The sequence below is a fragment of the Ranitomeya variabilis genome, chromosome 4 (genome assembly GCF_051348905.1).
Source record: "Ranitomeya variabilis isolate aRanVar5 chromosome 4, aRanVar5.hap1, whole genome shotgun sequence".
NCBI classification, from domain to species: Eukaryota; Metazoa; Chordata; class Amphibia; order Anura; family Dendrobatidae; genus Ranitomeya; species Ranitomeya variabilis.
In genome coordinates this window covers 462,325,257-462,469,435 of record NC_135235.1, presented here as the reverse complement: position 1 = coordinate 462,469,435, position 144,179 = coordinate 462,325,257, and the positions used below count along the sequence as shown (strand labels likewise).

At 45.8% G+C, this 144,179-nt stretch overlaps 3 protein-coding genes across 5 annotated transcripts; 1 reads left to right on the top strand and 2 right to left on the bottom strand.

The window, feature by feature from the left end:
* Positions 1-24,162: 24,162 nt before the first annotated feature.
* Positions 24,163-31,668, bottom strand: ZSWIM3 (zinc finger SWIM-type containing 3). Its single transcript, XM_077251676.1, has 2 exons — positions 31,224-31,668; positions 24,163-26,260 (listed from the first exon to the last, which is right to left on the bottom strand). Exons 1-2 carry the CDS (start codon positions 31,412-31,414, stop codon positions 24,226-24,228), a joined length of 2,226 nt encoding a protein of 741 aa, XP_077107791.1. The 5' UTR covers positions 31,415-31,668; the 3' UTR covers positions 24,163-24,225.
* Positions 31,669-31,965: 297 nt separating this feature from the next.
* Positions 31,966-52,776, top strand: ACOT8 (acyl-CoA thioesterase 8). Its single transcript, XM_077251680.1, has 6 exons — positions 31,966-32,171; positions 33,155-33,291; positions 37,306-37,531; positions 39,514-39,671; positions 50,170-50,361; positions 52,491-52,776. Exons 1-6 carry the CDS (start codon positions 32,050-32,052, stop codon positions 52,607-52,609), a joined length of 954 nt encoding a protein of 317 aa, XP_077107795.1. The 5' UTR covers positions 31,966-32,049; the 3' UTR covers positions 52,610-52,776.
* SNX21 (sorting nexin family member 21) lies at positions 52,757-97,699 on the bottom strand. 3 transcript variants are annotated; one of them, XM_077251677.1, is made up of 4 exons: positions 97,452-97,699; positions 80,770-80,956; positions 80,486-80,640; positions 52,757-53,927 (listed from the first exon to the last, which is right to left on the bottom strand). In XM_077251677.1, the coding sequence occupies exons 2-4, from the start codon at positions 80,954-80,956 to the stop codon at positions 53,238-53,240; spliced, it is 1,032 nt and encodes a 343-aa protein (XP_077107792.1). In that variant the 5' UTR covers positions 97,452-97,699; the 3' UTR covers positions 52,757-53,237. The 3 variants fall into 3 exon arrangements, with proteins under 3 accessions (XP_077107792.1, XP_077107793.1, XP_077107794.1); XM_077251678.1 differs by having other exon boundaries at positions 97,365-97,462; XM_077251679.1 differs by lacking the exon at positions 97,452-97,699 and adding an exon at positions 97,225-97,369.
* Between the last annotated feature and the right edge of the window lie 46,480 nt (positions 97,700-144,179).

The following is a 144,179-nucleotide window of genomic DNA, read 5'->3' as shown; positions in this document are numbered from 1 at the left end:
TCTGTGCGTTTTTTTCCGCAGCATGGGCACAGCGTTTTTTGTTTCCCATAGGTTTACATTGTAATGTAAACTCATGGGGAAATGCTGCAGATCTGCAGCGTTTTCCGCATCGTGTGCACATACCCGTAGCATTTAGTGAACCTAGTAAAAAAAATCCAACCAAAAAACAAGTTTGGGACTGCACTTTGTTTGCAATTTCACCGCACTTGGAATTTTTTTTTCCTGTTTTTTTTAGTACACAACCTGGTAAAACCAATGGTGTCATTCAAAAGTACAACTTGTCCCACAAAAACAAGCCCTCACATGGCCAGATTGACAGAAAAATAAAAAAAGTTATGGCTCTGGGAACAAGGGGAGTGAAAAATGCAGCCAATGAAAACCCAAAAGTCATCTCAGTAAAGTATAATAATTTATAACACCAGCTTGAAAAATGAATTTAAAATCTGATATGTTGGCCTACTGAAATGTATGTTCAGTAAATGCACTCAATATTTGGTCTTGGCTCCTTTTGCATCAATTACTGCATCAATGCGGTGTGGCATGGAGGTGATCAGCCTGTGGCACTGCTGAGGTGTTATGGAAGCCCAGGTTGCTTTGATATCAGCCTTTCTGCATTGTTGGGTCTGGTGTCTCTCATCTTCCTCTTGACAATACCCCATAGATTAAGGTCAGGCGAGTTTGCTGGCCCTTCAAGCACAGTGATACTGTTGTTTTTAAACCATGTATGGGTACTTTTGGTAGTGTGGACAGGTGCCAAGTCCTGCTGGAGAAATAAATTTCCATCTCCAAAAAGCTTGTCGGCAGAGGGAAGCATGAAGTGCTCTAAAATTTCCTGGTAGACGGCTGCGCTGACTTTGGTCTTCAAAAAACACAGTGGACCTACACCAGCAGATTACATGGCTCCCCAAACCATCACTGATTGTGGAAACTTCACACTGGACCTCAAGCAGCTTGGATTGTGGCCTCTCCACTCTTCCTCCAGACTCTGGGACATTTATTTCCAAACGAAATGCAAAATTTACTTTAATCTGAGAAACAACACCTTGGACCACTGAGCAACAGTCCAGTTCTTTTTCTCCTTGGTCGTGGTAAGACGCGTTGAAAAACTGCATCCGCTGCCCACGTTGTGCTACATCAACACACTGTCCATCGGGCTGACGGTTTGCGACAGCCCGTACCGACGGACTACACAATGTTCCAAATTATTATGCAAATGACATTTTTCTCGGATTTTCCTAAATGGTCGGTGCAAATGACAGTCAGTCTAATAAAAGTCATCACCCATTAGAGTATACATCGAATTTTATAGAAGAAACCTCCCAATGATAACAGTATAATCTCCAAAATGAATAAAAACTCAAAATGCACTGTTCCAAATTATTAGGCACAGTAGTATTTCTAAACATTTGATATGTTTTAAAGAACTGAAAATGCTCATTTGTGGAATTTGCAGCATTAGGAGGTCACATTCACTGAACAAAAAAGCTATTTAACTCCAAAACATCCTAACGGACCAAGTTACATGTTAACATAGGAGCCCTTCCTTGATATCACCTTCACAATTCTTGCATCCATTTAACTTGTGAGCTTTTAGAGAGTTTCTGCTTGTATTTCTTTGCATGAAGTCAGAATAGCCTCCCAGAGCTGCTGTTTTGATGTGAACTGCCTCCCACCCTCATAGATCTTTAGCTTGATGATACTCCAAAGGTTCTCTATAGGGTTGAGGTCAGGGGAAGATGGTGGCCACACCATGCAGCGTCGGACTGGAGCACCTTGGGCCCACCAGAGAAAATCATTCTTGGGGCCCACTATGCAGCTACCTAGAAATACAAGACCACCAATTGTGTGGTAAAACACGCTAATATCGGTATAATATAAGGTAGTACACATCTTAATTATGTAGCAGGTGATGGGGTAGAATCATAGAGCGGTAGCCCCCTCATAGAATATAATGTCACCCCCTGAGAGAATAATTCAGCCCCCCATAGTGTACACTGTAGACCCCTCATATTGTAATATGGAGCCCCCCAGAATATAATGTAGTCCCCTGAGAGAATAATGCAGCCCCACCACAGAATATAATGCAGCCCCCATAAAGTATACTGTAGCCCCCTCATATAGTATGATGTAGGCCCTCAAAATATAATGTAGTCCCCTAAGAATAATGCAGTCCCCCCCACAGAATATAATGTAGCCCCCCTCACAAAGTATAATTCAGCCCCTCTCTACCCCCATCATTGTCCTCATCACCACCTCCATCATTGCCTTCTTCTCCCCCACCACCCCATCACTGCCCATTCCACCATCTCCATCATTGCCTCCTCCCCCACCATCATTGCCCATTTCATCACCTCCATCATTGCCTCCCCCCACCGCCATCATTGCCCATCACCTCCATCATTGCCTCCCCATCATCGTTGCTTATCGCCACCATCATTGCCTCCCCCACCACCATCATTGCCCATCACCTCCATCATTGCCCATCACCTCCATCATTGCCTAATCACCTCCATCATTGCCCATCACCTCCATCATTGTCTCCCCCACCATCATTGCCCAATCGCCTCCATCATTGCCTCCTCTCACCTTCATTGCCCATCACCTCCAACATTGCCCATCACTTCCATCGTTGCCTCCCCTCACCATCATTGCCCCCCCACCATCATTGCCCATCACCTCCATCATTGTCTCCCCCCACCACCATCATTGCCCATCACCTCCATCACTGTTCCCCCCCACCGCCATCATTGCCCATCGCCTGCACTATTGCATCCCCCACCAATATCATTGTGCTTCCCCACCAACACACAGACACAGGCACACTCACGTATGCACACACACGCAGGCACACACACACAGGCACACTCACACACAGGCACACTCGCACACAGACACGCAGGCACACACAGACACAGGCACACTCACACAGACACGCAGGCACACTCACAGACACACACACAGGCACACATACACAGGCACACTCACGCAGGCACACACACACAGACACTCACACACAGACACGCATGCACACGCACACACAGGCACACTGACACGCAGGCACACACACACAGACACACTCACACAGGCACACACACAGACACACACACAGGCACACTCACACACAGACACACACAGGCACACTCACACAGGCACACACACAGGCACACTCACACACAGGCACACACACACAGGCACACACACACACACAGGCACACTCACACACAGACACGCAGGCACACTCACACAGCACAGCTCACCTCCCTGCAGCCTCTTCTTTGCCGGCAGCGTGCTGGATGATGACGACGTCATCCAGCTGGGCTGTCTCAGACAGGAAGCAGGACGCCGGGATGTGCTGCTGCTGCCAGGAGATGAACTGCGCTGTGTCTGTGTCTTACTCTGTGTGCCTGTGTGTATGTGGTGTCACTGCCGACGGTGCGTGTGTGTGGTGCGATGGTGGAACTTTTCATGCGGGCAGCGTTAGCCTCACCCTGCGGCTAACGCTGCCCGCTATTAAGGAGAAATAATATTCACGCCTCTCCACGCCCATAGGGGCGTGGAGAAGCGTGAATATTCATTTTGCTTTAGCAGCGGGGACAGGATCCTGTCTCCAGCTGCTGCTAGGCTGGCACAGGGCGGGCCCCCTTGACTCAGGGGCTCCATAGCCACTGGCTTGGGGCTCCTGGAGCAGTGGGGGCCCTTGAAGCAGTGGGGGGCCTAGGCAGCTGCTGGCAAGTATGCCAGCAGGTGTCAGTGCCTGGGCCCACCGGAGAATCCTCCGGTTCTCCGGTGGGCCAGTCCGAGCCTCACACCATGAGTTTATCTCCTTTTATGCCCATAGCAGCCAATGACTCAGATGTATTCTTTGCAGCATGACAGCATGAGATAGTGCATTGTCATGCATGAAGATGCTTCTGCTCCTGAAGGCACGTTTCTGCTTTTTATACCATGGAAGAAAGTTGTCAGTCAGAAACTCTATACACTTTGCAGAGGTCATCTTCACACCTTCAGGAACCTTAAAGGGCCCTACCAGCTGTTCTGGACCAAAACATGACTCCTCAACCTCCTTGCTGACGTCGCAGCCTTGTTGGGACATGGTGGCCATCCACCAACTATCCACTACTCCATCCATCTGGACCATCCAGGGTTGCACGACACTCATCAGTAAACAAGACTGCTTGAAAAATAGTCTTCATGTATTTCTGGGCCCACTGCAACCATTTCTGCTTGTGATTACTGTTTAGGGGTGGCCGAATGGTAGGTTTATGCACCAAAGCAAGCCTTTGAAGGATCCTACACCTTGAGGTTTGAGGGACTCCAGAGGCACCAGCAACTTCAAATAACTTTTTGCTGCTTTGTAATGGTATTTTGGCAGCTGCTCTCTTAATTCAATGAATTTGTCTGGCAGAAACCTTCCTCAATATGCCTTTATCTGCATGAACTCTGTTGCAGTCATAAATCTCTTCATAGTATGATGATCACTCCTAAGTTTTCGTGAAATATCTAATGTTTTCAAACCTTGTCCAAGGCATTGCACTATTTAACACTTTTCAGCAGCAGAGAGATCCTTTTATTTCCCATATTGCTTGAAACCTGTGGCCTGCTTAATAATGTGGAACATCATTTTGAAGTAGTTTTCCTTTAATTAGAATCACCTGGAAAAAGAATTATCACATGTATTTAAGATTGATTTCAGTGATCCATTGAGCCCTGAGACACAATACCATCCATGAGTTTATTTGAAAAACAAAACCATTAAATCTTTATGACACTTAAATCCAATTTGCATAATAATTTGGAACACAGTGTACACTGGGTACTGCGCCTTCTGCCGTGTATGCGGGGCTCTGCTCCTTCTGCCGTGTATGCGGGGCTCTGCTCCTTCTGCCGTGTATGCGGGGCTCTGCTCCTTCTGCCGTGTATGCGGGGCTCTGCGCCGTCTGCCGTATACACGGTGCTCTGCACCATCTGCCGTATACGCGGGGCTCTGCGCCTTCTGCTATATACACTGGGCACTGTGCCTTCTGCCGTATACGTGGGGCTCTGCACCGTCTGCCGTATATGCGGGGCTCTGCGCCTTCTGCTGTATACACTGGGCACCGCCTTCTGCTGTATACGCGGGGCTGTGCGCCGTCAGCCATATACGCGGGGCTGTGCGCCGTCAGCCATATACGCGGGGCTGTGCGCCGTCTGCCATATACGCGCGTCTCTGCGCCATCTGCCGTATACGCGGGGCTCTGCGCCTTCTGCTGTATACGCGGGGCTCTGCGCCTTCTGCTTTATACACTGGGCACTGCGCCTTCTGCTGTATACGCGGGGCTCTGCTCCTTCTGCCGTGTATGCGGGGCTCTGCGCCGTCTGCTGTGTACGCGGGGCTCTGTGCCTTCTGCCATATACGCGAGGCTCTGCACCTTCTGCCGTATACATGGGGCTCTGCGCCTTCTGCTGTATACGTGGGGCTCTGTGCCTTCTGCCATTTGTGCGGGGCTCTGCGCCTTCTGCCGTATACGTGGGGCTCTGCGCCATCTGCCGTATACGTGGGGCTCTGCGCCGTCTGCCATATACGCGGGGCTCTGCGCCGTCTGCCGTGTACGCGGGGCTCTGCTCCTTCTGCCGTGTATGCGGGGCTCTGCGCCGTCTGCCGTATATGCGGGGCTCTGCACTGTCTGCCGTGTACGCGGGGCTCTGTGCCGTCTGCCATATACGCGGGGCTCTGCTCCTTCTGCCGTGTATGCGGGGCTTTGCGCCGTCTGCCGTGTACGCGGGGCTCTGCGCCTTCTGCCGTATACACGGGGCTTTGCGCCTTCTGCCGTGTATGCGGGGCTCTGCGCCGTCTGCCATATACGCGGGGCTCTGCGCCGTCTGCCGTATACGCGGGGCTCTGCGCCTTCTGCCGTATACGTGGGGCTCTGCGCCGTCTGCCGTGTACGCGGGGCTCTGTGCCTTCTGCCATTTATGCGGGGCTCTGCACCTTCTGCCGTATATACGGGGCTCTGCGCCTTCTGCCGTATACGTGGGGCTCTGCGGCGTCTGCCATATACGCGGGGCTCTGCTCCTTCTGCCGTATACGCGGGGCTCTGCTCCTTCTGCCGTGTATGCGGGGCTCTGCGCCGTCTGCCGTATACGCGGGGCTCTGCGCCGTCAGCCGTGTACGCGGGGCTCTGCTCCTTCTGCCGTGTATGCGGGGCTCTGTGCCGTCTGCCATATACGCGGGGCTCTGCTCCTTCTGCCGTGTATGCGGGGCTCTGCGCCGTCTGCCGTGTACGTGGGGCTCTGTGCCGTCTGCCATATACGCGGGGCTCTGCTCCTTCTGCCGTGTATGCGGGGCTCTGCGCCGTCTGCCGTATACACGGAGCTCTGCATCTTCTGCCGGGTATGCAGGGCTCTGCGCCTTCTGCCGTATATGTGGGGCTCTGCGCCGTCTGCCGTGTACACGGGGCTCTGTGCCTTCTGCCATTTATGCGGGGCTCTGCACCTTCTGCCGTATATACGGGGCTCTGCGCCGTCTGCCGTATACGTGGGGCTCTGCGCCGACTGCCGTATACGCGGGGCTTTGCGCCGTCTGCCATATAAGCTCGGCTCTGCGCCGTCTGCCGTGTATGCGGGGCTCTGTGCCGTCTACCGTGTACGCGGGGCTCTGCGCCGTCTGCCGTATACGCGGGGTCTGCCGTGTACGTGGGGCTCTGCGCCGTCTGCCGTATACGTGGGGCTCTGTGCCGTCTGCCATATACTCGGGGCTCTGCTCCTTCTGCCGTGTACGCGGGGCTCTGCGCCTTCTGCCGTATACACGGGGCTCTGCTCCTTCTGCCGTATACGCGGGGCTCTGCGCTATCTGCCGTGTACGCGGGGCTCTGCTCCTTCTGCCGTGTATGCGGGGCTCTGCGCCGTCTGCCGTATACGCGGGGCTCTGCGCCGTCTGCCGTGTACGCGGGGCTCTGCTCCTTCTGCCGTGTATGCGGGGCTCTGTGCCGTCTGCCATATACGCGGGGCTCTGCTCCTTCTGCCGTGTATGCGGGGCTCTGCTCCTTCTGCCGTGTATGCGGGGCTCTGCGCCGTCTGCCGTGTACGCGGGGCTCTGCGCCTTCTGCCGTATACACGGGGCTCTGCGTCTTCTGCCGGGTATGCAGGGCTCTGCGCCGTCTGCCGTATACGCGGGGCTCTGCGCCGTCTGCCGTATATGCGGGGCACTGCGCCTTCTGCTGTATACGCGGGGCTCTGCGCCGTCAGCCATATACGCGGGGCTCTGCTCCTTCTGCCGTGTACGCGGGGCTCTGCTCCTTCTGTCATATACGCGGGGCTCTGCACCTTCTGCCGTATACATGGGGCTCTGCGCTTTCTGCCGTGTATGCGGGGCTCTGCGCCGTCTGCCGTATACATGGGGCTCTGCGCCATCTGCCGTATACGCGGGGCTCTGCGCCTTCTTCCATATACGCGGGGCTCTGCGCCTTCTGCTGTATACACTGGGCACTGCGCCTTCTGCTGTATACGCGGGGCTCTGCTCCTTCTGCCGTGTACGCGGGGCTCTGCTCCTTCTGTCATATACGCGGGGCTCTGCACCTTCTGCCGTATACATGGGGCTCTGCGCTTTCTGCCGTGTATGCGGGGCTCTGCGCCGTCTGCCGTATACATGGGGCTCTGCGCCTTCTGCCATATACGCGGGGCTCTGCGCCATCTGCCGTATACGCGGGGCTCTGCGCCTTCTTCCATATACGCGGGGCTCTGCGCCTTCTGCTGTATACACTGGGCACTGCGCCTTCTGCCGTATACGCGGGGCTCTGCTCCTTCTGCCGTGTATGCGTGGCTCTGCTCCTTCTGCCGTGTATGCGGGGCTCTGCACCATCTGCCATATACGCGGGGCTCTGCGCCTTCTGCTGTATACACTGGGCACTGTGCCTTCTGCCGTATACGTCGGGCTCTGCGCCGTCTGCCGTATACGCGGGGCTCTGCGCCGTCTGCCGTGTACGCGGGGCTCTGCGCTGTCTGCCATGTACGCGGGGCTCTGCGCCGTCTGCCGTGTACGCTACATGAACAGCTCCTGGAAAGTGGATTGGTTGTCATGGGCCAGTTGAATGGCCACCAAGGTCTTCCGATCTGACCCCCTTAGACTTTTATCTTTGGGGTCATCTGAAGGCAATTGTCTATGCCGTGAAGATACGAGATGTGCAGCATCTGAAACAACAGATACTGGAAGCCTGTGCTAGCATTTCTTCTGTGCTGCTATCAGTGTGTCAAGAGTGGGAGAAGAGGGTTGCATTGACAATCCAACACAATGGGCAGCACTTTGAACACATTTTATAAGTGGCCATAAACTTGTAAATAACTAATGAAAGAATAAAGTTACGGTACGTTAAAACCAAGCACACCATTGTTTTTCTTGTGAAATTCTCAATAAGTTTGATGTGTCACATGGCCCTCTTCCCATTGGAAAAAATAAAGTTGGATCCAAAATGGCCAACTTCAAAATGGCCGCCATGGTCACCACCCATCTCGAAAAGTTTTCCCCCTCCCATGTACTAATGTGTCACAAACAGGAAGTTGATATCACCAACCATTCCTATTTTATTTAGGTGTATCCATATAAATGGCTGACCCTGTAGAGTCATTACAGAGTGATCTATTTCAAGTGTTTATTTCTGTTAACCCCTTACCGACATCGGGCGTAATAGTACGCCGATGAGGGCTCCCCCAGTAAGCCCATATCTTTCCGGGGACAGATCTATCAAAAAAAAAAAAGATTAACCTGATCGCTAAACGGCGTAGCCAGAAAAAAAGTCAAACTCCAAAATTACGATTTTTTGATCGCAGCAACATTGCATTAAAATGCAATAACTGGTGATCAAAAGATCATATCTGCACCAAAATGGTATAATTGAAAACGTCAGCTCGGCACGCAAAAAATAAGCCCACACCCAACCCAGATCATGAAAACTGGAGACGCTACGGGTATCGGAAAATGGCGCCATTTTTTTAAACAAAGTTTGGAATTTTTTTCACCACTTAGGTAAAAAAAATAACCTAGATATGTTTGGTGTCTATGAACTCATAATGACCTGGAGAATCATAATGGCAGGTCAGTTTTAGGCTATGTGCACACGTATAATGGTCCACTGCGGGTTTGATAAATCTGCAGGGCAAAAACGCTGCGTTTTTGCTGCAGATTTACCACGGTTTTTCTGTGGATTTCACTGCGGTTTTACAACTGCGGTTTTCTATAGGAGCAGCTGTAAAACCGCTGCGGAATCCGCAGAAAGAAGTGACATGCTGCGGAATGTAAACCGCTGTGTTTCCGCGCGTTTTTTTCCGCAGCATGGGCACAGCGTTTTTTGTTTCCCATAGGTTTACATTGTAATGTAAACTCATGGGGAAATGCTGCAGATCTGCAGCGTTTTCCGCATCGTGTGCACATACCCGTAGCATTTAGTGAACCTAGTAAAAAAATCCAACCAAAAAACAAGTTTGGGACTGCACTTTGTTTGCAATTTCACCGCACTTGGAATTTTTTTTTCCTGTTTTTTTTAGTACACGACCTGGTAAAACCAATGGTGTCATTCAAAAGTACAACTTGTCCCACAAAAACAAGCCCTCACATGGCCAGATTGACAGAAAAATAAAAAAAGTTATGGCTCTGGGAACAAGGGGAGTGAAAAATGCAGCCAATGAAAACCCAAAAGTCATCTCAGTAAAGTATAATAATTTATAACACCAGCTTGAAAAATGAATTTAAAATCTGATATGTTGGCCTACTGAAATGCATGTTCAGTAAATGCACTCAATATTTGGTCTTGGCTCCTTTTGCATCAATTACTGCATCAATGCGCTGTGGCATGGAGGTGATCAGCCTGTGGCACTGCTGAGGTGTTATGGAAGCCCAGGTTGCTTTGATATCAGCCTTTCTGCATTGTTGGGTCTGGTGTCTCTCATCTTCCTCTTGACAATACCCCATAGATTAAGGTCAGGCGAGTTTGCTGGCCCTTCAAGCACAGTGATACTGTTGTTTTTAAACCATGTATGGGTACTTTTGGTAGTGTGGACAGGTGCCAAGTCCTGCTGGAGAAATAAATTTCCATCTCCAAAAAGCTTGTCGGCAGAGGGAAGCATGAAGTGCTCTAAAATTTCCTGGTAGACGGCTGCGCTGACTTTGGTCTTCAAAAAACACAGTGGACCTACACCAGCAGATTACATGGCTCCCCAAACCATCACTGATTGTGGAAACTTCACACTGGACCTCAAGCAGCTTGGATTGTGGCCTCTCCACTCTTCCTCCAGACTCTGGGACATTTATTTCCAAACGAAATGCAAAATTTACTTTAATCTGAGAAACAACACCTTGGACCACTGAGCAACAGTCCAGTTCTTTTTCTCCTTGGTCGTGGTAAGACGCGTTGAAAAACTGCATCCGCTGCCCACGTTGTGCTACATCAACACACTGTCCATCGGGCTGACGGTTTGCGACAGCCCGTACCGACGGACTACACAATGTTCCAAATTATTATGCAAATTACATTTTTCTCGGATTTTCCTAAATGGTCGGTGCAAATGACAGTCAGTCTAATAAAAGTCATCACCCATTAGAGTATACATCGAGTTTTATTGAAGAAACCTCCCAATGATAACAGTATAATCTCCAAAATGAATAAAAACTCAGAATGCACTGTTCCAAATTATTATGCACAGTAGAGTTTCTAAACATTTGATATGTTTTAAAGAACTGAAAATGCTCATTTGTTGAATTTGCAGCATTAGGTGGTCACATTCACTGAACAAAAAAGCTATTTAACTCCAAAACATCCTAACAGGCCAAGATACATGTTAACATAGGAACCCTTCTTTGATATCACCTTCACAATTCTTGCATCCATTGAACTTGTGAGTTTTTGGAGAGTTTCTGCTTGTATTTCTTTGCATGAAGTCAGAATAGCCTCCCAGTGCTGTTGTTTTGATGTGAACTGCTTCCCACCCTCACAGATCTTTTGCTTGATGATACTCCAAAGGTTCTCTATAGGGTTGAGGTCAGGGGAAGATGGTGGCCACACCATGAGTTTATCTCCTTTTATGCCTATAGCAGCCAATGACTCAGAGGTATTATTTGCAGCATGAGATGGTGCATTGTCATGCATGAAGATTATTTTGCTCCTGAAGGCATGTTTCTGCTTTTTATACCATGGAAGTTGTCAGTCAGAAACTCTATATACTTTGCAGAGGTCATTTTCACACCTTCAGGAACCTTAAAGGGCCCTACCAGCTGTTTCCCCATGGTTCCGGCCCAAAACATGTCTCATCCACCTCCTTGCTGACGTTGGAGCCTTGTTGGGACATGGTGGCCATCCACCAACCATCCACTACTCCATCCATCTGGACCATCCAGGGTTGCTCGACACTCATCAGTAAACAAGACTGTTTGTAAATTAGTCTTCATGTATGTCTGGGCCCACTGCAACCGTTTCTGCTTGTGAACACTGTTTAGGGGTGGCCGAATAGTAGGTTTATGAACCAAAGCAAGCCTTTGAAGGATCCTACACCTTGAGGTTCGAGGGACTCCAGAGGCACCAGCAGCTTCAAATAACTGTTTGCTGGTTTGTTATGGCTTTTTAGCAGCTGCTCTCTGAATCCGATGAACTTGCCTGGCAGAAACCTTCCTCATTATGCCTTTTTTCAGCACGAACACGTCTGTGCTCAGATTCAGCCACAAATCTCTTAACAGTACTATGATCACGCTTACGTTTTCGGGAAATATCTAACGTTTTCGTCCCTTGACCAATGCATTGCACTGTTTGATGCTTTTCGGCAGCAGAGAGATCCTTTTTCTTTCCCATGTTACATGAAAACTGTGGCCTGCTTAATAATGTGGAACATCATTTTTAAGTAGTTTTTCTTTAATTAGGATCACCTAGAAAACTAATTATCACATGTGTTTAAGATTGATTTCAGTGATCCATTGAGCCCTGAGACACAATACATCCATAAGTTTATTTGAAAAACAAAACAATTACCGTATTTTTCGGACTATAAGACGCACCGTACCATAAGACGCACCCCAAATTTGGGGTGAAAATTGCAGAAAAAAATATTTTTTTATAAGATGGGGTCCGTCTTATTGTCCGAATTTAAGATCTCTTACCTGAGGGCAGGCAGTGGCAGAGCAGGGTCACAGGAGGCATGGTGGTGGCAGAGGTGAGGTGATGCTGAGGTGCGGTGGGCGACGCCATGGCCTGGTGTCCATGGGAAGGTTGCGGCAGTGCTGTGGTGGCGGCAGATGTGCGGTCACTTCCTCAGGTGGCGGCGGCCAGGGTCCCTTCCACATTTGAGGTGACGCCACAGCAGTATTGAAGGAGAGCAGCAAAGCTGGGTGAGTCACGGTTTTCCCGGTGGCGGCGGGCTTACCGGCATTGTGGCGGCGACAGAGGTGCGGGGATGATGTGGCGCGGTGAGCGGTATGGCGTGAGCAGGGTCCTGTCCATATTTGAGGTGAATCCGCGGCCCGGTATTGAAGGAGAGCAGCAGAGCTGGGTGAGTTACGGTTTTCCCGGTGGCGGCGTCCATCTTTCTGAGGCCGCGCGTGCTGTCTCACAGCCGCAACACATGCAGCTGCGGTGCAGAACAGCTGATTATCGGGAGCGCTCCAGGTATCCAGGATACCGATGCAGCTATTCGGTAAGCGCTATAGCTAGTTGGATAAGCACTTATCTGAATCTATTCGATCAACCCTACTACTGTGTGGCCTATCATAAAAAAAACAAAAAACCATTATCAGGTTCCTCGTATCATGTTCTCATACACTTCCTGCAGTTAATAGCCTCTGTGTCTGTACTGCTACATACTTAGGCAGTTAACTGGTTCATGCAGCTTTACATGAACACCCGAGCCTTACACTATGGCTGGTCCAAATAACTAATGCAATTGTTACCATCCACCTCTCGTGTCTCCCCTTTTCCTCATAGTTTGTAAGCTTGCGAGCAGGGCCCTCATTCCTCCTGGTATCTGTTTTGAACTGTGATTTCTGTTATGCTGTAATGTCTATTGTCTGTACAAATCCCCTCTATAATTTGTAAAGCGCTGCGGAATATGTTGGTGCTATATAAATAAAATTATTATTATTTATTACTACTGATGCCATCATCAGCATTACTATCCCACTTCTGTGTCTGCATGAAAAAAACATCAAGTGATGATGGATGAGGTGGTGGACCAGGAGGAAGAGGAGCTGGAGGACCAGGCAGCTTTTAAACCTTTATCAGGCCTGTCAACCACACATGGCTCGGATGGTGGGTTCCTGTACCCACAGTTGCCGGGTATGCAAGGCACAGTTTTGGAGGAGGAGGATGTTGAGTAACTGTGTTTCCAGCAGGGTGGCACTCCAAGGTGATCACGGGCATCACTCAAGTGTGGCTGGGGGGATATAAAGGATCCAGACGATACACCTCCCACCAAGGACAGCTTGTCGTTGCCTCTGGGCAGACTGGCAAGCAAGTCAATAAATGCCGCAGTGCCTACGTAACGACTGCTCAGTTGCCCATATTACCAGTTCTTATTACCAGGCTGCCACCCTGCTGGATCCCCGCTACAAGGACAACATACGATTTTTACTGCAGTCCTTGGACAGGGATTGCAAAATGCGTGATTTCAAGTCTATGCTGTTAGATGCACTACTTACAGCATTCCCACATGACAGCGGGGGCTCGATCAAAGAACAACGGGGGTGGGGGGGGGGGGAGTCACCAACACAGATGGAGCACCGCCACCACCTCAGAAGGCAGGGTTAGCAAGGACGAAATGTGGAAACACTTCCTCTGCATGCCATCACATCTGGCACCACCATCTGAGATGGTCCATATCAGCAGGAAGAAGCGTTTCTCAAACATGGTGGAAGACTACCTGTCCGCATGTCTCCATTTAACTTTTGGGTCTCAAAATTGGACACATGGTCTTGGAGGTGCTAGCCTGAACTGCTGCAATTGCACTGTTGGAACATGTGTTTAGCACAGCAGGGGGTGTCATCACAGACAGGTGCATTCATCTGTCCGCAGCCATCGTGGGCAAGCTCACATTTATAAAAATGAATCAGGCATGGATGACAAAGGCCTTGTCTGTACCTTTGGCTGACTAGACAACAGAACAGAACTCCTTTAGGAAATTTCCCCATACACATTTCTCTGCAGAGCAATTGTCCTGCTCTTACCACCATTTGCTTCCTCTTGCAACACCCTACCTCTTAGGCTACGTTCACATTAGCGTTAAGCTAATGTGCGTCGGGTTTGCGTCGGCGACGCAGCGGCGACGCATGCGTCATGCGCCCCTATACTTAACATGGGGGACGCATGCGTTTTTTTTGTTGCGTTGTGCAACACATGCGTCTTTTTTGACGCAAGCGTCGGACCAAGAAAACGCAACAAGTTGCATTTTTCTTGCGTCCGATTTTCGGCAAAAACCGACGCATGCGTCGCAAAACGCAGCGTTTTTGCGTGCGTTTTGACGCGTTTTTGCGTGCGTTGTGCGTTGCGTCGCCGACGCAACGGCGCACAACGCTAGTGTGAACGTAGCCTTACTACCACCATTTTACAGCACAAAATTCCAGGCCCTCATTACCCGTAGGGGTGAAGTTTGAATCGGCTTCTGTGGAGGTATTGTTCCTCATGCGCTGTGGGTTAAATTTTAAGGGGCTGAACAAAATAGGTCCATAAGGGTCTAATGGAGACAGATGCTAATAAGCTCTACTTCAGGCTTGGTTGCCTGTTTTACAGTCATTTTTTTCAAGGTAAACGGTTTGTCACCTACTAGATTTTCCTCAGATGCTTTTGCTGGATATGCTGCTTGAGCATACATTTAACAACAGTGGATGTATCATGCCACATGCTCTGATGCGGCAATGTATTGCAATCTTCTGTGGGGGTGTTGTTCCCAACGTTCTGAGACTGAAATTTTTAATAAGATTCTTCGGAGAGAATTGTGCATCATGCTCCTTGAGTTACATTTTTATTATCAGCTTCTTGGGGATAAGTGTGGAAATGTGCTCTATGGCTGAAATTCGTTAAAAGGTCATGTGTGGGAAATGTAGAAACATGCTATGAGGCTGACATTTTTAATCCTCTGTGAGGATATTGTTCAACATACTTTGTGGGTGAAATGTTAACACTTATTCTGTGGAGGTACTGTACCGCATGTGTAGAAGGGAGGAGCGGGCTGCTGAAACGCCGGGTCCGGAACTGCTTGGGCCGCACCTCCTGTTGCCGGAGGGAATGCAATTGCAGCCGGAGCAAGCTGGTAACCTAGGTGAAGGGGGCGTGGCCAAGGACAGTAAGCAAAAAGGTGCTGCACAAGAACAGAGAGTGACTTCCCGCCAAGACAGGTGCAGACCACAGCCGCTGTGAGGGGAGCGACAGGCTGCGGCGCACCGACAGGGCGGCCGCGCAAGAGACTTGCCCATACCGGCGGGTGAGCAGGGGAATGTGTGCGAGACAGAGCATCGCAGTACAGACATCCCGGTGTCAGCTGACACCCAGAGAGGCGCACGCCGCACAGAGCATTGCAGCGCAGCCATTCAGGTGACGGCGGCTGCCCAGAAAGATACGCACCACGTGAGATCTTGCGGAGAGCTTTATCCTGTTGCTCCGCAACTATATGGACTAGGAGCTCAGCGGGAAAAACCGGAGACCACCCGCTGCCGCCAGAAGCAGGACCGTGGGCTGGGCGAGGACGCCAACAGACACCACACCGACCGACGGCAGCATCCTGCTACCCACGGAACCTTTAGCGATTGACAGGCTGCGGCGCCACGATAACTGAACTGTTAACCAAAGACTATATAGTTGAATAGCAGTTATACCATTTACCCTGCATCCCTTTTCCTTATCTCCCTGCCAGGAGTACATCCCTGTTGCACCATTAACCCCTTAATCCCATATGACGTACTATCCCGTCAAGGTGACCTGGGACTTAATTCCCAGTGACGGGATAGTACGTCATAGCCGATCGGCCGCCCTCACGGGGGGAGCGCGGCCGATCGATCGCGGCCGGGTGTCAGCTGACTATAGCAGCTGACATCCAGCACTATGTGCCAGGAGCGGTCACGGACCGCCCCCGGCACATTAACCCCCGGCACACTGCGATCAAACATGATCGCAGTGTTCCGGCGGTATAGGGAAGCATCGCGCAGGGAGGGGGCTCCCTGCGGGCTTCCCTGAGACCCCCGGAGCAACGCGATGTGATCGCATTGCTGCGAGGGTCTCTTACCTCCTATCCCTGCAGGCCTTGGATCCAAAATGGCCTCGGGGCTGCATGGCGCTGGTAAGCCTGCAGCAATAAAAGCAAGATCGCCGATCTGACAGAGTGCTGTGCAAACTGTCAGATCAGCGATCTGTGATGTCCTTCCCTGGGACAAAGTAAAAAAAAAAAAAAATTCCACGTGCAAAAAAAAAAAAAAAATTCCTAAATAAATAATAATAAAAAAATATTATTCCCATAAATACATTTCTTTATCTATATAATAATTAAAAAAACAATAAAAATACACATATTTAGTATCGCTGCGTCCGTAACGACCCAACCTATAAAACTGTCCCACAAGTTAACCCCTTCAGTGAACACCGTAAGAAAAAAAAAAAAACACGAGCCTAAAAACAACGCTTTATATATATCATACCGCTGAACAAAAAGTGGAATAACACGCGATCAAAAAGATGGATATAACTAACTGTGGTACCGCTGAAAACGTCATCTTGTCCCGCAAAAAACGAGCCGCCACACAGCATCATAAGCAAAAAAAAAAGTTATAGTCCTCAGAATAAAGCGATGCCAAAATAATTATTTTTTCTATAAAGTAGCTTTTATCATATAAAAGCGCCAAAACATAAAAAAATGATATAAATGAGATATCGCTGTAATCGTACTGACCCAACGAATAAAACTGCTTTATCAATTTTACCAAACGTGGAACGGTATAAACGCCTCCCCCAAAAGAAATTCATGAATAGCTGGTTTTTGGTCATTCTGCCTCACAAAAATCGGAATAAAAAGCGATCAAAAAATGTCATGTGCCCAAAAATGTTACCAATAAAAACGTCAACTCGTCCCGCAAAAAACAAGACCTCACGTGACTCAGTGGACCAAAATATGGAAAAATTTTAGGTCTCAAAATGTGGAGACGCAAAAACTTTTTTGCTATAAAAAGCGTCTTTTAGTGTGTAACAGCTGCCAATCATAAAAATCCGATATAAAAAAAAGCTATAACAGTAAATCAAACCCCCCTTCATCACCCCCTTAGTTGGGGAAAAATAATACAATTAAAAAAATGTATTTATTTCCATTTTCCCATTAGGATTAGGGCTAGGATTAGGGCTAGGGTTAGGGCTTGGGTTGGGGCTAGGGTTGGGGCTAGGGTTGGGGCTAAAGTTAGGGTTAGGGTTGGGGCTAAAGTTAGGGTTAGGATTACATTTACGGTGGGGATTAGGGTTGGGTGTGTCAGGGTTAGGGGTGTCAGGGTTAGGGGTGTGGTTAGGGTTACCGTTGGGATTAGTGTTAGGGGTGTGTTTGGATTAGGGTTTCAGGTAGAATTGGGGAGTTTCCACTGTATAGGCACATCAGGGGCTCTCCAAACGCGACATGGCGTCCGATCTCAATTACAGCCAATTCTGCGTTGAAAAAGTAAAACAGTGCTCCTTCCCTTCCGAGCTCTCCCGTGCGCCCAAACAGGTGTTTACCCCAACATATGGGGAATCAGCGTACTCAGGACAAATTGGACAAAAACTTTTGGGGTCCAAGTTCTCTTGTTATCTTTGGGAAAATAAAAATTTGAGGGGCTAAAAATCATTTTTGTGGGAAAAAGATTTTTTATTTTCATGCCTCTGCGTTGTAAACTATAGTGAAACACTTGGGGGTTCAAATTTCTCACAACATATCTAGATAAGTTCCTTGGGAGGTCTAGTTTCCAATATGGGGTCACTTGTGGGGGGTTTCTGTTTGGGTACATCAGGGGCTCTACAAATGCAACGTGACGCCTGCGGACCAATCCATCGAAGTCTGCATTCCAAATGGCAGTCCTTCCCTTCCGAGCTCTGCCATGCGCCCAAACAGTGGTTCCCCCCACATATGGGGTATCAGCGTACTCAGGACAAATTGGACAACAACTTTTGGGGTCCAATTTATTTAATGTTCCCCTTGTGAAAATACAAAACTGGGGGCTAATAAATCATTTTTGTGAAAAAAAAAGAATTTGTATTTTCACGGCTCTGCGTTATAAACTGTAGTGAAACACTTGGGGGTTCAAAGCTCTCAAAACACATCTAGATAAGTTCCTTAAGGGGTCTACTTTCCAAAATGGTGTCACTTGTAGGGGGTTTTAATGTTTAGGCACATCAGGGGCTCTCCAAACACAACATGGTGTCCCATCTCAATTCCAGTCAATTTTGCATTGAAAAGTCAAACGGCGCTCCTTCCCTTCCGAGCTCTGCCATGCGTCCAAACAGTCGTTTACCCCCACATATTGGGTATCGTCGTACTCAGGACAAATTGCACAACATCTTTTGGGGTCCAATTTCTTTTCTTACCCTTGGGAAAATAAAAAATTGGGGGCGAAATGATCATTTTTGTGAAAAAATGATTTTTTATTTTTACGGCTCTGCATTATAAACTTCTGTGAAGCACTTGTTGGGTCAAAGTGCTCACCACACATCTAGATAAGTTCCTTAAGGGGTCTACTTTCCAAAATGGTGTCACTTGTGGGGGGTTTCAATGTTTAGGCACATCAGGGGCTCTCCAAACACAACATGGCGTCCCATCTTAATTCCAGTCAATTTTGCATTGAAAAGTAAAATGGCGCTCCTTCCCTTCCGAGCTCTGCCATGCGCCCAAACAGTGGTTTACCCCTACATATGGGGTATCAGCGTACTCAGGACAAATTGTACAACAACTTTTGGGATGCATTTTCTCCTGTTACCCTTGTTAAAATAAAACAAATTGGAGCTGAAATAAATTTTGTGTGAAAAAAAAAGTTAAATGTTCATTTTTATTTAAACATTCCAAAAATTCCTGTGAAACACCTGAAGGGTTAATAAACTTCTTGAATGTGGTTTTGAGCACCTTGAGGGGTGCAGTTTTTAGAATGGTGTCACACTTGGGTATTTTCTATCATGTAGACCCCTCAAAATGACTTCAAATGAGATGTGGTCCCTAAAAAAAAAGGTGTAAAAATGAGAAATTGGTTCCAAAATTGTGCTGATGTAAAGTAGATATGTGGGAAATGTTACTTATTAAGTATTTTGCGTGACACATCTCTGTGATTTAAGGGCATAAAAATTCAAAGTTGGAAAATTGCGAAATTTTTCAAAATTTTCACCAAATTTCCATTTTTTTCACAAATAAACGCAAGTTATATCGAATAAATTTTACCACTATCATGAAGTACAATATGTCACGAGAAAACAATGTCAGAATCGCCAAGATCCGTTGAAGCGTTTTAGAGTTATAACCTCATAAAGAGACAGAGGTCAGAATTGTAAAAATTGGCCTGGTCATTAACGTGCAAACCACCCTCGGGGCTTAAGGGGTTAAACCATAGTTAACCCCTGCTCTGCGCGTCTGTGTCACTGCATCCAAGTACCTGTGTTACACGCTCTGTGGGTGAAATTTTTAACGGGACTGGCAATAGCAAACCTCAGTCTATGTGAGGACACTGCTAATATTTATATGTTATTCATTTACTTCCTATTTTACCATGATTGCCATGGTAAAATAACCCCTTTAAGTCATTTTCCTATCCACATTTGTCCTGCCCTTACCCCAATCTGGCTTCCTTTTGCAGCCCCCCTAGCCCTCACTATGACCGTTTTATTGCAATTTTACACTACAGAAGTTCGGATTCCCATTGACTTATATGGGGGGTTTGGCATCAAGTTCACGACCTGAACCAGACTTTAAAAAAAAAATTCTGACCGGATACGGATGTCCACGTGTTTGCTCCATGTCTAGCCCTGATACGTCACGTAGATGGAAATATATAAAACAAACTTCTCGCTATTGGAAGAACGGGAGGAAAAAACGAAAGTGCCAAAATGAAAAATTACCTGTTAGTTAACCCCTTACCAACATCGGGCGTCCATTTACGCAGATGTTGGTCTCCCTCCCTTTGATTTGGGCTCCGGCGATGAGCCCACATCTTTCCAGGGACATGTCCGCTTGTTTTGAACAGCTGACACGTGCCCGCAATAGCAACTGATAGAATTGTGATCCATCTGTGGCTATTAACCAGTTAAATGCCCGCTGTCAAACTGACAGCGGCTTTTAAATCGCCCTTCCAGCAATCGTGCTGGAAATACGCACACCGGTGACCCCCCTCACGTGATCGCGGGACACCGGTTTATTGGCTTGACAACCTGAGGTCACCAGGAGACCTCTATGGCTGTCAGTGCTGGCTTGCTGTAAGCGCCACCCAGTGGTCGGCGCTCATAGCAAGTGAGCAACTCTGCTATGTAGAGGCGATCTGATCATTGCCTCCATGTGCAGAGCCGATCGGGCTGTGGCAGCTTCTAGTCTCCTATGGAGACTATTGAAGCATGCCAAAAGAAAAAAAAATAAATAAATAAAAAATATATATATATATAACGGGCGATCAAAAAAAAATTGTATCTGCACCAAAATGGTGTCAATAATAATGTCAGCTCGGCACGTAAAAAATAGGCCTAAATCAGAAAAAATGGAGACGCTACGGGTATCGGAAAATGGCACAACTTTTTATTTTTTTTTAACAAAGTTTGGAATTTTCTTTTCACCACTTAGATAAAAAAGAGCCTAGACATGTTTGGTGTCTATGAGCTCGTAATGACCTGGAAAATCATAATGGCAGGTCAGTTTTAGCATTTAGTGAACTTGGCAAAAAAGCCAAACAAAAAGAAGTGTGGTTTTGCACTTTTTTTGCAAATTCACCGCACTTGGAATTTGTTTCCCGTTTTCTAGTACACGACATGGTAAAACCAATGGCGTCATTCAAAAGTATAACTCGTCTTGCAAAAAACAAGCCATATTGACGGAAAAATAAAACAGTTATGGCTCTGGGAAGAAGGGGAGCGAAAAATGAAATCGCAAAACTGAAAAAAGCTACGGGGGTCAAAGAATTAGAGATTCCATCTGTCCTATTACTTCTCGAGGGCAGAATTACCCCATTGTTGTGTTTTTTTCAATTAAAGAGGTTGTTGACAACCCCGTCTAAAACGAAATGTTCGGCCTCGATAAAATAATAAAAGCCTATACTCGCCTCCCGTGCCAGCGCCGTTCCCGCGGTGTCGGCACTCGCTCTCCCCGAGGCTGGCATGCGGTGTTGTGACACGTGATTTCTGGTGCCCAATCAGTGCTGGCATCACTGTCTGCGCCTTTGTACGAACTGAACATGAAGCTGCCGCTCAACCCAGACTTCCTCTCCACGTGCAGTTTGTCGGAGGGCAGATACAGTGACGCCAGTGATGATTGGGAACATTGCATCGTGCCATTCCACCGCATTTTTCCTTACTAAATTTGAGTGCTGCAGCTTATAAAAAAAGATAATTAAAACAGATCTAAAAAACAAATGTAAAGAGCAGCCCACGTCAAGGTAGGTGGATTGTTCCTTCCATTTGTTTTTAAGTATATTTTTAAATACTTTTGTGAGTATAATAAATAACTTTTTACCACTTATCTAGTCTAGTGGATCTACACTATATTCCAAGTTATCAGTTTAGGTACCTCGTCGCCTGATGGTTGGATCATTTCTGCAAGTGATACGATAGGACCGATGACCCATCCGATACTAATCCTCTTTGAATGGCCTTGGTCTGGCATCCACCTTTCCAACGATATATCGTTTCCGGTTTCCCATGAAGTATAATAATACACAAGACTAATAAATATATGAAATTTTAATGGCAAGGTCCATGTGTAAATATTATTGGAAATGCCCTTTTTTAGCAAATTCGATCGCATTGATGCCAACAAATGAACTGATAGCCTTTTAGGTACATAATAAAATAAAACAAAACTAAAGAACTGTATAAAGTCATGGTGTCATAACAAATGTTTCATATAAACTGTATACAACTTTATTTCAAGTATTTCACTACAATAGAAATTCATTTCACATTGAAAATTCAAACATTTTCATCTACATAAATAAGCGCATCCGTAACTTTAGTTGCGTCCAAAGACCTACAGTGAGACGTAGCCGCTGTCTACAGAAACCACACTCCACCTCTCATTTTTCGAAGAAATCTAGAAAATTATTCAAACATTGTATTTGGATTTATCACTAGGTCAAAAGTGGGCAGTCTTTGCTCATATTTTATTCCCACTACTCCAAAGGCTTTTTTTTTTTTTTTTTTTTAATTCCTCATCTGGTCCCAGAGATATGGGCTTTGTTATTTACTGTCAATTTTGTGGCTCATGGGATTCTCTGGGAGCATGTTTTTAGACGGTTCAGCATTATCATCATGTACGCACGGCTCCTTGGTGAAAACTAAAAATATTAGCACCAATTAAAAAGCCCTATATTCTGTGGAAAAGTATGGTGAGTTTTTTTTTTTTTTAAAAAAAGGAATATTCACAGTAGCACCAACCAAAAATAAAACTAGACTCTTTTGACCTGGTGACAGGTCTTCTCTAAAACAAAGAAATGTTGGAAAAGGAAGTTCAAGTCAAAGCTCCTCTGACGTTAAACTTGGTCATCTAATAGTTGTTAAAACACTGTACTACTCTCATAAACATAGTAGGGGGGCTGTAAACTGTCCCTGGTAGCCAGCTAGAAAGGACATTTGAGAGCAGCTATGTCATGAGAACGTTATCAATCACCTGTATTGAGAGTTCTTCTGGGACTTTAAGTCATCAGTAGCAGTCTTAGAACAGACCACCAATTTCAGAACAATGGAAATGAAGCAAATGTCAAACATTCCCACCGATTATGTCTCCTTTATTATTTACCAGGCACGGCACCGTAAACTGTATGGTGTTTAGCACTGAAGCTCAATGTCCTACAACCGAATGTCTGGTATTACATTGCAGTCCCAATCACTACAAAATGTACCGAGCTGTGCCTGCTAAACACTGAACAGTATGTGGTGCTAGCCAAAATGCCCCCATTCTTTGAAATCAGCTGAACAGGTGTGCCAGGAGTCATTCTCCCCCCACTGACATAACATCCCAAATCACAGAAAACTATTTTGAACATTTTATACAGGATTATAGAACTGGGTCTGCCTTTATTTCTTTGACAGTGCTCTAGTCTAACAGTAGTGTCTGGAATTGCATCCAGCTCCTCGAGCAAGACCCAGACAACCCCTTTAAAGAAGACCTTAGACCAGCGTGAGCATGTCACAGTGTCTAAATTATGGAATAGTGGCTGCAGTGCTAAGGAACACAGATTTTAATGTTTTACATTTCTCCCCTTCATTGTAGAGATATTTGCTTGGAAAGTTTTTTTTTTAATTTATGTAAAGTTCAATTAGGCTTTACAAGAGGTTTCAGGGGGAGTGTTCCTTTTTCCCTGCATCAGGGTGACCAATCACAAGCAGGCAATAACATGCAGAGGAGAAAACTCCCTCCTCTGTTCACAGATCTCTTTAGCTACTGAATAGAGATACAGCAGAGCTGAGCATCATTATAAACCCTTCCAAATCTCATCTCACGTTGCTTTCAACTCTCACCTTCCCCCACACTGACTGCCAGGAGATCTGGAACTATTTTTTAATGATAAAAAACTGAGCTCTGCTGTATCTCTACACAGTAGCTGCAGAGATCAGTGAGGAGAGGAAGGCATGTTTTTTTTTTTCCCCTGTGTGTTGCTGCCTTTTTATGATTGGTCAACCTCATGAAAGGGAAGTAGTACACGCACCCAGAGACAAATCTATGGTAACACCAAGCTGAATGTTTTCAGAAATTATAACTTAAGCTATTATTATCTCCACAACAGAGAGGGGAAATTACAAAATAAAAACTTACATTTTCTTGAGCTCTGCAGCCGCTAATTAATGATGTGGCTAGTATGAATAGATCCTCCTTAACCTATCAGGCTTGGTAAGAACTCTTCATCTAAGTGCCTATTATATAGGAAAATTAAAGATGCCATTTCCTAAAGTTTTTTTTGTATATTCCAGTGTTGCTGAAAGTCAACTTAAAACAGATGAATTGTCCAATCAAAAGCTTGAGCCTGACAAATCTCATTTAGATCAGGTTTATTTTTTTAACTCAAAGAGGATTTAATGATCCAGCCTACACAGCTCAGCCAGAACAGTTTTCCTCTTCTATCGGCTCTATCTTCACCCAGTGGTAAGGGAGCTCAGGCGCCTGTTCTTGTTTCGGAAATATTGACATGTCGTTTGAGTCATTGTGCCAAATATCAGACATCATCTGTAACGTAGAAATCCTGTCTTGCATTTCTTCTACATCACACTGCATGAGCAGATTATACAGTTCCTTAGTCAAACTCTTGATTATGCTGATCCTTGCCATGGTTTCTGCCTCGGTTTTAGTGTAGGGCAAGACCTTACCATACACACTAGAGTCCGAGATGGGTTGCAAATAGTTCTTACGCCACCTGAGACTCACCATGTTCTCTTCCACTGGCTTTTGGTATAAATAAAGCATGCTCAAAATATGACGACATGGCAATTTGTAGCCCTTGTTAAAATAGCACATACAAGAATGGTCACTTAAAGACACAATGTGGGTGTCTTCTAGGATCTGGACAGTAGTAAATCTAGTTCGCTTAGTGATTAGATGAGTAGATCTCTGAACTACTTCCCACTCTTTTGAACACAACTGAAAGGCAATATCAGTGCATAACTCTTTTAGGGACAGAAGCATTGAAGTTGATACTATAATTGGTCTCCAGACACCTGTCTCTGGGTTTACATTGAGCCCATTGTTCAGAAAGGTAAATGTGTTTACCTGCCGAGTGGCTTTCTTCTTCATGGGTTTAGAGGAGGTCTTTGAAGCACATGGGGGAGATGTCTGTGCAGGCAGGATGGGGAGTACTTTTTTTTTAGTAATTTTGGGTTGTGATTCAAACAGTTTGTTGGAAATGTCTGAAGAAACATAGCTCTTCCCTTCTTTGTTGAAACAGTCTGCAGACTTAAGAAACTTTTGGATAGCATTTTCCATTGAACTCTGATTCGTAAGGCATGTAGAGATAGTCATATCGATCATTCCTACGCTGTCCATGTAAGTCCTACAAGAAAGTTTGCCTTTCTTTACATGCATGTACCATAGAAGCTCATTTGAAAACCACTCTTTGCAGAGTTTAGCATAGAGGTCTTTATTTAATTTGTGCTCAAGTTTCTCGGCCAAGAAGCTTAACTTCCGAGGAGTAGTCTGATAGATTGCCTCTTCAATCATCTTACTGAAACAGTACATGAATTGAGAGGATCCTTTGGTCTTCTTTTCAATGAGACGTGCTGTGTGATAGACTGAAAGCAAGACCTGCCCAGATGGAAATGCTTCCTTTAGAACATCCACTTGCTTAAAAGCTATATCTGTATGGATAAATTTTACCTTTGTCCATTCAGAATTGAAAAGTTTAAACGTTTCCAGGACTTTGGAGATGTTTTTTGCATCTTCTTCTTTTACAAACGAAAAGTAAACTATTTTAGCCATGCGTTCTTTGGTTTCCACTAGAAATGCATACAGACTGTATCCAGTTTTGCTAGAAACCTTATGAAGCAAAATGCTCTCTGGAAACTTTAGGAACCAGTTACTCATAGTACTTGTTTGGAAACAAAGTTGCTCCACTTGGTTTTCAACTCCGACCGTGAGCAAGGATTTTGAGCCGGCATCCACTTTTTGGAAGTCTTTAACGAAACCATCAACACGTGAAAAAGCATCTATGGATAGTGCCTCAGGACTTGAGTCTTTGATGGTGGCAGATGTAAGTTTGCTATTGAACTCATCATCAATGTCTTTAATTTCTGAAGGCAAATTACTCTTCGGCTTGCACGAGGATTGGCTGTCTTGTAGAACTTCCTTCTGGTCATTTTCCTTCTTCGGAGACAGACATAGACTTTTGTTGCAAATCTTTTTAAGTGGGACCTCCGAGTTAGGTGACAGGTCTCCCATTTTAGGTGGATGAACAATAGATGCTTGAGGTGATGTTGTATTCTCGGAATGGTTGTGAGTTGAACATTCTTCTTTAACCACTAAACGATCTAGGTCCACATCGTAATGCAGAACAAAAAAGGCTGGACAGACAATATCATGGAGCTTTCTTTTACCATTGTGTCCCTGAAGTTTGGAGCAACAAAACGTCACCTCTGTGTATCTGAAAAGCAGAAATAAATGGACACGGTTAAATGACAAAGAAGGTAGTGTGATCGAGGGTTATCTGTTCCAACTTGGAAGGGGGGGGGGGGATTAAGTGTGTTGCTGTTTCCAGCTATGCAAGTACATACCAGGTTGTTTTGCGTGATAGAGTGCAGTTAAAACCCCATAAAGCTCCCTCATGTACAGCTAACATATAGAACACATGCCTTGTTTGTCAACCTCAAACGTGTAAGGGTATGTTTCCACGTTCAGGAAACGCTGCGTGTTTGACGCTGCGGAGAGCCGCAGCGTCAAACACTCAGCGTCCAGATGTTACAGCATAGTGAAGGGGATTTCATGAAATCCTGTCTCCACTATGCATTAAAAGACGCATGCGGCAGACCAGCGGAAACGGACATGCGGCGCGTCTTTTCAGAACGCAGCGTGTCCTTACAATGCTCAAACAACGCATGAACAACGCAGGTGACCTGCCTGTGACCTCAGGTGCAGATTTGGTCAGGATTTTTACCTGCGTCAAATCCTGATGCAATCCTGAACGTGGACACATACCCTTTAGGGTATGTGTCCAAATTCAGGATTGCATCAGGATTTGACGCAGGTAAAATCTGCACCAAATCTGCCTCAAATCTGCACCTGAGGTTACTGGCAGGTCACCTGCGTTTTTCGATGCGTTTTTTTTAATGCAGATTTGTATGTGTTTTAGTAAGCTCAATAAAGATATACAAAAAAAAAGAAAAAAAAGAATTGTGATGTCATTTCTTGTCCAACCTCTTCATTTACATACTCCATTGAAGAGTATACACACACAGCTAGATAGATACGTTAGATGGATACAATAGATAGATACGATACATATCTATCGTATCTGTCTATCTATCGTATCTATCTATCACATCTATCTATGGATCTATCGTATTTATCTATGGTATCTATCGATATATCTATTATCTACCGATATATCTATCTGTAAATATATCTCTATATAGATATATCAATAGATATATCGATAGATATATTGATAGACAGATAATAAATAGATAATAGATACGATAGATAGATAATAGATAAACAGATGATAGATAGATAGATAGATACTCGGACGAGTCTCGCATCTTAATACCAGGCAGTGCTGCCGGCACTCGGGTGTGGAACGTGCAGCTGCATGTATTTCTATGCAGCTGCACGCTCCACTCCCGAGTGCCGGCGCCAGTGTCGGGTATTAAGATGCGAGACTCGTCCGAGTTTCTCGCATGTGTGATCCCAGCCTTAAATAAAGACACACACACGAAATCTGCGTTAGGCCGGGGTCACACTCGCAAGAAACTCACACAAGTCTCTCGCTTCAATACCCGGCACTGCCACCGGCACTCGGAAGCGGAGCGTGCAGCTGCATGTATTTCTATGCAGCTGAACGCTCCGGTCCCGAGTGCCAGCGGCAGTGCCGGGTATTGACGCTGGCCTTAAAAGCAATGTTTAATTTTAAAAAAAAAATTGAAAGAAAAAACCGGCGTGGGCTTCCACGCAATTTTCTGCGCCGACGGCTGGGGGCCAATATTTGTAGCCTGGGAAGGGGGTAATACCCATGGCCCATCTCTAGGCTATGAATATCAGCCCGTAGCTGTCTGCGTAGCCTTTACTGGCTATTAAATTAAGGGGACCCCCCAAAAAAATGACGTGGGGTCCCCCTATATTTTATAGCCAGAAAGGCTACGCAGACAGCTGTGGGCTGATATTCATAGCCTAGAGAGCCCCCCCGGCTACAAATACCAGCCCCCAGCTGCCCCAGAAATGGCGCATCTGTAAGTTGCGCCAATTCCGGCACTTAGCCCCTCTCTTCCCACTCCACTGTAGCGGTGGGATATGGGGTAATAAGGGGTTAATGTCACCTTGCTGTTGTAAGGTGACATTAAGCCTGGTTAATAATGGAGAGGCGTCAATAAGACGCCTATCCATTATTAATCCTAGAGTAGTGAAAGGGTTAAAAAAAAATAAAGACACAGCCAGAAAAAAAGTATTTTAATATTCTTAATTTAACCATACTCACCATACTCGATCTCCTGTAAAAAATTAAAAATAAACCGTATACTCCCTGTCCGACGCAGTCCAATTAATATCGAGTGTCCCACGACGATCTCCCCTATAGAACAGTGACATCAGGTGATGTCACCGCTCTATAGACCTTCAGTGACACACTGACAGGAGACAATGGCTCCTGCAGTGCATCACTGAGGTTACCTTAGTTCAGAGTCTCACTTTATGGCATTGCTGCGTGGGAACTTTCTCACACAGCAGAGCCACAAGTGAGACTAGGGACTATTTTTTACAGTGGCAGAGGAATACAGTGTGGAAGGATACTTCCATCATTGTATTCCTGGAGCCCCTGGAGAGCGGTGGCATCAGCTGATGCTGCTGCTCTCCACGGGAGATCATCGTGGGACACTCGTTTTAATTGGATATCTGCGCATCAGGGAGTATAGTGTTTGTTTATTATTTTATAATTTGTTACAGGTGACACTGGCTTCGGTGATCAAGGTGACAAGTGATGGTGAGTATGTACTCTGTGTTTAATGTACTGTATGTCTATATGTATGTATTGTATGTTATGAATGTTGCATGTCGTCGCATGCTGTTGCATGTCGTCGCATGTTGTCACATGTTGCATGTCGCATATTTTTGCATGTTGTATGTGCACACAGTCTAGACGAGTCCGGCTCTGCTACATCTGGATGCCTCACATCTAGATGTAGCAGAGCCTGTAGATGATCGCCAGAGATAACTCTCCAGCGATCACCTACACTACAGCGTTCTCACAATCAGCTGATCAGCTGTTTGCGAGAACCAGACTAGTGACCGGAGATAACTCCTGGTCACGTGCACGGCAGTTCTCGTGATAACATAAGTTATCGCGAGAACTGCAGTGGACGAGGGACTTCCGGCGGCGGGACAGGTGAGCCGGCAGACATGCGTAGTAAGCTGCGTGTACGCAGTTTCTACGCATGTGACTAATCATTAGATGCGATTTTATCGCATCTAATGATAGTCTATGGTAAATTTACAGGGCGCCGCTTTGTAAACAGACATGCTGCGTTCTGAAAAGACGTGCCGCATGTCCGTTTACGCGGGTCTGCCGCCTGTGTGTTTTACCGCATAGTGGAGATGGGATTTCATGAAATCCCCTCCACTATGCTGTAACATCAGGACGCTGCGTGTTTGACGTTGCGGCTCTACGCAGCATCAAACACGCAGCGTTTCCTGAACATGGAAACATACCCTTAAGAGAAAAAAAAACAGAAAAAACTTCTTCCCAAGACATTTCCCAGTCTCAACTTTCTAGGCCCGCTCAACACCACCGCAAAGGTAACCCACCTGTGTGAGTGACTAGCTGCAGTTGCCTTTTTGTCAGGAAGTCATTATTGCATCAGGAAGTAGAGACCAATGATGGACTGGGTGGTGTCACAGTAAGATTAGTGAGGAATTACATTATACTTTTTTTTAAGCCACTCACACCATTTTATTTCTAAGTTTACAACCCTTTCAAAATGGCACCTGTCATCTGCTGCTGGACTCCTGGCCTACCTTGTGATTGCATTGAATCACTATGGATGTGGTAGTCACAAGATGACATCTAATACTATGAGACCAGAACGACAGGACATGGAGGCTACAGCAGGAGATCATGGCTTACAGCCTAAGCCAGTTTTCACCTTCCTGACAAAGCCTTATTTTTCAACTCCGACAAGCATCACTTTATGTTGTAATAACTATGGAAGGTTTCTTCTGATCCCAGCGATTCTGAGACTGCCGGAGACACCTTGAACTTTACCATAATGGTAAATTTAGGCCCATTTGTTTTGCATTTATGAAAATATTTGACAGTTGCTGAAAATTTTAACATGGTCAAACTTTGTATTTTTTATTTTATGCTTTTTAAGTCACACCAAACAAAATAAATAACATTTAGTATTTTTCAAACGTCATTTTACTTTATGATGCTAGAAGGGTTGAAAGTTTTGCTGCAATTCTTCATTTTTTTTTCAAGGAAATTTCAGTTTTTCTTTGTTAAGGACCACCTCACTTTTGAAGTGACTTTCAGGGACCCACATGTCAGAAAAGCCCCAAACAAAACCACATTTGAATAACTGCACCCCACAAGGTATTCAACAATTGCCCTCAGGTGCTTCACATGAATTAAACCAGTCACTAAAAAAATCTGCAGGTTTATAGCGTTATTAACTCAGCTGGCGCCTGCACTTAGCCAAACGGGAGCGGGAGAAAATGAAGATTATTCCTCCCAGCAGCGTTCCGGTTTCAGTCACCGCTCTAAGTATAAGGAGACCCCCGGCCCTGACGGACACTCGCTCTGCATTGGAGCCGGGGGTCAGTCAGTCCTGCCCCATTTCTTTGCAGCGCACACTGTACAGCAAGGAGCCCTATAGGAGACCAGCCTGTGCTGAGAGACGGCAGAGGCAGCCAATTAACTAAGCAATGAGCTTTACATAATAGAATTAAAAAGGAGAATAAAGATGATTTTAATACGTTGCAATATTTCGTGTTTGTTTTTTTGAAACACTTTGCAAATGTACCCAAAAAAGAACTTGGGAATAAACCTGTAAGTCATTTGGAGGTCTACAAGTGGTTAAAGGGATTGTCTATGACTTAGGGGGGTGGATAACTAGGAGACGTGATCAACTAATTACCAATACTCTCATCACTATTGAAGTCCCCATCTGTTTTTAGTTACTTCTCTACAGCAATAATCTCAAGTACAAGGGTATGACCGCTGCAGCCAATCACAAACCTGGTACCTGACATAATTGCTGTAGGAAGTAAAGAAAGACCTACAGGGTCCAACAAGATGCTGCAAGATAAGGATTCACTTTGTTATCAAATAAGGGTAACAAGTGCGGCTCCTCTTATGGAGAAGTGATCGGATAGCCCTCTCCCACCAGCGGGGTCCTTACATTATGTCCGGCCGTATGCGGATGCTGAACTTGCTATTGTGGTGGTGCACAGACACGCTGCTCTGGATGCTGTAGCTGCAGTCGTTGTCCTTCTGGAAGGCGGCGAAGAACCCCTGGAAGTCGGCGTAGTTGAGGAAGCAGGTGCCCAGCAGCATGGTCATCAGGCGATCGCTGCTGTCCGGGTCGTCCATGGATGTGGCGGTCACCGTATATACGGGGAGGGATAAGTACAGCTTTCTGCCCAGGCTTCATACACTCACTAATGGCCTGTGGGGCTCATGGGCACACTGACTGTGGGGCTTCACATGCATCCTGTCTCTGCACCATTATGGTGAATGAAGCAGCCCTCACTGGCTCCTGCCTTATTTACTGCTACTTCTCTCCCCCTTGGGTGGGCACAGCTAAAAGACCACACTATACAACCGCTTCCGGTTTCCAAACCGATTTTATGCCACGCCCCTTTAACAACGTTTTATATCAGAACGCAGACACCGCCCATAAAATCTGGCCAATCATAGATACGGTTACGCAGGCCGCAAGGCGTTAAGCCAATCAAGAACCAGAATGCATTGCACGTGATCAAAGAATCCCGCCCAATCCAATAGCGCAAATGATAATGCGGAAGTGCAACAAGCAGCAGCCCGCCCGATTAACCAATCAGAAGGATCTGTAAACACTATGGGCGGGTCTTACCCAACAGCCATGCGCAGAGTGTGTTATTTACCACTCGTCATTTCCGGTTGTTGCGTCGCTAAGGAGCAGATTGTACTTGTGAGTTGTCGACCGAAGTCCATCATGTGATCCTGTGGTCACGTGAGCAGAAAAGATGGACGGCTCCCTACAGCCGGAGGATTTGATGGAACCTGAAGAGAAAAGGCCAAGTGATTTGAGGAGCGTGCTGGTCACCAGCGTCCTGAATCTGGAGCCATTAGACAAAGATTTATTCAGGTGCTTGATATTGTGCTGGGTAACCTGTGCATGCAGCCGAGGTGGTATAATGCAGCTTACTCCATGTGCAAGGCATTGCAGTAGCTTAGATGGCCACAGTCACCACCACTGACTGTCACTGAGTGGCCGTAACCCCTTATACTACAGCAGTGGCCTGTACATGGGGTAAGCAACATAGTGCATCTGAAGAACTGTACTACATTTCTAACTATTATTATTTTCATACCTATTACTTATTGGTTGGGGTTTTTGGAGATCAGAATACCCCTTTAATAAGCAGGAATTTGCAAAGTTGTCTATTTGTACTAGCACGCTTTAATTTTACCCATTTATGATTAGAAACCCCCTTTAATGACTTGTTCCTTGGACATAGTTTCATACGGTGAGACTGATTTACCAAGCTTTCTGTGCCAGAATTCTAGTTTCAGGATTAGTCCCAAGTAAGTAAGTTCTGGACGGGGATATCCTACTGATGTCTGGGGTCCAACTGAAAAGCCACCAATTTACTCCAAAATGGGGCGCTGATCTGGAGCACTGTACTTTTTCTGCAACAGTCCCATAGCCAATGACTGGAGCACAGGTCAAGCGTGTGTACCTTCACTGTATATAGAGCCCTGTTCTCAGTATTGGTGGGGTCTTTGTGGATCTTTAATAATTTGCAGGAAAAGCGTCCGCCTATGCCTTGCTCCACATTTACTATGTGTTCTATCCACGTTTTTTGAAAGCACTCTGTTTGGGAGTGTCGGAAAGGGAAGTGGTCTGAAGTCCTCCACAATTTCACACAACATTTGAACCAACATAAACCAATTAATGTAAACTTGGTGGAAACTTTTAGTTAATGTAAACTAAGATGTGAAGTTGACAGTGTAAACATGTGCCAGATCCACCATCCAGCAAGAACCACTGTGCTAGATCTGGCAAACGTCGTTCATCCGCGCTGCCAAAACGGCCTATAATGTGTGACCAGTTCTTTTGTTTTGCAGAGGTTCTCATCACTGGGTCCCTACCACGCAGAGACTGTTTGGTGGTCAGATTGTTGGGCAAGCACTGGTGGCAGCTGCTACTTCTGTGACTGACGTAGAGTATGTCCATTCTCTTCACTGCTACTTCGTGCGAGCAGGTAATGTGGATCCCATTTTATTGACATTAATATATTTTTTTCATCCGAGAGCTTTATATAGCAGTTAAGGCCATTTTGTTTTAATCTTTTATATTGCGTAACCAGCTCCAAACTGCCATGGACTTTGCAATCCCGTGCACATTGCACTTTACTCTTCACTGATAGTCTAAATCGTTAATTCACAGTAAGCAGCTAGCATGAGATGATGCAGTTATCAGACACAGCCGTACTCCCCATAGAGAAGGCAGACATGGCTTACTGCCATTTCTGGTTTGTGATTGCTGTGTATATGTAAGCAGGATCAGGGATGCAGTAACGCAGAGAATGCAGAGCAAGGATTAACAGTGCGGTGTAATTTATAACAATAATGAGCTCCTCTCAGCGAGGTAGCGGGTAATTAACAGTAGAATTATGGAAGAACACAACAGTCTTATTATTAAACTTCCCTTATCGTGACTTCTCTGCTCCTCATTCGCATGTAGTCTGATGAAAGTTGAAATACCGGCAGCAGCCGGCACAGTGCCTTCAGGCGTAACCCTACACTCGATCCAGCTTCTGGCGGCCACGGACGGTCACCAGTTTTACCCGTTGAGCCCCTAGTCCATTAAGCTGTAAAAAGGTGTCATAGAAGCCTCTATCCGGTGCGTGCTCCATTGCACGCCTATCAGTGAGGAGGAACATACCCCACAATCCTGCACCTTGCACTCGCTTCTCAATGCAGGCACTTCACACTGTTTCGCTAAGCGCCTGACGCTCTGCGCGCTCTCTGACTCTGCACCCGAAGCACGTCTCCTCCTTTTCTCTGCTTGTGGGAAACGTCCCCCTTTTCCTGCGCTTCCTGATCTCCGCCCAGTCTTGCCATGCCCCCTCACCAGGTCATGGGTCCTGTCCGGTTCCCAATTCTTTCCCCCCGGCAACACTGGACGCAGCCTCGACCGTTCCGGACCCGGCATTGCACAGGTACCCACAGCCCGGTCTTCCTCTTTACATATACAGTGCTGAAAAAATACAGTGTATACAGATAAGGAAGCACCGGCAGCGCTTTCTCCTCCAGAGCACCCATCAGCGACAGGCGCAGTCCGGCCGTGAATTGGCGCAGGATTTGAACACCGCTTCGCTGATTGGTCGCGCCCGGCCGTCACCAATCGGCGATATTGGTGCGCAATTTAAACCGCGCTTCTAGAATACCTGATGCATTAGAATCGGGCCACCATCTAGTTTCTAATAAAAGACTTTATTCTGGTAGGTCTTTATTTACCATGTAACTATAGGATTAGTAATGGAGAGGTTGTAAAATGGATAAGGACACCGCGCTAACCAGCTGAAAACGTGCAATAAGATCAAAGTACCTGAAAAATGAGAAACCTAAGAATGGATACAAAAGAGCTGCTAATAGGCAGCTAACAACAATGAGGAAGCGGCTCCGTCCCTCCAACAACACCGCTAGTCACAATTCCACTATTAATAGAAATACATATAAATAAAAATAAGCCAATGCCAGACAGCCGTTGCCAGCAGTCACCGGCCGCCCAATGTCTTATTGCCTACGGTAGGTGCAATATATATGTGAGTGTATAACGGATGGGTTAGAGTTAATACACTTACTATTGAGTTGCAGGTGCTAGCGTTGTGCCCCCTTACTCCACCGCTCTGTCTAGCGGTGTTCTCGCAGCCCACGTGTGCCGGCTAAACAGCGCTCCAGGCGTGTGAAAGCAGAGCACTAGCTAGGGAGGACGCTCCCGAACCAGTGAGTGCTTCTGCCGCCCCTCATCGCCGTCTGGACCTTCCTGCTCCGGACACACAGCTGGCAGCTGCCCCTGCTCCTATTTACACCAGCACAACGCTAGCACCTGCAACTCAATAGTAAGTGTATTAACTCTAACCCATATATATATATATATATGTATTTCTATTAATAGTGGAATTGTGACTAGCGGTGTTGTTGGAGGGACGGAGCCGCTTCCTCATTGTTGTTAGCTGCCTATTAGCAGCTCTTTTGTATCCATTCTTAGGTTTCTCATTTTTCAGGTACTTTGATCTTATTGCACGTTTTCAGCTGGTTAGCGCGGTGTCCTTATCCATTTTACAGTTTCCCATACTACGTGACAGATTTAGCACAGTGACTGTCTAGGCACCAGCAGCTTTCCATCTCATTTATCTTAGGAGCGCCAGTGTGTTTCTTCTTTAGTAATGGAGAGGTGTCTTATAGACTCCTCTCCAATACTAACCTCCGTGCTTGATGTCACCTGACAATACAAAGGTGGCATCAACCCCACAAATATGAACCCCACTTGCCACCGCTGCAGGGCAAGTGGGAAGAGCCAGGCAAAGCGCCAGAATTGGTGCATGTAATAATGTGCCTTTTCTGGGCAGCTGCAGGCTGCTATTTTTAGGCTGGGAGTGGTCAATATCGATGGCCCCTTACCAGACTGAGAATACTAGCTCACAGCTGTCTGCTTTAGGCTAAGTTCACACTTGCGTTTGGCTGGTCTGCGTATGGCTGCGTACATCCTCCATTAAGCTCTGCCTACTTCCGCATGCGTCCCTATTTTTAACATTGGGTACGCAGGGACATGCATTGTATGTGGATTTGTCCGCATGCAGTGTTTTGACGTGCCCGCCAACCGCACGGGAACGCAACTTTTGGTACTGTTTTGAGACCCAGACCAAACGTTTTGTAACTGTTCGGCTGGACCCGACCATCCAGGAGTCCGCCCATCTTTAGTCGTTTCCTTTCAATGTTCTGCACCTGCTGTGGTTTTTTGTAGGATAACAAACTACCATACACCGTACTCTCCTTCCCCAGTGCCACCGTGAGTCTCTGGCATTGGCTGTGGTGCTAACGTCAGCCAATTCGTGAGCTCAGCAGCTCTCCTGGCATCGACTGATCACCCCCTTCAGAGCAGTGGAGACCCACCGGTGACATCGGGGAAGTTCAGTACAGTGTGGGTTTTTTTTTGTATTATTTAACATACTGTAGCCGGGGACCGAACATGAAACCATTTCAACAGTGACCGAGGCAATATTCTCTGACACATTAAGGGGGTGTATTATTCCTCCTCCCACCGCACCCAAAAGCTACACATTAGAGAACTCTGTGTGCACCATATTTTGCTACTTTTTCACTTTTTCATTCACAGTCTTTACATTTTGGGGGTGAGGGAGCTTAGTGGGACAGGACCCCGCATTGCCTGGCAAATGTACTAGAATTGATTCCAGAAAGTGCTGTAGATTATAGAGCCAGCGTGTGAAGTCTGTTTTTTAATGACTAATTTACAAGACCATTTATAGTTTTCTTTGTCAAGTTGCATTGTGCTCATAGAAAAAATGTGGCTTTGTATGGCAATTTTTATTATTTATTTTTTTTTGTGCACCCATAAATTTGAATAGGTGCCACATCCAACATACGGGAGAAACTAGTCCATGTTGGGTCTTTTGTCACATGCAGATTCATTCAGTGAATTATGGTCTGAGTGCTGTCCATAAGCCATCTGTTTTTTTTTCACTGCCAGCACTCAGACTGATAATATGGTCGTTTGAAGTTGGCCAAAAAAAGGAAAGTTTGTCAGCTGCCATGTAATCCATGGAAAGGAACATGTACCTGTAGACAAAGGCATCAGTCGCGCTACGTAGCATTATATTGTTAGGATGGGTGTTGTGCATTTTGACAGAAGTCAGGAAATTGTACCTCCTGTTAAAGGGGATTACACTGTATGATTGTGGAAACCCAACAGCAGGCTGAAGTAGCAGGAACATCCTTGTGAGTGTGCCAGGTCCTGCAGCTCGGCTCCGTTCACAATGCTCTCGCCGTGCAGTACAAGGTTCAGCCACGTTCAGCTGTCCTATTTCCACGTATGCTGTACAGTAGCGTTCATTTGATTTCTATAAGAACTCGCTGTCCTAAATTGTCCCAGAGCAGAGCCATGTTTTCCTGCTTAATTTACTGATATATTACATAGCTGCCAGAGCTCAGTCTTCTCCCCTACAATAACTGTTACTTATGTCCACCACTAGGGGACCCCAAGGTTCCAGTGTTGTACCAAGTGGAGCGGACACGAGATGGGCGAAGTTTCAGCGTACGGTCAGTTAAGGCAGTCCAGCATGGAGTACCGATCCTCACCTGTCAGGCGTCCTTCCACCGCTCCCAAGAGAGCCCCCTACAGCATCAGTTCACTATGCCAACCGTCCCTTTCCCCGAAGAGCTGCTCACCCGGGAGGAGCTTATATACAAATACTTAAAGTAAGTTATGGGTTTGTTTGTTTTTAAGTCATTAAAAGTGCTTTTAAACATTTAATCAATCTTCTAAGGCACTATGCCATCACCTACTGATCAGTGGGAGTATGATTACCAGGACCACCACCGATCCTGAGACTGGAGTCGGCGCAGCACTAACTCTAATAGTCCTATAGTGCTCACATCTTTGTAGCATATAGTGTTGGGCTTCTGCCATGGGTGGCTCTTGGGATTGGCAAAAGGAGGGAGAGGTAACTATGCCGTTTGCCCAGGGAGTTTTCGGCTGTAGCAATCATACACACAGGTACGGTACTGCACGTCGTCACTGCAGAACACCTTCACAAGACCAATGGGGGGAGTGATGGCACTGGAGCAGGAGGATAATTTCCTGTAGCCAAATAAATAATTACGGTACTTGAGTAGATTCCACTCTCCTTACTCATGCAGAATTAATACATAATATATTAAGAAAATGTAGTGTGTTTTTGTTTTTTTTCAATAAAAATTACCTGATGTAGATGTGCACAAAGAATGGTAGGTATCTGAGGCTATGCAACCTGTTCTGAAAAAACTGACGTGTCTGTGGGTAACCAGATAAGGAAAACCCTGTGGTGTACAGATTTTCACAGGCTGATATCCAGAGCTGGGAGAACTCTTTGAAGTTGACTGCATTTGCAAAGTTTGTGTATTATAGGATTTTTAAGCCACAAAGCCGTCATTAATATTTTGGGAATAGCCATTTTAACCCCTTAACAACCACCGATACGCCTTTTTTCGCGGTGGCTGTTAAAGGGCTTATTACACAGCACTACGGAATAAGTGTGTAGCGCACACCCAGCGGGAGAAAATCTGGTTTTGGAACCAATGGTGGCTGATTACCCCCTTAAATACCACTGTCAATTGCGACAGCAGCATTAAAATGAGGGTGAGAACTCTTTTACACTGTCACTAAAAACACAGGAGCAGTGAGGAAACACAGCTCGGCACAATCATCCTGGGTGCTTATCAAGTCTGTTGCCTCATCCCAGAGCATCGGTCACATCTAAACAGTTCCGTCTTGTAGTTTAAAGGGCACCTGTCACCCCGTTTTTTCCGTATGAGATGAAAATACTGTTAAATAGGGCCTGAGCTGTGCATTACAACAGTGTATTATGTGGACCCCGATTCCCCACCTATGCTGCCGAAATACGTTACCAAAGTAGTCGTTTTCGCCTGTCAATCAGGCTGGTCTGGTCAAAAGGGCGTGGTGTCTTCCCCCAGATCTTGCTTAGTTTTCCGTTGGTGGCGTAGTGGTGTGCGCATGCCCAAGGTCCCAAATCCACGTCACAGGGGAGTGAAAAGATCGCGATGTGCTGTATTTCATTGGTGATCGGTGGGGGCGGCCATCTTCCTTTGGCCGCGCGTGCGCAGAAGCGGCGCTCTGCTGGCCGCGGCTTCAGGAAAATGGCCGCGGGATGCCGCGCGTGCGCAGATGGAGATCGCGGCGGCCATTTTCCTGAAGCAGCCCTTTTGACCAGACCAGCCTGATTGACAGGCGAAAACGGCTACTTTGGTAACGTATTTCAGCAGCATAGGTGGGGAATCGGGGTCCACAAAATACACTATTGTCCAGCACAGCTCAGGCCCTATTTAACAGTATTTTTCTCATACGGAAAAAACGGGGTGACAGGTTCCCTTTAAGTTCCGGCTGGCTACTTGTCTCTGTGTGTTAAGGAATAGAGCATGAACTCAACCCCGTGTGCTGCGCTCTGCATGGGAGGGATCAACTGGTCTCCACCCCCCAGCTCTGAGTTAATGCAAATTTAGAAATTGCATGTAGTTAAACAAAACTTAACACAGGAAACAAGTCGCATGATGGCCAGAAATGGTGTTCATCATGTACACACAGGGTAGCATATTCCTCAAAGTTACTCTTTAATTTTTATAAGCAAAGTTAAATGACCCCAGGACATAAATAGTGTAAGTGGTCTAATGTCCTTTTTCCTTAGGGATCCCTCTCTGGTGGAGAAGCACAGGCTAGGACTCAATAAAATATTGGCACAAGATATTCCTATTGAGATCAAACCCGTTAACCCACCGGACATGTTCGATCGTATGCCGCAGGAACCACGGCAGCTGTTTTGGGTGCGAGCAAAAGGATTAATCGGTAATGCCAGTAAGACTCTTATGTATACATGAAACACAAGAATGTATTTGATGTGAATATAGTTTCTTATTGTATTGCCCTTTATGTACTTTGTTCTAACATACAACCCCTGGCAAAAGTTATGGAATCACCGGCCTTGGAGGAGGATGTTCATTCAGTTGTTTAATTTTGTAGAAAAAAGCAGATGCCAGACATGGCACAAAACTAAAGTAATTTCAAATGGCAACTTTCTGGCTATAAGAAACACTAAAAGGAATCAAGAACAAAAAATGTGGTAGTCAGCAATGGTTACTTTTTTTAACCAAGCATAGAGGAAAAATTATGGAATCGCTCAATTCTGAGGAAAAAATTATAGAATCATAAAAAAACAAACAAATAAATGCTCCAAAGCATCACTAGTATTTTGATGCACCACCTTTGGCTTTTATAACAGCTTGCAGTCTCTGAGGCATGGACTTAATGAGTGCCAAACAGTACTCTTCATCAATCTGGCTCCAACTTTCTCTGATTGCTGTTGCCAGATCAGCTTTGCAGGTTGGAGCCTTGTCATGGACCATTTTCTTCAACTTCCACCAAAGATTTTTCAATTGGATTGAGATCCGGACTATTTGCAGGCCATGACATTGACCTTGTGTCTATTTTCAAGGAATGTTTTCACAGTTTTTGCTCTATGGCAGGATGCATTATCATCTTGAAAAATTATTTCATCATCCCCAAACATCCTTTCAATTGATGGGATAAGAAAAGTGTCCAAAATATCAACATAAACTTGTGCGTTTATTGAAGATGTAATGACAGCCATCTCCCCAGTGCCTTTACCTGACATGCAGCCCCATATCATCAATGACTGTGGAAATTTGCATGTTCTCTTCAGGCAGTAATCTTTATAAATCTCATTGGAACGGCACCAAACAAAAGTTCCAGCATCATTACCTTGCCCAATGCAGATTCGCGCTTTGTCACTGAATGACTTCCATCCAGTCACCCACAGTCCACGATTGCTTTTCCTTAGCCCATTGTAACCTTGTTTTTTTCTGCTTAGGTGTTAATGATAGCTTTCGTTTAGCTTTTCTGTATGTAAATCCCATTTCCTTTAGGCGGTTTCTTACAGTTTGTTCAGACGTTGACTCCAGTTTCCTCCCATTCGTTCCTCATTTGTTTTGTTGTGCATTTCCTGTTTTGGAGACATATTGCTTTAAGTTTCCGGTCTTGACGCTTTCATGTCCTCCTTGGTCTACCAGTATGTTTGCCTTTAACAACCTTCCCATGTTGTTTGTATTTGGTCCAAATTTTAGACACAGCTGATTGTGAACAACCAACATCTTTTGCAACATTGCGTGATGATTTACCCTCTTTTAAGAGTTTGATAATCCTCTCCTTTGTTTCAATTGACATCTCTCGTGTTGGAGCCATGATTCATGTCGGTCCACTTGGTGCAACAACTCTCCAAGGTGTGATCACTCCTTTTTAGATGTGACTAACGAGCAGATCTAATTTGATGCAGGTATTAGTTTTGGGTATGAAAACTTACAGGGTGATTCCACAATTTTTCCCCTATGCTTGGTTAAAAAAAGTAACCATTACTGACTACCACATTTTTTGTTCTTGATTTCTTTTAGTGTTTCTTAAAGCCAGAAAGTTGCCATTTGAAAAACTGTAGTTTTGTGCCATGTCTGTGATCTGCTTTCTTTTCTACAAAATTAAACAACTGAATGAACCTCCTCCAAGGCCGGTGATTCCATAACTTTTGCCAGGGGTTGTATTATATAAGCTCTTCTGCACACTTTGACCTTAGAGCATTGCTCATCATATGCAATCATTCTCTAGTGCCAGTGACGTTTGGTTTTTGCAGTAGGTGGATATGTGTATTGGTCTCCGCTTTCAGTACATGTGGTGTGCCAGCTCTATAACCTAACTGTACTTTTATAACATATCACATCACTAAAATATCTTCCATTTTGAAAACCAGCTTCACTGTGAAGTAGTTAATGTTGGGGACCAAAAATGTATGAAAATAGAATTAGAACTTACCGGTAATTCTCTTTCTAGGAACCTTCCACGACAGCAGTATCGGAGGATGTCTCCCCGCCCTAATAGGGGACAGGAAGAGGTTAAATACCCTCCCCTTCCTGCACTCACCAGTGTTTTTTTTCTGGACACAGTAGCATGTTTAGTTACAACTTAAGTGCAGGAAATATTTAATACATAAATCAGATAGGGAGGGAAATTAGTGCTGTCATGGAAGGTTCCTAGAAAGAGAATTACCGGTAAGTTCTAATTCTATTTTCTCCAGTCACCTTCCACGACAGCAGTATCGGAGCAATACCAACCGCTAATTTCTTTAGGGAGGGACAACAGCCTGGAGAACTCGTCTGCCAAACGATAGGTCCCTGTTGAAGTTGAGCCTGTAGTGCCTGGTGAAAGTATGAACTGACGACCAGGTGGCGGCTCTGCAAATCTGCTCCGAAGATGCGCTACCCCTCTCTGCCCAGGAAGTTGAGACTGCACGGGTGGAGTGTGCTTTTAGAGAAGCTGGAGGAGTCAGGTTCTGGGATGAGTAGGCAAGGCTAATGGCCTGTTTAATCCAATTTGCTATTGTACTTTTGGCTGCCTTCTTGCCTTTATTTCGTCCTGACCACTGGACGAATAGATTCTGATCTACCCTCCAACTTTCTGTTTGTTGAAGGTAGAATAGGACTACTCTGCGGACGTCCAGGGTATGAAAGACTTCCTCTTTTGGGTTAGATGGATTCGGACAGAAAGAGGGTAAGATAATTTCCTGATTTCTATGGAATTCAGAGACCACTTTAGGCATAAAGGAAGGATCTAATCTCAGGATTATGCTGTCCATAGTTACGGTCAGGAATGGCTCTCGGATTGATAAAGCCTGTATCTCCCCTATGCGCCTGGCGGTAGTGATAGCCACCAAAAAGACCGTTTTTAGGGTCAAGATTTTCAAGTTGGAGGCTGAAAGGGGTTCAAACGGGTCACCGGTTAGACTCTTTAGGACCAGATTCAAGTCCCACGGAGGGGTGTGGATGAGACGTCTTGGACGGATTCTTGTTGCCGAAGCTATAAACCGTTTGATCCATCGGTGATTTGCCAGATCTTGGTCAAAGAAAGATCCGAGTGCCGACACTTGGACTTTTAGGGTACTTGGTGAGAGTCCCAAATCCAAGCCATTCTGAAGAAATTGAAGGATCTGAGCAATCTTCGGGTTAAATGGATCTGGTTTGTTCGGAGAACACCATGAAGAAAATTTCTTCCATATTTTCCCATAGATGGCATTGGTTATCGGTTTCCTACTTTTTTGTAGGGTTTCAATCACGTCTTGAGAAAGCCCCCTGGCTTTCAGGATCTCGGCCTCAGAAACCAGGCTGCTAACTTCAGCTTGTGTAGGTCTGGATGAAATAGAGGGCCCTGTTGAAGCAGGTCGCGTCTCTGGGGAAGTAGGATTGGACCTTCCAGGCACATGTCTATTAACGCGTTGAACCAGCTTCTTCCTGGCCACCATGGGGCTATCAGGATGGTTGAGACTTGATCTATCCGGATTTTCTGCAATGTTCTGGATAGTAGCGGAATCGGCGGGAAGGCATATGCTAGGGTAAATTCCCAAGGATGGGAGAATGCGTCCAGTCCCCGAGTCTCGTTTGAGGTGTTTAGGGAGAAAAAATTGTCTGTCTTTGTATTCTGTCTGCTGGCGAACAGGTCCACCTCGGGGGTTCCCCACTTCTGGACCAAGGACATGAACACCTCCTGGTTTAGGGACCATTCCCCCGGATGAAAATCCCTCCTGCTGAGGTAATCTGCCTGGGAGTTGTCCAGTCCCTTTATATGTACTGCAGAGATGGACAGGAGGTGTTTCTCTGCCCAGGAAAAAATCCTTCCAGCAGTTAACTTCAGGCTTGAGTATCTCGTGCCCCCTTGGTGTCAGAGGTAGGCGACAGTGGTCATATTGTCGGACATCACCCGTACATGGTGACCCTGGATGAGGGCCGATGAGGCTTTTAGCGCCTCCTCCACTGCTTTTAATTCTCTCAGATTTGAGGAGCTGCGTCTCATATCTGGGGACCACAACCCCTGAAAGTGGGATTTCTCGATCACAGCACCCCAACCTCTCTGACTTGCGTCTGTTGTAAGGACTCAGAGGGGTTTGATCCCAGCTGACTCCCCGCTGTAGGTTTCGGGGGTTCTGCCACCATGAAAGGGAGGATCTTACATGAGTGGGAAGAGGGATCTTCCTGGATAGAGCCATCTGGTGTCCTCTTGAATAGGACAGGATATGAGATTGTAGAGTCCTTGTATGGGCCTGTGCCCAGGGAACTGCCTGGATACATGATGTTAGAGAACCCAGGATTGACAGAGTCCCTTAGAGTTGGGAATTTCTGGACTCTGAATCTGGAGATCTTGTGGATAAGATCGATCCGACGGTCCCTGGGTAAGAAGGACATTCTCTTCTGAGTCCAGAAGAATTCCTAGAAATTTCTTCTGTGGAGATGGTTGGAGATCTGATTTTTCCAGATTCGGAATCCACCCGAGAGACGTTAAGATGTTGAGAACCTTTGTCACGTCCTGATTGAGGCGAGAAGCTGACGGTGCTATGAGGAGGAAGTCGTCCAAGTATGGAATGACGCAGACCCCCTGTTGTCAGATAAAGATTATCACTTCCAGCATGATCTTGGTGAAGACTCGTGGGGCAGATGATACTCCGAACGGAAGGACATTGAACTGGTAATGGCTGATCCGATTGTTCTGGGAAATGGCGAACCTGAGGAACCTCCTGTGGTCTGGATGTATTGGCACATGGTAATATGCGTCCCTCAGGTCCAACGTGGCCATTACCCAGTTCCGTCCAATCAACGGGATTGCTGATCTGATAGATTCCATCTTGAATCTTCGATATCTTATCACCTGATTTAGAGGTTTCAGGTTTACGATGATACGGTGTTTTCCTGAGGGTTTCTTCACCAGAAAGAGATGGGAGTAATGGCCTTCTCCTCTTTCCCGATGAGGTACATGGGAAATTACTTTTTCCCGGAGCAGGTTTAGAATATCCGCCCTCAGAGCCTCCTGAAGTTTTGGAGATTGTGGGGAAGTGATCGTTAGATGGTAAGGGGGAGGACTCTCGAATTCCAATTTTAGGCCGTCCCGTATGGTACGCAGGACCCACTGATCCCTGGTGATCTCCTGCCACCTGGAGAGAAAATCCGAGAGTCGACCCCCGACCTGGGAGCAGTCATTGTTTTTCAGAGGACTGCTGGGGCTGGGGAACCATGATGTTTCTGGTTTTCCCCCCTTTGGGGTAGCTCCATCGCCCCGTTTTGCCTTTTCCCCTATAGTTCTGTTGGGTTGGTTGTTCACGAGGGGGACGAAAAAACCGCTGCCTCGGGATCCTTTGTTCTGGAAGGGCTTTCTTTTTGTCTGACGCCTTGTCCAGGATGTCGTCCATGGCTGGTCCAAAGACATGATGGCCCTGGAAAGGAATACCACAAAGTTTAGACTTTGAGGTAATGTCTCCTCCCCAAGACTTAAGCCACAGGGCCCTCCTAGCTGAGTTTGTAAGGACCGCGGATCTAGCGGCCACTCGGACTGATTCCGCGGAAGCGTCCGCAAGGAATCCGGTTGCTTTTTGGAGCAAGGGGAGAGAATTAAGGATGTCCTCCCTGGATGTACCTTGTACGAGGTGGTTCTCTAAGGTACGAAGCCAAAGAAACAACGATCTGGCCACACATGTTGAGGCCACGTTGGATTTCAATAAGTTGGTTGAGGTGTTCCAAGATTTCCTCAGTAAGCTCTCTGTTTTACGATCCATAGGATCTTTCAGTTGGGAGGCATCTTCGAAGGGTAGGGCCGTCTTCTTGGTTACCCTTGACACCTGAACATCCACTTTGGGCATATCAAATAAAGAGCAATCTCCCTCCAGGGGAAAGCGGTTTTTAAACTCAGATGGGGTGTTCAGTCCCTTCTCTGGCAGGCTCCACTCCTGGAGAATAAGGTTCTCGATGTTTTCATGTATGGGGAATCCTTTTACCGCCTTAGGTTTCAGACCCCCAAACATCTCATCCTGCACGGAGTGGTCCTCTGTCTCCTCCTCTACCCCCATGGTGCCTCTCACCATGGAGATCAATTCTTCCAAATCCTCAGAGGAGAAGAGGTATTTTCTGCTATCGAATTTGGGAGCAGAAGTGGAAGTAGAACCCTCTTTTTCCCAGCTATATTCTGAACCCGAGGTATGTATCTCGCCTGAGTCAGAGTCTGAGGCTACCCGGCCCAATCTCCTCTTTTTAGGAGGGGGAGGCTGCGGAGTCGGGGCTCGAGAGAAGGTTGCCATAGAGGACTGAACCTCCTCCCTGAAGAGGGTTCTAATGCTATCCATTAAAGAAGGCTGTTCGCTACGCAGCACCTCGTCTGTGCATGGTTGGCAGAGCTTCTTTGTGTATGCTGAGGGGAGCTTGGCTGAACAAGCACCACATTTGCGGCTGGGCTTCCTAGTACCAGTGACCTTGTCTCCCTGGAACGAGAGAGAAGGTAGACTGTGCCGCTTAAACTTTTAAAGGAAACATGGACAGCAAGGGACATCATCCCACTACTTACAGTAGAGGGGTGCGCGCTGGGCTCTGCAGCGGCAGAGTGAGAGGGTTTGTCGCCGTCCATACCGTCAGAGATAGTCATAGACAGATGTCTCACTAGGAGGGCTCCCCAGTCAGGAACAAATAGTCTTACCGAGATTCCAGCGAGTTTGGTGCTCCTCCTCTCCAAGTGTCCCTGGGGGGGGGGGGGGGGTATCCCAGACACCGGCCCCAGTCGCCGCTGCTGTTCCTAGGCGCAGAATGCCGGCCAGTGCGCGCCAATTCTCGCCAATTCAAAGTCCCGGAGCGCGGCACTTCCGGTGCGCGCGCGCCAGCCCGCAGCAGCGTGTGGGAGAGGAGGAAGTCTGGGAGCTGCAGGAGGACCCCGGAGCACTACACCGCTCTGCTTTACCACTCGAAAGTGGCGCAGGGAGAGCGGGCGGAGGTCCCAAGTCGCGCGGAGATGGGAGCAGTCTGGGAGAGGAGGGGAGCGGAGCTCCCGACCGCAACTGCCCGGCTGACAGGTAACCAGCACTCCCGTTCGCCGGCCACGGCAGCACTATCGGAAAACCTCTTCTTGCCCCATAGGGGACAGGAAAAAACACTGGTGAGTGCAGGAAGGGGAGGGTATTTAACCTCTTCCTGTTCCTGTCCCCTATTAGGGCGGGGAGACATCCTCCGATACTGCTGTCGTGGAAGGTGACTGGAGAAAAGTCTACAACTCACTGCAGACAATAAAGTGTATGTTGTCACTTTCTGGGGTCGGTACATTACCATGTAATGCACAACCCACAGACCAGTGTGGCACTGTTTTTGCATGAAGTCCATAACAATGTTTTTCTAATTCCTGAAGTGAATTATGAATAGGTCATCAATAGCGAGTTCCAGGACACATTTTAACCACTTACTAACTTAGTATGTATTGGTAAAAACCATGGTGATCCTATGGCAATTTAGGGTACCTTCACACTGAACAACTTAACAACGATAGCGATCCGTGACGTTGCAGCGTCCTGGATAGCGATATCGTTGTGTTTGACACGCAGCAGCGATCTGGATCCTGCTGTGACATCGTTGGTCGGAGCTAGAAGGCCAGCACCTTATTTCGTCGCTGGCTCAGGCTGGTTTCACACTTGCGTTTTGATCTGCAGCGTTTTTTTAAAAAAAAACCGCATGTGGTGAAAAAACACATGTAAACGCGGCAAAACGTTTTTTGCATGCAGAAAAAAAAATGCTGCGTTTTTCCTGCGTTTGCGTTTTTTAAACGCATGCTGAGAAGTGTGTGACAGCTGCCAATCATCAAAATCAACTAGAAAACCCACTAAAAACAGAAATAGCTAGAGTTAGGATCCCTAGTAACCCTAGGGTTAGGGTTTTCTTGTTTTTTCTTGTGTTTTTCTATAAAAACGCATGCGTTTTTAACGCAAGCAAACGCATGTGCTTAAAAACACAAAAATGCCGCTAGAAATTACTACAGGTTGCATTTCTGCAAATGAACGCACGCGTCAAAAACGCATGCGTTGCCGAAAACGCTAAAAACGCACGCTAAACGCATGCGTTTTTTAGCGCTAAAACGCTGCAGATCAAAACGCAAGTGTGAAACCAGCCTTACCCGCTGACATCGCTGAGTCGGCGTGTGTGACGCTGATTCAGCGAGGTCTTCACTGGTAACCAGGGTAAACATCGGGTTACTAAGCGCAGGGCCGCGCTTAGTAACCCGATATTTACCCTGGTTACCATTGTAAATGTAAAAAAACAAAACAAACACTACATACTTACATTCCGGTGTCTGTCGCGTCCCCCGGCGTCCGCTTCCCTGCACTGTGTCAGCGCCGGCCGGCCGGCCGTAAAGCAGAGCACAGCGGTGACGTCACCGCTCTGCTTTACGGCCGACGCTTACACAGTGCAGGGAAGCGGACGCCGGGGGACGCGACAGACACCGGAATGTAAGTATGTAGTGTTTGGTTTTTTTTACATTTACACTGGTAACCAGGGTAAACATCGGGTTACTAAGCGCGGCCCTGCGCTTAGTAATCCGATGTTCACCCTGGTTACCCGGGGACTTCGGCATCGTTGGTCGCTGGAGAGCCGTCTGTGTGACAGCTCTCCAGCGACCACACAACGACGAAACAGCGACCGGCATCGTTGTCTATATAGCTGCAGCGTCGCTTAATGTGACGGTACCTTTAGTCATATAGTGATCAGTGTTTTTCCAACATTATTAATTAAACCAATTCATTGACTAAATATTAAAAGCATTCATGAATATTCTAAAAAGGTGCCTCAAACCAAAATAGGAGGTACAAAGCTCACTAATGGATATCCCAGTACATACAGTAAAACAATACTTATAGGCAATCAAACCTGTAAATGCTCTTCATTAATATAAGTGTACAACTAGAGCCTATGGGTGCCCTAGATCCAATTAATGAAACACAGGGAGGGGTACCAAATAATTTGCATCCCTAAATCTTATCATAAGTGAAATAAGTATAGGGATCGGGAGAAGCCGTAACTGATTAACATATCCGGTAGTTCATACGGAGAAGAATCAATTGATAATTAGTTGCTATATCATTCATAAAGATACACATTAAACCATCAATAGAGCTTGTCTAATTAGTTCATGCAACTAAATCTCCCGCTTGGAGTCGCTCCTTTACTTGGCCAGCATTTTGCATGAACAGGTAATATGTTCACACCAAACTGATTTTGCTGTCTGGGTGGTCCCTTATACAATACATGGTAGCATTGGCTCTGACGTATAATGGTGTATTTGCACTGGTTTTAGTGAGAATTTTTAGAATCAGGGTAGGGGCTTTTGTTAGGACATTGGGGATTTGACTGATTAAACATGCAGGAAACCATTAATAGTGGTTATCTTTACGAATTATATAGCAACTAATTATCAATTGATTGTTCTGCGTATGAACCAATATTAATAATCAGTTACGGCTTATCCCTATACTTATTTAACTTATGATACATTTTAGGGATGCAAATTTGCAAGTAATTATTTGGTACCCCCCTCCCTGTGTTTCATTAATTGGATCTATGACACCCATAGGCTCTAATTGTACACTTATATTAATGAAGAGCATTTACAAATTTGATTGCCTGTAAGCACTGTTTTACTGTATGTACTGGGATATCCATTATTGAGCTGTATACTATACTACTCATACCTGTATGCCTCATGGTAGATGCCTTGTACTGTAAAAGTCAATGTATCACTTTAATTACGGTAGATCTCCCAGGCTATGGGGCGCCCGCTGCCCAGAAGAGAACAATGCCCCCTCACTTCATTATATTACATTTCTCCACCCCTATTTTCACTGTGTGCCAGTTACGTCAGCTGTGCGGATGGAAATCCCACACATGTGCATTCTACCTGCAGTCACTGCTCTATTGGGCACTGACTACATGGTGTCACTAACTTTCAGTCCCACTTCCTTCCTCCCTGCATAGTAAGCATGTCCTTTCCGATGCCCCAGTATATTGTCGGGCCAGCTGCCCTTAGCCCACTGGCTACCATTTATGACAGTAGACCCCAGCTTTGTTAGCAGGCGCAGCTAAGACTGACTACAGTAGTGATTGCATGCCGCTGTTTATGGATGGGGTGAAAAGTGATTGTAACCTGCCCAATTTTGCCAGAGTGCTCCGTTAATGAACCTTGCCTTCATTCTCTAGCATGTCTGAGAAAGGTGTAGAGTTAATTCAATAGGTCAAAACCAGAATTATCCATCTTTTATTTATAAAAATGTTGGTTTTAGAATCTGCTTATAAAAATGCTGTATCCATGGTCTATCATTTTATACAAATGCAGTAAAAAGCAATGTACTTAATTGCTGACATAAAACTACATGATTAAATCTTAAAAACCATTGGCTTTTTTCCCTCTCCCTTGAACCTCCTACCCTGCGTCTTAGGTCCGGATGACATGAGATTGCACTGCTGCGTAGCTGCCTATATTTCAGACTATTCTTTCCTGGGAACCGCAATACTTCCTCATCTTCAGCTTCAAATGAAATTTATGGCCTCACTTGATCACTCCATGTGGTTCCATGCTCCATTCAGGGCAGATGAATGGATGCTTTATGAATGTGAGAGCCACTGGGCAGGTGAGTGTGGCAATAGAAAATACAAAAAAAAAAAAATGTCTCAAGCAGCCCCTGACCGGACCTGGACAAGTACTTCCAAGAAATGTTCAGAACTCAAAGTGAAAACATTTCTTACCGTGGTGCATGGGGGTTGAACGATGTGCCAAATGCATTGCCTTTTAATTAAATTTGGAACGTCTTGCTCTAAGGGTACTGTCACACAGTGGCGCTTTGGTCGCTACGACGGCACGATCCGTGACGCTCCAGCGTCGCTCAATTATCGCTCCAGCGTCGTAGACTGCGGTCACACTTCGCAATGCACGGCGCTGGAGCGATAATTTCATGACGTATTTGCGATGACAATATCATCATGACAATGACAATATCGTGCACACCTTTGTTACACGATGCGATCATGCCGCCCCAGCGGGACACTTGACGACGAAATAAAGTTTCAAACGATCTGCTACGACGTACGATTCTCAGCAGGGTCCCTGATCGCAGTAGCGTGTCAGACACAGCAAGATCGTAAGTATATCGCTGGAGCGTCACGGATCGTGCCGTCGTAGCGACCAAAGTGCCACTGTGTGACGGTACCCTAACACTTCCTTTTAATAAGACCACTGTTCAAAACACCAGTCTGAATCTGGGCCACAGTGTACATATTCTACTAGGCTTACTACTTCTTATAGCTTCCCACATAGGAATCCTTCAGTATTGTGGCCAACAGAATATGGTCACACTTCACCTTTGGAACCTCCAGTTTTGTCATTTTGTACCAAATTGGACTAATTAAGACTATTTGTACGCTGCATTACTGGCCACAGGCATAAAGCTCCTGAGCGTATGCACCCATCAGTGGCCATGCACGCTGGATGCCTAGGTATCTGTCCAGCAGGGAGCTATTGCTACCCCAAACCCCCCTCCTCCACCTAGATATCGCACGGTGTTCATTATGTTGCAGAAGCCTGCTATCTAGAGAAGTGCAAGCAGCTGTGCTTCCCTACAAAGTTTAATAATACACAGATGCCTGCCGGCCCAATGGAATCCTAAAAGGGGTTGCTCATTACTTGGACAACCCCTTCTCATACCCCATACTTGGTCCCAATAAAATAAAGCTTACTCTCCTCCTATGCCGGTTCTGTTCCCAGTGTCGGCACTTGTGGTCCCGGGGCTCTTGTGCAGTTCCATGACACATGGTGCCTGGCGCACAGTCAGTGGTGGCGTCACTGTCCCCGCCTTCTGACAAACTGAACATGAAGCCTGATTAGCTGCAGCCCAGACTTCGTCTTGTTTAGTTTGTGCATAGGTGGGGACAGCACCAGCACTAATTGGGCCTGGGAATACGACACCCCACAACCACACGAGAGCCCGCCAGCACGAGAGGAGAGTGTAAGCTTTATTTTATTGGATACGAGAAATGGACAACTTCTTTAAGAAAACACTCTTCTGCCAATTGAGGACTATGGAAATGTCATGTTAGTAAAAACATCAGACATATACATCAGGTTGAAAGCTCAGGCCCAATATGCACTTAAATCAATCTACCTTTAAAGCAGGTATCACTTAGGGTATGTAAAAATACACCATAAAATTTGCAACAGTAATTTTGCAGTAAAAGAGAAAGTCCTAGATTTGCAGTGTGGAATTATCACATTTGACATATGCAATAAAATTCTGCATCTCAAATTCACAATGCATAGAAAACCCTTAATATTATATATTTCCTGTGAATACATGGCATTTCTGCAGTATATTTTCTGCTTTAAAAAACATGCCAAGTGTTAATGCAGCCATACAATAAATTGCCTCTAATTGCACAAAATATTGGAAGTATTAAAATCACAAGGAAGACAAGAAGGGACAAGATTGTTAGATGCTGCATTTGCAGTGCTAAGGCCTTGGGAAGGTTTGTGCCTTTATTAAAAAATACAAAATATCCCCTTTTCAAAGAATTCTCTAAAAAATTGTTAGGCAGATGCTCAAATTTTCCTTTACTTCCAATTTACTAAAGCTCCTTATTGTGGGAATATGCAATGGCTGACCCTGTTCCCAGAAATACACATTCTATGGATTATTTTCTAATGCCATAACACGGACTATAGTATAAGTATACAGTACTGTTCTCATTTACATGTCTCTTGTAACAGGCAACTCCCGGGGACTGGTGCATGGACGCCTTTGGAGAAGAGATGGAGTGCTGGCCGTCACATGTGCACAGGAGGGTGTCTTTCGTGTAAGGCAGAATCCTCCCACTAGTAAACTCTGAACACACAGTAGTTCTGCAGAATACAGCAGTCTAATTCTTACAATGATGTGAATAATGCATTTCTGACATGTCTAGATCTTCAGATGCAGCTCCGGCAGCATGGATCTTGTCCTCTAATTGTAAATATCAGACAAATATTTTAATAAATTTATTCTAATTATTGAAGAGCTTGTGGAGTCTGTCTCCTTTTCCCCATGTAAAATGCCCTTGATCCATAGGGCTAGGGTTGTCATCCATATAAAAAGTAATGTCCACAAAACGCTATAAAGACAAGTGCAGGAGCTGCCTGCTTCCCTTTCCCCCCACTGACCAGTTTCTGGTCTGCACTGGCCCAAAGATGATTTGGTCATTGCACACTCAAATTTTCAGGCTAAGGCACCATGGAATACATAGGAGGGCATAACCCAACTTCTGTCCTTGTAGACTTCCCTTAAATGTGGCAATTTGTACAAGTTCACCTTTAATATCCAAAATAGAGTTCTATAAAGCCTGAAAAGGCATTTAGTGCAAATTATTTGTTGCTTTTGGCTAAAGCGGTTCATTTTCAGGCAAGATTAGTGATGTTGTTTTCCGTTGTTCCGCCTTTGTGCTTCCTGGTGATGAGCAGCCTGAACAAATATGGCCACCTCTACGTAGTTATATCATTTGTCTCTCTGATGAGCATCTCTTTCAGCGTGGGAGCATTGTGGGTGGTGTGTCCAGCCTCATGCAGCCTCAGTAGGGCAGCTTCAGAACTTCTCTTGTCCACCCCTACTCTCCATGATAACTGTATGTGAGCTTGTAGGAAAGAAATGAAAAAAGGTACATTCTGCTCTTGTGCATCCCGGAAAAGCACAACCGCCCGCTCGCTGAATGCTTGGGCATCTGCTAGTGAATCCATCTCTTGGTGGCAAACCACCAGTCCGGCAAGTACAAGTAGTCTGTGAGTAGAGGGACCTATTGGACAAAGCTTTTCCTGTAGCCTCCAACAGTTCATCCATAGGGGTAATGCCAGTTGATATAAGCCTGTGCATGTAAGATGCTGCGCTTTCTGCATGTCATGTGAATAGAAGAATCCCAGGAATTCTGGAGACTGTCTCAGAGTGGGCACAGAGGACAGATAACACAGGAACTGTTCAAAGGCACGACTACGTTTTGCTATGGTCTCAGCTGTGAAGTTCCTGTGCAAGCGCTTGTGAGGGAAGGAGACCGAAGTCATCTCATCAGGATAGTGTGAGCGCAGGCTTTTTCTCAAACGTTCAAGATCGGAGTATCGGCAAGTGATAAAGGCTGGGGAAGGGTCATATTGCCCTGAATGCAGAAGGTAAATTGTGTACAACTAGAAGAAAAGAAAAAAAAAAAAGAAATGTTAAAGTTAAATACTCAGTACTTGGTACTAAAGCTAAGAAGCTAAATTATAACTCCCTTCGCTTGCATTGATTTTCTATGGTTTCCCTGACATTTGAGTGTCTGTGCAGCGCATATATTCTTTTTCTGGTATGCTTTCTTACCTGCATCTTGTTTCCATGACCTGTTTCATGTCTCTCATTATGTTATTCTGGCATATCTTTGAGTGGTCACTCCAACCCCTCCCTCTTTATGACCTTTGCTTAAAGGTACCGTCACATTTAGCGACACTGCAGCGATCTAGACAACGATGCCGATCGCTGCAGCGTCGCTGTGTGGTCGCTGTAGAGCTGTCACACAGACAGCTCTCCAGCGACCAACGATGCCGAAGTCCCCGGGTAGCCAGGATAAACATCGGGTTACTAAGCGCAGGGCCGTGCTTAGTAACCCGATGTTTACCCTGGTTACCAGTGTAAATGTAAAAAAAAAAAAAAACACTACATACTCACATTCCGATGTCTGTCGCGTCCCCCGGCGTTCTGCTTCCCTGCACTGTAAGCGCCGGCCGTAAAGCAGAGCGGTGACGTCACCGCTGTGCCCTGCTTTACGGCCAGCCGGCGCTGACACAGTGCAGGGAAGCAGAACGCCGGGGGACGCGACAGACATCGGAATGTAAGTATGTAGTGTTTGTTTTTTTTAAAATTTACAATGGTAACCAGGGTAAATATCGGGTTACTAAGCGCGGCCCTGCACTTAGTAACCCGATGTTTACCCTGGTTACCAGTGAAGACCTCGCTGAATCGGCGTCACACGCCGATTCAACGATGTCTGCGGGAGATCCAGCGACGAAATAAGGTGCTGGCCTCCTAGCTCCTACCAACGATGTCACAGCAGGATCCTGATCGCTGCTGCGTGTCAAACACAACGATATCGCTATCCAGGACGCTGCAACGTCACCGGTCGCTAGCGATATCTTTGTTAAGTTGTTCAGTGTGAAGGTACCTTAACTCTCTACATCTGGTCTGGCCATACCCACCCACCTCCTCATTCACACCTGATTGCCCATAGCTGGGGATGTATTCAGACCCAGGAGTCCAATCAAGACTTTAGTCTGATCCATGTGTCTTTCTAATTACTATACTTTACTATACTATACTTTGAATTAGACTTGAATTGGACTGTAATTTGACTGTAATTTGACTGCAAGGTAAGGGAATATCAAACCACTACCATGTTTCGGATTCTTTTCTCTTTCACACCTATACTACTCTATTTTTCCCTACCTCCTGTAATCCCCCACCTAGTAAGGAATTAGTAGTTTCACCCTCCATCCTTCCCAGCCATCTCACCTCCTCCTCACAGCTGATCCTACACATACAATCCTCTTTCTCCAGACACACAAGGCCCCATCATGTCCTATCCTGCTCCCACCTTCTAACGCTCTGTCTGCTACTCCTCATCGCTGGTGACGGATCCCCAAATCCTGGCCCTCCTCAACATATCCCCACACTCATTTCTAACCCCCTGCCACAATCCTCTACACGTTTTTCTAACCATGATAACCTCATCCATTCATCCAGCCCCCAGTCCCGCTACCTGGAGCACTATGGAACGCACGCTCTGTCTGAAACAAACTGCCATTTATCCATGATCTCTTCATTACTAACAAACTCACCTTCCTCGGCATCACTGAAACCTGGCTCACCCCCTCTGACTCGGCTCTCCAGCTGCGCTTTCCTATGGCAGATTCCACCTCTCACACCCCTTGCCCCAGCAACAAATGTGGTGGACGAATTGGCTTGCTCTTGTCCACCACCTACTCCTTTACTCCAATCCCACTACCACCCTCTGCTACTCTTCCCTCGTTTGAAGTGCACTCCGTCTGCATCTATTCCCCCTCCAACCTCCAGCTGGCTGTCATCTACCGCACTCCAGAACTAGCCATCTCCACCTTTCTCGACCACTTCACCACCTGGCTACTTCATTTCCTCTCTGCTAACATCCCCACTATCATCATGGGTGACTTCAATATCCCCATTGACACTTCCACATCAGCTGGCTCTAAACTTTTATCGCTTACTGCCTCTCCTTCGGCCTCACTCAATGGTCTTCTGGGGCCACTCACAAAGATGGTCACACACTAGACCTTATCTTTACCCGATTCTGTTCCCTTACTAATCTCACTAACTCACCCCCTCCCCCTGTCTGACCACAACCTACTGACATTCTCTTCCCTCTCCTCTCCTAGTGCGCAACCCCCACTCCACAAACAAGCTCACCCTTGCAGAAATTCCAAACACCTCAGTTTACAATCCCTCAGAGTCCCTTCTCCCTCTTACAGACAGATTCCTTACATGACACAGATGCTGCTACCACTTTTTATAACACCACAATAACAGCTACACTCGATTCAGCCGCCCCCCTCAAAACTCGTACAATCAACAGACAGCCCTGGCTGACCAGCCTGACCAAAGAACTGAGATGGGCTTCCAGGGTCGCTGAGCGGAGATGGAAGCGATCCCACTCTCCCGAGCACTTCATCGCAGACAAGCAGTCCCTCACCAGCTTCAAGTCCACACTGACTGCCGCAAAACAAACATTTCTCATCTCTCATGTCCTCCCTGTCTCACAACCCTAAACAGCTTTAACACTTTCAATTCTCTACTCCATCCCCCAGCACCTCCTCCCTCATTTCTGCTGAAGACTTTGCCTCTTCCTTTAAACAGAAGATCGATAGGATCAGAGAAAGCTTTGGCCCGCAGTGCCCAATGCCCCTCTTAGCTGCTCTCAACCCTTTTCCTCCAAAAGCAGCTTCTCCACCATGATAGAAGATCAGCTCTCCACCCTCCTGTCTAGATCACGTCTCACCACTTGCACGCTTGATCCGCTCCGGTCCCACCTCATCCCTAACCTCACCAGTGTCTTCATCCCAACCCTAACACACCTCTTCAACCTCTCACTCACAACAGGTGTCTTCCCCTCATCCTTCAAACATGCCAAGATCACACCCATCCTCAAAAAGCCCTCCCTAGACCCATCCTCTGTCTAGCTATCACCCAATATCTCTTCTCCCTTATGCCTCAAAACTACTGGAACAGCATGTCCATCTTGACCTGTCCTCCCACCTCTCCTCCTGCTCCCTCTTTGACCGGTTACAATCTGGCTTCCGACCTTATCACTCAACTGAAACTGCCCTAACTAAAGTCACCAATGACCTACTAACCGCCAAGAGCAAGCGACACTACTCTGTCCTCCTTTTCCTGGACCTGTCTTCTGCCTTTGACACTGTGGACCATTCCCTCCTGCTACAGATTCTCTCATCTCTTGGCATCACAGACTGGGCCCTATCTTGGATCTCGTCATATCTAACAGACCGAACTTTCAGTATCTCCCTCTCCTACACCACCTCTCACCTTGCCCCTTGTCTATCGGTGTCCCTCAAGGCTCAGTTCTGGGACCCCTACTCTTCTCCAGCTACACCTTCGGCCTGGGACAGCTCATAGAATCCCACGGTTTGCAGTATACCTCCTACTCTCTGGCACCACTCCAATCCATCCTACAATCTGCCCAACTAATCTACCAGTCTCCCCACTATTTCCCAGCCTCTCCCCTATGCCAAGCCCTTCACTGGCTTCCTATCGTCCAGAGGCTACAGTTCAAAACCCTTACTATGACATACAAAGCCATCCACATCCAGTCTTCTCCATACATCTGTGACATGGTCTCCCGGTACTTACCTACACGCAACCTTCGATCCTCACAAGATCTTCTTCTCTACTCCCCTCTTATCTCTTCTTCCCACAACCGCATCTAAGACTTCTCCTGTGCTTCCCCCATACTCTGGAACTCTCTACCCCAACACATCAGACTCTCGCCTACCATAGAAACCTTCAAAAAGAACCTGAAGACACACCTCTTCAGACAAGCCTACATCCTGCATTGATCCTCAACCTACTGAACCGCCGCATGACCAGCTCTACCCTCTCCTAGTGTATCTCCACCCATCCCCTACAGACTGAGCCCTCGCGGGCAGGGTCCTCCCTCCTTCTGTACCCCTTAGTGCCTTGTTTTTTTGCTCATGTTTATTGTATTTGTCTATATTTGCCCCCTTTTCACATGTAAAGCGCCATGGAATAAATAGCGCTATAAAAATGTATTATAATAATAGTCTTTTACACATTTTTAACAAGCTGCAGAGCTGTATCATAATTAAATTGTGTCTCTGGTGCTACAAAGCAGCTCTAAGGCCACATTCACACGTTTAGTATTACACATTGGCATTTGTAAGCCAGAATAACGAGTGGGTGATAAATGCTGAAGTGGTGATTCTATTATAATTTTCCTCTGATTGTTCCACTCTGATTTTGGCTTAAATACTGATGTCAAATACTAGGTGTGAACGTGGCCCAAGGCTTTTTCTAAACAGATTTTCTGATTTGAATGCTGCTTTTAGCTATTGTGATTCATGTGGTACTCAGCGCCGATGGAAGCGTCTTTACTGGAGTATGATTGAGGCCTCGTTCAAAAGTCTGATTTTTCTTATACGCAAAAAATTAGATTTTCAAATACAAAAAAATAAAGAAAAACATTGGAAATATCCATTGCAGTGTTAAAAACAGACAGCACAAGGCTGGTATCTGAGCTGTCAGCTTTCTCACAGCAGACTTTTATATGGGCAGTTTTGATGCATGACATGGTTCAAAAACAGACATGTCTGCAAAAAGAAACGTGAACAGCTCCATAGATTATTATCTGTGTACAGATAGAACACGTAAATGAAACAGATGGCTGAATGAGGCCTAAAGTTGACTAATTCTATGTTAGAAGTTTTTTCCACTAATTTAGTTTGTCGCCTAAGTACAGAAAATGTGATGTGTGATCGTTGGGGTCCTAACCACTGAGACCTCCACCAAGCATGACTGCAGCCTGGGGGAGTTTGAATGTAGAGTCTGGGGCAGGCAAGGTGCTGCTCCGGTTAATGGAGACAGTAAGTCTCAGTTTGGTCACTTGGACTTTTGCAAAGATCAAGTACTACCCCATTCAGAGTTCTCAGGACCCCAATTTTGGTGATCGGTGAAAGTCTTAGTAAAGCAAAATAACCTTAATCCATAGTTTATAAAGTAGATAAACACATATACTTTTATTTGAATAAAGTTAAAAACCATGAGACAACTACAACAGATACACACATAGAACACACAACCGTGCTCCCTAACAGAACCCTAAATGGGGTACTGCAAAAATCACTGCCTGACAGCGGAGGTTGGCACCCTATATACAGATACGAGACTGGCGCCCCCACTCGTCGACGGCTGACCCTGTTACTCCTACCATGCGCCCTGAACAAAGTGTCCCACACTCACTGTCATATGTACCTGACAGGAAAGTTTTAGACAGGATGGATAAGCAATAGGTATAATATATATATATATATAGAATTGCTCATACAGGGCTGCATGTGGCAGGGTGAGAGACACGGACTAAGACACTGGTGCAAAAAAACAAAGTGCTTGTGCAAAACAACTTCTCACTAACTCTCTACCCTGTTCATGAATACCCTGCCTAGCTGTGGGGGTTGGCACCCTACTGTACAGCGGATATGGCGCCCCCACTCACCGATGGCTGACCCTGAAGAAACCCTATTGATATTCTAATGATTTATCCGATATGGGTTAGCAAAAAGGATGTAATTATGCCCAATGGGCAGGGCAAACAGGCAAACACATAACAACCGCAATCTTCAGCGGAAGGTTGCAATTAGATGATAATAAACATAGTAACAGAGGGTGAGAACCGATACTTATCAGACATTGAGCTGAACACCTCAACGCGTTTCGCCACAGAGGCTCATCAGGAGGCCAAGATATGTAGATGCTGCATGGAATCAAAGCCGATCTTCTTAAATACATGTGTAAATTAGTGTGCACCTCAGGGCGGAGTCCATGTGGTTGGGCACTAGAGCTAGAGTCGGGGCCGCCATGATACTGTAGCCATCCCGAAATTAGCATGAACCGACGGGGATATACAAACATCCATTCTCTTTACCACCCCCACGTAGTTAAGGACGCATGCTTTGTTGCCATATAGTATAGATGGTGACCAGTAATGCATGAAGCTACACATTCTTATTTACCTCGTGCTGCTGGATCATACCGATCACTGGCGTGCGTGTCAGCCGGAACGCTAACGACTGCGCATGTCAAAATGCCTACATTCTAGAGCTCTAGGCCAGACCAATCATCGGCGTGCGTGTCAGTCGGAACGCATTCCGCAGTCGTTCGCGTTCCGACTGACACGCACGCCGATGATTGGTCTGGCCTAGAGCTCTAGAGTGTAGGCATTTTGACATGCGCAGTCGTTAGCGTTCCGGCTGACACGCACGCCAGTGATCGGTATGATCCAGCAGCACGAGGTAAATAAGAATGTGTAGCTTCATGCATTACTGGTCACCATCTATACTATAAGGCAACAAAGCGTGCGTCCTTAACTACGTGGGGGTGGTAAAGAGAATGGGTGTTTGTATATCCCCGTCGGTTCATGCTAATTTCGGGATGGCTACAGTATCATGGCGGCCCCGACTAGCTCTAGTGCCCAACCACATGGACTCCGCCCTGAGGTGCACACTAATTTACACATGTATTTAAGAAGATCGGCTTTGATTCCATGCAGCATCTACATATCTTGGCCTCCTGATGAGCCTCTGTGGCGAAACACGTTGAGGTGTTCAGCTCATCAATGTCTGATAAGTATCGGTTCTCACCCTCTGTTACTATGTTTATTATCATCTAATTGCAACCTTCCGCTGAAGATTGCGGTTGTTATGTGTTTGCTCTGCCCATTGGGCATAATTACATCTTTTGCTAACCCATATCGGATAAATCATTAGAATATCAATAGGGTTTCTTCAGGGTCAGCCATCGGTGAGTGGGGGCGCCATATCCGCTGTACAGTAGGGTGCAAACCCCCACAGCTAGGCAGGGTATTCATGAACAGGGTAGAGAGTTAGTGAGAAGTTGTTTTGGACAAGCACTTTTTGTTTTTTTGCACCAGTGTCTTAGTCTGTGTCTCTCACCCTGCCACATGCAGCCCTGTATGAGCAATTCAATATATATATATACCTATTGCTTATCCATCCTGTCTAAAACTTTCCTGTCAGGTACATATGACTGAGTGTGGGACACTTTGTTCAGGGCGCATGGTAGGAGTAACAGGGTCAGCCGTCGACGAGTGGGGGCGCCAGTCTCGTATCTGTATATAGGGTGCCAACCTCCGCTGTCAGGCAGTGATTTTTGCAGTACCCCATTTAGGGTTCTGTTAGGGAGCACGGTTGTGTGTTCTATGTGCGTATCTGTTGTAGTTGTCTCATGGTTTTTAACTTTATTCAAATAAAAGTATATGTGTTTATCTACTTTATAAACTATGGATTAAGGTTATTTTGCTTTACTAAGATTTGATTATTGACCTTATGCTGCAATATCAGCGCTCGATTACTTTTGTGATCGGTGAAAGTTCCAGCGATCCCACATTTATTGCCTATTTTGTGGATGGGTGCTAAGAATCATTGACTTGACAGTTTTTTGGAGTGTCTAAGGGTATGTGCACACGTTTCGGATTCGTGTGCGGGTTTTTCCGCACAGATTCTGAAAAATCTGCAGGTAAAACGCCCTGCGTTTTACCTGTAGATATACCGTGTTTTTTTGTGCGGATTTCACATGCGTTTTTACACCTGGGTATTCCAATTATGGAACAGGTGTAAAATGCTGCGGAATCCGCACAAAGAATTGATATGCTGCGGAAAATAAACCGCAGCGTTTCCGCAGCACGTACACTGTGGATTTGGTTTGACATAGGTTTACATGGTACTGTACAACGCATGGAAAACTGCTGTGGATCCGGAGCGTCAAATCGGCTGCGGATCCGCAGCCAAAACAGCCACTTGTGCACACCCCAATACCTTTGATATTACTACAAAATTATGGGAAACCCAAAACCTTTGTTCAAAATTGGTTAAAACTTTGGATATGTTTTTAAACTTAAGAAATAAATACAATGTGGCTCCACAAACTGGAAATATATAGACCTCGCACAAAGGGGTTTCGTACAGCCGCAGCGTACAATCCGCAGCATCCAGATGTTAAAGCATAGTGGAGGGGATTTTATGAAATCCCGTCTCCACTATGCGTGCAGGGCCGCATCCTGTGACCCTGCGTACACATCTGGAATCACTGCGCATACAACAGGGGCGGCACTTTGGGCGGAGCATGGTATCCGCTGCATCCAAAGCGCAGAGATTACGCCCCGTGGAAACATAGCCTTAAGCAATGTTTTACCTCAAAGAAAGCTGTGATTCCCTGGTGTAATGTTCGTATCCTCTCTTGTTTCTTCCCCTGCCCAGGAGCTGTGGTATGATCAGACCATGGTTCCTGTACAGTCAGACACAGCCATTACACAGTACACAGCAGAGGCACAGTTATAAGATTATCTCAGAACAGGAACATTGTATTAACACATCCAATTGTGGAAATATTCCACGATCTATTGATTAAAATGAACTTTTTTTCGTGGGAAAACCCCTTTAAGGCTATGTTTCCACGGTCAGGAAACGTTGCGCTTTGGACGCAGCCGATACCCCGCTCCGCCCATAGCGCCGCCCCATTGCACGCGCCGTGATTCCGGATGTGTTCATTGAACACATGCGAAATCACCACATCGTATTCATAGACCGGGTTATTTATCCTGTAGAGACTGAGCGTCTCCGCAAGATAAATAGACACTAGCTATTGAACCCGTTCTACGCCCGGGTGGCGAGCATTTATATTGGAATATGGTCTCCATCCTGGTATGTGCTGCTCCCATCCTGTCATATGCTGCTCCATCCTGCGCCCCCATCCTGTCATGTGCTGCTCCATCCTGCGCCCCCATCCTGTCATGTGCTGCTCCACCGTGTCATGTGCTGCTCCATCCTGCATCCCCATCCTGTCATGTGCTGCTCCACCGTGTCATGTGCTGCTCCATCCTGCGCCCCCATCCAGTCATGTGCTGCTCCACCGTGTCATGTGCTGCTCCATCCTGCGCCCCCATCCTGTCATGTGCCACTCCACCGTGTCATGTGCTGCTCCATCCTCATCCCCATCCTGTCATGTGCTCCCATCCTGCGCCCCCATCCTATCACGTGCTGCTCCATCCTGCGCCCCCATCAGTGCGGGCGGCTGTGCTGAGTGCGGGCGGCTGTGCTGAGTGCGGGTGGCTGTGCTGAGTGCGGGCGGCTGTATGTGGCTGTGCTGAGTGCGGGCGGCTGTATGTGACGTGGCTGTGCTGGGTGCGGGCGGCTGTGCTGGGTGCGGCAGCTGTGGACGGCTGTGCTGGGTGTGGTGGCTGTGCTGGGTGCAGCGGCTGTGCTGGGTGCAGCGGCTGTGCGTGGCTGTAGGCGGCTGTGCGTGGCTGTGGGAGGCTGTGCTGGGTGCGGCGGCTGTGCGTGGCTGTGGGCGGCTGTGCTGGGTGCGGCGGCTGTGCTGGGTGCGGTGGCTGTGCTGGGTGTGGCGGCTGTGCGTGGCTGTGGGCGGCTGTGCTGGGTGCGGAGGCTGTGCGTGGCTGTGCTGGGTGCGGCGGCTGTGCTGGGTGCGGCGGATGTGCTGGGTGCGGCGGATGTGCTGGGTGCGGCGGATGTGCTGGGTGCGGCGGATGTGCTGGGTGCGGCGGATGTGCTGGGTGCGGCGGATGTGCTGGGTGCGGCGGCTGTGGGTGGCTGAGCTGGGTGCAGCGGTTGTGCGTGGCTGTGGGCGGCTGTGCTGGGTGCGGCGGCTGTGGGCGGCTGTGCGTGGCTGTGCTGGGTGCGGCGGCTGTGCGTGGCTGTGGGCGGCTGTGCGTGGCTGTGGGCGGCTGTGCTGGGTGCGGCGGCTATGCTGGGTGCGGCGGCTGTCCGTGGCTGTGGGCGGCTGTGCGTGGCTGTGGGAGGCTGTGCTGGGTGCGGCGGCTGTGCGTGGCTGTAGGCGGCTGTGCGTGGCTGTGGCGGCTGTGCATGGCTGTGCTGGGTGCGGCGGCTGTGCTGGGTGCGGCGGCTGTGGGTGGCTGTGGGCGGCTGTGCTGGGTGCGGCGGCTGTGGTCGGCTGTGCTGGGTGCGGCGGCTGTGCGTTGCTATGGGTGGCTGTACGTGGCTGTGGGCGGCTGTGCTGGGTGCGGCGGCTGTGCGTGGCTGTGGTCGGCTGTGCGTGGCTGTGGGCGGCTGTGCGTGGCTGTGGGCGGCTGTGCTGGGTGCGGCGGCTGTGGTCGGCTGTGCTGGGTGCGGCGGCTGTGCGTGGCTGTGGGCGGCTGTGCTGGGTGCGGCGGCTGTGCGTGGCTGTGGTCGGCTGTGCTGGGTGCGGCGGCTGTGCGTGGCTATGGGTGGCTGTGGGCAGCTGTGCTGGGTGCGGCGGCTGTGCGTGGCTGTGGGCGCCTGTGCGTGGCTGTGGGCGGCTATGGTCGGCTGTGCTGGGTGCGGCGGCTGTGCGTTGCTGTGGGCGGCTGTGCGTGGCTGTGCTGGGCGCGGCGGCTGTGCTGGGTGCGGCCATTTTCTTGGTCCTGCTCCCGGAGTCGGCGCCTGCGCAGTCCGCGCTTTCCGGCGCCATTTTCTTGAAGACACTGCAATGTGTCTTCAAGAAAATGGCGCCGGAAAGCGCGGACTGCGCAGGCGCCGATTCCGGGAGCAGGGGGACAGTCACGGCCCGGAAGCGCGTCGGTGGAACGGGTCAGGTAAGTATACTCACCCTCCGCCTCCTGGCTCGTCCCTGCTTGTCCGGTGGAGATCGCGGTGTGCGTTCAGCGCTTACGCATACCGCGATCTCCTGGGAGCGTCGCTCTGTGCGGTCCAGACTGCGCCGGCGCTTGCGCAGTCTATAGAGGCTTCGGACAGAGTGACGCTCTCAGCGTTATATTATAGATGCTGCAGTTGGTAAAGACACGCGGCATGTCCGGATACGCAGGGCCGCCAGATGCGTCCCTGCACCCATAGTGAAGACTATGCTGTAACATCTGGACACTGCAGATTGGACACTGCGGCTGTGCGCAACATCCAATCCGCAGCAAATCCTGATGTAATACGCCACGTGGAAACACACCAAGAGTTTTCGGTGCAATTTACCCTTAATCACAGCATACAAGCAGTAGTTTAAAAACCTTCTAAAAGTCAGTCATATGGTATACAACATTTCTTCATAAATTGCACCTGATTGATGGTGGCTAATTGAGCACCTATCAGGTGCAAATAATGAATAAATATATCCACCATCCTGTAGAATGTAAGCCCGCAAGGGCAGGGTCCTCTCCCCTCTGTATCAGTCCGTCATTGTTAGTTTGCTTACTGTAAGTGATATCTGTAATTTGTATGTAACCCCTTCTCATGTACAGCACCATGGAATCAATGGTGCTATATAAATAAATAATAATAATATATACTACTTGATACAATGACATAGCAAGTCGTGAGTAGGTGTCAGTGCAGTGATTGGCCAGTCAATCTGACAAACTGATCACAACAGGATTATGCAGGAGGTGCTGAAGTATCAGGACCTCCAGCACGGTCACCGTGCTGCTAACTGCCAGGCTTCTATAGCACCACCCACCCTGGCTATTTAACCCCTTAAATTCTGCAATTGAGAGCAGCGATCACTACATTTAGGACGCTGGGAGAGGGGGGCTCCCTCTCTCTTCAGAAGAGTCATCACAGGAGCCTGACCATTTCCATAGTGACCCCCAGGTCACCAAGCTATGGGAAGCCTCTTAGACCATGCTCAGAGCATGCTTTAACACCTTCACAGCCAGAGGTATTTCCGTTGTTTTTTTGCTCCCCTTCTTCCCAGAGTTATAAATTTTTGGTCAATATGGCCATGTGAGGGCTTGTTTTTTTGCGGGACAAGTTGTACTTTTGAACGACACCATCGGTTTTAACATATTGTGTACTGGAAAATGGGGGAAAAAAATTTCAAGTGCGGTGAAATTTCAAAAGTGCAATTCCACAGTAGTTTTTTTTTTTTTTTTTTTACCATGTTCACTAAATGCTAAAACTGACCTGCCATTATCATTCTCTAGCTTATTACGAGTTCAGACACCAATCGTGTCTAGGTTCTTTATCTAAGTGGTGAAGAAAAAAAATCCAAAATTTGGTTTAAAAATAAAAAAAAAAGCGCAGTTTTCTCAATTTTTCATGATCTGGGGCTGGGTAAGGGCTTATTTTTTGCGTGCCCACGAGCTGACATTTTTATTGATACCATTTTGGTGTAGATACGATCTTTTGATCACCCGTTACTGCATTTTATTGCAATACAGCAGCGACAAAAAAAAGTAATTTACATTTACATTTTTTCTTGTTACCCCGTTTAGCAATCGGATTCATTCTTTTTTTTAATACTGATAGATCAGGAGATTCTTAACGTGGCAATACCAAATGTGTATATTTGATATTTTTTTTTTTTTTTTTTTATTTATTTTGAATGGGGCGAAAGGGGGCGATTTCAACTTGTATTTAGATTTTTTTTTTTACTTTTTGCATGCTTCAATAGTCTCCATGGGAGACTAGAAGCTGCAGTACTTTGATCGGCTCTGCTACAACAGGTGATGACGAGATCGCCTGTGTGTAGCAGAAATGCTCACTTGCTATGAGTGCAGACCACAGGGTGGCGCTCATAGCAATCTGGCAATGATAACCATAGAGATCTGCTGGAGACCTCTGGTTGTCATGCCAACCCATTGGTAACCTGCAATCATGTGACGGGGTCACCGATAGGCGGGATTTCCAACGCGCTTCCAGTAAGCGCGAGTTAAATGCCGAAGTCAGAGTGACAGCGGCATTTAACTAGTTAACAGCTGCAGATGAAGAGTGGCTCCAACCACAGCTGTTGTGGGCACATGACTGCTGTACAGATCCACTGTCATGTGAATGGAAAAGGGGGGGGGGGGGTCCTATGTTGGGTATGGGTTAATACCGGCAGCGATCAAAGTGAAAATAAAAAAGAAAAAAAAAAAAAGGAAAGTCCCATTAGAGGGACTAGTAAAACAAAAAAAAAATCAACACAAAAAAAGTACACATTTTGTATTGTCATGTTCGAAACGATATAAAACAGGCAAACTATAGCTTTTCATCATACCACTGGAAAAAACACGAATGTAAATAACAATGGTATCGCTGAAAATTTTTACCCAAAAATGGTACCAATAAAGTCTACTCGTTCCGCAAAAAAACAAGCCCTCATATGACTGTCAGCAAAAATATAGAAAAATTCTGGCTATCAAAATAAGGTGATGCAAAATCTTTTTCTGTAAAAAAAAAAAAGCTTCCTAGTGTGTGACAGCAATCAAACTTAAAAAAACATTTCTACACCTGCTGTTTTTTTCCACTCTGCCTCCCAAAGATGGCAGTAATGCTTGGCTCACAATTATCCTGCGCCCTATGCTGAGCACTTACTAGGGTTTCATTGTAAATCTCTGAAATACGTGATTCACGCTCCATCCCCGGTGGAAGATTCCCTATAATGAGGCAGATGAAGACACTGTATGCAGTCAGGCATACATAAAAGCATGGTTTCATCCGAATCACTTTTTTTTGTAAATTTAGATTGAAACCCCAATTGTAAGTGGTCAGCATAGAGCACAGGATAAATGTGATCCAAAATGCCACCAATAAAAGTTTCTACTTAGCCCACAAGACAAATCCTCATTCCGGTTCACCATCTGCTAACATAAATATATGGGGTGTCCACATCACTGGTAGCACAAAAGATCTGGAAAAGTGACATGGATCCCACCAAAACCTGTGCTCCCATATCCAAATGTCCCCCGGGGTGTAATTTCTAAATGGAGGTCAACTGGGGGGGGGGGGAATTGTGCTCTGTTGGCACTTGGGGGCTCTGTATATGGAGTCCGCAAACTATTCTATGATAATTTGTTCTCCCAACGGTCAAATAGCGCTCCTTCCCTCCTGAGTCTTGCTGTGTAGCCAAACAGCACTATACAGCCACATGAGGTATTGCCATGTTCACGAAAAAAAGTGTTGTGAAAATATACAATCTGAGGCTAAAAACATTATAGTGGTAAAAATGTAACTTATTCTTTGTTCACAACTCAACGTCATAAAATTCTGTAAAGCACCTGAGGATTCAAGGTGCTCGGGGTATAGTTTCCAAAATGGGGTCAACTGTGGGGGGAGTTCCACCACTATTTAGGCACCTCAAGGGCTCTCCAAACGTGACATGATGTCCGCTTAATTCCAGCCAATTTTGCTTTTCGAAAAGTGCTCCTTACCTTCAGATCGATCCCTGTCATGTGCCCAAACACTAGTTTCCCCCCATATATGGGGTATTGGTGTACTCAGGAGAAATTGCACAACATTTTATGGTCCATTTTCTCCTCTTACCCTTGTGAAAATGAAAATTTTGGGGCTAAAACTACATTTCTATGGAAAAAATTAATGTTCATTTTTTCGGTTCACATTGCTTTAGTTCCCGTGAAGCACCTGAAGAGTTAATAAACTGCTTGAATGTGGTTTTGAGCACTTTGAGGGGTGCTGTTTTTAGAATAGTGTCACTTTTAGGCATTTTCTGTCACATAGGCCCCTCAGTCATTTAATTTTTTTTTTCTTTAGGAACCACATATTTGGTTTTGTAAATTTGTTGGAAAAAATGAGAAATTGCTGGTCAACTTTTAACCCTTTTAATTTCCCAACAAAAAAATAGGCTTCACAAATTGTGCTGATGCAAAGTAGACACGTGGGGAAATATTATTTATTAACTATTTTGTGTGGTATAACTCTCTCGTTTAAGGGCATAAAAATACAAAGTACAATTGTGAAATTTTCTATTCATATCGACCCAAAAAAACCAATCAGTAAGATATGTTATAACCTCAAAGTGAAAGTGGTCAGATTTAGAAAATGAGGCTCAGTCATTAAGGGGACCACTGCTTGTATCTGTGTATAGGCTATGATTAATTTTTACCTGAAACGTGTAAGCGAGGTCTACATTTCCTGTTTGTGGAACCGCATGGGATATAGGAAGAAAAAAATAAAGTTTTAACCAATTTTGTTTTTCACTTCTTATGTATCCACTGCCTAGCAAGCAGCTGTTAACTAACGGGGTACAGCTGAGCTGAATATTTTCCATTTCCTCCAGACTTAAATGGTATTTTGGCTCTGAAGTTTTTACACGTGAAACCTGACAAATTACCAGGTAAAAACCATATTCCAGTATTAAAGCCATATAGTGTTTTGATGCATTTTTGACTGTGGCCAAAAAATTGTCGTAAGTGTGCTCTAATGGAGGTGAACCGCATCTCTCGAAGATTCTGCATGTCCATGCATCAAGTAGACAGCATCTATTTTATAACTTACCCATGCATTGCAGCTAGGTGACCCTTATTATTAAACGGATTTCTCAGAACAGACAACCCCCTTTGTAGAATATCATTGACCAGATTGGGCAGTCTGAATCACAAAATTAATGAATTATTCCCATCAAAATGTTTATCTTCTAAATATATTGCACTCATCATATTATACAGCACTGTGCACTTACAATTGCTCGTTTTGCCTTTCTACCCAGTTAATTCTTCTCTTTTCCATTAGGTCTATGACATCATTTGATTAAAGACTGACTAGCTGTAACCTAAGAATCTTTCTAAACACAGGAGGTCTATTTTCACTGTATGAGTCACTGCAGAAGTCAAGTTAAAAAATAGAATTAGTTCTTACCGGTAATTCGGTTTCTAGGAACCTTCCACGACAGCAGTATTGGAGGATGTCTCCCCGCCCTAATAGGGGACAGGAACATAGAGGTTAAATACCCCTCCCCTTCCTGCAACTACCAGTGTTTTTTCTGGACACAGTAGCATGTATAGTTACCATTTAAGTGCAGGAATCATAAATTTATAAAACAGATAGGGAGGGAAATTAGTGCTGTCGTGGAAGGTTCCTAGAAACCGAATTACCGGTAAGAACTAATTCTATTTTCTCCAGTCACCTTCCACGACAGCAGTATCGGAGTGATACCAACCGCTAATTTCTTTAGGGAGGGACAACCGCCTACAGAACACGTCTGCCGAACGTTAGATCCCTGTTGAAGTTGAGCCTGTAGTGCCTGGTGAACGTGTGTATTGACGACCAGGTGGCAGCTCTGCAAATCTGCTCTGCTGATGCGCTTCCCCTTCCTGCCCAGGAGGTTGAGACTGAGCGGGTAGAATGGGCCTTCAGTGAAGCTGGAGGTGAGAGCTTCTGAGAGGAGTATGCTAAGCTAATGGCCTGCTTAATCCAATTAGCGATTGTGCTTTTGGCTGCCTTCTTGCCCTTATTACGCCCTGACCACAGGATGAACATGTTTTGGTCCAACCTCCAATCTTCCGTTTGTTGGAGGTAGAACAGGACTACCCTGCGGACGTCCAGGGTGTGAAAGGCTTCCTCTTTAGGATTAGAGGGATTGGGGCAGAAAGAAGGTAATATGATGTCCTGATCTCTGTGAAAGCTTGAAGCTACCTTAGGTGTAAAGGACGGGTCTAATTTGAGAATTATACTATCCGTAGTTATAGTCAGGAATGGTTCCTGAATTGATAAGGCCTGTAATTCCCCTATACGCCTGGCAGTAGTGATAGCTACCAGAAAGACCGTTTTGAGGGTTAAGATTTTTAAGCTAGATGTTGAAAGGGGTTCAAAGGGTTCCCCGGTCAGACCTTTTAGCACCAGGTTTAAGTCCCAAGGAGGGGTATGGATCTGGAGTCTTGGACGGATTCTGGTTGCCGATGATATGAAACGTTTCACCCATCGATGACATGCTAGATCCTGGTCAAAGAAAGCACCAAGAGCTGACACCTGAACCTTTAAGGTACTAGGTGACAGACCCAGCTCCAAGCCCTTTTGTTGGAATTGAAGAATCTGTGCAATATTTGGGTTAAAGGGATCCGGTCTGTTCGGGGCACACCAGGACGAAAATCTCTTCCATATCTTGCCATAAATGGCGTTTGTTATTGGTTTCCTACTTTTTTGTAGGGTTTCGATTACCTCCTGCGAGAGTCCTCTGGCTCTCAGGATCTCGGCTTCAGTAACCAGGCTGTCAACTTTAGTTTGTGTAAGTCTGGATGGATCAGGGGACCCTGTTGAAGAAGGTCGAGTCTCTGTGGAAGCGGAAACGGGCCTTCTAGACACATGCTTGTTAGAGCACTGAACCAGCTCCTTCCTGGCCATAATGGGGCCACCAAAATCGTTGTGACCTGATCCGTCCGGATCTTCTGCAACGTCCTGGGTAGCAATGGTATTGGTGGAAAAGCGTATGCCAGGGTAAACTCCCAGGGGTGGGAGAATGCATCCAGTTCCAGTCCTAGTGTCCCGCTTGAGGGGGTCAGGGAGAAGAAGGTGTCTGATTTCTTGTTCTGAATGCTGGCAAAAAGGTCCACATCGGGAGTTCCCCACCTCTGGACCAGGGCTAGGAATACCTCCTGGTTTAGAGACCATTCCCCTGGATGGAAGTCTCTCCGGCTGAGATAGTCCGCCTGGGAATTGTCCAATCCCCTTATATGAACTGCCGAGATTGACATCAGGTGGTTTTCTGCCCAGGAAAAAATCCTTCCAGCAGTCAGCTTCAGGTTCGAGTGTCATGTGCCCCCTTGGTGTCGGAGATATGCCACGGTGGTCATATTGTCGGACATCACCCGGACATGGTAGCCCTGGATGATGGCAGATGCGGCTTTTAGCGCCTCTTCCACCGCTTTCAATTCCCTCAGATTTGAGGAACTGCGTCTCACATCTGGGGCCCACAACCCCTGGAAGTGGAAGCCTTCTATCACGGCACCCCAACCTCTCTGACTTGCGTCTGTTGTGAGAACTCTGAGGGGAAGCTGATCCCAGCTGACTCCCCGGTGTAGATTCTGGGGGTTCAGCCACCATAACAGAGAGGATCTCACATGCGAGGGAAGGGGAATCTTTGGTTAAGGCCATCTGATGTCCTCTTGAGTATGCCAGGATGTGTGATTGAAGTATTCTCGTATGGGCTTGCGCCCAGGAGACTGCTTGAATCCAGGATGTCAAAGAACCCAGGACTGACATGGAGTCTCTTAGAGTCGGGGCTCTTTGATCTCTGAACCTGGAGATCCTGCGAACAAGATCGGTCTGACGGTCCTCGGGTAGAAAAAGCCGGATTACTCACCGCTAATGCTCTTTTAGTGAGTCCACGACAGCACCCCACTGGAGAGAGGGATCCGCCCCGCAGGAACAGGAAACCTATTGAGAAATAATAGGGGGCGGTCCGCCTCTCCTCCTCAGTTTTGATTTCAGAGTACCCGGAGGACCGCCAATATTAGGCAAATATCATTTATTTCATTCTTTAAACTTATTTGCTTATGATTAAAAGGATTTTACTCAAATAATATGCATTATATTAATATAGGGAGGGATGTAAGAGGGTGCTGTCGTGGACTCACTAAAAGAGCATTACCGGTGAGTAATCCGGCTTTTTACTCTTCGCCACGACAGCACCCCACTGGAGATCTTTCAGAGACCATCACCTAGGGAGGGGACCACCGTGCTGAGGACAGTCCTGCCAAAGTCTAGGTCAGAAGTTGACGATAGGTCTAGCCTATAGTGGTTATAGAATGTAGAAGGATTTGACCAAGTTGCCGCCTTACATATAGTTTCAATCGGGACGTCTCCCCTCTCTGCCCAGGAGGATGCCATCGCTCTGGTGGAGTGTGCCGTTATGCCTTCCGGAGGGATTTCTTTCCTCGCGGAGTAAGCCAGTCTGATAGATTCTCTGATCCACCGGGATAAGGTGCTTTTTGTTACTCCATGACCCTTCTTGGGACCCTGGAAGGAAATAAACAGAGCCCTATCCTGTCGCCAGCTGCTGGTCTTTTCAATGTATTTTAACACTACTCTTTTAACGTCTAGAGTGTGATATTTTTGTTCTTCAGGAGTGGATGGATTACTGAAGAAGGTGGGCAAGATTATTTCTTGTGACCTGTGGAATTTTTTCGCTACTTTGGGAAGGTAGGAAGGGTCTGGTTTGAGAATTAATTTATCAACAAAATGATTTTTTGTTAACAAAAAAGGTGGATCTATAGAGAGTGCTTGGATGTCACTGATTCTCCTAGCTGGAGTCAGTGCTACCAAGAGGGCCGTTTTTAGTGATAGACATTTAATTGGTATTGAGTCTATTGGCTCGAATGGAGAGTCTGTTAGGGCTTGTAAGACTAAATTTAGATCCCAGGGTGGAATCCTAGGTATGGTAACTGGATTCATTCTTTCGCAGGCCGTAATAAATCTGGATACCCATCTATCCCCCGCAATGTTATGGCCATAGAGGGCTCCTAGTGCTGAGACATGAACTTTTAAGGTATTTACAGTTAGACCTAGCTCTCTCCCTTTTTGAAGAAATTCCAGGATAGATTGTATCGGAATATCTGATGTGTTGGGAGATATATGGAATTGAAGAAATTTCTTCCATATTCTCGTATAGATTTTTGTAGTGGAGGGTTTTCTACTATGGAGAAGCGTATCAATTAAACCCCCCGAGAATCCTCTTGATCTTAGCATCTGCCTCTCAAGTTCCAGGCCGTCAGGTGGAGATTGTCCACCTGAGGGTGGAAAAACGGACCCTGGAAGAGAAGATTGGGTGTTGAGGGGAGGACCCAAGGATCTGAGACCGACATGGTCTGTAGCCATGAGAACCATGGTCTCTTGGGCCAAAATGGAGCTATCAGTACAACTCTTGCCCCTTCTTCTCTGATCTTGCGTATAACTTGAGGTAGCAATATGATCGGAGGAAAAGCGTACGCCAGACTGAACTGCCAGGGGGCTTGGAGAGCATCCAGAATGTCCGGATGATCCGCTGTAGATAGGGAAGCAAATTTCCGGACTTTTCTGTTTTTCCTTGTGGCGAAGAGATCTATCTGAGGACGGCCCCAAAGAGATATTATGTCCAGAAATATTTGTTGGTTCAGGCACCACTCTCCTTGTCTCAGGGTGTGTCGGCTTAAAAAGTCCGCCTGCTGATTGTTTGTTCCTCTTATGTGCAGCGCAGTAAGGGATGTTAGGTGACTTTCTGCTAGATCCAAGATTTCTGTAGCAGAAGACATCAGAGTCTCTGATCGCGTACCTCCTTGCCGGTTTAGATACGCCACCGTGGTGGTGTTGTCGGACAGGACTCTGACGTCTTTCCCCCGAATCTGTGGGAGGAAATGGTATAAGGCGTATTTTACAGCATTCAGTTCTTTAAAATTAGAGGAGCTGCAATTTTCTTCCATGCTCCATGATCCCTGGCAATAATCGTTCCCCATATGAGCGCCCCATCCATGAGGACTGGCGTCAGTGGTTATGGTGTGAGATGGCGTTATTACCCATGGAACCCCACTCAACAAATGGTTTGAGTCTAGCCACCACTCTAAGGAAGTTAAAACCTCCTGAGATAAGGTTATTTTTGTATTTAGGTGACCAAATAACCGTCTATCCTCTTGCAAAATTTGATGTTGTAGTACCCGAGTATGGTGTTGAGCCCATCTCACTGCTGGTATACAAGAGATAAGAGACCCTAATAACGACATAGCTTGTCTTAGGGATATACGAGGATTATTTATTGCGGCTAGGACTGTGTGTCTGATCAGTAGGATTTTTACCTGCGGCAGGAGACACTTTTGAGATATGGAGTCTAACTGGAACCCCAAGAACGCCTGACGGGAAAGCGGAGTGAGTCTGGATTTGTCGGTATTGATTATCCAGCCCAGGTCCTGTAGAGAGGAAATTGCGTGAGCTAAACGATCAGCACATTGAGTAACTGAATTTCCTATTACCAAAAAGTCATCCAGATAGGGCACAATCAAAGTTTCCTTCTGGCGTAGGTATGCCATCACCTCTAGCATTATCTTGGTGAAGATCCTCGGCGCTGTTGAGAGGCCGAAGGGTAAGGCCGCATACTGGAAGTGACGAACCTCGTTGTTGATTTTTACCGCCACTCTGAGGAATTTTTGGTATCTGTTATGAATGGAGAGATGATAGTAAGCATCCTTTAGATCAATGCCCCCCATCATACAGTTTGGGAAGAGGAGTTTTATGGTGGACCTAATGGACTCCATTTTAAATGTATAATTTTCAATGAATGAATTGAGTTTTTTAAGGTTTATGATGGTTCTGAAAGAACCGTCGGGCTTAGAGATTAGGAATAGGGGAGAATAGAATCCCCTACCCTCCTGTCCCACCGGCACTTGGACTAGGACCCGTTTTGATATTAGGGTTTGAATTTCAAGCTCTAAAGCCTGTTGCTGTATAGGCGAGCTGAGAGTTGTTATAATATAAGACTCGTGGGGCACACGAGAGAATTTTAATTTAATTCCATCTCGGACGATATTTAAAACCCACGAGCTAGATGTTATCTTCTCCCATTGGGTGGTGAAAAATTTAAGTCTGCCCCCAACTGGTATGTCCTCAGTATTTGTCTTTTGGGGGGTTGGGTCTTCTAAACATGGTACCTCTCTGCTTGTCGTCCTTAGTGGTCCATGTTGTAGACCTATCTGTTTGCCTCCTTTTGCCAAACGGCCTCCTCTTAAAGGCTCTCCTGTAAAAGGGAATAGAGGATTCAGGAAAAGCTTTCTTCCTGTCCTTTGCCTTTTTGAGTATCTTATCTAAGGTTTTACCAAAGAGGTACTCACCCTCACATGGGATTGCGCATATTTTAGATTTAGATTGCGCGTCCCCTTTCCAACTCTTCATCCATAGGGCTCTTCTTGCGTTATTCACAAGGCCCGCAGATCTTGCTGCTAAACGGAGTGAGTCGGCGGAGGCGTCTGCCAGAAAGGCCGCTGCTCCTCGTATTAAAGGGATGGCTGCTCTTAGTTTTTCTCTCGAGCTTTTCTTTTCAATTTGCTGGTCTAACTGATCAATCCAGATGATCATTGACCGGGCCGCGCAAGTGCTGGCTACTGCAGGTTTGAATATTCCTGTAGCCGCTTCCCAGGAACGTTTAAGGGATGATTCAGCCTTACGATCCAAAGGATCGACCAATAGTCCCGCATCCTCCACAGGTAGAGTGGATTGTTTGGAGGTAGAGGCTACAGCTGCGTCGACCTTAGGGACTTTGGTCCAAGTAAGAAGCTCCTCGTCACTAAACGGATATTTACGTTTTGACGCTGAGGGTAGAAAGCCTCTCTGATCTTGCTTCTCCCACTCTCTTTTAATTAATGTTTTCACTGCTGGTATAACCGGAAAACATCTCCTCTTTCTGTCTGCCAAACCCGCGAACATTATCTCTTGCGCGGTTTGCGCACCCTTAGACTCCTCACACCCCATGGTATTTCGAATGGATTTTACCAAGTTGTCCACACTGTCCAAGGGAAAACATGAGCGTCCCTCAATCTCTGATGAGGATGATGACGCTGGACATGATGATAGGGAGGCATCTGACAGTATCGGTTGGTCACTGTCGGAGTCTGACACAAGTGTCGGTGTTTTAGATTTAGAACTACGCGGTTTTTCCTGGGTCATATTTTTTAGTTCTTCTCTAATAATGGCCCGTAGGTCCGTAATGGACACTGCTGCTCCCTGTGTTGTTTCTTTAAAACAGTCCTCACAAAGTTTTTTGGGGTATGAGTCAGGGAGGGGCTGGTTACACAAGGCACATTCCCTGTGCTTCGTTTTTTGTCGTTTTTTGCCCTAAGCGTGTAAGTAGAGAGAGAAAGGGAAAAGAGAGAGATAGGGAGACAGCGTTAGCTTAATAGGCAGAGTTCACAACTCACCCAGTGAAGCAAATAATACCGGACCAGAAGGCCGAGATCCTGTTTTGGAACCGTCGCTTTTACGAGCGGTGTCCGAGGATCCTCTGGCGTGATCTTTGGCGGGGGGTACTGGAACTCCGGTTGTGGGGTCCATGGCACCTGGGGATGACATCTCTGCATCGCCGTTTCAGTGTTAGTGAGCGCTTTAAATAGAGCGCCAAAACGTTGTTTTTTTTTTTGTTTTTTTTTCGCGCATGCGCAGACCAGTGCCGGCTCCCCTGCCCTGGATCCGGCCTAGGCGCCCCGGAAGTCCAAGATCCACTTCCGGGGTAGCCTGTATTTGCGGCAGTCGGCGCATGTGCGGCCCGGGATTCAACGCCGGGCCGCAATGGAAGGTCACCTTACCCGGCTCCTGCTGCCGTACCGCACGCTGGGAAGGACGCCGGTCGGCCTTTCCCGGACCCGGCCATCTGCCCGCTCCATCAGACGAGGAGGGAGCCGTCTAACGGAACTCCCCCGACGCTGCTTCTGAGCCGCAGCCCCTGCCGTTCTCTCGGATACTGCGCAGGCGGCATGCAAGCCCAGGTATGCTTTCTCATTAAGAAGTCCTGTCGTTCCCGCAGGAACAGGAAACCTAAACTGAGGAGGAGAGGCGGACCGCCCCCTTTTATTTCTCAATAGGTTTCCTGTTCCTGCGGGGCGGATCCCTCTCCAGTGGGGTGCTGTCGTGGCGAAGAGTAAAAGACATTCTCTTCTCTGAATCCAGAAGGATTCCTAGGAATTTCTTCTGTGGCGAAGGTTGGAGGTCTGACTTCTCCAGGTTCGGAATCCACCCGAGAGATTCCAGAATGTCGAGGACTCTTGTTACATCTTGATTGAGACGTGAAGCGGATGGAGCGATGATAAGAAAATCGTCCAGGTATGGTATGACACAGATCCCTTGTTGACGAATAAAGATTACCGCTTCTGTCATGATTTTGGAGAAGACTCGTGGAGCCGACGAGACTCCGAACGGGAGGACGTTGAATTGGTAATGGCTGACCCGTTTGTTTTGGGAGATCGCGAACCTGAGGAATCTTCTGTGGTCTGGGTGTATTGGCACATGATAGTATGCGTCCCTCAGGTCCAGCGTTGCCATCACCCAGTTCTGACCGATCAGCGGGATTGCTGATCTGATTGATTCCATTTTGAATCTCCGGTATTTTATTACTTGATTCAGAGGTTTCAGGTTGATAATGATGCGATGTTTCCCTGAGGGTTTTTTCACCACGAAGAGGTGGGAATAGTGACCTTCTCCTATTTCCCGATGTGGTACATGGGAGATCACCTTCGCTCGAAGCAGGTCTAGGATATCCGCCATCAAAATTTCCCGAAGTCCTGGGGATTGTAGGGAAGTGATAGACAGACGATGGGGAGGAGGACTCTCGAACTCCAATCTTAGTCCCTCCCGTATGGTACGTAGGACCCACTGGTTTGTGGTAATCACCTGCCACTGGGAGAGGAATCCCGAGAGTCGACCCCCGACCGGAGGGCAGTCATTGTTTTTCAGAGGCCTGGGTCGGTTGGGGGACCAGGATGTTTCTGGCCTTTCCTCCCTTGGGGTAACTCCATCGTCCTGATTTGCCCTTACCCCTGTAATTCTGCCGGGGGGTTTGGTCACGGGGGGGACGAAAAAAACGCTTCTTAGGGTTCTTTTGTTCCGGAAGGACCTTCTTTTTATCCGAAGCCTTGTCCAAGATCTCGTCCAGGACCGGCCCAAATACATAATGACCCTGGAAAGGTATACCACAAAGCTTAGACTTTGAGGTAATATCACCTCCCCAGGATTTAAGCCACAAAGCTCTTCTAGCGGAATTAGTGAGAACCGCTGATTTAGCGGCAACCCGTACTGATTCTGCGGAGGCGTCCGCGAGGAATCCAGTTGCTCTTTGGAGCAGAGGAAGAGAATTAAGAATCTCCTCTCTGGGTGTACCCTGTACCAGGTGATTTTCCAATGTACGCAGCCAGAGGAACAGGGATCTGGCTACACAGGTTGATGCCACGTTGGACCTCAGTAGGTTAGTTGAAGTCTCCCAGGATTTTCTTAATAAACTTTCAGTTTTGCAATCCATGGGATCTTTTAGCTGGGAGGAATCTTCAAAGGGCAGAGCCGTTTTTTTGGTTACCCTTGAAACCTGGACATCAACCTTGGGCATTTCGAAAAGAGAACCGTCTCCCTCTAATGGAAAACGGTTTTTGAGTTCAGATGGGACGTTTAACCCTTTCTCTGGAAGGCCCCACTCATGGAGGATGAGGCTTTCTATATTCTCGTGTATGGGGAATCCCTTTACAGATTTGGGCTTTAACCCCCCGAACATGTCATCCTGTACAGAATGGCCCTCCACCTCCTCCTCCACCCCCATGGTGCCCCTCACCATAGACACTAATTCCTCCAAATCCTCGGAGGAAAAGAGGTATTTTTTGTTGTCTGATTTGGGAGCAGAGGTAGAGGCAGAACTCTCATTCTCCCAATGGTCCCCTGAGTCAGAAGTATGCACTTCTCCCGAGTCAGAGTCAGAGACTACAGGGGCTATTTTCCTTAGCAGGAGGAGGCTGTGGTGTCGGGGGTTGGGAGAAGGTCGCCATGGAAGATTGAACTTCCTGCCTGATGAGAGTCCTGATGCTGTCCATAAGAGAGGGCTGTTCAGCACGCAGAACCTCGTCTGTGCATGGCTGGCAGAGCTTCTTTTTATGTGTGGGGGGGAAGCTTGGACGCACATGCAACACACTTGCGACTGGGCACCTTCTTAGAGGCAGAAGCTTTGTCTCCCTAAAAGAGAGAGAAAGACGGACTAAGTCGAATGAATTCTAGAAAAAATGGACAGCAAGGGACATCATCCCACTACTTACGGCAGGGGGGTGAGCGCTGGGCTCTGCAGAAGCAGAGTGAAGGGTTTTGTCGCCATCCATATCAGAGATCTGACTATAGAGAGTATAGACAGGAGGTCTTACCTGGAGGCTTCCTTAGCCAGGAATAAATAGGTCGTTACCGAGGCTCCCAGCGAGATTGGTGGTGCTCCTCCCCCTCGTGGTGTCCGTTTGATGGGGGGGGTCAGGAATGCCCCGTCCATGCCGCCGCTGCAAGTCCTGGGTCAGGACGCTGTACGGCGCGCGCGGGAGCTGCGGCGCAAGGAGCCGGCGAAAAAAACGGAAGTTCGGCTGAACGTCACTTCCGGTGCGCGCGCGCCAGCTCCAGCAGCAGCGTGGAGGGAGGAGGAAGCCGGGGAGCTTGAGAAGGACCCCGGAGCACCGCACCGCCCTGCTTTGCCTCTCGAAAGAGGCGCGGGTAGGGCGGGCAGGGGTCCCAAGTCACGTGAAGGGACATGGAGATGGGAGCAGTCTGGATGGAGGAGGAGAGCGGAGCCCCCGACCTCGACTGCCCGGCTAAAGGTAACAGTGCTCCCGATCGCCGGCCACGGCAGCACTATCAGAGGACCTCTTCATGCCCCATAGGGGACAGGAAAAACACTGGTGGTTGCAGGAAGGGGAGGGGTATTTAACCTTTGTTCCTGTCCCCTATTAGGGCGGGGAGACATCCTCCGATACTGCTGTCGTGGAAGGTGACTGGAGAAAGGGAAGTAATAAATGCAGAGAATTCCTGTTTCTACATAGAGCAGAGAAAAGAAGAGGATAATTTACTGGTTAGAAAGGCAAAATGAGCAATTGTAAGTACACAGTGCCATATAATATGACTCCACTAAATTAAGAGGATAAAAACATTGATGGGAGGAGTGCTTCTTTAAATACTATATATGAGTCAAGTAAATAATCTAAGATTATACGCAAAAGAGGAACACTTACAACATACTTGGCATGGTTGTCCCTCACCACATTAGCCTCAGTCACCTCAAAAGTGAGCCGGATGGGCATGCTATGGTCTTGAGCATGGGCCCACATCTCTCTAAGTTGTTGTGTCAAGAGGGAATGAGTATTCAGCTCTTCTATGCATCGACCATCTGCAAAAAAAGTCCAATACAATAGATGGGATAAGACTAGAAACAAATATACACGCACATGTAAAATCTTTCACATGCCACACACTACACTGTCACCCGGTGAGATGCTAGAATTAATTTATTTAGTACCGGTTCCATCACTCTCCTCAGAGCCCAGACTGTCTTCGCTCAAACTGAGGGTGCCGCTCAGACGCACAGATAGCCCTTCAGCGTCATCCACCAACTCTGCAATCTCTGGAGGCTCTTCTGGAGGTCTAGGACCTCTCTGCTGTTTCCGTGTAGAGGGACGGAAGCGTTGAAGCAGCTTTGATGCCATCTATAAGGATATTGCAAATATTAATAAAATGATAACTACTGCTAAGAAAGCTACATGTGAAATGTAGGTTGTCCGCTCTTATGTAACTCCAGTTTCTCAGGCTCTCTGTGCTGTCAGAGAATGGAAACGTCATAAGATTCAGCGGCTAAACCTGTCTTCTGCTATATAACCAGCGAGTGAGCGCCATCAGGCTGGAGTCCAGAAAAAGGAGAGGTGCCAACTGCATCGTCAGCAGTTCACTCAGGTTTTTAGTCTCAGACTGTAAAAATGTTTCCTTTTAACTAATAGCAATTGGATTGAGTTGCTATTTTTTTATGCCCGTAAAGTCTTCATTTTTCGGTTGATAGAGCTGTGTCATGGCTTACTTTTGTGGGGCAAGATGTGTTTGTTTTTTTTTATTGATACCATTTTGGGATATATGGGATGTTTTAAAATCCCTTGTTATAGCATTTTTGTGGAATTACAGCAACCAAAAAAACTAAATTTAGGCGTTCTTGAATTTATTTTAGTTTGTGTTTACTGATCGGTTTAATTTTTATATTTTTATCAAATTTTTTCTGAATGCGGCGATACTACATGTGTATTTTTTAAAATATCTATTTCTAATGGGGAAAAGGAGGTGGATTTGAGTTTGTTTTTGTTTTTTTACTTTTGACTGTTCTTAATAGTCTCCTGAGGGGATTTGAAGTTGTGATCGAATAACTGCTTATATAAATGATGCCTCAGCATCACTGTACGTAGCAGAAACCACGGTTTCTTTTGAAGTCCGACCACAGGATGGGTTTCAATGGAGCTCCGTAATGACAAGCAGGGGAATCCTCAGCACACCCCCTTCTGTCATGGCAACCCATCAGTGACCAGTGATCACGTCACACCTGCGCTGGTGGGGGAGTTGAATGACGCACCCCCATGCTAGAGAGTGTGTAAAATGCCGCTGTCATAGATTGACAGCGGCATTTAAAAGATTAACTATCATGGGCGCAGCACTGCTCCACCTGCGATTTGTTCAGAGGCAGGTCCTGGCTATGACACACCATTCTGTATACAAAATATTTTTTGTTATTCATTGGCTTCCTACATCCATAAAGTAGCAACTTTTTAAACAGTCTCCATTCAAAAAAAAAAAAAAAAAAAAAAGTACCCACATCTTTACCACCTTCATGACCTGGGGCATTGTTTTTTGCTCCCCTCCTTCCCAGAGCCATAGCTTTTTTATTTTTCCGTCAATATGGCCATGCGAGGGCTTATTTTTTTTGTGGGACGAGTTGTACTTTTGAACGACATCATTGGTTTCACTATGTAATGTAATAGAAAAACGGGGAAAAAATTCCAAGTGCGGTGAAATTGCAAAAAAAAGTGCAGTCCCACACTTGTTTTTTGTTTGGCTTTTTTGCTAGGTTCACTAAATGCTAAAACTGACCTGCCATTATGATTCTCCAGGTCATTAAGAGTTCATCGACACCAAAAATGTCTCGGTTACGTTTTATCTAAGTGATGAAAAAAATTCCAAACTTTGCTTAAAAAAAAAATTGCGCAATTTTCCGATACCCGTAGCGTCTCCATTTTTCGTGATCTCGGGTTGGTTGAGGGCTTATTTTTTGCTTGCCGAGCTGACGTTTTTAATTATACCATCTTGGTGCAGATATGTTCTTTTGGTCGCCCGTTACTGCATTTTAATGCAATGTCGCTGCGACAACCTCAAGGAGACCTCTGGTTATCATGCCGACGCGCCCATAACCCCCAATCAAGTAACGAGGGTCACCAGCATGCGCATTTCCAGCCAGAAGCGCTTGTTAAATGCCTCTGTCAGAGTTTGACAGCGGCATTTAACTAGTTAGTAGGTGTGGGTGGATCGCGATTCCAGCCATGCCTGTTCAAAACAGCTGTTATGTCCCAGCTTTGATGCGGGTTCACATCAAAGTGGGGGTACTGCCATCGGACGTACTATTCCATCCGATGGCAGAAGGGTTAAAAAAAAAAATATGTCCGAGCTCCCACTACACTTTCCCTGCCCGGGTCACACAAGTGTAGAATATGGAGGAGTGCTATGGGAGAAAACATCACATAGCACTCGGACCAGTATTAACCCCTTCCTGACATCCGACGTACTATCCCGTCGAGGTGGGGTGGGCCCCCATGACCGCCGACGGGATAGTACGTCATAGCCGATCGGCCGCGCTCACGGGGGGAGCGCGGCCGATCGCGGCCGGGTGTCGGCTGCATATCGCAGCTGACATCCGGCACTATGTGCCAGGAGCGGTCACGGACCGCTCCCGGCACATTAACCCCCGGCACACCGCGATCAAACATGATCGCGATGTGCCGGCGGTGCAGGGAAGCATCGCGCAGGGAGGGGGCTCCCTGCGGGCTTCCCTGAGCCCCCCGCAGCAACGCGATGTGATCGCGTTGCTGCGAGGGTCTTACCTCCCTCCCTGCCTGCTCCAGACCCGGATCCAAGATGGCCGCGGATCCGGGTCCTGCAGGGAGGGAGGTGGCTTCACAGACGCCTGCTCAGAGCAGGCACTGTGAAGCAGCCTGCACCTCTCGCAGATCGGTGATCTGTCAGAGTGCTATGCAAACTGACAGATCACCGATCTGTATTGTCCCCCCCTGGGGCAAAGTAAAAAAGTAAAAAAAAAAATTTCCAAATGTGTAAAAAAAATTTAAAAAAAATATTCCAAAATAATGAAAAAAAAAAAAAAATATTATTCCCATAAATACATTTCTTTATCTAAATAAAAAAAAAAAAACAATAAAAGTACACATGTTTAGTATCGCCGCGTCCGTAACGACCCCACCTATAAAACTGCCCCACTAGTTAACCCCTTCAGTAAACACCGTAAAAAAAACAAAAAAAAACGAGGCAAAAAACAACGCTTTATTACCATACCGCCGAACAAAAAGTGGAATAACACGCGATCAAAAAGACATATATAAATAACCATGGTACCACTGAAAACGTCATCTTGTCCTGCAAAAAACAAGCCGCCACACAGCATCATCAGCAAAAAAATAAAAAAGTTATAGTCCTGAGAATAAAGCGATACCAAAATAATTATTTTTTCTATAAAATAGTTTTTATCGTATAAAAGCGCCAAAACATAAAAAAATGATATAAATGAGATATCGCTGTAATCGTACTGACCCGAAGAATAAAACTGCTTTATCAATTTTACCAAACGCGGAACGGTATAAACGCCTCTCCCAAAAGAAATTCAGGAATTGCTGGTTTTTGGTCATTCTGCCTCACAAAAATCGGAATAAAAAGCGATCAAAAACGGTCACGTGTCCGAAAATGTTACCAATAAAAACGTCAACTCGTCCCGCAAAAAACAAGACCTCACATGACTCTGTGGAGCAAAATGTGGAAAAATTATAGCTCTCAAAATGTGGAGACGCAAAAACTTTTTTGCTATAAAAAGCGTCGCTGGTTTCACACTTGCGGTTTTGTCTGCAGCGTTTTTTGCACAAAAAAACGCATGCGTTTTTTCCCTATATTTAACATTGAAAACGCATGCGTTTTTTTTGTACACGTTTGGTCGCGTTTTCAAACGCATGCGGTTTTTTTCTGCATGCGTTAATTTTCAGAAATACAACCTGCAGTATTTTCTTGCGTTTTTAAGCACATGCGTTTGTTTGCGTTAAAAACAGAAAACACACTGAAAAGCCACCCACCACCATCATTGTGATAAAGGGATCCAAACCCTAACCCTAACTCTACCCCTAACCTCACCCCTAACCGTTTAATGAACATTTTCTGACAGTCATAGTGCCACGTATTTCAGTGCCACGTATTTCAGTGCCACGTATTTCAGTGCCACGTATTTCAGTGCCACGTATTTCAGTGCCATGTATTTCAGGGCAACGTATCACATATTTCAGTGCCACGTGTTTCAGTGCCACGTATTTCAGTGCCACGTATCACGTATTTCAGTGCCACATATTTTAGTACCACGTATTTCAGTTGCACGTGTTTCAGTGCCACGTATTTCAGTGCCACGTATTTCAGTGCCACGTATTTCAGTGCCACGTATCACATATTTCAGTGCCACGTATTTCAGTGCCACGTATTTCAGTGCCACGTATTTCAGTGCCACGTATTTAAGTGCCACGTATCACATATTTCAGTGCCACGTATTTCAGTGCCACGTATTTCAGTGCCACGTATCACGTATTTCAGTGCCACGTGTTTCAGTCACGTTTAGGGTTAGGGGTAGGGTTAGGGCTAGGGTTGGAGGTAAAGTTAGGGTTGGGGCTAAAGTTAGGGTTGGGGCTAAAGTTAAGGTTGGGGCTAAAGTTAAGGTTGGGGCTAAAGTTAGGGTTAGGGTTTGGATTACATTTACGTTTGGATTAGGGTTGGGATTAGAATTATGGGTGTGTCAGGGCTAGGGGTGTGGTTAGGGTTACCGTTGGGATTAGGGTTAGGGGTGTGTTTGGGTTAGGGTTTCAGGTAGAATTGGGGAGTTTCCACTGTCCAGGCACATCAGGGGCTCTCCAAGCGCGACATGGCGTCCAATCTCAATTCCAGCCAATTCTGCGTTGAAAAAGTAAAACAGTGCTCCTTCCCTTCCGAGCTCTCCCGTGCGCCCAAAAAGGGGTTTACCCCAACATATGTGTTATCAGCGTACTCGGGACAAATTGAACAACAACTTCTGGGGTCCAAGCTCTCTTGTTATCCTTAGGAAAATAAAAATTTGGGGGGCTAAAAATCATTTTTGTGGGAAAAAAAAGATGTTTTATTTTCACGGCTCTGCGTTATAAACTGTAGTGAAACACTTGGGGGTTCAAAGTTCTCACAACACATCTAGATAAGTTCCTTGGGAGGTCTAGTTTCCAATATGGGGTCACTTGTGGGGGGTTTGTACTGTTTGGGTACATCAGGGGCTCTGCAAATGCAACGTGACGGCTGCTGACCAATCCATTTAAGGCTGCATTCCAAATGGCGCTCCTTCCCTTCCGAGCTCTGTCATGCGCCCAAACAGTGGTTCCCCCCCACATATGGGGTATCAGCGTACTCAGGACAAATTGGAAAACAAATTTTGGGGTCCAATTTATTCTGTTACCCTTGTAAAAATACAAAGCTGGGGGCTAAAAAATCATTTTTGAGAAAAAAAAAAAAAATTATTTTCACGGCTCTGCGTTATAATCTGTAGTGAAACACTTGGGGGTTCAAAGCTCTCAAAACACATCTAGATAAGTTCCTTAGGGGGTCTACTTTCCAAAATGGTGTCACTTGTAGGGAGTTTCAATGTTTAGGCACATCAGGGGCTCTCCAAACGCAACATGGCGTCCCATCTCAATTCCAGTCAATTTTGCATTGAAAAGTCAAATGGCGCTCCTTCCCTTCCAAGCTCTGCCATGCGCCAAAACAATGGTTTACACCCACATATGGGGTATCAGCGTACTCAGGACAAATTGCACAACATTTTTTGGGGTCCAATTTCTTCTCTTACCCTTGGGAAAATAAAAAATTGGGGGCAAAAAGATCATTTGTGTGAAAAAATATGATTTTTTATTTTTACGGCTCTGCATTATAAACTTCTGTGAAGCACTTGGTGGGTCAAAGTGCTCACCACACATCTAGATAAGTTCCTTAGGGGGTCTACTTTCCAAAATGGTGTCACTTGTAGGGAGTTTCAATGTTTAGGCACATCAGGGGCTCTCCAAACGCAACATGGCGTCCCATCTCAATTCCAGTCAATTTTGCATTGAAAAGTCAAATGGCGCTCCTTCCCTTCCAAGCTCTGCCATGCGCCCAAACAATGGTTTACACCCACATATGGGGTATCAGCGTACTCAGGACAAATTGCACAACATTTTTTGCGGTCCAATTTCTTCTCTTACCCTTGGGAAAATAAAAAATTGGGGGCGAAAAGATCATTTTTGTGAAAAAATATGATTTTTTATTTTTACGGCTCTGCATTATAAACTTCTGTGAAGCACTTGGTGGGTCAAAGTGCTCACCACACATCTAGATAAGTTCCTTAGGGGGTCTACTTTCCAAAATGGTGTCACTTGTAGGGAGTTTCAATGTTTAGGCACATCAGGGGCTCTCCAAACGCAACATGGCGTCCCATCTCAATTCCAGTCAATTTTGCATTGAAAAGTCAAATGGCGCTCCTTCCCTTCCAAGCTCTGCCATGCGCCCAAACAATGGTTTACACCCACATATGGGGTATCAGCGTACTCAGGACAAATTGCACAACATTTTTTGGGGTCCAATTTCTTCTCTTACCCTTGGGAAAATAAAAAATTGGGGGCGAAAAGATCATTTTTGTGAAAAAATATGATTTTTTATTTTTACGGCTCTGCATTATAAACTTCTGTGAAGCACTTGGTGGGTCAAAGTGCTCACCACACATCTAGATAAGTTCCTTAGGGGGTCTACTTTCCAAAATGGTGTCACTTGTAGGGAGTTTCAATGTTTAGGCACATCAGGGGCTCTCCAAACGCAACATGGCGTCCCATCTCAATTCCAGTCAATTTTGCATTGAAAAGTCAAATGGCGCTCCTTCCCTTCCAAGCTCTGCCATGCGCCCAAACAATGGTTTACCCCCACATATGGGGTATCAGCGTACTCAGGACAAATTATACAACAACTTTGGGGGTCCATTTTCTCCTGTTACCCTTGGTAAAATAAAACAAATTGGAGCTGAAATAAATTTTGTGTGAAAAAAAGTTAAATGTTCATTTTTATTTAAACATTCCAAAAATTCCTGTGAAACACCTGAAGAGTTAATAAACTTCTTGAATGTGGTTTTGAGCACCTTGAGGGGTGCAGTTTTTAGAATGGTGTCACACTTGAGTATTTTCTATCATATAGACCCCTCAAAATGACTTCAAATGAGATGTGGTCCCTAAAAAAAAATGGTGTTGTAAAAATGAGAAATTGCTGGTCAACTTTTAACCCTTATAACTCCGTCACAAAAAAAAATTTTGGTTCCAAAATTGTACTGATGTAAAGTAGACATGTGGGAAATGTTACTTATTAAGTATTTTGCGTGACATATGTCTGTGATTTAAGGGCATAAAAATTCAAAGTTGGAAAATTGCAAAATTTTCATAATTTTCGCCAAATTTCCATTTTTTTCACAAATAAACGCAAGTTATATCGAATAAATTTTACCACTAACATGAAGTACAATATGTCACGAGAAAACAATGTCAGAATCGCCAAGATCCGTCAAAGCGTTCCAGAGTTATAGCCTCATAAAGGGACAGTGGTCAGAATTGTAAAAATTGGCCCGGTCATTAACGTGCAAACCACCCTTGGGGGTGAAGGGGTTAAAGGGAACCTGTCACCACGTTTTTGCAAGATGGGATAAAAATAGCGTTAAATAGGGGCAGAGGTGGGCATTACATTAGTGTGTTTGTTATGCGTTTATTACCCACCTAAGTTGCCGAAATACCTTTGCAAAGTCTCCGTTTTCGCCTGTCAATCAGGCTGGTCTGGTCAAAAGGGCGTCTTGTCTTCCCCCAGATTTTGCGTAGTTTTCCGTTGGTGGCGTAGTGGTGTGCGCATGCCCAAGGTCCCGAATCCTCTGCCAGGGGATTTAAAAGAGCGCGCTGTTCGTTATTTCATTGGTGGTCGGTGGGCGCGGCCATCTTCCTTTGGCCGCGCGTGCGCAGAAGCGGCGCTCTGCTGGCCGCGGCTTCAGGAAAATGGCCGCGGGATGCCGCGCGTGCGCAGATTGATATCGCGGCGGCCATTTTCCTGAAGCCGCGGCCAGCAGAGCGCCGCTTCTGCGCACGCGCGGCCAAAGGAAGATGGCCGCGCCCACCGATCACCAATGAAATCACGAACAGCGCGCTCTTTTAAATCCCCTGGCAGAGGATTCGGGACCTTGGGCATGCGCACACCACTACGCCACCAACGGAAAACTACGCAAAATCTGGGGGAAGACAAGACGCCCTTTTGACCAGACCAGCCTGATTGACAGGCGAAAACGGAGACTTTGCAAAGGTATTTCGGCAACTTAGGTGGGTAATAAACGCATAACAAACACACTAATGTAACGCCCACCTCTGCCCCTATTTAACGCTATTTTTATCCCATCTTCCAAAAATGTGGTGACAGGTTCCCTTTAATTTATGGGGCAACTCACATCACCATATTTTTTTCTCCAATGTATTCTACGTGCATGTAAAATTGCAGCATGCTGTGGTTGGCGAGTCTGACGATATACGTGTACAATGTGGGTGCCAGAAAAACTCGGGACACCACACGGACCATCCATCTAGCTTGCGACAATTACGCACACATTTTCTTCATTTAAGCCCACTGAGCCATTAAATTCAATGGGAAAATCAGTGAGAAATGTAAAGCCATACACATGTCATACGGATACATAGGTGCGAGAAAATCGCATCATCGCCTTGCAAACGCATTACACGCAGATGACCATACGGAGAACACTTTTGCAAGTGTTCGGCAGGGAGACTCGGAACGATTTTCCATACAGTATGTGTGATCCCGGCCTTAGAGATAGCAGCAGGAATGAGGTTGTACACAGATCTACAGTGTGGAAAAGGAATGGTATCTACAGTCTCAGAAGGCGGAGAAAACAGGCTATAAACAAAGAGGAAAGCACATGAAGAGAAGTACAGGATAGAAGCTATACAGAGCGCAAATCCAACCTTCACTACTGAGAGATTGCTCTCTCCAGGTGGACCCGTTGAAGCACACGCTGCGCGAAACGGCAGTCGTCTGTCTTTCCTTCCCCGCATCCCTCTGCACACCTGCTGTTCCTATGGACTTTGTTCTTAACCTCGTCTTGGTTTAATAAAGACTTCATTCTTACTGCATATGGGTGAGTGCCGCATCTTCATATTTTCACATATTTTGCTTGATGCTTTTTGTGCTGAGCACCGGATACCCATTGCATTGCAACACTGTTTTAAAACAGATCTTGTGTCCAACAGTACATGTTCCCCTAGTGCCGTTCATTAACCCTTTTTCTTTGGACACTGTCCACTTTTACTGCCTGGATGAAGAGGCGCAGTCCCCTAGTTAGCAACTATTAAAATATGAAACGTTTTACAGACTAACCAATCATGATTAGAGACGGGAAGCAGAAAATCAGGCTTTGAGAATAAGCAGTCATGGAGAAAAATACACAAGAGATAGCAAGTGCACCGGTCATCTAATCTGGGGCTACTTCAGCTACAGAATGCCTGTGGTCTCATGAGGCATGTACATAGAGAGGAAAACACAGATGGAATAGCCACAGAAATAGCATCAAGCATGTGATCATGTGTCCTGGCACGCCAAGTATAGAATGAGGCCAAACATAAGAAAGCACGCAAAAAGCTAAAAACGCATCAAGGAACTAAGCAGTACTATGTATGCTCCTACATCTATAGGCAGAGCCGTAACGTACCGTACATGCAGGATGTAACCACACCAGTGTTGTCATTGCCAGCCTACAGACAGCTGGGATAACCCTCCTAACAGGCTCATCAGTAATACAGCCTCTCCGCACCTATATGCTTGGGTCCCATAGTCAGACTTTCAGGTGCTTCTCACAAAACTAGAATATCATCAAAAAGTTAATTTCTGTTCTTCAATACAGAAAGTGAAGCTCATATTATATAGTCATTACAAACAATCATCTATTACAAGTGTTTTTCTGTTAATGTTGATGATTATGGCTTACAGCTAATGAAAACCCAAAAGTCATTATCTCAGTAAATTAGAATAATTAAAAAAGACCTGAAAAGGCTTCCTAAGGGTAAGTCCACACAGGGCGTTTTTGATGATTTTTTTCTGCAGCAAAACCTGATCTTCTTGGCAGGAAAGAAGCTGCGTCAAAAACACAGGTTTAGGTGCATTTTTGGTGCGTTTTTTGTTGCGTATTTGTTGCTTTTTTTGGTGCTTTTTTTTTTTCTCTTTGACCATGCTAATGTCCTTGGTTTTTCAGCAGCAAAAACACAGCAAATAATGACACCTGCGTTTTTGCTGCATTTTTTTCAACACCTATTCAAGTCAATGGGTGAAAAACGCTGAAAAAACGCAGCAAAATCGCTGAAAGAAGTGACATGCCCTATGGCCAAAAAACGCAGCAAAGCACAAAATACTGATCACACAAAAAACCAATGTGTGTGAATGAGATTTCTGATATCTCATAGGATTTGCTAGTATTGTAAAATGCAGCTGAAAATTAGCATAAATAAAGCAGCAAACACACCCTGTGTGAACTTACCCTAAGAGTTTAAAAAGGTCCCTTAAGGTACCTTCACACTAAACGACTTTGCAGCGATAACGATAGCGATCCGTGACGTTGCAGCGTCCTGGATAGCGATATCGTTGTGTTTGACACGCAGCAGCGATCTGGATCCCGCTGTGATATCGCTGGTCGTTGCTGAAAGTTCAGAACTTTATTTGGTCGTCAGGTCGGCGTGTATCGTCGTGTTTGACACCAAAAGCAACGATGCCAGCGATGTTTTACAATGGTAACCAGGGTAAATATCGGGTTACTAAGTGCAGGGCCGCACTTAGTAACCCGATGTTTACCCTGGTTACCAGAGTAAAATGTAAAAAAAACAAACAGTACATACTCACCTTCACGTCCCCCGCCGTCCGCTTCCCGCACTGACTGAGTGCCGGCCGTAAAGTAAAAGCAGAGCGCAGCGGTGACGTCACCGCTCTGCTGTTAGGGCCGGCGCTCAGTCAGTGCAGGGAAGCGGACGCGAATGTGAGTATGTACTGTTTGTTTTTTTTACATTTTACACTGGTAACCAGGGTAAACATCGGGTTACTAAGCGCGGCCCTGCGCTTAGCAACCCAATGTTTACCCTGGTTACCCGGGGACCTCGGCATCGTTGGTCGCTGGAGAGCGGTCTGTGTGACAGCTCCCCAGCGACCACACAGTGACTAAACAGCGACGCTGCAGCGATCGGCATCGTTGTCTGTATCGCTGCAGCGTCGCTTAGTGTGAAGGTACCTTTAGTCTGTTTCAGTAGGATCCACAATCATAGGGAAGACTGCTGACTTGACCGATGTCCAGAAGGCAGTCACTGACACGCTCCACAAGGAGGGTAAGCCACAAAAGGTCATTGCTAAAGAAGCTGGCTGTTCACAGAGTACTGTATCCAAGCATATTAATGGCAAGTTGAGTGGAAGGAAAAAGTGTGGTAGAAAAAGGTGCACAAGCAACCAGGATAACCGCATCTTTGAAAGGATTGTTAAGAAAGGCCATTCAAAAATTTGGGTGAGATTCACAAGGAGTGAACTGCTGCTGGAGTCATTGCTTCAAGAGCCACCACACAGATGTATCCAGGACATGGGCTACAAGTGTCACATTCCTTGTGTCAGCCACTCATGACCAATAGACAACGCCAGAAGCGTCTTACCTGGGCCAAGGAGAAAAAGAACTGGACTGTTGCTCAGTGCTCCAAGGTGTTTTCAGATTAAAGCAAATTTTGCATTTCAGTTGGAATTCAAGGTCCCAGAGTCTGGAGGAAGAGTGGAGAGGCCACAATCCAAGCTGCTTGAGGTCTAGTGTGAAGATTCCACAATCAGTGATGGTTTGGGGAGCCTTGTCATCTGCTGGTGTAGGTCCACTGTGTTTTATCAAGACCAAAGTCAGGAAATGTTAGAGCACTTTATGCTTCCCTCTGCCAACAAGGTTTTGGAGATGGAAATTTAATTCTCCAGCAGGGCTTGGCACCTGTCCACACTCCCAAAAGTACCAATACCTGGTTTAAAAACAACAGTATCACTGTGCTTGATTGGCCAGCAAACTTGCCTGACCTTAACCCCATAGAGAATCTATGGGGTATTGTCAAGAGGAAGATGAGACACCAGACCCAACAATGCAGATGAGCTGAAGGCTGCTATCAAAGCAACCTGGACTTCTATAACACCTCAGCAGTGCCACAGGCTGATCACTGCCATGCCATGCCGATTTGATGCAGTAATTGATGCAAAAAGAGCCCCGACCAAGTATTGAGTGCACTTACTGAACATACATTTCTGTAGGCCAACATTTCAGATTTTAAAATCATTTTTCAAGCTGGTGTTATACATTATTCTAATTTACTGAGATAATGACTTTTGGGTTTTCATTGGCTGTAAGCCATAATCATCAACATTAACAGAAATAAAAACCTGAAATAGATCACTCTGTTTGTAATGACTATATAATATATGAGTTTCACTTTTTGTACTAAAGAACTGAAATAAATTAACATTGATGATATTGTAATTTTGTGAGAAGCACTTGTATTAGGATATTAGAGCTAGGTTTCTGTGCCACACATCTTCCACCTGGGACTCAGCTTGACATTTGTTAGCCACTTGTTGCTGACTCTTAGCCTTTTCCTGACTACAGTCCTGGCACGGCTACACAACAGTCACCAATCACTATGCTGGGAACAGCGACCTGCGATTTCCCTATAGCAAAGGCCAGATCCTTGCATATGGGTTAAAGTGGATCTACCACCAGATTTCATGACATACACTGAATAAATTACTAAACTAATCTCAGACCCAATGAGCCTGATGTACTTATTTTGAAAATCAATTTGAGAATGGTTGTATAATTCATGGACATTCGCGTGAGGATATGGTGTCAACAGCCAATCAGTGGTTGCTTCACTCTTCTCACTTCCTTTGGATGAAACTGACCTCTAGACGGGAGAGGCAATGCTGCTTTCTGACTTCCTCCAGTTGTCAGTTACGTCTGGAGGATGAGAGAGTGAAGCAGCTGCTGGTTGGCTGCAGGGCTCACGTTACACTAGCCCCAGCAAGGTCTACAGATCAGCACTGGAGGAGAGTATAGGCTGTCTTTAATTTAAATAGGGCAATATGGCTATTGAAAAGGGGTTGTCCGAGTAGTAGACAATGTTTTTAAGTGATGTTTGTAATTCCTGATGTGTATTACTTTACCAACATCTGTCCAATGTACTGGTGATTGAAATACATAACGTGCGTGCTGCGCATGAGCAGTGTGTGTGTGTGTGTGTGTGTGTGTGTGTGTGTGTGTGTGTGTGTGTGTGTGTGTATTGAGAGTGTGCGTACCACTAAATAGAGTGCACCTAAATAGGAGCAGCTAGGAAATAATGAGCAAGTATTAAAGGGAATAGAAGTGAGAATTTCATTAGGGTTGACAATATCTTCGGATAAGTGAACAGCTATAGTGCTTCCCGAATAGTTGCATCAGGAACCCGGTTCCCTGGAGCGCTCCCGATAATCATGTGTCCGACACTGCAGCTGCATTGTTTTTACATCTGGCAGGCGGAGCAGGAGTGTGACCGACTCCTCCTGACCTGACTATGAGGTCTTGCAATGCTTCTGACTAAGGCTACTTTCACACTAGCGTCGTGCCGACGCAACGACGCTAGCGTTGAAAGCGCCGCACAACGGGGGCAGCGGATGCTGTTTTTCAACACATCCGCTGCCCCATTGTGAGGTGCGGGTAGGCGGGGGCGGAGTTCCGGCCACGCATGCGCGGTCGGAAATGCTGCAGACGTACCAAAAAACGTTACATGTAACGTTTTTTGGTGGCAACGGTCCGATGCAACACAATGCAACCGTCGCACGACGGTTGCGACGTGTGGCAATGCGTCGCACTGCGTCGTTAATAAAAGTCAATGGAGAAAAAAACGCATCCTGCAAGCACTTTTGCAGGATGCGTTTTTTTTCTGCAAAACGACGCATAGCGACGTGCAGTGCACGACCCTAGTGTGAAAGTAGCCTAAGTTATCATCTTCTGTGTATCACTGAGTGTTATGGAGCATAAACAGGGGGCTCTCCTCCTGGGCTCTGGGCGATTGTGCAGTCAAGATCAACTCTGTCTACCGTCAAACCCTTATAGGTCTGTAACTGAAGAGCCTGTCCACTGAGGGTCATAGAGGGGCTCCAATTAGTCAGTGTATTTCTTAGTTGCTCATACACTTCTATGGGTGCAGTATAATACTGCAACGTGAATAGTACCTTCGTTCCAGCTTGTCATACGCTCACAAGTCCCCGCAATCTCCTAATGTCACCAAGCACTAGAGATGCCCAGATGGGCATAGATGTGAAGGCCAAAGGACCACACTGGATGCCGGACCATGAAAACAAATTGCTTATCTATATCTGTAACACATGTCCTCATGCCTGATATGAGCATACCCTTTAACTTGCAATGATTTGAGCTCCATGGGTTAGAAGATTGCAGAAGGGCGCACTGTAGGGACCAGTCAATCCGCACCAGGAGGGTCCAGTCTTGTGATACTGTATACCTGCCACCAAGGGCAATAAGGTGCCCATATACCTTACAAAGCTGTCAGCCGAGGTCTTGTTTAGCCAACATCCCTCTATTCCCAAAACGCTTAGTTCACATAGCCGTTGTAAAGCTAGGGCCAGTGATGTCCGCAAATTGCAGAAGTGACTCGCTCTGTGCCCACCCGCTCAGCAGACAGCACAGGAGCTGCCTGTTTATGCACCACCACGGATGTATGATAGGCTCAGGCAAGAGTGCGGTTTTTCTCAATAGAGGATGAATAAGCCGCTGCAAGACAGATATGGAGGTGAATGATCACTTGGGAGAACAAAAAAAAAGGTGTAGAAATGTGAGACATCACTATAGAAATTATATGCTCAGTCCCACCAAAAACCTGCAGATTTAGCTGAATTTGGGTAATGTGATTAATAAGAGGGGCATGGTCTAAAAAAAAATTACTCACATTACTCAGCACTATATGACCCTGGTACAGGACAGTGGCAAGGTGGGAAGGCCACAGACCTAAATATCATCATGTGCTCCTATATGGTCTTAGAAGGGTTAAAACAACAGGCTCAGGGCAGGAGCTGCTCAGTCTGACCTTGCCCCCTGATGTACCAGCTGCATAGTATTCTCAGGACTGTTGGTGGTCTGCAGTGCCAGCAGGCCTGGAGGGGACCCTTATTAGCGCACGTAGGATACAGTCATAGAAGATATGCCCTTTAAGCCATTTCCAAAATGATTTAAAGATTACAGACTATAGGATTTCTGAAAAAAAGTCACCTGAAACCTCCAAGTTCCCCCTGAATCATGTTTGTCTTACGGTTTCACACTTACTCACTTTTCCAGAAAAGGGATCTTAGTAGCCAGTGTCACAGCTGCCACTGGAGCAGTCACCCAGCTTTACCAAACCTCAGAACAGCAAGGACGGGTACTAGGTACTGCTCCCGCCGGTGGCAGGGTGTAATGGGGTCAGTGGGATGCTGGAATGTGGAAAAATATTAAAGCTACATGAAAGTTGTATTGTCACATTGTTAGGACTCCATATAATAACATGATCGTGGTTTGTAACCTGCAGAGAGAACATTGGCCACCAAGTGTCAAATACCCACATGGCCCCCAACAACCACATCTCCGACCACACAAAACAAAGATTCATCATATTTATTGTGAAAACGTAGTAAAACAAAGTATGTGCGTTAGGGTATCACTGAAATGGCAACAGCCCACAGCCATATAAGGGGGAAGGTGGAAAAGGCGGAGGAGGCAAGGCGGAGGATGAGGGGCGGAAACGGCGGAGGACGCGAGGCGGAAACGGCGGAGGATGAGGGGCGGAAACGGCGGAGGATGAGGGGCGGAAGGCGAGGGGCGGAAATGGCGGAGGGCGAGGGGCGGAAACGGCGGAGGGCGAGGGGCGGAAACGGCGGAGGGCGAGGGGCGGAAACGGCGGAGGGCGAGGGGCGGAAACGGCGGAGGATGAGGGGCGGAAACGGCGGAGGAGGCGAGGCGGAAACGGCGGAGGATGAGGGGCGGAAACGGCGGAGGAGGCAAGGCGGAGGATGTAAGGCAGAAACGGCGGAGGACGCAAGGCGGAAAGGTGGAGGATGAGGGGCGGAAACGGCGGAGGGCGCAAGGCGGAAACGGCGGAGGAGGCGAGGCGGAAACGGCGGAGGATGAGGGGCGGAAACGGCGGAGGAGGCAAGGCGGAAACGGCGGAGGAGGCAAGGCGGAAACGGCGGAGGAGGCAAGGCGGAAACGGCGGAGGAGGCAAGGCGGAAACGGCGGAGGAGGCAAGGCGGAAACGGCGGAGGAGGCAAGGCGGAAACGGCGGAGGAGGCGAGGGTTTTCCCTTTTCCCCAGGAGGAGGTATTTTTAAAAAATTATGTCCCCCAATACGGCGCCCTAGCATGGTGAAATAAAGAGTGCACCGATGGAATCAAAAACCACAAATCATGTACTCCGAAACGTACGGGCACACGGGTCGGATCGGCGGCTCTTTAGGTCTCACACAGTGGACTTTCCCCAGTGGCCACGACCTGTGGACACAGAAGAAGCCCTTACCTGGCCTGAGGAGAGAGGGGTTGGAGTAGCCGTGAGCAGCCTCTGCCCCACACTGCTGTCACCTGCACAGCACTAATCCCCAGGCCACACAAACACAACCCATGACAACGCGGCACCCATTAGTCAGCCTGACAACTTACATTCCAATCACAGCTGCAGACGTGTCCCTTTAAGAAGATGCTGCCCCCTCATCAACCTACTAATCACCGCAGCACAGCGCCACCTACCTGCCGCCCTCCTTTACCGACTGGGAGCCCTGTATACACAGTCCTAACACTTCTGTTCTCCTGGGACTAATGGGGGGGTCTCTCCAGCACTTCCGTTTCCGGTGACCACTCGCTCTGCAGTTTCCTAACTATATAACCTCGGACTGTATTGAGCGCTGGAAGGCGGGACTGTCGGGCAGGCGGGGGTGCGCTGTCTGAGCGCAGTGTGCACCCCTCCTCCTCGGTGTGATGGAACGCTCCCATAAGGCATTGTGCAATGTGCTGTCAGGAGACATCCAGAATTACCGTAATTACTGCAGTATCACTCATGCAATTCAGAGTGAGTAATTAGTGCTGCTTCCCCGGGGCTCAGCCTGACCAGAAGTACCTGTTCTGCTGCTCCGTGTGGTCAGCAGCTCATACCTGTCCTCACATGATGCTGCATGCAGGGTTAGCAGTAAGTAACAGCCATCATGCCAAAAAATGCAGGCTAAAGGGTTACCCTGAAGCAAAAGTGACATGGTGGCCAACAATGGATAGTACCATAGCTCAGTGGTATGGTGCTTAACTATGATGCGTAAATACTACTGTCATACAGTACCAAAATAGCCACCATTCAATGCCTATAATAATGTACGATTACTGTGAGGACCAAAATAATCCACCACAGCATGCCTAAATAAAGCCAAATAACGAATGAGTATAACTAGCATACAGTACCAAACTGTGCCCCATAAAATGCCTAAATAATACCGCCATATAATGTATATCACTATCATAGAATACCAAAATATCCACAATACAATGCCTAAATCATACTGCCATACAATGTATGAATTTCACTATCACAGAGCACCAAAATATTGACCACCATATAAGGCACGAGTATTGACATCATTAAGTACCAAAATAATCCATCATACAGTGCCTAAATAATACCACCAAAAAAGCATAAATGTTTTTATGAGTGCAAAAATAATCCACCATATAATGCATAAATAATACCGCCACATAATGTATGAATATCACTATCATAGAATACCAAAAACATACAATATATATTGCCTAAATAATGCCACCATACAATATCTAAATAATATCAGTGTACAATATCTAAATAATATCACCATACAATACCACAACCATACAATGCCTAAATAGTATCAGCATACAATGCCCAAATGATACCACCATACAATACCCAAATAATACCATAATACAATACCTAAATAGTACCACCATACAATGCCCAAATGATACCACCATACAATACCCAAATAATACCACAATATAATATCTAAATAGTACCACCATACAATGCCTAAATAATAGCACCAGACAGTGCCTAAATAGTACCACAATACAATACCCAAATAATACAAACATACAATTCTCAAGTAATACCACCATACAATACCTAATAATACCACCACCATACAATACCTAATAATACCACTACACAATTTCTAAATAGTGCCACCATACAATACCACCATGCAATTGGCAAATAATGAGGTCTACTAGTCTATTTTCTGCTCCAGAAGTAATGATGACACGACAGATCCCAGAGATTCTTATGGAGACTGTAGTGTGTGGCATGCAAGGCAGGGGAGTAACTAAAGGGGGTGCGGGGTTTGCAGTTTCACCAGATGCAAAATTCCCTGTGCCCTATATGACAAGACCATTACTAATAAAGACCCGTTATGGTAGGGAGCCCGCGAGCTTCATGTTATGCCACTGGTACAAGGTCTATGGGTGCTCGACAAGTGTACAAAGTGTTCACCTTATTTGTCACTTGTTCGCATCTCAGGCAAACAAAAGGAGAATGGGCCAGATACAGAACTAGAAATAAGCCTGGTAAGAGCCACCAGTAGACAAATCGGGGTCTGGGGTCTTCCCTGTGCCACAAGTGGTAAGCGCAGATCACAGTAGCATGCCAGCACAGTCTATGGTGAGGCAGCCACTTTTAATGCAGATATTGAACTAAGGCCAGGGTCACACTTGCTAGGGCAGTGCGAGAAACTCACGTATCAATACCTGGCACTGCCACCGGCGGTTCGGACCGGAGCGCTCAGCTGCATAGAAATAAATGCACCCTCACACTCCGGTCCCAAGTGCCGGTGGCAGTGCCGGGTATTGATGCGAGAGACTAGAGCGAGTTCCTCGCATTGTACACACAAGTGTGACCCCGGCCTAAAGCCGACACTCCCGACTTTCACAGGCAAGTAAGGACCTGGGTGTCTGGACCGGTGGTGGTTCTCCTGAGCTTGTAGACCCGCTGCCTGTCCGAACATTGCAGTCTCTACTCGGACTGTGAAAGTCGAATGTGTGAAACCAGCCTAAGGCCGAGTTTAGACTACTGTAAGGAGAAATATACAGGCTCGTCAGCATCGCACATTGTGGACATAGCTGTCTCCTTGTGCCTCCATTTCCCTGTCCGCATAGCAAATGGGTGCAGGAGCTTCTTGCTTTTAGGCCGGTTTCACACGTCAGTGGCTCCGGTACGTGAGGTGACAGTTTCCTCACGTACCGGAGACACTGACACACGTAGACCCATAAAAATCAATGCATGTCATTGATTTTTTGCGGACCGTGTCTCCGTGTGCCAAACACGGAGACATGTCAGTGTTCGTGGGAGCGCACGTATTACACGGACCCAATAGAGTCAATGGATCCGTGTAAAACACGGACCTCACACGGACGTTCTCCGTCTGGGGTCCGTGTGCGTGCAGGAGACAGCGCTACAGTAAGCGCTGTCCCCCCCACATGGTGCTGAAGCCGCGATTCATATCTTCTGTGCAGCAGCGTTTGCTGCAGAGAAAATATGAATAATAGTGTTTAAAATAAAGATCTATGTGTCCACCGCCCTCCCACCCCCTGTGCGCCCCCTCGCTGTTCTGAAAATACTCACCCACTCCCACGTTGGCTGTCACTCCTTCCTCTCTGCCCCCATCTTCTCCTGTATGCGGTCACGTGGGGCCGATCATTTACAATCATGAATAGTCGGCTCCGCCCCTATGGGAGGTGGAGCCACATATTCATGACTGTAAATGATCGGCCCCACGTGACCGCATACACTAGAAGCCGCGGCCAGACCAGGAAGCAGCGAGGGAGGCGGGTAAGTATTTTCAGACCAGCGGGGGGGGGGGCGCACAGGGGGTGGGGGGGCGGCGGACAGATAGATCTTTATTTTAAACACTATTCATATTTTCTCTGCAGCAAACGCTGCTGCAGGGAACATATGAATCGCGGCTTCAGCGCGATGCAGGGTACCACACGCGTGGGTACCACACGCTCCGTGTGGTACCCACTCGCCATACGGGCGGCACACGTGTGCCGCACGTATGGCCTACGTGAGTTCCCAGGCACACGGACACGGATAACTCCGGTACCGATTTATTCCGGTACCGGAATTATCTGGACGTGTGGGACAGCCCTTACATGCACTATTTTGTCCATAGAATGGAGGAGACTGGAGCATGCTGTGTTTTGTTTTTTACATCAGTCTGTGTGTGAAATTGCTGGTGTGCGGAGACAAACCAGTTATTAATGGATCGGTGTACTGTCTGCTGACAGAGATCACAATATCTGAAAATACGGCCGCCTGAACCCCAGGTAAGTCTGATAAATGTCCAGTGCAGAGTCCTAAAAACTAGAATAAGTGATCTGCTGCTCCCCTAATTTACACATCAGCCACCTCATAAGTGACGTCCACACTATATTTAGATCTATTGTAGCCCTCACATGGCTAGAGGCTGGCCAATAATGTAGTCATCCTGATTAATGGTGTGCTCCCAGAACCAGAATCAATGTATTCATATCAATTTAAAGTGAAAAAATGTTATTACCTATTCACAGGTCATCACCTATCCAAAACGTATTAGTGGGGCTCCAACCACTGTGACGGCCACCGATTTCCAGAATGGGGCACTTGTATCACTGTTAGGATGGAGCCGAAGTGTGCATGTTCGATTGCTGCATCATTCATTTTCTAGGGGGACTATTGAACAATCCCATTGGACATTGAACAACCCTTTTATCTAGGACTTATCACTAAATCACTATTGATTCTTGTTCCGGAGTTCACTACTGATCAGGAGAACTAAATTATTGGCCAGCTCTAGATGTGTGAGGAGCATAATGGATCTACATTTAGGGTTGGATGTCACTTATGAGGTGGCTGATGTGTATTTTAGGGGCGCAGCGGATCACTCATTCTAGTTTTCAGGTCTCTGTTTTCGTTCTCTTCCTAACTTCATCTTGTGCTTCCATATTTAGGAATCGAGCTGAGTCTGCTTGGCCGGCACTTCCTTGGAATGTCTATTAATACTTCAAGGAGCCATTTGTTGCCATTTGTCAGCTTCTCCCATGACAGCAGCTGTACCCTTTTAGCTATACATTTCTCTGTGCCACTCTTGTACATGGCAGCCCAGCACTGAGGAGATTTGTATTCCCCTATTTTGTACCCACATGTGATAATGGCGGTGGAGGAGAAGTAGGGTATGATGTAGTAAGACATGAGAAGACATGAAGAACATGTAAGTGTATGATGGCAAAATGGGGCTCAGTTGTGTGCAGACAATATTACACAGATAGACCTGTCCGAGAGACGGTAATGTGTAACCTGTAGGCACCGGTATCTAATGGACAAGCAAGTTGGCATCACAGTATGTTCACACAACATCTTTTACACAAAAGCGTTTGCTCCAGGTTTTCCGAGAGGAAGGCAGTTCAGCATGTCGCCGTTTTTTGTCCTGAAGTGTCTTTCTTTACATCTGTTTGGTTGTTTCCTAAGCTCTTGTTTGATGTCTTTGACTTGCTGATGATTTCCACAATGGTTTTGAGGCGTCTTTTATGCTGGAATTTTCCTGTCATTTATTTTTCCTCCATACAATAATGAAGAAACTGCTAATGGTTTCTGAAGCTACAATGCTGACAAAACTCTCAAACAGACATGCGGGCATCTTTTAGCCTTCCCATTGACTTGTATTGCAAATGTAGAATGTTTTCTCAGCGGGAGAATGGTTAGGTCACTTCTTTTAGCTGACTGGCGTCTTTTGAAACCTGAAGAACAGGGCCGGACATACAATTGGGGCCCAAGAGATAAAGAAGCCCCCCATACACATCAAAAGCAGCAAGCGGCTTCTGTCATAGAGACATAAAGAGGCCCCTATGCTGGTCTTACATAGGGGCCTTCTTCAGTTTGTGTCTGCCACTGATGATCAAAAACCTTAACATATGAACAGCAATTCAATTTTACATAGAAATGCATATGTTCTTTCTTTTGATCGTTTGGGCTTTTTTTCAGGTGTGTTTCGGAGTGGAGATACCTAAAAAAACATTGTACGCACATACCATTAGGCCAGGTTCATATTGCATTAGGGCAGTCCGTTCAACGCATGCGTTAAACGGACTGCGTTAACGCAAGTGCCGTTAAAGATCGCGTTATGCGATCGCGCTAGCGCAGATGCTCCATCTGTGCTAGCGGTGACGGAGCCCGAAACGCTACAGACCGCGTCCGAGGGTCCGTCATAGAATGACGGCACATCGCTAACGCATGCTGATTATGACATGTGTTGGCGATGCGCTACATAAATGCAGTCAATGGATGCGCTAACGCATCCGTTACATAGAGTTAGTGCCGCTATGTAACGGATGCCATCAGCGCATTGCCATTAACGCAACGTGAACCCGGCCTTAAAGGGCTTATCTCAGAAAATCTGAAGGATGCAAGTCTGATTTCTAAAGTGCTACGGAATATGTTGGTGCTACAGAAATAAAATTAATAATATTAAGTCTGACCTCTGAACTCCTCAGCAATAGGTGCATTATTAATGTTTAGGGGCACCCTTGAGTGAGAAATAAGTATTTGATCCCCTACCAACCATTAAGAGTTCTGGCTCCTACAGACCAGTTAGACGCTCCTAATCAACTCGTTACCTGCATTAAAGACAGCTGTCTTACATAGTCACTTTTATAAACGACTCGTGTCCACAGACTCAATTAATGAGTCAGACTCTAACCTCTACAACATGGGCAAGACCAAAGAGCTTTATAAGGATGTCAGGGACAAGATTATAGATGTACACAAAGCTGGAATAGGCTTCAAAACCATAAGTAAGACGCTGGGTGAAAAGGAGACAACTTTTGGTGCAATAGTAAGAAAATGGAAGAATTACAAAATGACTCAATCGACATCGATCTGGGACATCATGCAAAATCTCACCTCGTGGAGTGTCCTTGATCATGAGTGTCACGATTCACACCGTGACTGTCAAGATCCCTTAGCCGCTGCCCACAATATGTCACGGATTGGGGTGACTTTAGACCAGCAGACGGCTATCACATGTGCAGGGGGGCTTATCCTAGTTATCCCTCCACTGCCACAATGTGATGAAAAAAAACACACACGAGGCTATTGACCTCTTAGTTTTCAGCAGGGGCTTATTTTAGGTATCCCACTGCTCTTCAGTATACCATGAACTGCAGGGATTTGTGTCTATCCCGCTTACAGTTCCCCTGAGCACTTGCAGCTCTCTGGCGCCCCCCTTACTCTCAGGTCAGATTCGGTACTGCACCTGGGGTAATTAGTCGCCAGAAAGGCTGCCTGCTATGTACTGGCTATTGGGCGCACTACAGCAACGCGATAACTACTCCCACTCAGGCAGGAACAATAATTATCAAGCCGCAGTCGCTACAGTGACCCCCCAACAGCCTGCACACGGTAAGCTGCCACCAGCGCCGATTAAACGGGTTCGGCTGCTAACCCAAAACAGTAGCGTAATTCCCTTCAGAGACAGGGTACGGTTTAGGGCAGGAAGAACGAACTAGTATTAAAAATTATACCCCATAAATGATTTTTAGGCAGTGTTTATAAAATATTTCACAAAGATGTTACAAATGAGACAATTGCAAATATGTACAAGGTAATTTTAAAAATAAAAGGATTAAATGAAGAAAAGGTAACACTCACATATTCTCAGATCATTGCATTGCAGGCAACAGGCTAGGAGCTTTCCATCTATCCCAGTGCATTGGCACTCGCAGTCTGGTCGCTTCAGGTAAAAACTCACAACTCTCCCCCTGGAAGCCTGCCAGCAACTTTATAACCTACAGCCTGTGACCTCACAGAAAGGGCTGGTTTTTCCAACCCCTCCTACTTCTTCAGTATTGCTCACTGGGCATTAAATATATCTGATGCCCGTAACTTCGCTACAGAACATAAAATAATCGCACCCTACCCATCGTTCATCTCATAGTATCGTGGGCATTCCGATGAGATCAAATATGTCCTATTTGTCACGCACACTGACAGAGAAATCCCTACCTCTGTACCAGATGGAGCTACAAGCCTGTGATTAGAGTGATGCGTAGATCCTCCGAGTGTGATTATGACGATATATTTTGGTGTTCGTAACTTAACCGGTTTGCATAATATCTTCCAAAAACAGAACAAAAGACTTTCATTTTCTGGAAGGTTCTAATCTAGTTAAAGCTGGGCACTTTCCCCCCACAAGAAATACTGGTCGTAAATACCTTTCGTCAATAAAACTCCCCCACAAGGCAAGCTCTTCTACACAGTTAGAAACACAGGGAAGGAAAGAGAACCAGAGAGAAGGGGGGTTTCTTAGCCCACATCCTGGGCTGACAAGAGAAACTAAACTTATATGATATTTCATACCATATCGTGACAATGAGGAAGGTGAGAGATCAGCCTAAACTGCACGGGGGAACTTGTTAATGATCTCAACGCAGCTGGGACCACATTCACCAAGAATACCATTGGTAACACGTTACGCTGTAAAGGTTTAAAATCCTGCAGTGCCGCAAGGTCCCCTTGCTCAAGAAGGCACATGTGCAGGCCTGTCTGAAGTTTGCCAATGAACACCTGGATGATTCAGTGAGTGATTGGGAGAAGATGTCAGATGAGACAAAAATTGAGGTCTTTGGCATTAAATCAACTCTCTGTTTTGAGAGTTGAGTTTGTGTTTGGAGGAAGAAAAATGCTGCATATGACCCAAAGAACACCGTCCCCACTGTCAAGCATGGAGGTGGTAAAATGTTTTGGGGGTGTTTCTCTGCTAAGGGCACAGGACTACTTCACCGCATAAATGGAAGAATGGATGGAGCCATGTACTGTAAAATCCTGAGTGACAACCTCCTTCCCTCTGCCAGGATAATAAAAATGGGCTTTGGCTGGGTCTTCCAGCAAGACAATGACCCAAAACATACAGCCAAGGCAACAAAAGGAGTGGTTCAAAGAGAAGCACATTAAGAGCATAGAGTGGCCTAGCCAGTCTCCAGACCTTAATCCCATAGAAAACTTATGGAGGTAGTTGATGCTCTGAGTTGCCAAGCGACAGCCTTAAAATCTTAATGATTTACAGATGTGGGCAGCACGGTGGCGCAGTGGATAGCACAGCAGCCTTGCAGCGCTGGAGTCCTGGGTTCAAGCCCCACTAAGGACAACATCTGCAAAGAGTTTGTATGTTCTCTCCGTGTTTGCGTGGGTTTCCTCCGGGTACTCCGGTTGTCTCCCACATTCCAAAGACATACTGATAGGGAATTTAGATTGTGAGCCCCAACGGAGACAGCGATGATAATGTGTGCAAACTGTAAAGCGCTGCGGAATATGTTAGCGCTATATAAAAATAAAGATTATTATTATTATTAGATGATCTGCAAAGAGGAGTGGACCAAAATTCCTCCTGACATGTGTACAAACCTCATCATCAACTACAATAAAGTCTGACTGCTGTGCTTGCCAGCAAGGGTTTTGCCACCAAGTATTAAGTCTGGTTTGCCAGAGGGATCAAATACTTATTTCTCACTCCATATTGAAAATAAATGTATATAATTTATACAATGTGATTTTTTTTTTATTTTTTTTTTTATATTCTATCTCTCAATATTAAAATCAACCTACCCTTAAAATTATAGACTGTTCATGTCTTTGTCAGTGGACAAACTTACAAAATCAGCAAGGGATCAAATACTTAACCCTTTAAGCCCCGAGGGTGGTTTGCACGTTAATGACCAATGGGCCAATTTTTACAATTCTGACCACTGTCCCTTTATGAGGTTATAACTCTGGAACGCTTCAACGGATCTTGGCGATTCTGACATTATTTTCTCGTGAGATATTGTACTTCATGTTAGTTGTAAAATTTATTCGATATAACTTGCGTTTATTTGTGAAAAAAAATGGAAATTTGGCGAAAATTTTTAAAATTTCGCAATTTTCCAACTTTTAATTTTTATGCCCTTAAATCACAGAGATATGTCACGCAAAATACTTAATAAGTAACATTTCCCACATGTCTACTTTACATCAGCACAATTTTGGAACCAACATTTTTTTTGTTAGGGAGTTATAAGGGTTAAAATTTGACCAGAAATTTCTCATTTTTACAACACCATTTTTTTTTAGGGACCACATCTCATTTGAAGTAATTTTGAGGGGTCTATATGATAGAAAATACCCAAGTGTGACACCATTCTAAAAACTGCACCCCTCAGGGTGCTCAAAACCACATTCAAAAAGTTTATTAACCCTTCAGGTGTTTCACAGGAATTTTTGGAATGTTTAAATAAAAATGAACATTTAACTTTTTTTCACACAAAATTTAATTCAGCTCCAATTTGTTTTATTTTACCAAGGGTAACAGGAAAAAAGGGACCCCAGAAGTTGTTGTACAATTTGTCCTGAGTACGCTGATACCCCATATGTGGGGGTAAACCAGTGTTTGGGCGCATGGCAGAGCTTGGAAGGAAAGGAGCGCCATTTAACTTTTCAATGCAAAATTGACTGGAATTGAGATGGGATGCCATGTTGCGTTTGGAGAGCCACTGATGTGCCTAAACATTGAAACCCCCCACAAGTGACACCATTTTGGAAAGTAGACCCCCTAAGGAACTTATCTAGAGGTGTGGTGAGCACTTTGACCCACCAAGTGCTTCACAGAAGTTTATAATGCAGAACCGTAAAAATAAAAAATATTTTTTCACAAAAATGATCTTTTCGCCCCCAATTTTTTATTTTCCCAAGGGTAAGAGAAGAAATTGGACCCCAAAAGTTGTTGTGCAATTTGTCCTGAATATGCTGATACCCCATATGTGGGGGTGAACAACTGTTTGGGCGCATGGCAGAGCTCGGAAGGGAAGGAGCGCCGTTTGACTTGTCAATGCAAAATTGACTGGAATTGAGATGAGACACCATGTCGCGTTTGGAGAGCCCCTGATGTGCCTAAACATTAAAACCCCCCACAAGTGACACTTATCTAGATGTGTTTTGAGAGCTTTGAACCACCAAGTGTTTCACTACAGTTTATAACGCAGAGCCGTGAAAATAAAAATTCTTTTTTTTTTTTTTTCAGAAAAATGATTTTTTAGCCCCCAGTTTTGTATTTTCACAAGGGTAACAGGAGAAATTGGACGCCAAAACTTGTCCAATTTGTCCTGAGTACGCTGATACCCCATATGTGAGAGGGAACCACTGTTTGGGCGCATGGCAGAGCCCAGAAGGGAAGGAGCACCATTTGGAATGCAGACTTAGATGGACTGGTCTGCAGGCGTCACGTTGCATTTGCAGAGCCCCTGATGTACCCAAACAGTAGAAACCCCCCACAAGTGACCCCATATTGGAAACTAGACCTCCCAAGGAACTTATCTAGATGTGTTGTGAGAACTTTGAACCCCCAAGTGAGTGTTTCACTACAGTTTACAACGCAGAGCCGTGAAAATAAAAAATCCTTTTTTTTCCCACAAAAATGATTTTTAGCCCCCCAAATTTGTATTTTCCCAAGGATAACATGAGAACTTCGACCCCAAAAGTTGTCCAATTTGTCCCGAGTACGCTGATACCCCATATGTTGGGGTAAACCCCTGTTCGGGTGCACAGGAGAGCTCGGAAGGGAAGGAGCACTGTTTTACTTTTTCAACGCAGAATTGGCTGGAATTGAGATCGTACGCCATGTCGCGTTTGGAGAGCCCCTGATGTGCCTGAACAGTGGAAACTTCCCAATTCTACCTGAAACCCTAATCCAAACACACCCCTATCCCTAATCCCAACGGTAACCCTAACCACACCCCTAACCCTGACACACCCCTAAGTCTAATCCCAACCCTAATCCCAACCGTAAATGTAATCCAAACCCTAACTTTAGCCCCAACCCTAACCCTAACTTTAGCCCCAACCCTAACTTTAGCCCCAACCCTAGCCCTAACCCAAGCCCTAACCCTAGCCCTAAACCTAACCCTAGCCCTAATGGGAAAATGAAAATAAATACATTTTTTTAATTTTATTATTTTTCCCTAACTAAGGGGGTGATGAAGGGGGGTTTGATTTACTTTTATAGCGTTTTTTTTATATAGGATTTTTATGATTGGCAGCACACTAAACACACTAAAAGACGCTTTTTATAGCAAAAAAGTTTTTGCGTCTCCACATTTTGAGACCTATACTTTTTCCATATTTTGGTCCACAGAGTCATGTGAGGTCTTGTTTTTTGCGGGACGAGTTGACGTTTTTATTGGTAACATTTTCGGACACGTGACAGTTTTTGATCACTTTTTATTCCGATTTGTGTGAGGCAGAATGACCAAAAACCAGCTATTCATGAATTTCTTTTGAGGGAGGCGTTTATACCGTTCCACGTTTGGTAAAATTGATAAAGCAGTTTTATTCTTCAGGTCAGTACGATTACAGCGATATCTCATTTATATGATTTTTTTATGTTTTGGCGCTTTTATACGATAAAAGCTATTTTATAGAAAAAATAATTATTTTGGCATCGCTTTATTCTGAGGACTATAACTTTTTTATTTTTTCGCTGATGATGCTGTGTGGCAGCTCGTTTTTTGCAGGACAAGATGACGTTTTCAGTGGTACCATGGTTATTTATATCCGTCTTTTTGATCGCGTGTTATTCCACTTTTTGTTCGGCAGTATGATAATAAAGCGTTGTTTTTTGGCTTGTTTTTTTTTTTTTCTTACGGTGTTCACTGAAGGGGTTAACTAGTGGGACAGTTTTATAGGTTGGGTCGTTACGGACGCGGCAATACTAAATATGTGTACTTTTATTGTTTTTTTGTTTTTTTTTTTAGATAAAGAAATGTGTTTATGGGAATAATATATATATTTTTTTTTTTATTTAGGATTTTTTTTTTCTTTTTTTTTTTTTTTTTTTTTACACATGTGGGAATTTTTTTTTTAACTTTTTTACTTTGTCCCATGGGGGACATCACAGATCGCTGATCTGACAGTTTGCACAGCACTCTTGTCAGATCAGCGATCTGACATACAGCCGTGCAGGCTTACCAGCGCCTGCTGTGGATATGGAAGTACTCCCTGCAGGACCCGAATGCAGCCCCGCGGCCATTTTGGATCCGGGGATTGCAGGGAGGAGACGCTCGGTACAAGGTGAGTACATCGCCTTGTACCGATCGTCTCAGGGAAGCATGCAGGGAGCCCCCTCCCTGCGCAATGCTTCCCTGTACCGCCGGTACACTGCGATCATGTTTGATCGCAGTGTGCCGGGGGCGGTCCGTTACCGCTCCTGGCACATAGTGCCGGATGTCAGCTGCAATAGTCAGCTGACACCCGGCCGCGATCGGCCGCGTTCCCCCCGTAAGCGCGGCCGATCACATATGACGTACTATCCCGTCACTGGGAATTAAGTCCCAGGTCACCTCGACAGGATAGTACGTCATATGGGATTAAGGGATTAATTCCCCCACTGTACATTCCCCCTGCATTGACCGCTGCAGGTGAAATTTAGTATTAGGGTATGTTTCCACGTTCAGGAAACGCTGCGTGTTTGATGCTGCGTAGGGCCGCAGCGTCAAACACGCAACGTCCAGATGTTCCAGCATAGTGGAGGGGATTTCATGAAATCCCGTCTCTACTATGCTTTAAAAGATGCATGCGGCAGACCCGCGGAAACGGACATGCGGCGCGTCTTTTAAGAATGTAGCATGTCCTTACAGTGCTGAAACCATGCAAGGACAACGCAGGTGACCTGCCAGTGACCTCAGGTGCAGATTTGGTCAGGATTTTACCTGCATAAAATCCTGACCAAATCCTGATGCAATCCTGAACATGGACCTTATACCCTTAGGGTATGTGTCCACGTTCAGGATTGCATCAGGATTTGGTCAGGATTTTACGTCAGTATTTGTAAGCCAAAACCAGGAGTGGGTGATAAATGCAGAATTGGTGCATGTGTTTCTATTATACTTTTCCTCTAATTGTTCCACTCCTGGTTTTGGCTTACAAATACTGATGGAAAATCCTGACCAAATCCTGATGCAATCCTGAACGTGGACACATACCCTAACATATTAACTAGGGTTGAGCGACTTTTATTTTTATAGGATCGGGTCGGGTTTCACGAAACCCGACTTTCTCAAAAGTCGGGTCGAGCGAAATCGGCCGATCCTATAAAAAAGTCGGGGTCGGCCGAAACACGAAACCCAATGCAGTGCAATGGGATACTATGGTTCCCAGGGTCTGAAGGAGAGGAAACTCTCCTTCAGGCCCTGGGATCCATATTAATTTGTAAAATAAAGAATTAAAATAAAAAATATTGATATACTCACCCGTCCGGAGGCCCCTGGACATCACCGCTGGTAACCGGCAGCCTTCTTTGCTTAAAATGAGCGCGTTCAGGGCCTTCCATGACGTCACGGCTTCTGATTGGTCGCGTGCCGCTCATGTGACCGCCACGCGACCAATCACAAGCCGTGACGTAATTCTCAGGTCCTAAATTCCTAATTCTAGGAATTTAGGACCTGAGAATTACGTCACGGCTTGTGAATGGTCGCGTGGCGGTCACATGGGGGGCCGCGACCAATCACAAGCCGTGACGTCATCTAAGGCCCTGAACGCGCTCATTCTTAGGAAGGAAGGCTGCCGGAAAGAAGCCGAGGGTGAGTATATTCCTATTAGGTATATACTCACCCTCGGACGCGCCCTGCTTCTTTCCGGCAGCCTTCCTTCTTAAGAATGAGCGCGTGAAGGGCCTTCCATGACGTCACGGCTTCTGATTGGTCGCGTGCCGCTCATGTGACCGCCACGCGACCAATCACAAGCCGTGACGTAATTCTCAGGTCCTAAATTCCTAATTCTAGGAATTTAGGACCTGAGAATTACGTCACGGCTTGTGATTGGTCGCGTGGCGGTCACATGGGGGGCCGCGACCAATCACAAGCCGTGACGTCATCTAAGGCCCTGAACGCGCTCATTCTTAGGAAGGAAGGCTGCCGGAAAGAAGCCGAGGGTGAGTATATTCCTATTAGGTATATACTCACCCTCGGACGCGCCCTGCTTCTTTCCGGCAGCCTTCCTTCTTAAGAATGAGCGCGTGAAGGGCCTTAGATGACGTCACGGCTTGTGATTGGTCGCGGCCGCCCATGTGACCGCTCACGCGACCAATCACAAGCCGTGACGTAATTCTCAGGTCCTAAATTCCTAGAATGAGGATAAGGGTTTTTTACTGACCGCATAGATTCCCTTTTCTATTTTCTGCTATCTAGTATTAGTGGGCCTCATTTGCTGAATCTGCTTTCACCCCTGTGTATGTGCCTTCCTCTTACCTCACCGTTATTATCTGTTGGGGGCTTCTATATCTTTGGGGATTATTTCTCTGGAGGCAAGAGAGGTCTTTTCTTTCTCTCTAGGGGTAGTTAGTTCCTCAGGCTGGCTCGAGACGTCTAGGATTTTTTAGGCACGTTCACCGGCTACTTCTAGTGTGTTTGGATAGGTTCAGATTTGCGGTCAGTCCAGTTTGCCACCTCCCTAGAGCTTGTCCTATGTTTGTTACTTAGCTGGAGTAATTTGTGATCCTCAACCACTAAGGATCATAACAGTATAGCAGGCCACAAAGTGTTTAATGCATCGCAGAAGTGGGATAAAAAGAAGACCTGAGTACATTTTTTTTTTCCTCCCGCTTTTCCTTTGCTGCAGTCTGTTTAGCTTCTTTCATCCCCTTGAACTCTGGGTGGTTTTGAGCTCAGCTGCAGACATGAATGTTCAGACTCTGACTTCTAGTGTGGATCATCTTACTGCACGGGTGCAAAGTATTCAGGATTTTGTTATTCATAGCCCTATGTCAGAACCAAAGATACCCATTCCTGAGTTGTTTTCTGGAGATAGATCTAGGTTTCTAAATTTTAAGAATAATTGTAAGTTATTTCTATCTCTGAGACCTCGTTCCTCTGGTGATTCCACTCAGCAAGTTAAAATTGTTATCTCCTTGTTGCGCGGCGACCCTCAAGATTGGGCTTTCTCTCTGGCGCCAGGAGATCCTGCATTGCTTAATGTGGATGCATTTTTCCTGGCTCTTGGACTGCTTTATGAGGAGCCTAATCTTGAGAATCAGGCAGAAAAAGCGTTGCTGGCTATCTCTCAGGGTCAGGATGAAGCAGAGGTGTATTGTCAAAAATTTCGGAAATGGTCGGGGCTTAATGGAATGAGTGTGCCCTGGCTGCAAATTTCAGAGAAGGTCTTTCTGAGGCCGTTAAGAATGTTATGGTGGGGTTTCCCACCCCTGCAAGTCTGAGTGATTCTATGGCTTTAACCATTCAGGTTGATCGGCGTTTGCGGGAGCGCAAATCTGCTCATCCTTTGGCGGTATTTTCCGAACAGAGACCTGAGTCTATGCAATCTGACCGAACTCTGACCAGAATTGAGCGACAAAGTCATAGACGTCAAAATGGGTTGTGCTTTTACTGTGGTGATTCTACTCATGTTATCTCAGCATGCTCTAAACGCTTAAAAAAGAAATCTAAACCTGTCACCATTGGTACTATACAGCCTAAATTTATTTTGTCTGTTACTTTGATTTGTTCTTTGTCGTCCTACCCGGTTATGGCTTTTGTGGATTCGGGTGCTGCCCTGAATCTGATGGATTTGTCGTTTGCCAGGCGCTGTGGTTTTGTCCTGGAGCCTTTGGAATTTCCTATTCCTCTGAGGGGAATTGATGCTACGCCATTGGCTGAGAATAAGCCTCAGTATTGGACGCAAATGACCATGTGCATGACTCCTGTACATCAGGAGGTGATTCGCTTTCTTGTTTTGCATAATTTGCATGATGTTGTCGTTTTGGGTCTGCCATGGCTGCAAGCTCATAATCCAGTTTTAGATTGGAAATCTATGTCTGTGTCAAGTTGGGGTTGTCAGGGAATTCATGGCGATACTCCGTTGGTGTCTATTTCTTCTTCCACTCCTTCTGAGGTCCCTGAGTTTTTGTCTGACTACCAGGATGTATTTGATGAGCCCAGGTCCTGTGCCCTGCCTCCTCATAGGGATTGTGACTGTGCTATAAATTTAATTCCTGGTAGTAAATTCCCTAAGGGACGACTTTTTAATTTGTCTATACCAGAGCATGCCGCGATGCGGAGTTATATAAAGGAGTCTCTGGAGAAGGGACATATTCGCCCATCCTCTTCCCCTCTTGGTGCAGGTTTTTTTTTTGTGTCCAAGAAGGATGGTTCTTTGAGACCTTGTATAGATTATCGTCTTCTGAATAAAATCACAGTCAAATTTCAGTATCCTTTGCCACTATTGTCTGATTTGTTTGCTCGGATTAAGGGTGCCAGTTGGTTCACCAAGATAGATCTCCGTGGTGCGTATAACCTTGTGCGCATTAAGCAGGGAGATGAATGGAAAACAGCATTTAATACGCCCGAAGGCCATTTTGAGTACTTAGTGATGCCTTTTGGACTCTCTAATGCTCCTTCTGTGTTTCAGTCCTTCATGCATGACATCTTCCGAGAATATCTGGATAAATTTATGATTGTTTATCTGGATGACATTTTGGTCTTTTCTGATGATTGGGAGTCCCATGTGAAGCAGGTCAGGATGGTGTTTCAGGTCCTGCGTGCTAATGCTTTATTTGTGAAGGGCTCAAAATGCCTCTTCGGAGTACAGAAGGTCACCTTTTTGGGTTATATTTTTTCTCCTTCTACTGTGGAGATGGACCCAGTCAAGGTCCAGGCTATTCATGACTGGACTCAGCCCACGTCTGTTAAGAGTCTTCAGAAGTTCTTGGGTTTTGCTAATTTTTACCGTCGTTTCATCGCTAATTTTTCTAGCGTGGTTAAACCTTTGACGTATTTGACCAAGAAGGGTTCTGATGTGACTAATTGGTCTCCTGCGGCCGTGGAGGCCTTTCGGGAGCTGAAGCACCGGTTTTCTTCAGCTCCAGTCTTATGTCAGCCAGATGTCTCTCTCCCCTTCCAGGTCGAGGTTGATGCTTCTGAGATTGGAGCAGGGGCTGTTTTGTCGCAGAGAAGCTCTGATGGCTCTGTGATGAAGCCATGTGCTTTCTTTTCAAGAAAGTTTTCGCCTGCCGAGCGGAATTATGATGTTGGTAATCGGGAGTTGTTGGCTATGAAGTGGGCATTTGAGGAGTGGCGACATTGTCTCGTAGGAGCTAAACATCGTGTGGTGGTCTTGACTGATCACAAAAATCTGATTTACCTTGAATCTGCCAAGCGTCTGAATCCTAGACAGGCTCGTTGGTCGTTGTTTTTCTCCCGTTTCAACTTCGTGGTCTCATACCTGCCTGGTTCGAAGAACGTGAAAGCTGATGCACTTTCTAGGAGTTTTGTGCCTGACTCTCCGGGAGTTTCTGAGCCGGCTGGTATTCTCAGAGAGGGAGTGATTTTGTCTGCCATTTCCCCAGATTTGCGACGAGTGCTGCAGAAATTTCAGGCGGATAGACCTGACCGTTGTCCACCAGAGAGACTGTTTGTCCCGGATAGATGGACCAGCAGAGTTATTTCCGAGGTTCATTCTTCGGTGTTGGCGGGTCATCCTGGGATTTTTGGTACCAGAGATTTGGTGGCTAGGTCCTTCTGGTGGCCTTCCTTGTCGCGGGATGTGCGTTCCTTTGTGCAGTCTTGTGGGATTTGTGCTCGGGCTAAGCCTTGCTGTTCTCGTGCCAGCGGTTTGCTTTTGCCTTTGCCTGTTCCGAAAAGGCCTAGTCGCACATTTCCATGGATTTTATTTCGGATCTTCCAGTCTCTCAGAGAATGTCGGTCATCTGGGTGGTGTGTGATCGTTTTTCCAAGATGGTCCATTTGGTGCCCTTGCCTAAGTTGCCTTCTTCCTCCGATTTGGTTCCTCTATTTTTTCAGAATGTGGTTCGCTTGCACGGCATTCCTGAGAATATTGTGTCTGATAGAGGATCTCAGTTTGTGTCCAGGTTTTGGCGGACTTTTTGTGCTAAGATGGGCATTGATTTGTCTTTTTCGTCGGCCTTCCATCCTCAGACTAATGGCCAAACCGAGCGAACTAATCAGACGTTGGAAACTTATTTGAGATGTTTTGTTTCTGCTGATCAGGATGATTGGGTGACTTTTTTGCCATTGGCCGAGTTTGCCCTTAATAATCGGGCTAGTTCTGCTACTTTGGTTTCGCCTTTTTTCTGCAATTCTGGTTTCCATCCTCGTTTTTCCTCGGGTCAGGTTGAGCCTTCTGACTGTCCTGGGGTGGATTCTGTGGTGGATAGGTTGCAGCAGATTTGGAACCATGTGGTGGACAATTTGAGGTTGTCACAGGAGAAGGCTCAGCGCTTTGCCAACCGCCGCCGCGGTGTGGGTCCCCGACTTCGTGTTGGGGATTTGGTGTGGCTGTCTTCTCGGTATGTTCCTATGAAGGTCTCCTCTCCTAAATTCAAGCCTTAGCTTCATCGGTCCTTATAAGATCTTGGAAATCCTTAACACGGTGTCTTTTCGTTTGGATCTCCCAGCATCGTTTGCCATTCATAATGTGTTCCATAGGTGTTGTGAATTAGACTTTTTTGGCTCCCTCTTGTGGTCACTAGTGATATCACTCTGGGATTGTCTTTCCTCAGTTTGGCACCCACCTGGGTCGTTAGTCCAGGGGTGTTGCTATATAAACTTCCTGGATTCTCAGTCCCGTGCCTGGCATCGTTGTAATCAGTTCCTTTCTGTTTGCTCCTGTCTGCTGGTCTTGGATCTTGCAAAATTAAGCTAAGTCCTGCTTCCTTGTTTTTTGGTTATTTGCATTGCTCATATTTTTTGTCCAGCTTGTACTAAATGTGATTCCTGATTTTGCTGGAAGCTCTAGGGGGCTGGTGTTCTCCCCCCGGGCCGTTAGACGGTTCGGGGGTTCTTGAATATCCAGCGTGGATATTTTTGATAGGGTTTTTGCTGACCATATAAGTCATCTTACTATATTCTGCTATTAGTCAGTGGGCCTCTCTTTGCTAAATATCTAGTTCATTCTTACGTTTGTCTTTTCTCCTTACCTCACCGTTATTATTTGTTGGGGGCTTGTATCCAACTTTTGGGGTCTTTTCTCTGGAGGCAAGAAAGGTCTATCTTCTCCCTTCTAGGGTTAGTTAGTTCTCCGGCTGGCGCGAGACGTCTAGAACCAACGTAGGCACGTTCCCCGGCTGCTGCTATTTGTGGTGCTAGGATTAGATATATGGTCAGCCCAGTTACCACTGCCCTATGAGCTGTTTTTTTGTGTTTGCAGACTTGGTATGTACTTTTGAGACCCTCTGCCATTGGGGTCATAACAATAGGTCTTTGTTGCGGAGGTATGTGGTACCTGTGGTTCCTTCTGTTGAGCCTCCTGCTCCGGTGCTGGTCGAGGGCGAATTGGAGTACGTGGTGGAGAAGATTTTGGATTCTCGTATCTCTAGACGGAGGCTTCAGTATTTGGTTAAGTGGAAGGGCTATGGTCAGGAGGACAATTCCTGGGTTGTCGCCTCTGATGTTCATGCGGCCGATTTGGTTCGTGCCTTCCACGCGGCTCATCCTGATCGCCCTGGGGGTCTTGTTGAGGGTTCGGTGACCCCTCCTCAAGGGGGGGTACTGTTGTGAATTCTATTTTTGGGCTCCCTCTAGTGGTCACAAGCGGTACTGTGTAGTGTTGTCTTTCTGCTGGTTGGCTGCATCAGCTGGTTCGTTATCCTTGGTTGGTTTCCTATTTAGCTCACCTGGAGACTCAGTTCCTTGCCTGCTATCAATGTATTCAGTGCTCTTCAGATTCCTTGTGTCTACCTTGCTCCCAGTCTCTCCAAGACAAGCTAAGTTTTTGTTTGATCATTTTTTGATTATCAGTGTTCATTATGTTTTTAGTCCAGCTCGCTAAAATGTGATTTCCTCGCTTGCTGGTTGCTCTAGGGGACTGAGTTTCTCCCCCCACACCGTTAGTTGGTGTGGGGGTTCTTGAAATCTCAGAGTGGATATTTTGTAAGGGTTTTTTACTGACCGCATAGATTCCCTTTTCTATTTTCTGCTATCTAGTATTAGTGGGCCTCATTTGCTGAATCTGCTTTCACCCCTGTTGTGAATTCTGTTTGTGGGCTCCCCCGGTGGTGTTTTATGGTAGTGCCACTTATTTGCCTTCTTCTATCCTTGATCACCTGTTGACACCCATTAGGGGAGTTTCCTATTTAAGGCTGCTTGGCTGCTGGTCCGATGCCGGCCAACAATGTATCAGTAGCATTCTGTTGCATTCTCCTGCCTCAAGATCCTGTTCAGCTAAGTTGAATTTTGTTTCTAGTTAATGCTATTTTTGTCCAGCTATTTGCAATGTGACTCTCTGTAGCTGGAAGCTCTCGTGGACTGAAATTGCCACTCCAGTGGCATGAGTTGTCACTGGAGTTTTAAAGTAATTTCAGGATGGTGTTTTTGAGTAGTGTTTTGAAGTTGACCGTGAAGTGACTCTTTCCTGTACTTCTGCTATCTAGTAAGCGGACCTCACTGTGCTAAATCTGCTGTTCATCCTACGTATGTCCTTTCCTCTTGACTCACCGTCAATATCTGTGGGGGGCTGCTATCTCCTTTTGGGGTTCATCTCTGGAGGTAAGGCAGGTCTGTATATTCCTCTGATAGGGGTAGTTAGATCTCCGGCTGGCGCGTGGTGTCTAGGGCATCGTAGGAAACACTCCCCGGCTACTTCCAGTGTCGTGTCAGGTTCAGGTCACGGTCACTTTAGTTCCCATCACCCGAGAGCTAGTCCGTTGTTATTTTGATTTCCCTGCCATTGGGAAAATCATAACAGTTTGGCCGGCCCACATGTGTTAAAACTATGCACTAAAGCAGGAAAGGATATGAAAAGGTTTTTTTTCCTTCTGTGTTTGGAAAGTGCACTTTAGTGCTTATTTGTACTCCTTGCTTAAACTGCAGTCTTCAGCCTTTTTTTTTTCCTCTCCTCTTAATCTCTGAATGGCTTTGGTTACACCTGTTTGAATCATGGATCCACAGAGTTTGGTTGCAGGTCTGAATAACCTGGCTACAAAGGTCCAGAACTTACAAGATTTTGTTATACGTGCTCCAATGTCTGAACCTAAGATCCCTTTGCCTGAATTTTTTACCGGAGACAGATCCCGTTTTTTGAATTTCAGAGAGAATTGTAAATTGTTTTTGTCTCTGAAATCTCACTCTGCTGGTGATCCTGCGCAACAGGTTAAAATTGTTATTTCTCTATTGCGGGGTGACCCACAAAGTTGGGCATTTGCATTGTCGCCAGGGGATCCTGCGTTATTAAATGTAGATGCGTTTTTTCTGGCTTTGGGGTTGCTTTATGAAGAACCTAATTTAGAGATTTTGGCTGAGAAAGCCTTGATAGCTCTTTCCCAAGGGCAAGATGAAGCTGAGATATACTGCCAAAAATTTCGTAAATGGTCGGTGCTTACTAAATGGAATGAGTGCGCTTTAGCAGCTAATTTCAGAGAAGGTCTCTCTGATGCCGTGAAGGATGTCATGGTGGGGTTCCCTGTGCCTACAGGTCTGAATGATGCCATGAAATTGGCTATCCAGATTGATCGGCGTTTACGGGAGCGCAAATCTGTGCACCATATGGCGGTATCTTCTGAGCAAAAATCTGTGCACCATATGGCGGTATCTTTTGAGCAAAAACCTGTGCACCATATGGCGGTATCTTCTGAGCAAAAACCTGTGCACCATATGGCGGTATCTTCTGAGCAAAAACCTGTGCATCATTTGGTGGTGACCTCTGAAAAGGCACCAGAGCATATGCAATGCGATAGTGTATTGTCTAGAGGCGAACGACAGAATTACAGGCGCAAAAATGGGTTGTGCTTCTATTGTGGAGATCCAGCTCATGTTATATCAGCATGCTCTAAACGCATAAAGAAGGTTGATAAAAAGGTTGATAAATCTTTTTCTATGGGTACCTTGCAGTCTAAATTTCTTTTGTCCGTGACATTGATTTGTACTTTATCATCTGTTACTGTGGATGCTTATGTGGATTCTGGCGCCGCTCTGAGTCTCATGGATTGGTCCTTTGCCAAGCGTTGTGGGTTTGATTTAGAGCCTCTGGAGGTTTCTATTCCCTTAAAGGGTATTGATTCTACACCTTTGGCTAGCAATAAACCACAATATTGGACACAAGTGACTATGCATCTTTCCCCAGACCATCAGGAGATTATTCGTTTCCTTGTGTTATATAATCTACATGACGTATTAGTACTTGGATTACCATGGTTACAAATTCATAATCCAGTCTTGGACTGGAGATCAATGTCTGTGCTGAGCTGGGGATGTCGGGGGATTCATGGGGATGCACCTTTGGTTCCCATTTCTTCATCTACTCCCTCTGAGATCCCAGCATTTCTGTCAGATTTTTATGATGTCTTTCAGGAGCCTAAAACTGATTCTCTCCCCCCTCACAGAGAGTGTGACTGCGCTATTGAGTTGATTCCCGGTAGTAAATTTCCTAAGGGTCGCTTGTTTAATTTGTCTGTACCTGAACATACTGCTATGCGGGAGTATATCAGAGAATCGTTGGAAAAGGGTCATATTCGCCCCTCTTTGTCTCCACTGGGGGCAGGGTTTTTCTTTGTGGGTAAAAAGGATGGTTCATTGAGACCTTGTATCGACTATCGACTTCTGAATAAGATTACAGTTAAATACCAGTACCCGTTACCTTTACTGACTGATCTTTTTGCTCGCATAAAGGGGGCGAAGTGGTTCACTAAGATCGATCTACGTGGTGCGTATAATTTGGTGCGGATTAAGCAGGGGGATGAGTGGAAGACCGCATTTAATACGCCTGAAGGCCATTTTGAGTATTTGGTAATGCCTTTCGGTCTCGCGAATGCCCCTTCCGTTTTTCAGTCCTTTATGCACGATATTTTCCGTGAATATCTGGATAAATTTATGATTGTGTATTTGGATGATATTTTGATTTTTTCGGAGGACTGGGAATCTCATGTTCAACAGGTCAGGAGAGTTTTTCAGGTTTTACGAGCTAATTCTCTATTTGTGAAGGGCTCAAAGTGTATTTTTGGGGTTCAGAGAATTTCCTTTTTGGGATATATTTTTTCCCCTTCATCTATGGAGATGGACCCTGTTAAGGTTCAGGCTATTTGTGATTGGATACAACCTACTTCTCTAAAGAGTCTTCAGAAATTCTTGGGATTTGCTAATTTCTATCGCCGATTCATAGCGGGTTTTTCTGCCATTGCTAAACCTTTGACTGATTTGACCAAGAAGGGTGCTGATGTTGCTAATTGGTCCTCTGCGGCTGTGGAGGCCTTTCGGGAGCTTAAGCGCCGCTTTTCTTCTGCTCCTGTGTTGCGCCAGCCTGATGTTTCGCTCCCGTTCCAGGTTGAAGTAGATGCTTCCGAGATCGGAGCAGGTGCAGTTTTGTCGCAGAAAGGTCCTGACTGCTCAGTGATGAGACCATGTGCGTTTTTCTCTCGAAAGTTTTCGCCCGCTGAGCGAAATTATGATGTTGGAAATCGGGAGCTCTTGGCCATGAAGTGGGCATTTGAGGAGTGGCGTCATTGGCTTGAGGGTGCTAGACACCAGGTGGTGGTCTTGACTGACCACAAAAATCTAATTTATCTTGAGTCAGCCAGGCGTCTGAATCCTAGACAGGCGCGCTGGTCGTTGTTTTTCTCTCGATTTAACTTTGTGGTTTCATATCTGCCTGGGTCTAAGAATGTGAGGGCGGATGCCCTCTCTAGGAGTTTTGAGCCTGACTCGCCTGGTGATTCCGAACCTACTGGCATCCTGAAGGATGGGGTGATATTGTCAGCTGTCTCCCCTGACCTGCGGCGCTCTTTGCAGGAGTTTCAGGTGGATAGGCCTGATCGCTGTCCGCCTGGTAGACTGTTTGTCCCTGATGACTGGACCAGTAGAGTTATTTCGGAGGTTCACTCTTCCGCGTTGGCAGGTCATCCTGGAATTTTTGGCACCAGGGATCTGGTGTCTAGGTCCTTCTGGTGGCCTTCCTTGTCTCGAGATGTACGTATTTTTGTGCAGTCTTGTGATGTTTGTGCTCGGGCTAAGCCCTGCTGTTCCCGGGCCAGCGGGTTGTTGTTGCCCTTGCCTATTCCTAAGAGGCCTTGGACGCACATCTCTATGGACTTTATTTCTGACCTTCCTGTTTCTCGTAGGATGTCCGTCATCTGGGTGGTGTGTGACCGTTTTTCCAAGATGGTTCACTTGGTACCTTTGCCCAAATTGCCCTCCTCCTCTGAGCTGGTCCCTCTATTTTTTCAGAATGTTGTGCGTTTGCATGGTATTCCTGAGAATATAGTGTCTGACAGGGGTACTCAGTTCGTGTCTAGATTTTGGCGGGCGTTCTGTGCCAGGATGGGCATCGACTTGTCTTTTTCGTCTGCATTCCATCCTCAGACTAATGGCCAGACTGAGCGTACTAATCAGACCTTGGAGACTTACTTGAGGTGTTTTGTGTCCGCTGATCAGGACGATTGGCTTGATTTTTTGCCATTGGCAGAGTTTGCCCTTAACAATCGGGCCAGTTCTGCCACTTTGGTTTCTCCATTTTTTTGTAATTCAGGGTTTCACCCTCGCTTTTCGTCCGGTCAATTGGAGTCTTCGGATTGTCCTGGAGTAGATGCTGTGGTTGATAGAATGCATCAGATTTGGGGACAGGTTGTGGACAATCTGAAGTTGTCCCAGGAGAAGACTCAACAGTTCACTAATCGTCATCGGCGTGTCGGTCCTCGTCTTTGTGTTGGGGACCTGGTTTGGTTGTCTTCTCGATTTGTTCCTATGAAGGTCTCGTCTCCTAAGTTTAAGCCTCGGTTTATCGGCCCTTATAGGATTCTGGAGGTTCTCAATCCTGTGTCCTTTCGTTTGGACCTCCCAGCATCTTTTACTATTCATAATGTTTTTCATTGGTCATTGTTGCGGAGGTATGAGGTGCCGGTTGTTCCGTCTGCTGATCCTCCTGCTCCTGTGCTGGTTGAGGGTGAGTTTGAGTATGTGGTGGAAAAGATCTTGGACTCCCGTGTTTCCAGACGGAAACTTCAGTATCTGGTTAAGTGGAAAGGCTATGGTCAGGAGGATAATTCTTGGGTGACAGCATCTGATGTTCATGCTCCTGATTTGGTTCGTGCATTTCATAGTGCTCATCCAGATCGCCCTGGTGGTTCTGGTGAGGGTTCGGTGCCCCCTCCTTAAGGGGGGGGTACTGTTGTGAATTCTGTTTGTGGGCTCCCCCGGTGGTGTTTTATGGTAGTGCCACTTATTTGCCTTCTTCTATCCTTGATCACCTGTTGACACCCATTAGGGGAGTTTCCTATTTAAGGCTGCTTGGCTGCTGGTCCGATGCCGGCCAACAATGTATCAGTAGCATTCTGTTGCATTCTCCTGCCTCAAGATCCTGTTCAGCTAAGTTGAATTTTGTTTCTAGTTAATGCTATTTTTGTCCAGCTATTTGCAATGTGACTCTCTGTAGCTGGAAGCTCTCGTGGACTGAAATTGCCACTCCAGTGGCATGAGTTGTCACTGGAGTTTTAAAGTAATTTCAGGATGGTGTTTTTGAGTAGTGTTTTGAAGTTGACCGTGAAGTGACTCTTTCCTGTACTTCTGCTATCTAGTAAGCGGACCTCACTGTGCTAAATCTGCTGTTCATCCTACGTATGTCCTTTCCTCTTGACTCACCGTCAATATCTGTGGGGGGCTGCTATCTCCTTTTGGGGTTCATCTCTGGAGGTAAGGCAGGTCTGTATATTCCTCTGATAGGGGTAGTTAGATCTCCGGCTGGCGCGTGGTGTCTAGGGCATCGTAGGAAACACTCCCCGGCTACTTCCAGTGTCGTGTCAGGTTCAGGTCACGGTCACTTTAGTTCCCATCACCCGAGAGCTAGTCCGTTGTTATTTTGATTTCCCTGCCATTGGGAAAATCATAACACACCCCTGTGTATGTGCCTTCCTCTTACCTCACCGTTATTATCTGTTGGGGGCTTCTATATCTTTGGGGATTATTTCTCTGGAGGCAAGAGAGGTCTTTTCTTTCTCTCTAGGGGTAGTTAGTTCCTCAGGCTGGCTCGAGACGTCTAGGATTTTTAAGGCACGTTCACCGGCTACTTCTAGTGTGTTTGGATAGGTTCAGATTTGCGGTCAGTCCAGTTTGCCACCTCCCTAGAGCTTGTCCTATGTTTGTTACTTAGCTGGAGTAATTTGTGATCCTCAACCACTAAGGATCATAACAGCGGACGTTCGGCGGGACGATCCCAGGTTCATGTGGTTCCGGCTAGCGGACCCGAGGCGCCCGCCGACCCCTGTGCCTCCACAATATTATGCAGTAAGTATAGTTTAATTAAGATTTATTAAAGGAGTCTGTGTCATTCTTTTAATTAACCCCTTCACCCCAAAGCCTGTTTTCACCTAAGTGACACGGCCAATTTTTAGAATTCTGACCACTGTCAATTTATGAGGTCATAACTCTAAAACGCTTCAACGGATCCTGGTGATTCTGACATTGTTTTCTCGTGACATATTGTACTTCATGATAGTGGTAAAACTTCTTCGATATGACTTGCATTTATTTGTGAAAAAAGCAAAAATTTGTCGAAAATTATGAAAATTTAGCAATTTTCAAACTTTTAGTTTTTATGCCCTTAAATTAGAGAGTTATATCTCATAATATAGTTAATAAACAACATTTCTCACATGTCTGCTTTACATCAGCACAATTTTGGAAACATAATTTTTTTTTGTTAGGGAGTTATAAGGGTTAAAAGTTGACCAGCGATTTTTGCAAGGAAATTTGCAAAACCATTTTTTTTACGGACCACCTCACACTTGAAGTGAACTTTGAGGGGTCTATATGACAGAAAATGCCCAAAAGTGACACCATTCTAAAAACTGCACCCCTCAAGGTACTCAAAACCATATTCAAAAAGTTTATTAACCCTTCAGGTGCTTCACAGGAATTTTTGGAATGTTTAAAAAAAATTGAACATTCAACTTTTTTTTTCACAAAATTTTTACTTCAGATCCAATTTGTTTTATTTTACCAAGGGTAACAGGAGAAATTTGACCAAAAAAGTAGTTGTACAATTTGTCCTGAGTACGCCGATACCCCACATGTTGGGGTAAACCATTGATTGGGCACATGGCAGAGCTCGGAAGGGAAGGAGCGCCATTTGACTTTTCAATGCAAGATTTGCTGGAATTGAGATCGGAACCCATGTCGCGATTGGAGAGCCCCTGATGTGCCTAAACAGTGGAAACCCCCCCACAAGTGACACCATTTTGGAAAGTAGACCCTCTAAGGAACTAATCTAGATGTGTGGTGAGCACTTTGAACCTCCAAGTGCTTCACAGAAGTTTATAATGTAGAGCCGTAAAAAAAAATTCATATTAATTTTCACAAAAAATGAACTTTTTGCCCCAAATTTTTTATTTTCCCAAGGGAAACAGGATAAATTGGACCCCAAAAGTTGTTGTGCAATTTGTCCTGAGTACGCTGATATTTCATATATGGGGATAAACCACTGTTTGGGCGCATGGCAGAGCTCGGAAGGGAAGGAGCCCCATTTGACTTTTCAATGCAAAATTGGCTGGAATTGAGATCGGAACCCATGCCGTGTTTGGAGAGCCCCTGACGTGCCTAAACAGTGGAAACCCCCACAAGTGACACCATTTTGGAAAGTAGACCTTCTAAGGAACTTATCTAGATGTGTGGTGAGCACTTTTAACCCCCAATTGTTTCACTAAAGTTTAGAATGTAGCGCTGTGAAAATTAAGAAATCATTTTTTCTTTCCACAAAATGATGTTTTAGCCCGCAATTTTTTTTTTCCCAAGGGTAACAGGAGAAATTGGAACACAAAAGTTATTGTCCAATTTGTCCTGAGTACGCTGATACCCCATACATTGGGGGGAACCAATGTTTGGGCGCACGGCAGAGCTCGGAAGGGAAGGAGCGCCGTTTGAAATGCAGACTTAGATGGATTGGTCTGCAGGTGTCATGTTGCATTTGCAGAGCCCCTGATGTACCTAAACAGTAGAAACACCCCACAAGTGACCCCATATTGGAAACTAGACCCCCCAAGGAACTTATCTAGATGTGTTGTGAGAACTTTGAACCAACTAGTGTTTCACTACAGTTTATCACGCAGAGCCACGAAAATAAAAAATATTTTTTTTTTCCACGAAAATGATATTTTAGCCCCCACGTTTTTATTTTCCCAAGGGTAACAGGACAAATTGGACACCAAAAGTTGTTGTCCAACTTGTCCTGAGAACGCTGATACCCCATATGTTGGGGGGAACCACTGTTTGGGCGCACAGGAGAACTCGGAAGGGAAGGAGCACTGTTTTAGTTTTTCAAAGCAGAATTGGCTGGAATTGAGATCGGACGCCATGTCGCGTTTGGAGAGCCCCTGATGTGCCTAAACAGTGAAAACTCCCCAATTCTAACTGAAACCCTAACCCCAACCCCAGCCCTAACCCTAGCCCTAACCCCAACCCTAGCCGTAACCCTAGTCCTAACCCTAGCGCTACTTTCACACTAGCGTTTTTTTGCATACGTCGCAATGCGTCGTTTTGGCGAAAAAACGCATCCTGCAAAGTCATCTGCAGGATGCGTTTTTTCCCCATAGACTAACATTAGCGACGCATTGCGACGTATTGACACACGTCGCAACCGTCGTGCGACGGTTGCGTCGTGATGTGGCGGACCGCCGGCAGCAAAAAACGTTGCATGTAACTTTTTTTGTGCCGACGGTCCACCATTTCCGACCGCACATGTGCGGCTGGAACTCCGCCCCCACCTCCCCGCACCTCACAATGGGGCAGCGGATGCGTGGAAAAACAGCATCCGCTGCCCCCGTTGTGCGGCGCTTGCACAGCATGCATCGGTACGTCGGACCGACGCAGTGCGACGGCCCCGTACCGACGCTAGTGTGAAAGTAGCCTAACGGTAAAATGGAAATAAATGTATTTTTTAAAATTTTATTATTTTTCCCTAACTAAGGGAGTGATGAAGGGGGATTTGATTTACTTTTATAGCGTTTTTTAGCGGATTTTTATGGTTGGCAGCTATCACACACTAAAAGACGCTTTTTATTGCAAAAAAATAGTTTTTGCATCACCACATTTTGAGAGCTATAATTTTTCCATATTTTGGTCCACAGAGTCATGTGAGATCTTCTTTTTTGCGGGACGAGTTGACGTTTTTATTGGTACCATTTTCGGGCACATTACATTTTTTGATCGCTTTTTATTCCGATTTTTGGGAGGCGGAATGAACAAAAACCAGCAATTCCTGAAATTCTTTTAGGGGGGGCGTTTATACCGTTCCGCGTTTGGTAAAAAGGATAAAGCAGTTTTATTCTTCGGGTCAGTACGATTACAGCGATACCTCATTTATGTAATTTTTTTATGTTTTGGCGCTTTTACACAATAAAAACTATTTTATATAAAAAAATAATTGTTTTTGCATCGCTTTATTCTGAGAGCTATAACTTTTTTATTTTTCTGCTGATGATGCTGTGTGGCGGCTTTTTTTTTGCGGGACAAGATGACGTTTTTAGCGGTACCATGGTTATTTAAATCCGTCTTTTTGATCGCGTGTTATTCCACTTTTTGTTTGGCGGTATGAGAATAAAGCGTTGTTTTTTGCCTCGTTTTTTTTTTTTTTTTTACAGTGTTCACTGAAGGGGTTAACTAGTGATATAGTTTTATAGGTGGGGTCGTTACGGACGCGGCGATACCAAATATGTGTACTTTTATTGTGTGATTTTTTTTTTTATTTAAATAAAGAAATGTACCGTATTTATGGGACTATTTTTTTTTTTTTTTTCTTTATTTAGGATTTTTTTTTCCTCTTTTTTTACACATGTGGAAATTTTTTTTTTTCTTTTTTACTTTGTCCCGGGGGGGACATCACAGATCGGTGATCTGACAGTGTGCACAGCACTCTGTCAGATCACCGATCTGACAGACAAGGGCAGAGGCTTGCCGGCGCCTGCTATTAGGAACTCTCTGCAGGCGCCGGCAAGCTAGGGCATCTCATGACCCGGAAGGAGTTCCGCGGCCATCTTGGATCCAGGGACTCCTTCCAGGTCACCGGATCAGCGCGATCTCATCGCGCTGCTCCGGTGGGAGAGCGCAGGGAGCCCCCGTCCCTGCGCGATCCCCCTCTATGCCGCTGTCACTATTGACAGCGGCATCAGAGGGGTTAAATGCCCGCGATCGGCGATAGCGCCGATCGTGGGCATTGCTGCGGGGTGTCAGCTGTCATATACAGCTGACACCCGCACCCGATCACCGCGTCGCTCAGCGTGAGACCACGGTGATCGGGGCGCCGTACTAGTACTGCGGCTGGCACTAATACAGTGCCGGCAGCGCAGTACTAGTACGGCGCATGTCGGGAAGGGGTTAAAGGACTTTTTTTCTAGGTGTCTGTGTTTTTATACAATATGACTACGGGGTTAGTAATGGGGATGTCTTATTGACGCCTCTCCATTACTAACCTCTGGGCTTGATGTCACCTGAAAATACAAAGGTGACATCAACCCCCCCAACCATCACCCCACTTGCCACCGCTACAGGGCAAGTGGGAAGAGCAAGGCTAAGTGCCAGAATTATAAGAAAAAACAACAGAAAAATATTTCAGCTCACCCTTCAGGAAATATTTCCTCATAGTCCTTGCAAGATCCAAGCACGGAAAGAGCTGCTGCCCCAGCACTCCTGAAGTAATGTAATTGAAGAGAAGATCCTGCTCAGAAAGTATTTAACCCCTTTCTGACCTCGGACGGGATAGTACGTCCGAGGTCATATACCCCGCTTTGATGCAGGGCTCCGGCGGTGAGCCCGCATCAAAGCCGGGACATGTCAGCTGTTTTGAACAGCTGACATGTGCCTGCAATAGTGGCAGGTGAAATCGCGATTCACCCGCCGCTATTAACTAGTTAAATGCCGCTGTCAAACGTAGACAGCGGCATTTAAACGGTGCTTCCAGCCAGGCAGCCGGAAATGAGCACATCGCCGACCCCCATCACATGATCGGGGGTCAGCGATGCTTCTGCAGAGTAATCATAGAGGTCCTTGAGACCTCTATGGTTACTGATCCCCGGTAGCTGTGAGCGCCACACTGTGGTCGGCGCTCATAGCACACCTGCATTTCTGCTGCATAGCAGCGATCATCAGATCGCTGCTATGTAGCAGAGCCGATCGCGTTGTGCCAGCTTCTAGCCTCCCATGGAGGCTATTGAAGCATGGCCAAAGTAAAAAAAAATGTGAAAAAAATAAAAAAATATAAAAGTTTAAATCACCCCCCTATCACCCCATTCAAAATAAATCAATAAAAAAAAAATCAAACCTACACATATTTGGTATCGCCGCGTTCAGAATCGCCCGATCTATCAATAAAAAAGCATTAACCTGATCGCTAAACAGCGTAGCGAGAAAAAAAATGTGAAAAGCCAGAATTACGTTTTTTTGGTCGCCGCGACTTTGCATTAAAATGCAATAACGGGCGATCAAAAGAATGTATCTGCACCGAAATAGTATCATTAAAAACGTCAGCTCGGCACGCAAGGAGAGTTGCAGTTTAGCATAGAGAGTGGCAGCTCTATCTGTAGCACTGAAGCACTTTATCTCCCACGCAAGCTAGTCCCCTGATGATCCTGCTTGCAAAGAAACGCGTTGGGACCTTCTATTAGGGAGAGTGCAGGGCTCGTAATATTGAAGGGTTAGTTGTGGACTGTCCTTGTAAGGGCAGGAGTTCGGGGATTTAGACTTATTGATAGCCCCATAGGGATTGACAGGGAATTGTCTCCTTAGGTCGTGCCATAACGGATTTTTCCATAGCAGCACAACCGGGGCTCTACTCATCCTCGACAATTGGTGAGATTGTTCCATATTTATACATATATATTTTTTCTCCCAATTGTTTGTACCCCTTCTCCTATCATTATATTCTACTGTATGATTGACTGCTAATATCAATGCAACCAAGATATCCGTTATTTACCTAGGTATTCAATAGGCACCACTTGTTTTTGTTTGCTGTCTGTATACCAGGTTTCTTGGTTCAAGTGGTGGAACACTGGGCTATTGCCTGTGTACACACTGAAATACCTGACTAGTACTTAACTGTGTACGGTATGTCAATTATTTAAACATACCTTGTGGTACTTTTTATTGACACGTTTGGTGACACAATTATTTTTTCACTTTTATTGTCATTTATTAAAAGTTATGTTTTAATTCCTACTTTAGCTATGTTCCCCTCTGGGAAGGAGGGGAGCGAAAAACGAACACGGAAAAATGGAAAATCCCAAGGTCATGAAGGGGTTAAAGATAAAAAATTCTTTATTTCAAAAATTATTAAAAATGGAAACACTGCATGTGATCTGTTGACTAAGAACACCGAGAGTGTTCGAAACGCGTTCAGCTATTTTATGGATGTCCCTCTGTAAATATGTTTTTAGCTGATTTTGACATACAGTGTTTCGATTTTTAATAATTTTTGGAATAAAGAATTTTTTATCTTTAAATACTTTCTGAGCTGGATCTTCTCTTCAATTACATTAAGTGCCAGAATTGGCACATCTTATACTGTGGGTTCAGAAAGTATTCAGACCCTTTTAAATTTTTCACTCTTTGTTTAATTGCAGCCATTTGGTAAATTCAAAAAAGATCATTTTTTTCTCATTAATGTACATTCTCCACCCCATCTTGACTGAAAAGAACAAATGTAGAAATTTTTGCTAATTTATTAAAAAAGAAAAACTGAAATATCACATGGTCATAAGTATTCAGACCCTTTGCTCAGTACTGAGTAGAAGCACCCTTTTGAGCTAGTACAGCCATGAGTCTTCTTGGGAATGATGCAACAAGATTTTCACACCTGGATTTGGGGATCCTCTGACCTTCTTCCTTGCAGATCCTCTCCAGTTCTGTCAGGTTGGATGGTGAACGTTGGTGGACAGCCATTTTCAGGTATCTCCAGAGATGCTCAATTGTGTTTAGGTCAGGGCTCTGGCTGGGCCAGTCAAGAATGGTCACAGACTTGTTCTGAAGCCACTCCTTTGTTATTTTAGCTGTGTGCTTAGGGTCATTGTCTTGTTGGAAGGTGAACTCTCGGCCAAGCCTGAGGTCCAGAGCACTCTTGAAGAGGTTGTCATTCAGCATATCTGTGTACTTGGCCACATTCATGTTTCCTTCAATGGTAACCAGTCGTCCTGTCCCTGCAGCTGAAAAACACCCCCATAGCATGATGCTGCCACCACCATGTTTCACTGTTGGGATTGTACTGGGCAGGTTATGAGCAGTGCCTGGTTTTCTCCACCATACCACTTAGAATTATCACCAAAAGGTCTATCTTTGTCTCATCAGACCAGAGAATCTTATTTCTCATAGTCTGGGAGTCCTTTATGCGTGCTTTCATTTGTCTTGTACCGAGGAGAGGCTTCCGTCGGGCCACTCTGCCATAAAGGCCCAACTGGTGGAGGGCTGCAGTGATAGTTGACTTTGTGGATCTTTCTCCCGTCTCCCTACTGCATCTCTGGAGCACAGCCACAGTGATCTTGGGGTTCTTCTTTTCCTCTCTCACCAAGGTTCTTCTCCCACGACTGCTCAGTTTGGCTTGGCGGCCAGGTCTAGGAAGACTTCTCGTGGTCCCAAACCTCTTCCATTTAAGGATTATGGAGGTCACTGTGCTCTTAGGAACCTTGAATACTGCAGAAATTCTATTGTAACTATGGCCAGATCAGTGCCTTACCACAATTCTGTCTCTGAGCTCCTTGGCCTTTGACCTCATGATTCTCATTTGGTCTGACATGCACTGTGAGCTGTGAGGTCTTATACAGTATAGACAGGTGTGTGCCTTTCGAAATCAAGTCCTATCAGTTTAATTAAACACAGCTGGCCTCCAATGAAGGAGTAGAACCATCTCAAGGAGGATTACAAGGAAATGGACAGCATGTGACTTAAATATGAGTGTCTGAGCAAAGGGTCTGAATACTTATGACCATGTGATATTTTAGTTTTTCTTAATAAATTTGCAAAAATTTCTACATTTCTTTTTTTTTAGTCAAGATGGGGTGCAGAGTACATTAATGAAAAAAAAAGAGCTTTTTTGAATTTCCCAAACAGCTGAATTGAAACAATTTGGCTGCAAAGGATAGAGAAGGAGGGAGTATCTGTTTAAGAATAGGGTCCACCATGAGGATCCCCCAATGTTTCCGAATTATATCTGTGAGTTCTCACCACTGACAGTTAAAGGTCGAGATGAATCGTACCTGGTTGGGGTCCTGTTGTTCTCTTTTGATGGACTGACCGTAGAGGAGTTAATCCCCGGTGACTTTTTTAACCCTTAAATAGCCCTGTCTGATAGCTCTACCGCTGTTTCTTCTTCTGGAAAGATCGGCTCTTTGTTGTTCAAAAGTGCTCACATCTGAACAGATTCTCTTAGTCCGGAGAAATTGTTCTATAGAAATTCCTCTAATTCCCCTAACGGTAAAACTTGGATGGGAGCAATTGGCCATTAAGAAAGAGTTGGCTGCAATGGGTTTCTGAATATATCGGTGTTAAGTGGTTTGTAAGTGTGATAATTCCCTTCCCTCCTCTTATTTTGGTTATTCCCCTGTCCTCCAATCCCCACTGTATTCCTCTGTTGAGTGAATATTTGCTTGGTATTGCAGTTTACCCTTGTTTGTGTTGCCTTGTTCGTTGGGTTGGTGTACTGCTGTGTACAGTATCACCCCTCTTCCCTGGGTGGCGGAAGAGAACAGACAGAGGGCTGATTCAGGAGATAAGACAAGTGTGGTGGCCCCAGCATCTTCACCTTCAGAAGTATCCCGAGGAATAGGGAGAGCTAGGCCATAGTGGCAGAGAACGGGAAGATCTCTTGGTCCCGAGTCACCCGACAACTGAGTCATGACACCCTGTAGTTGACAGTGCTATGTATCAAAACCAGTCTATTCTCTATAGCAACTCTATAGGGTCAGGGATAGAGGTTGTAACAGCACTACATTTTTTGGAGGTATCGTAAGATGTATTTTTTAAAACATGTAAGAATTTGCTTGATAATAGACTGGTAATATGATGGTAATAACCATTGCATGGCATGGGAGGCAGTATAAATTTGTGCTGCCACTGAGCCATAGAGAATCATTGTGTTGTTAAGATATGCAGCATTATGCGTGTACATGCCACAAGGCCTGGGTTACACAGGGAGTTTCAGTAGCACTACTAATATATTTTGACAGCTGCAGACCACAAGATTGCAAACCACTTGATGAATTCCTTTGGATTGCAGATCAGTTGTACTTTAAATAATCCTCCTACGGCCTAAAGAAACAGTCACATCTTTTAGTAATTCTCTGAATTCCTCTCTCAGACTGCCTCATAGGAAATAATGAAAGCAACTGTTACAAGCAACCCAAGCAATATAAAGTTCCACATCCTTAGGATAAATCACTTTTGGATCTGACAAGTATGCAATGTAGTAAGCCTCACTTTATAGATATTGTACATACCTGTACATGTGCTTCTCACAAAATTAGAATATCATCAAAAAGTTAATTTATTTAGTTCTTCAATACAAAAAGTGAAACTCGTATATTATGTAGAGTCATTGCAAGCAGAGTGATCTATTTCACTTGCTTATTTCTGTTATTGTTGATGATTATGGCTTACAGCCAATGAAAACCCAAAAGGTGTTATCTCAGTAAATTAGAATGCTTTAGAACACCAGCTTGAAAATGATTTTAAAATCCAAAATGTATGTTCAGTAAATATACTCAATATTTGGTCTGGGCTCCTTTTGCATCAATTACTGCATCAATGCGATGTGGCATGGAGGCGATCAGCCTGTGGCACGGCTGAGGTGTTATAGAAGTCCAGGTTACTTTGATAGCAGCCTTCAGCTCGTCTGCATTGAGGGGTTTGGTGTCTCTCATCTTCCTCTTGACAATACCACATAGATTCTCTATGGGGTTAAGGTCTGGCGAGTTTGCTGGCCAGTCAAGCACAGTGATACTGTTGTTTTTAAACTAGGTATTGGTACTTTTGGGAGTGTGGACAGGTGCCAAGTCCTGCTGGAAAATGAAATTTCCATCTCCAAAAAGCATGTCGGCAGAGGGAAGCATGAAGTGCTCAAACATTTCGTGGTAGAGGGCTGCGCTGACTTTGGACTTGATAAAACACAGTGGACCTACACCAGCAGATGACATGGCTCCCAAACCATCACTGATTGTAGAAACTTCACCCTAGACCTCAAGCAGCTTGGATTGTGTGCCTCTCCACTCTTCCTCCAGACTCTGGGACATGATTTTCAAATGAAATGCAAAATTTACTTGAATCTGAAAACAACACTTTGGACTACTGAGCAACAGTCCAGTTCTTTTTCTCCTTGGCCCAGGTAAGACGCTTCTGGCATTGTCTATTGGTCATGAGTGGCTTGACACAAGGAATGCAACACTTGTAGCCCATGTCCTGGATACGTCTGTGTGTGGTAGCTCTTGAAGCAATGACTCCAGCAGCAGTCCACTCCTTGAGAGTCCCCCACAAAATTTTTGAATGGCCTTTTCTTAACAATCCTTTCTGTAACAAATAGAAACGGAGGCACAGGTGGTGAAGTGCACATTCGTTTATTGAACTTATTGTGGAACCACGGGACCACTACCCAGAGGGTTACGAAGGTGGCATGACTACTGCAAGTAGCAGAGAACCAGACAGGAGACAGGCAGCTCAAACGGGTAGCGGGCAACAGCTGGCACAGAGAGAAGCAGGTGGTGCAGGTGGAGCCCCAGAAGGCGAGGGAAGCACGGAGGGTACACTGAGGAGACACACCAGAATTAGCGAGGCACAAGCTGAGCATTACACACAAGAGCCTGAACCTGAGAACTAGCTACAGGAAACACGTTGCTCAGGCACCTCTCAAAGGGCAGAGGTGCCTGAAATAGTACGAGACACTCAGCCATTGGCTAAGACCTATTTTGCAAATGACACACTATCTCTTTAAGAGATCGGGAGTGCGCGCACCCGCGCCCTTAGTGGCGTACCAGGAGACCTGTAGGACGCGCACAGCGTCCAGGAAGCAGGAACAGGCAGCATGGGACGTGGAACGGAAGCCTCAGGAGGCCAGTGTCCCCGTTGGGCACCACGCTGAAACGGCGGCCCCAAGGACACAGGTGGGGAGCGGACCGAGACAGCAGCGCTACACTTTCAAGGCTGTGGTTATCCCGCTTGTGCACCTTTTTCTGCCACACTTTTTCCTTCCACTCAACTTTCCATTTGTTTGGATACAGCACTCTGAACTGCCAGCTTCTTTAGCAATGACCTTTTATGGCTTACCCTCCTCCATGGAGTGGGTCAATGACTGCCTTCAGGACATCTGTCAAGTCAGCAGTCTTCCTCATGATTATGGAGCCTACTGAAACAGACTAAGGGACCTTTTTAAACGCTCAGTAATCATTTGCAGGTGTTTTTTGTTAACAATTCTAATTTACTGACATAAAGACTTTTGGGTTTTCATTGGCTGTAAGTCATCAACATTAACAGAAATAAACACGAAGTAGATCACTCTGTTTGTAATGTTTTATACGAGTTTCACTTTTTGTATTGAAGAACTGAAATAAATTAACTTTTTGATGATATTCTAATTTTGTGAGAAGCACCTGTAGACGGTCAAAGTTTTCCTCCAACCTTACTAGCATCACAAGCCTTTCCAGTGTTAGCTTCTGTATAAGAAAATAAAGGAGAACCAAATAGAGTGTTTGAAGCTAAAAATAGTCTTTTATTTATGCATAAATGTTAAAGGGAACCTGTCACCCCCCCCCCCCCCAAGGCGTTTTTAACTAAAAGAGCCACCTTGTGCAGCACTAATGCGGCATTCTGCCAAGGTGGCTCTTTTAGTTCGGGTCCCTTCCACCGCTGAAAGAATCATTTTTATAATTTGTCCCTCATACCTCTAGTTTGTCAGGGGGCAGGTCTTTCCCCCCAGACACAGACGCCTCACAGCCATCAGTCATTTCCTCTTTTCTTCTGGGCGCCACCTCCTCAGTGTTCAGTTATTTACCTGGCGCCTGCGCTGTAATCTTTTTTCTTGGGCTTGTGCAGTTAGCGCTGCCCGTGCACTGATATCACATGATGTCTTCCTTCTTACGATATCTGACGATTCCTATGACGCTGCACAGTAGGAAAGAGGTGGAGGGAGATGAGGGAGAGCCGCAGACAAGTACTGCACATGCCCAAGAATCCCTGCCCCGCAGTGTGAATAAATCAGAAGAGACTGCGGGGCGGGATCTCGGGCCGCGCGTCCACGCAGGCGCAAGAAGGAAGACATCATGTGATATCAGTGGAAGGGCAACGCTAACTGCGCATGCCCAAGAAAAAAGATTACAGCGCAGGCGCCGGGTAAATAACTTGTGTGCATATGCAGATATGCACGGGAGTTTCCTCTCCCCCTTTCGTCATACAGCCCCCCCCTCTCTAATGTTCAGGTCACACCCCCTTTTTTCGCATGCGCGGCATCGCGCGCATGTGCCTTGCGGCCCTCCTGGCACGCATAGCCGCGTTCCAACTCACGCAGGCGCGTTGGATTTCTGCTCCACCCAGCCGCGCGTGCGTAGGGGGGCATTACGCGGCTCTTTTCTCGGGCGCTGCGGCCGCATTTCTGCGGACGTGCGGCAATTCGCGCGTGCGCCCTGGGGCTCTTCCTTCCCCCTGGTATGCATTTTGCGCTCCAGCTTGCGCAGGCGCAGTTGCATACCTGCTGATCCCAGCCACATACACGCAGCTGCACAGCTCCCTCTTTCCTTCTTTTTTTTTCTCTGCTCAGGTGCAGCTTGTTACTCATCCTGCTACCAGGCTCATCTACAGTGGCCTATTTAAACAGAGGCCTACAGGTACACCACACTTCCCCTGACGAAGCCCTCTCTGGAGGGCGATACGTTTGGGGCCTTGTTCCTGGGTCCGTCTACTTTGTGTATGGGGTGACCTGCCCTGTCAATATCTACAAATGGGTAATCTATACTCTTTTCTGATCTCTAGGGTTTCTGCTGTATGAGCCTTTGTGTTATTAACAGACGTTTCCCGGCCAGGGGCTTTTCAGCCTTGGGAATGTTCGTGCTCTATTCCTCCTTTTGTAGGATATATATATTTCTCTGCTAGAGTCATACTTGTGTGGTGGGTTATAAAGTTCAGATTAGCAGTCCCATGAGCCAGTAGTTGTATAGGCCATGTTTAGGTATTTTATTATGCATGAATTGTTATGTGGATTTCATTTCTAATGGACCAGGTTCTCTGCTGTGTTGCATTTTTAGTTATGTTTTAACCCATGTGTGTTGTATCAATAAAAGCCTCTTTTGTATTTTGTGTACATAAGACGTGGTGTGCATTATTACAGTGGTGCTTTTTGTACATTATACAATTCAGGTATTCACCATTGTCTGCACCCCGTTTTGATTTTGATTTATAATCATGTTATGGTAGTGCGCCAGGTGCTTTTCCTGTCTATATAGTGGGTAAATAACTTAACGCTGAGGAGGTGGCGCCCAGAAGAAAGGAGGAAATGAATGATGGCTGTGAGGCATCTGTGTCAGGGGGAAAAGACCTGACAAACTAGAGGTATGAGGGACAAATTATAAAAACGATTCTTTCAGCGGTGGAAGGGACCCGAACTAAAAGAGCCACCTTGGCAGAATGCAGCATTAGTGCTGCACAAGGTGGCTCTTTTAGTTAAAAACGCCTGAGGGGGTTATAAAAAACACAAACTAGTGGTAACAAGCAATAATAATTTATACAGGTGGACCCTGGGGGTGGGATAAGTGAAAAGGAGGAAATCAGAATAAAAGTTTCCATATATGCCTCTATGGTGATTACACTTCCTCAAAAGATCTTCCCACTATAATGCCAAAATTGGCCCAGAAAACAATTTATGCCAGCCGAGACAACATGCAAATAAATCCCAAACACTCGTTTCGCTTCTTATCTCATTGCTTTCTCAAGGGAAGAGTGATTAAAAAAGTGTTCACTACAGTACCTTATAGCCCAGTGACCCTAATCGCATAGCCGCTGCCCGCCAATGGGATTGGACTGCTGGCACATGCGCAGATTGCCGCATCCAACCTCAGCCAGGGCACGTGAACGGCTTAATGATGCTGGGGTATAGAAGGGAGCGCAGAGTGGAGAAGAGTGCATGCGCATGCCAATCCCAAAGGCAGCAAGTGCAAAGCAAGAGTAAGTAATAATCATCCTCCATCTATGGAACCCAGATGAAACCCTGGAGGATAGGAGCCAAACAACATATTAAGCATATGCAGCCTTTATATCCAGTAAACAGTTAATATGCATTGCCAATCGGTCATAGATTCCTCTAGATATGTAGTATGAGCCACAGCTGTCATAAATTGTCTCAGGCTTCTTCTCCCAAGTTTTTGTGAATGACAGTAATTAATCAGAACAAAAGCAATAACAGATCAACCAGGTCCAGTGCAGAACTGCAGGTGGAAAAAAGGATCAGTGTCAAAAAATATATACCGGTATACACAAAATAAGAAAGAATAAAATAACATTGAAAAAAAGTGAAAACAACACATGAAGATGGTGGCAGTTATTAACTGTAAAAAAAGATGAAAAACTCAATGTTTAATTTAAATCAGAGGGGTTAGAGTACTCAGAGAAACGCATTTGAATTCTCAATTCTCTTGACGTGAGCCCCACATAAATTTGTTGGGCAACCATATGTTGTATAGTGTACCACATTGGTACTGCTGTAAGTTATGTATTGTTTCATGGAGAAATGTCATAGTCCGGCTGCAGAATTGAAAATGGTGCTGAGAAGGACACTGGTGCAGGCAAGACAGCGGCCGCATGGGATTGGGAACCCTACTTCATAAGGGGCTTACCATTCGGGGTGTATAGTGCCTTTTAACTAGAATGTCTTTTAACTTTCTAGGTTGTCTAGAAATCATAAGAAGAGCAACAGGTAAACAAGATTGTAATGACGGTTCAGTTTTGAAAATTGACTAGTGTTTGCTCAAAATTGCTATAATGTTCTGCCGCTCATGGTAATAGGTTGAAATAAATCGCACCCTCCTATCCTGATTCATACGTTTAGATGATGAATTGATGAACAGAGAAGTGAATTATGTGATGTATGTTTCGCTCTCCTATAACCAAACGTAATGCACCTCTAACTGTAACCCCTATCCTCAAACCTAGACCTCAATTTCCTATCCTGCATCTGAAATCTTTCCTTAGATAAGCAGATCCACCTCATCCTGGGGAACTGACCAATCGGGACAGCACAAATAGTGGCCGCAGTATTGGCGGATGTAACATGTATCAAAGCATTAAGGCTAGGTTCACATCACGTTAGTGCCATCCGTTTAACGGATCCGTTACTAAGCAGCACTAACGCAATGTAACGGATCCGTTAACGCACCTATTGCTATCCGTTATCGTAACACATCTCAAAAAATCGGCATGTTTTGCGATGATGCGTTACTTTGTGACGCACCCTCGAACGCGGTCTACCACGTTTTTGGGTACGTTAGGTCTAATGTGCATAGACCTCTATTACTAACGCATGCCAACGCAATGCTACCATGCGTTAGCGCAATCGTAGAATGTATCCATTAAACGGATGGCACTAACGCGATGTGAACCTAGCCTTACAGACGTAGTCTTCCTAAAAACATCAGGCTGAATGCAGGCACCATTATCAACTTTTATGCTGATGTCAAGGAAGTCCAAAATCCTATCAAATGTATAAGTCAATCTAATATTAATTGGATTGGCATTTAATTGACTGATGAATAGTTCAAGCTGCTGCTTTAAAAAAAATCAACAAATCATCTGTATACCTATACCAGCACTGGATGGAATCCATAGCCTGTGCGCCCTCATCACCAAAGAGAGTCCTGTCCCAGAAACCCAGAAAGAGGCGGCATAGGCCGCACTCATTGCAGTGCCACATCTCTGTAAATAAAATTAATTTTTAAATATAAAAAAATTATGCATAAGTGGAGCAGTTCAAGTACTAATTCACAAGTCTGGCTGTCCCGATTGCTGTTCCTCAGGAAGAAGCGGACCACCTTCAACTGGTTGTCATGTCTGATGCAGTTGTGAAGGGTCTCAACGTCCCCCATTACAAGTAGAACATCTGGTTCCACAAAGATCCCGTCAATCCAGGTTAAGACATCAATCGTATCTTTAACATACGAAGGAAGTGTTTCGACTAAAAGCTTAAGGTAATAATCAATATCAATACATTTACAGATGGGATGACATAACCTGTCAATGCTGGACACTATAGGTCATCCAGGCGGGAAGTAGGTATTTTACTGTCAATCCCTCCAGAAACATTTTATTGATAATCCCTTTTTCATAAGCCTGAATATGGATTATTTGTAGTTGGTCTGAGAAGTAGGATACTGGCTTGGAGGGTAGTTTAAAATAGGTGAAAACTTCTTTCTCATTTATCAGTTGGACAGACCACGATGTTGCCCCCCTTGTCAGCTGCCTTAAAAACTACATAACTGAGGGACTGTAAATCACAGAGGACTGACCTTTGTTGGTGAGTTAAATTATTAAATTTGCGCTTTGTGGATAATTCTTTAAATTCCTCTATTACTTGTCTGGTGAAGATCTCCAATGCTGGGCAGAGTGACAAGGTGGGAGAACCTCGTAGACCTGTAGTATAATAGACTGAGGGTATATACCTTCATCTTCATATATCTGCTCCTTTAACAGATCTTCCAAAATTAGGCCTCCCTCTCGACATCACTCTCATATTCGTGGAGTAAAGGGTTACTTTTATGCAATGTTATAACGATTAGCTAAGATAAGATATATAAATATTTTATGGCTGCAAAAAAACTTAAAGGAATTAGTAGGTGCAAACATGAATCTCTTAGATAGAACATCTAGTTAGATGTCTGTTAATTTGTGTGAAAATAGATTAATTACCTGTAACCCATTGTTTGTTGATGTTTTACAGTTTCCCTGCTTAGTTTTCGAAGTCTGTCTGGTATTGATTTTATATGTAACTTTAGTATATGAATCTCCCCAGTCGGAAAAACCACTGGAGATTGACTGGGATTCATCCCTCTATGTAAAGGACCTAGCTGATGTAGATCTGGATCCGGACCCTGAGCCATTACGAAATAGGGGCCATGATCGTTCACCAGTGTTTCTTCATTTATACATGCGATTAGACTGTTGGTTATTAAGGTCACGTTGGAATTTGTGGGTTTTAACTGTCTTTACCTCTGTAGCCCACTTTTCAAGTCCCAGATCAATATCTTAATTAAATTTGTTCAGGGCATCATCAGACAGTCCTTTTTTTATTACTAATTGTAATTCCTCTCTTTCAACATCCATTTCAATCAGGGATTTGCGATTAAGCTCACTGAGTAATTGAATGTACCCTTTAGAACATGTATTTGAAAGTTCCTCCCAGCTATTTTTGAAAGATTCATCAGTCATATTAAATGATGGGAAGACCTGTACACGGAGCCCTCTGATTATAAATCCCCTCTGTAAATATTTTTCCAAAAAAGCTTAGTTCCACCGTGCTCTTGTTCTTTTTCTTTTTCTCAAGAGGTCCTTAATCTTAAAAATTGTGTCTTGGAGACACTTGCCACCACCTTCCAAATCAGTACCACTGTTGTCGTTAAACTCGTCATTTATTTGAGAGAGCGATTTTTGATCACGTGATCAGAAGTCCATGCAAACCCTGGATTCTTCTGTGAAAAATACGGAAACAAAGATTAGTGAAACAAGTCCAGGAACATTTTAGTTAAATAATTTTCATGCCATAATAGACCTTAAATACGTATGCAAAAATGGAAAAGCCACTCCTTTCAAACATGAAAATAGAAGAAAACCAAATGGAATGTTTGTAGCTAAGAATATTCTTTTATTTATACAAAAATATAAAAAAAAAACACCTGGGTTATAAAAAAAAATACAAACTAAACTAGTAGTAACAAGCAGAGAATGGGAATCATTAAATGTGGGTTCTGGGGGTTTTCCTCCAACCTTACTAGCATCACAAACCTTTCCTGTGTTTTTCTCTGCTGTCCTTTTCTTTGTGGAGAAAAACTGGAAAAACAATAGCACAATAGAATCTTATCTGGTGTATAATTGGGATCAGAGTGCTGGAAATCAGGGTCAGGACAAGGTATTTTGGTGCCTAAAGGTACCGTCACACTCAGCGACGCTGCAGCGATATAGACAACGAGTCGATCGCTGGAGCGTCGCTGTTTAGGTCGCTGTAGAGACGTCAAACACAGCAACTCCAGAACGATGCAGGAGCGATCCTGTGACGTAACGGCGACTCACTTATCGTTCTCACAGGTCGTTAGCTCCATGTAAAACATTGCTGGCATCGTTGCTTTTGATGTCAAACATGACGATACACGCCGACCTGACGACGAAATAAGGTGCTGGCCTTCTAGCTCCGACCAGCGATATCACAGCGGGATCCAGATCGCTGCTGCTTGTCAAACTCAACGAGATCGCTATCCAGGACGCTGCAACGTCACGGATCGCTGTCGTTCTCGTTGCAAAGTTGCTGAGTGTGACGGTACCTTTAGGCAGAAGAAGCCGATTGCAACCCACCTCCCCCCGATGAACCCTCAACCCACAGGTAAAGGAATGTGTCAGAAACTAAGGTAAAAGGAGCCCTAACACAACCCCCCTCCAATGGATGAAGTATCAAACTCTTGACAACCACTTCCACTAGCATTGTTACCTTTTTGACCAAATAATACCAGCAAAAAGTGATGTACTTTGAAAACACACTCCTTGCTGAGCCTCACTCCCTCAAGAGGGAGTGTGTTTTCACAGTTAGATATAAACTAGATAAAGAGGCAGAGGCACCATAGGGTCCTATCGAGATAAAAGGGTTATAATAGATACAGTAATACCTTGACAAAAGAGTGCATCAATTGAACCTACAGATGCTCCAAGATCATAATATTTATCAAGAGAGTTATAAACTAACAAATAAATGTAAAGAAGAGTTGGGAAGATTTCTAAATGAAGATATTTCTATGGGTGTTCTGAATCAAAACCTGGCTGATGACCTTAAAGTAAAATTTCCAATTGTTCCTATTTTTCATTCTTTACCTAAAATACATAAAGAGAAGTTCCCTCCTTTATTAAGACCTATAGTGGCAGGTATGGATAGTTTAAATTAACTTCTTAGAAGTTTTACTATTTTTCTAAGGGATACCAAATATGTTATTACATCACTAGATAATAGGGAGTGGCCTATGGGAACTCTATGTTTAACCCCTGTCTGACATCCGACGTACTATAACGTTCATGTGGGCTGGGCCTTTCTGACCATGGACGGGATAGTACGGGTCGTATGCGGCCAATCGGGGCCCGGTGTCAGCTGATTGTCACAGCTGACACCCGGCACTAAGTGCCTGGAGCGGTCACGGACTGCTCCCAGCACTTTAACCCCCGGAACACTGCGATCAAACATAATCACAGCGTTCCGGGAGCAGGCAAAGGGGCTTTCAGCTCTGACAGCCCCTCTGCCTTTGGATCAGAGACTCCGCGGCACACAGTGGGGTCCCAATCACTGCCATGGAGACCCGATGTCATCATGATGACATCCGGGTCTCCAGAGCTGAGAGACTTCCTGTCATGCGCAGTGCATGTCAGGAAGTCTCTGAGGTTAGTGCGCAGAAGCTGCATCACTGACAGCTTCTATAGCATACAGATGTGCATGCTATAGAAGCGATCAGCCTGCACAAAATGAGTGTCCCATAGTGGGACAAAGTGTAAAATTTATAATGAAATAATTTTAATTTTTTTTAAATAATTGTAAAAATATTTAAAATAATACTAAAAAAATAATAAAAAATCTGTATTTATTCTATCATTAAATTAATATTTGAATTAAAAAAATCTAAATAATAAAAGTACACATATTTGGTATCGTCGCATCCATAACGACCCACCCTATAAAACTTTGTCACTAGTTAACCCCTTCAGTGAACACCATTAAGAAGAAAAAAAAAATGCTTTATCATCGTAACGCCGAACAAAAAGTGGAATAACACACGATCAAAAAGACCGCTATAAATAAACGTGGTACCGCTGAAAACGTCATCTTGTCCGGCAAAAACAAACCGCCATATAGCTCCATCACTGGAAAAATAGAAAAGTTATAAAGGTATCGCTGTCATGGTACTGACCCGAAGAATAAAACTGCTTTATCAATTTTACCACACGCGGAACGATGTAAACGCCTCCCCCTCCAAAGAAATTCATGAATTGCTGGTTTTTGTTCATTCTGCCTCCCAAAAATTGGAATAAAAAGCGATAAAAAAAGTCATGTGCCCGAAAATGGTGGCAATAAAAACGTCAACTCGTCCTCACATGACTCTGTGGGCCAAAATATGGAAAAATTATAGCTCTCAAAATGTGGTGATACAAAAACAATTTTTTGCAATAAAAAGTGTCTTTTAGTGTGTGACATCTGCCAAACATAAAAACCCGCTA

Bases quoted from the DNA above. Each gene is read 5' to 3' on its own strand.
- ZSWIM3 (XM_077251676.1), bottom strand. From the start codon at position 31,414: ATGGACGACCCGGACAGCAGCGATCGCCTGATGACCATGCTGCTGGGC. The intron at 26,261-31,223 runs GTAAGGACCCCG...TCTGCTTTTCAG, and splicing joins CGCATACGGCCGGACATAAT to ATACACAGAGGTGACGTTTT.
- ACOT8 (XM_077251680.1), top strand. From the start codon at position 32,050: ATGGACGGCTCCCTACAGCCGGAGGATTTGATGGAACCTGAAGAGAAA. The intron at 33,292-37,305 runs GTAATGTGGATC...GTCCACCACTAG, and splicing joins CTGCTACTTCGTGCGAGCAG to GGGACCCCAAGGTTCCAGTG. The intron at 37,532-39,513 runs GTAAGTTATGGG...CTTTTTCCTTAG, and splicing joins CTTATATACAAATACTTAAA to GGATCCCTCTCTGGTGGAGA.
- SNX21 (XM_077251677.1), bottom strand. From the start codon at position 80,956: ATGGCATCAAAGCTGCTTCAACGCTTCCGTCCCTCTACACGGAAACAG. The intron at 80,641-80,769 runs GTACTAAATAAA...CTTTTTTTGCAG, and splicing joins TGAGGAGAGTGATGGAACCG to ATGGTCGATGCATAGAAGAG. The intron at 53,928-80,485 runs GTAAGTGTTCCT...CTTTTCTTCTAG, and splicing joins ACAACCATGCCAAGTATGTT to TTGTACACAATTTACCTTCT.